General features: G+C 36.3%; 5 protein-coding genes across 6 annotated transcripts in view; 2 read left to right on the top strand and 3 right to left on the bottom strand.

The window, feature by feature from the left end:
* Nucleotides 1-4,791, top strand: part of LOC121421701 (O-methyltransferase MdmC-like) — a 7,715-nt gene extending 2,924 nt beyond the window's left edge. Inside the window, exons 4-7 of the mRNA XM_041616487.1 lie at nt 1,281-1,490; nt 2,782-2,882; nt 3,583-3,753; nt 4,486-4,791. Coding sequence (XP_041472421.1) covers nt 1,281-1,490; nt 2,782-2,882; nt 3,583-3,753; nt 4,486-4,539 — 536 coding nt within the window. The 3' untranslated portion in view covers nt 4,540-4,791. The remainder of the gene's footprint in view (nt 1-1,280; nt 1,491-2,781; nt 2,883-3,582; nt 3,754-4,485) is intronic.
* An 18,591-nt stretch (nt 4,792-23,382) lies between these two features.
* On the top strand, nt 23,383-40,613 carry LOC121421275 (ethanolamine kinase 1-like). Its single transcript, XM_041615940.1, has 9 exons — nt 23,383-23,386; nt 23,580-23,734; nt 24,405-24,664; nt 24,947-25,087; nt 26,544-26,686; nt 27,856-27,939; nt 29,158-29,318; nt 39,117-39,190; nt 40,183-40,613. The coding sequence occupies exons 1-9, from the start codon at nt 23,383-23,385 to the stop codon at nt 40,253-40,255; spliced, it is 1,095 nt and encodes a 364-aa protein (XP_041471874.1). The 3' UTR covers nt 40,256-40,613.
* Nucleotides 40,614-53,627: 13,014 nt separating this feature from the next.
* Nucleotides 53,628-59,014, bottom strand: LOC121421276 (versican core protein-like). The gene is made up of 6 exons (XM_041615941.1): nt 59,000-59,014; nt 57,814-58,027; nt 57,333-57,446; nt 55,878-56,034; nt 55,209-55,323; nt 53,628-53,686 (listed from the first exon to the last, which is right to left on the bottom strand). Exons 1-6 carry the CDS (start codon nt 59,012-59,014, stop codon nt 53,654-53,656), a joined length of 648 nt encoding a protein of 215 aa, XP_041471875.1. The 3' UTR covers nt 53,628-53,653.
* Nucleotides 59,015-59,309: 295 nt separating this feature from the next.
* On the bottom strand, nt 59,310-100,261 carry LOC121421077 (mucin-4-like). Of its 2 annotated transcripts, XM_041615687.1 has the most exons (34): nt 100,190-100,261; nt 97,181-97,357; nt 96,425-96,529; nt 95,609-95,785; nt 94,602-94,706; nt 93,824-94,003; nt 92,339-93,166; nt 91,479-91,601; nt 89,927-90,060; nt 88,331-88,507; nt 87,361-87,546; nt 85,779-86,003; nt 82,487-82,736; nt 81,160-81,372; nt 79,784-79,900; nt 79,262-79,467; nt 78,599-78,683; nt 77,291-77,506; nt 76,087-76,200; nt 75,591-75,839; nt 74,241-74,432; nt 73,461-73,645; nt 72,778-72,964; nt 71,435-71,560; nt 70,266-70,361; nt 69,514-69,642; nt 68,006-68,134; nt 67,371-67,483; nt 66,540-66,759; nt 65,477-65,602; nt 64,025-64,144; nt 62,448-62,561; nt 61,654-61,740; nt 59,310-59,476 (listed from the first exon to the last, which is right to left on the bottom strand). In XM_041615687.1, the coding sequence occupies exons 3-34, from the start codon at nt 96,477-96,479 to the stop codon at nt 59,325-59,327; spliced, it is 5,616 nt and encodes a 1,871-aa protein (XP_041471621.1). In that variant the 5' UTR covers nt 96,480-96,529; nt 97,181-97,357; nt 100,190-100,261; the 3' UTR covers nt 59,310-59,324. The 2 variants fall into 2 exon arrangements, with proteins under 2 accessions (XP_041471621.1, XP_041471623.1); XM_041615689.1 differs by lacking the exon at nt 97,181-97,357.
* Nucleotides 100,262-108,991: 8,730 nt separating this feature from the next.
* LOC121421277 (multiple epidermal growth factor-like domains protein 10) lies at nt 108,992-117,940 on the bottom strand. Its single transcript, XM_041615943.1, has 8 exons — nt 117,893-117,940; nt 116,570-116,690; nt 114,707-114,811; nt 111,974-112,144; nt 111,422-111,595; nt 110,395-110,568; nt 109,826-110,005; nt 108,992-109,005 (listed from the first exon to the last, which is right to left on the bottom strand). Exons 1-8 carry the CDS (start codon nt 117,938-117,940, stop codon nt 108,992-108,994), a joined length of 987 nt encoding a protein of 328 aa, XP_041471877.1.
* Nucleotides 117,941-144,179: the final 26,239 nt, after the last annotated feature.

A 144,179-nucleotide genomic window follows, 5' to 3' on the forward strand; every position in this document is an offset into this window, starting at 1 on the left:
ATATCTTACATCTCCTATTTGTTGTATTATTTTCTTTAATAGAATCGTTTCTCAGAGTTTGACAAAATAGAACAAGAATCCCATTATTACTTTTTACTGATATTGCAATTTTCGTTGATTACACATTACTAACTTGATTCGATTGAATTTATGGTCACACTTGTTACAATTGGACCATTGTCTGGTCCAGTTTTATCTACGTCATGTGCAATGTGTGAAATATTAGGTTGCTTGATATCTTGCACCTCAATTCTGCTGGTGTGACCCAAGGCTCAAAATTACCCCTTATTATTTTTTTCTTTATATTTGACGATGCATAAAACATGTAAACACGACTCATTACCACATCTTAAAATGCATGCAATTTTATGAACAGAGTCACGTTTATCATAATACATTATCTTTACTATGAATAAACGAAATTGCATTTATTTGATCTACAAAATATAAACGTTGGACACCTCGATTAAAATACAGCATTGGGATCCACTTTGAACAATGGGACATTTTTAACAGAATGCATTGTTCTCTCAATCTATCTTATTTTTAGAGCTTGACCGTCGGTAAATCCTCTTAATTAGTCTTGCCAATCGTATCTTGCCTCAAAAATATATTTAGAAGAATAGGTAAGATATGAATAACTTGCATTTGTTTTGTCTCCTTACCTATGAAATTGATATACTCCTGATTCCCGAAGCCTTCAATAGAATTCTGGAGGTTCGTTATTCCTAAACGCTCAAATTGCATTTACCAATTACATGTTGGTTATTCCGAAAATGAATAAAGGTTTGGTTAATCTGAACGTATAGGGAACTTTTACGAAGTTCGTTTATCCAACGGTTTTTAAGCCCGAACTTGAAATAAGGGTAGTATAGTAAAAAAAATCCAATGAACAATATTCATTATTATGGACTACCGCCCCTTTGGAAAAATACCTCATTTTGTTTTCAGACTAACGATTCTAATTTTATGTTCGGATTAAACAACCAACCAACCGAACCATTTGTTCATTTTCAAAATAAGAAACATCGGTTTGAATGAGCCCAGGCTATAGCGAACCTTCGGACTCTCGAACCTTCGGACTATCAAACCTTCGGACTATCAAATCTTCGGACTATCAGCCCCTTGGACCATCGAACCTCCGAACCATCAAATCTTCAGACTAGTGATGAAGCTTTAGACGAATGAACCTTCGGAATATTTGATCCTTCGGTAGAGCGAACTTTCTGAATATTGCGCATTTTAATGCAGATTGCTTTATTCTTTCTCATTTTATTCAGGTCAGATTTTAAAGATGATGGTTCGTATGACCGGAGCAAAGAAAGTTCTAGAAATCGGTACATTCACTGGTTTTGCAGCTCTCAACATGGCGGAGGGGTTGCCTAGCGACGGTAAACTTGTTACAATGGAATTACTCCCATTCTTTGCTCAGTTTGCAAGAGATTTCTTCTCTCGTACACCGACTGGATCAAAGATAACTGTCCAAGAAGGTTTGTTATAGGAAATATAAATCATGCAGAGTAAAAACACCGTTTTTAAATCTTATACAACGCTGCTTTAATAGGCTACTATTCGAACTTTATAGAGTACTGGTTTAACAGTTTAAGCAAATTTTTAAAATCTTAAAAAAACAACTGTTTATTAATGCCTCTATAAAATAAATAAATGAAAAGCATATTATTGAGGTTGCTTTAAATATCTAAGTTAAAACCTATGAATATTTCCGCAAAGTCGCACGTGTTAATTTGATATCGCTTAACATAAATTCAGATAAGAATAATTGATTTAGGGGAACGAAATGTGTATTAGCCTACCAGTAGACAGATCTGGGTAGATGTTGTATTTGACTGCCTCCTACTGACTGCCTACATTTTAATGGAAACATCTCGGGACGAGGTCTCATGAAAGAGACAAAAACAACAACCATTAACCTTCCGCCAGTCTTGATACTAGGCCTACGTACTTATATACGAAAGTAAAGAAATATTTCATCATAATTCTTGCAAAAGAACTTTATTGATTGCCCTTCCTATAATCAGCGTTAGATGGCGAATCATTATGTGCAGAGACTTTTTGTCAATCAGCTATCTTGTGAATGGGATTGGTAGAATAAATATTTTTGACCGTCTTGTAATGAGGCGCGTAAAACATGAGGGTGTCACTCGCCTTATTACAACTTATTACAACCCATTCTCAATTTTTAAATTTGATATTGCTGATTGACAAAAATGAATGAATATGACTGACGATCTAACACTGATTCTAGGGAGGGTACCTACTGAACTTCCTTTTTCCAAATTGGGAAGATATATCACCATTTTGGATCAACTTTTTTTTTTACTGGCGGAAGAAGTGCCATTTTACTGTCTCAAGTGATGAATTTGGTCCCGTCAGGTGTAGTCTTCATAAATGCGGATTTATTTTTAAAATGAGCCGGTCGAGGTACCCTTTTCTGTTCAGATATAGAATGCCAGACATATATCCCATCCACTGGTAGAAAACATTCAACCCTAGAATTTCATCCGTATTTTTTAATGATTTTTTTTTAAAAGTGCCACTTTAACACACGGGTCAATGGGAAATGTTTTAGGCCTGTGATACCTGAGTAGCATGGTTAACGTAGGGTCACGTACACAACCCATTTATTATCATTTTTTAAAATAATTTTTTAGATACTTTTCTGTCTCGTTTACCTTTTTTTCCTTGTTTGCATATTTGGTATATTAGCAGTGTAAAATCCGCAGACTCAAATTATATTTCCTCGTCCTTTATTTTCTACAGGCTCTGCAATTGATCTGCTGAAAAACTTAGCTGAGAAACGTGAATCTTTTGATCTGATCTTCATTGACGCAGCTAAAAAAGATTACAAAGATTATCTTCAGGTTTGTAATCATTGTTATGTTTGGCGCCGAAACGGACCAATCAAACCACAGATTTTGAAGGGTTTCGTCATCATCGCTGATTATTATGCATCAAACGATGGTTTAAAGAAATATAATAATTAAAAAAAAGGTTTTGGAGTAGGCCTTTTATCGTTTCTATGATCTCTGCCTCATTGTGCATCGTAATGATAGAATGAGTTAACTGTTGAAAATACTAGTAATTTTACAAAGAAAAATCGTAAATTTACAGGATGTTTAACCTTTAAAAACAGACGACAATATGATTTATGAATTTATGCAGAGATATGTAACGTATAATTACAAGTTAAATATAAAACAAAGTGAAATAAAATAATGTTTGTAAAAATACCAACGAACTGTAGTGTTTTTACGTTTATTGCCGTCCGTCTATCACATAAATAGTGTTCGTATTTGTTAATTAATGGCGATTTTCATGTTAAATGAATGTTAAAATGTTGTTTTTACAGTTATTCTCAGTATTTTTGCATTTTTGCAGACCATCGTAGTTTAACAGTTTGTACTGTTTGTGAGTCCCAGCTGCCAGTAATAATTACTGGTTGTTGTTTTTTGCAGTTTTATTTCTAACAATGTTGAAAAAAACTATTGTAAAAGAGAGAAAAAAATTACTTTGAATGAAATGGATCACTTATGGCCCTATGTTTATTTCTCTTATTAATAGATTATCCTTGATAGCAATATACTCGCTCCAGGCGGGACGATGTTGTTTGATAACACGATCTTCAAAGGGGCGACATTCATGGAAAATTTCCCAAATGCTGCTTTCGCAAGGGGCGGGCCCGGCGTCCACAATTTCAACAAGATATTACAAAATGAAACACGTGTTGAGCAGGTAGGATATATATATGAAGAGTTTAGTTGCAAAAGGGGTTAGGCCCACTTTTTACCATTCCGAGAAAACCATGTTTTTTATTCTTACTTGCAATATTCTTATATGAGAAACTAAATTGTCATGATGTACTTCCCTATCATGTGAACATAAAATTGGGTATAAAAGAAATCTACTTGTCTTCTATTTGTTTTTATATATCCTTTTAAAAATTATGATTGGGGAATAACCCCTTTTGCAAGTAAAATGAAATGAATCCAATCTATTAGTTTGATGTACTAAGGAAAGGGAGGGGGCGACCTATTTCAGCAATATGATCCCCGTCATCAAAAATGTCAGATGTTCGATCGAATGGGGGCGAGTTGAGCTTATGACACCAGCTGATCTCTTTTAACGCGTCACTTTGGCGAGATATTGGCTGCAAAGTCATTTTGGATTTTTTTTCCCCGAAAAGGATCATTAGCATGTAGCTCTAGCCCCCCGTTTCCCTCTCCCCAAAATAATAAAGAAGATGCATTAAAAAGATTGGGATCATGTTTTTTATCAAATATACTTTGCTTTTCTTTTCAATTTATTAATCAACGTTACAATTACTTAGCCATTCATGCGTTCGTTCATCGTATCCAAAGTCTCATTTCTTCTTAATTAGGGCTTGAAGTCCTGACCGATGTGTCGTAATTTATCCTTCCTATAATCCTCTCTAATTATCCCCCTTTATCTCCTTCCTTTCTTCAGGTCGTTTTACCAATAAGCGATGGGGTTACGATTGTACGCCGAATAGGAGAATAACACCGAGAATATAATAACAAGCAGTCTGGTTGGTATACCTCGTGACAGGACTGAAGGAACCACCGATGGAACGAAACAATATTAAGATCTGTTGTGAAGATGTCTTGTCATCTGCACTTTCGCACCGTTTTTATTTTCTTGGTCTTCACAAGGTCACACGGGCCTAACTACAACTGGCAGGCCAAAGATAGTCATTCGAGCCAACCCATAGTTAATTTTTGAATTTGATATTGCTGGTTGACAAAAATGAATGAATATTACTGACAATCCAACACCGATTCTAGGGAGGGTGTAGCTACTGAACTTGCTTTTTTCCAAATTGGAAAGATATATCACCACTATGGAACTATACCTTTACTGGCGGTAGAATTAGGGCCATTTTACTCTCTCTAGTGATGAATTTGATCCTGTCAGGTGTATAGTTTTCATAAATGCTGATTTATTTTTAAAATGAGCCGGTCGAGGTACCCTTTTCTGTTCAGATATGGAATGGCAGAACATTCAACCCTTGAATTTCCTCCTTATTTTTTATGAATTCTTTTTAAGTGCCACTTTAACACACGAGTCTATTGGAAATGAATTAGGCCTGTGATATATACCCCTAGGAAGTTTCTCCGTTTTATGTATTTTCCTCTTCATTGTTCAGTTCCCGCCCTCTCCGTTGTAACGCGTTAGGTAATTAAGTGTGACAACCACAGGAGTACCTTGGTGACGACAAGGGATCAATTAAAGACTTGTCATTTTAAATACTCGTACAAAATCTGGGGCTTTGCATATCTACCGTAACTGCAATAAAGAATTGAGGGTGAAGACCCCCCCCCCCATTCAGACCAACTAAGAAACCTCCAAAAATGTACCCCTTTTCCTATTCCTTTTTCTTTATATCTTTTGTACATTTAAAACAATATATTTTGTTGTTTATCGTTTTTGAACTCCATGTGATACAATGATTGTTCAAACCTATAAGTCTCTGTCAACCACACTACCTTCTTACCTTTCTTCATTATTTCAGCAACATAGATCTACTTTCTTCGTTCTGCTGCTGCTCCTTCCTATGTAATTCCAAAGTCCAGAAAACAGGCCGGTTTCAACTCCTTTCAATCTCTTGCCCCCGTCTTTGGAACAAACTCCCTCCATTCTCTTCGAAACCTCTCTTCTCTTAACCTCTTCAAAAAACATCTCAAAACACACTTATATAACCATAAACCTTAACTTGTCTTATGCAATTAACATCGCTTTGTATCCTCTGGAAAAAGCGCTATATAAATCCAATCATTATTATTAATGAACTATTATGGAGAGCGTACTCACCTACTGAATGCGAGTTACTAATCATCGACTTGACGACATATAAGGAGATACTCAATCCTATCATGTCGACTTAATAGCCCTAATTTGTTGACATAGCCGAGATAAAATACCTCTTCACGTCAGCGTTCAGGTTTTTATAAGTCAACTTGGCAAATTATCTCATCTTGTCAACATTTTGTTTAAAGGTCGACTAGCTTTGCAAGATACAATCGCCATGTCGACATAATAGGACTTTAAAGTCTACATAGTATAAGCTTAAGTATCTCGCCATGTCGTCAAGTCGATGGAACTTTAAAAGCCTCCTTGTTACATGTTCTTTCTGAATTTGTCGATCCCATTGCGTTCATGTAGTAGTCTGCGAGGACAAACTCATATTTGACATATAACGCAATAACAGGTCTCAGAGTGAAGACTCCAAAGACTCTGTGTCAAATAAAAGCCAGTTACCGTACATAGTGAATCTAGTCTCACTACTTCAGACTACGTTATATGCATTATGCGAAATTGCGAAAACCAACGGTCTGTGCCTGCAGACTACTCATTTAGGGTATCATGTGGCAATTCGAGAATATGGTAATTTGCCCAATAAGCATACAATACCAATCATCCACTGTCACGAGTCGATCACGTCACGATTGAAACTGTGGTCTTACTCGTGGAATAATCAATAGCGTGCCTGTTTAGGGCTGTTTGTAACTCATGAGGAGGATACATATCTCACTACACAGATAGTTAAAACTGAAAATGGGACATTTACATTCACCTATTTAATCATGAAAAGTATGGGTTTTTGCTACAGAAATAATGCGAGCGCGAAGCGCGAGCTGAAAATTGTTATATTCCAATCTGAAAAGCGGACATTTTGAGCACGATTTTATATAAAGAACGAGTTGTGTATCTCAATCTCGCTTGCTGAACATTACAATTTTTTTTGGTATATCCGGAATTATGGGGGGGGGGGGCAAATGATATGTTTGTCCCCCAAATATTTTCATTGGTGGGGCGATTGCCCCCCCTGCCCCCCCCCCCCCCAGGATCGACGCCTCTGAATTATATATATGGTAATCTATGGTAAGTTACAAACAGGTTTATGAAACACCCACTAGGTATTTAATAACGCAGCTTGATTTATAGACCTAAATATCGTGGACATTTTGACTTGAAAGTGTGATAATTTGAAGAAATGGTTTGTAAAATATGTATTTTATGTTATTAGTGCTGAATTAAATTTTGTTAAAGTCAAGCTTGTCTTCTATAACTATTTCTGTTGATTTACCTCACCAATGTAATGAGTTTAAAAAGAGGGGCCAAGCAAGCATGGTTAACAAAAATCTTTAGGCCTTCTTTACACAAAAAACAATTTTTGGATATAGATATATTTCGAAAAAGGTATACCCTTTCCCCTGCCTTTTCTTCCACTTTTTTTTTCTTGGGGGGGGGGGAGGGGGGTGAAAGTTACTAGAGGGGCCTGACCCAAAGGCACTGAATTGAATATTTTTTTCTAGTGTTATCATCGGCCGATACCTGAGCTCCGTTTCAGAAAGACTTGTGGGCGGAATCCCAGGGGGAACGCGTCCCCCCTACCATTTGGAAAGGGGGACACAATGTCAAATTCCCCCCCCTATAGTCAGGGGCCTTAGCAAAATTTTGGGGACAGGATTTACAAAAGCGCCATTTTTTGCATGTGGGTTCCTGGTATCAAAAGCATTAATTCTAGATAGGGTGCCCCCAAATCGGTGAAGGGCACCCTATTTTTAAATGCTAATTTATGCAAATTTTATGCAAAAGACTCATAATTCGCCATTTCTCACTATAAAAATAATTTTTGAATGCCCAATTTTTGTGTATTTGGGTCTTCTTTTGCTAAATATTCAACTGCAAGTCGATTTTTAAAACATTGGTGAATATCAATCAATTCTTAAGGTTAATTTATGCAAATTTTATGCAAATGATATATAAAAACACATATTTTATCATATGTCGACATATAGAATTGTCAAAATCATGTTTTTTTACCATATGTGTCACCGGTATCAAAAGCATTAATTCTTGATAGGATGCCCCGATATCAATGACTGGAATCATATTTCATAGTGCTAATTTATGCAAAATTATGCAAAATCACACTATTCACCGTAAATTACTGTATGTGTATAGTACAGACTTAAACATTTCTATAGAAGCCTATTTTTTTTTTTGGGGGGGGGGTATTTTGGATTTATTTTGATGGGGCATCAAATCTGGATTGATTCTATACAGTTCCAGAATAAGAATCAATTTTCAATGTTAATTAATGAAAATTTATGCAAAATTTATGCAAATATGTGTAAAATTCATCAACTATCATATTTTGAGGTTTTGAACCGAGGGACGAGCACAACACCATGCATATGAGACACTGTAACACAATTCATTCATTATGGTGACTTTCCATGCAACCAGAGGAGGGTATCATGTTTAAAATGCAAATTTATGCAAATTATAAATCTTGTGCATACCCCTTTCACAAAAAAAACCCGAAATCATATGAAAAAGATAAACAGTATTTCATCTTTCTTTACAAAGCAAATCAAGAGGTCACTTTCTTTCCCAAGTAGAGTTTTCCCCTGTCAGAAAGAGAAGGGTAAATGGATGATTCTCATGTCAGAAAAAGCCGTCCATGTCTGCCCTCTGACAACAATGTACATTTTTTTTTTAGAACAGGGACAGCACATCAGATTTGAGCAAAGAGACCTGATCCTTTTTCTTTTTCTGTCGTCCCTTGATGGTGACCTGAATAATTTCAGTGATTTTTCTTTATTGGTTAATGAATTGATCTCTATCTCTAAAACTAAGTAACACCAAAACCAAATTCTCCCAATCAATTTTAGACCGAATCAGAGTCAATTCGGTCTGGAATAGTTCCCGAATCAGAGCTACTGACTTCCTAAAATAATTGTCCAAATGCCTCCCCAAATTTAATTCAACCGAATTCCATCCGAATACATCCCGAATGTGGCTCGAATAAAATGTGTCATGGCTACATTCGGGAGTATTTTGGAGGATATTCGGCTGGTTTTAAACATTTCAAGACAAGCTGAATCCCTCCACGAATGTTCCCGATGTTGAGGGAGAACAGAATAGTCCCGGATCCTTCCGAATCGATTCCGGGAGCTCCCCGAATCCGAGATGAATAAGTATTGAATCCAGGCCATTTTGAGCAGAATTGATCCGAATTTGGTTTTGGTGTAACCCTTTGCTTAAAGCTAGGGATAGAACGGAACCGAATCAGCTGCGAATCCATCCATATATACGTATTTTGGTGGTTTCAGAAATATTCTGTTTTGCCTTCGTAAATGCGAGAAAATTCGGGAACGTTCGTTGAGAAATTCAGCTCATTTTGAAATGTTCAAAACCAGCCGAATGCCCTCCAGAATATTCCCGAATGTGACCAAAACAAATTTCATTCGGGCCACATTTGAGATGTATTCGGGTAACATTCGGTTGGATTCGGGGAGGCATTTGGAGTCTGGACAGATTCGGACGATTTGTTTTATTTCTGGACATAACTGTCCCGAACCACTGTCTTCCACTATTCGTGTTGGCATTCTGCTTTTTGGGGATGGCCAAAATTGATTTGGTCAATTCCTGGCGATTCTACGTTGAATCGCGACATATTCAGGACCCATTCTTCTCTATTTGGGGGAACTTCTCTAATCCATGTGAATCAGGCAGAATCAGTCCGAATTTATTCGGGAGAATTAGATTTTGGTGTAAACCTAGCTTAAACCAGGACTGACGTAATGTATTCTTGCGACTGTACTTTGGTTATCATCTGAATGTTTGCAGAGACTGTTTACCACAGTTGTATCCTATTCTGGTTTGTCATCTAGAAATGGATTGCCTACTAAAAAAAAACATGGGTTAAACCGGAACCAAATCAGCAAATCCGAATACACATAAGGATGGACTTTGGAGCACTCTGTTCTCCCCGAATGCAGGAAAGTTCAGGAGGGATTAGGAGATATTCTTGAAGGAATTCGGCTCGTTATGAAAATGGTCAAAACCAGCCGAATACCTCCAAAATACTCCCGAATGTGGCTACGACAAATTCCATTCGGGCCACATCGGGATGTATTCCGATGGAATTCGGTTGGATTTTGGGAGACATTTGGGGGTACTCTGGGAAGATTAAGACCTATTCGTATCAGTCGTAGAGTAAAGGTCCGACTCTTGCCTCCCCATATCGTACGAATCATTACTCGAATACAAAGAATAAAATAGACGAGACGAATTGACCAGAAATTAGAAAAAATGGCATCCGAATAGCTGCCGAATCGGTAAGCCCATTTTGAAAGAATCTGGCGCATTTTCGGGAAATTCGGTGGCGTACTTGGCGAATTCGGGCAGAGTCGTTCGATTAGGGTCGTTATTCACATCGTCATTTGGCAATAATCAGAGGATTCGGGCTACTGATTCGACTCGATTCTGGCTGCTCTGACTCGATTCTTGCCTGCTCTGGCTCGATTTTTGCTACTGTTTGGGTTGGCATTCGGCTATATGCTTTATGTAATATTTGTTTAATCATTAGAATACAGCTTCATACATATATTATTTTTAATTTACATAATATAACACACTTTTGCATGGAAATAGGATTTTCAATAGCATGTTTTGCTGGTAAAATTGAAACTTTTGAGCTAATAAAGGTACTTCAAAAGTTTGGCCCCTTTTCCACTGTTTATACCCATTGGAATGGGACTAATTTATACATATAAAATAATTGCTAATTTACATAAATTAGCATATTTTGTATGAAGACGGGATTTTCAATAGCACGTTTGATAAGAAAAAATAAAGCTATCGATCTGATAGAGATTTCTTTAAGTTTGGTTTCCTTTTATCCTTTTTACTAATTTTTATTATTCATGCATAAATCGACTTCCAATTTACATAAATTAACATATTTTTGCATGAAGACACAATTTTCAATATCATGTTTGATAAGGAAATTTAAAGCTATTGACCTAAAAGAGACTTTCTTAAATTTTGGTATCTCTTTATTTACTTTTATTAATCAAACCCTATTGGCATTATGGCTTCATGCATAAATTACTGCTAATTAACATAAATTAGCATATTTTTGCATGAAGATGCAATTTTTGACACCATGTTCTCTGGGAAAAATTTAAGCTATTGACCTGATAGACATTTTCCTAAAGTTTGGTTTCTTTTTATTAACTTTTATTATTCCTATTGGCATATGGCTTTCATGCATTACTGCTAATTTACATAAATTAGCATATTTTTGCATGAAGATGCAATTTTCAGCACCATGTTCTGTGGGAAAAATTAAAGCTATTGACCTGATAGACATTTTCCTAAAGTTTGGTTTCTTTTTATTAACTTTTATTAATTAATTCCTATTGGCATATGGCTTTCATGCATAAATACTGCTAATTTACATAAATTAGCATATTTTTGCATGAAGATGCAATTTTCAGCACCATGTTCTGTGGGAAAAATTAAAGCTATTGACCTGATAAACATTTTCCAAAAGTTTGGTTTCTTTTTATTAACTTTTATTAATTAATTCCTATTGGCATATGGCTTTCATGCATAAATTACTGCTAATTTACATAAATTAGCATATTTTTGCATGAAGATGCAATTTTCAGCACCATGTTCTGTGGGAAAAAATAAAGCTATTGACCTAATAGTAACATAGGGAAAGTTTGGTGCTTTTGTAAACTCTGTCCCCAAAACTTCAAATTTCGGGCCTAAGGCCCCTGACTACTACACTAGGCCTTGTTTGTGGTCTTTTATGATAGAAAAAATATATTATATTATAATATTTTATTATTCTTTCATTTGCTTGTCAAAATCCTGGATCCGCCCCTGGTCCTCCTTACCTCTGGGGAGAGATTTCCGCCCATGCTCAAATTCGTCGTATTGAATGATTTCAAATTTCAGTAGAAACTCGGTATATGTCATTGCAAATTTGTAATATCAATTAAGTTTCATGAAACGTCGGGTCCCCTGGCAAACTTTCTCAGGAGGGCCAAATTTTTCTGAAGGGAAAGCAAGAGGGAAAAGATCACCATTTCTCAGGCACTCGTTACAGGATAGGCGTCATTCGAGTCCATTCAACACTAGCTCAAAAGCTTAAATATTATTGTTCATTTTATAAAGACAATACAATAATTTAAAAATAATTATTGTAATAATTGTTTCTTTTTTATCAATAAAAGGTGATTGATAAAAACAAGATACCATAACATTTAAACACGACGTTATTCAATATAGGCCTATTCAAAACCAATAAAGAAAAATGTATGCTATAAGGGGCCAAACTGGGACTGAAGGATCATACTCCACTATGGCCGTATGCAAATTTTTTTCGGGGTGGTGGGTGGGGGTATTTTTTTTTTAAAGAAGCTCATCATTACAGGGGAGCGAAACAATCAAGTTTTTCATTGGGGCGCGCTCAAAAATTGCATTCTAGAGCACACTTTTTGTTAAATTTCATTTAAAAAAATACACGGCAATTTTCATCATTTTTGGGGATGAGGCAATCGCCCCCTGCTCACGCTGCATAGCCGCGTTGTATCAAACCGAGAGAAAAAAATGCAAAAATTAAGATGTAAACCGAAAAAAAATAGAAAAACGTTTTTAATAATTATTAGGCTGCTTTGTGCAGAAAACATTAATGTTGTGAAAAAAATATCTGGAGATCTGATCCGGCCTGCAATATGCTCTCGTACAACAGCCATGCAAGGCTGTATGGTAAATTTTTCCGAAATCATCAGATCTTTTTTTTTATATGCATTAAATATGCTAATTTATGTGTAAATCATACTTTTTCCTCTAATTCACTATAAAAAGCTAAAAGTGCTAGTGCTCATTTCGGTGTAAACTATTATTTATACCATTGTTAACAATTAATAAGGAAAAAAAATCCTGGTTTGAAAATAAATTCCTTCGTTTTTATTATTATTATTTTTTTTAATTGAAAGTACTTATATCAGTTAGCTAGGCCAATTCGCAAAATTAACAAAAAGTGTGCTGGTGCAGGGACGCCATCTGTTGACCACTCTGCGACAGTTTGTAGCCGAAGAGACGGGGATGTTCTGCTAATTTATTTCTATTTTTCATCAAATGAGGCCAACCAAAGCTGTCAGACCAAGTTTTTGAATCTCCAGTGATATAAACTTAGGTTTGTGAGGACTATATTTCTAATAATTACGTAAGGAGTTTTAGATTAAGCTGTATTTTCATAAAAATTGTTTGTAGGTGTGGCATATTTTTCACTGACGTGACCACCAACGGAACACCAGACCTGAGCTGGGCCGCCACGGTCGGGCTAGCCACTTGTAGAAAGTAGGGGTGCCTCTTCAAGAGCTAAGAGCTGAGGCTCTTGCCCCGCCCCATGGACCTCGACACTACATAGCGATCGCAACGGGTTCGCGTTTAACACATTTCCTATTCTGCCAACACACAAAATGGGCAAAATTCATTGAGCCAGTGTATCAACATTTCAAATCCTTTTTTCATAAAATGTTACGATCTTTTTCTATTATATCTAAACTTCTTATTTCTAGTCAATTTACTCACATTTGCATCGCCAAAATGTTGTTTTTAAGACAGTTTTCGAGAGCACCACCTGTCCGTCGTCACACAATGGAAGTCGCCATTTTGGAAAATATGACTCCAGAACCGGGTTAATCTTGCAAGTTACTTTTACTTGTTGACACCCTCTAGGGGCATCAAATAACCATGTGTTATGTATCATTAAAATCGGCAGACTTTCTTCTACAAGTTAGTGATGATTTCAGTTCAATATCGGCAATGTTTTTTGTTACAAAAAGGAGTTTTTTGGACACTTTCGGTAAATCGTGTTTCTATTTTCTTACTTCAAAGCCGTATAAACAGAAAATTTCCCAGGGAACAGTCAAATATCAGATATAAATTAATTCTTTGAAGTGTATTTGTATCAGAAAATCTAATTTTGATATATAAGAATGTGTCGCATAGCTGCGCAAGAGGCGAATGCAAGCCCATGTTGTGCCGCCTAGAGTGTGATTTTGGTGCCATGGCTGACCGAAAGGAGTGAGTGGGCGTGGTGGTTGTGGGTGTGGTACTTGATGCATGTATGTTATTGTTAAACCCATTGAAATTAGTTGTAGGTGATAAGTTGTGCATTTGATTTCTGCATGAATTATGTGTATTGATGATAAATTAATGATAATTTCAACTTAATATTTCAAGAAAAAAAAAACAGGCGGGAATTAAAGCACGTTTAATTCCAGTCTCATTATTTTTTCATGGTGTACAGGCGCAGACCATGCATTGACTGCTGCCTGGTACTGGTATTAAAATGAATAGATACATGACTATATCTATATTCTGTTGTTTTGTGTCATCATATCAATAAGCTGTCTCATCAATTCACATGATGTACACAATAATGGGTCCCTGTTGTATTATGTTTACTAGGAGGGAGATTATTTTGTAAATGTGATTTTAAATGTAGTAGAAATTCAGATAATGTCAGAGACTTGCTTTTTAACTTTATATATTCCAATATATTTAATGTTAATATATTCTATAATTCTAAGCAGTGGAGTACATTTCTAGCTACTGTTGCAGCTCCAGCTGTCTGATCCCGCATTCTCAGATCTGCAAACAAAAAGAGACATCATGGTAATTATACAGAATACAGAGTGAACATGGACAAACAGAAAGAAAGAAAAAATTTACTGCAAAACTTAATTTTCTACTTTTGAATGATATAAATCTTACAGATACCGGGAAGTATAGTGGGACATTCATTTTTATTTTCTGATTAAAGTCTGTTGAGGAATGAGACCCCCAAGAGTTGATTAATTTTTTTTAACAACGCAAAGCGTTCCATGCATTTCTCTTGTCTTATTCTAATTTGTTATCTTTCTTCTTGTATACTATATTTTCACAAATAGAAGCTGTTTGAATAAGAAAAATATGAAGGTAACACAGCCATGCTCTACAAGATCACCTCTTGTGTTGCATTTTAGTCAAATTAACTTAGTAACCTACATGAAAAAAAGTATGGAAGTTTCTTAGATCTACAAGTACCTGTAGATCTGCCACCCAATGGGTACTTGTCTTGGGTGGCAGAAAAGTTCTGCGTATAGCGTCCCTTTAAGAGGCCATATCTTCAGTTATGGTGCTCCAATTGTAATTTGGTCTTCACCATTGAATTTGTCTTGAAAAAACCTTTCAAGTGATGTATAATTTGTCTGTATTTAAAAAATAAAAAAAAATCATGTAATATAGCTATACTACACATCTTCACTTCAGACACAGTGTCGAGGTCCTGAATGATCAGATGATTAGGATTGATCTTGGCTAAACACACTCATTCAATGAACAAGGTTATGATATAACTGCCTAAACAAACTGTCCCTAAACCAGGCAGGTTATCTTTGAAATGAAGAGAATTCCATTGAATCCTTCAAGAGAGCATTGATTTTCAGACTTTTGTCCCAATTGTGAGATTGCCATACATGTTTGAGGTAATGTGAAAGGAGATTCTGCGCATATGAATATTTATAAGATGTCATCATTGCCGGCCTTTTCAACACAGGTTTAATGAATATGCCTAGGCTAGAGCAAGAAGAGATGGAAACTTTGGCAAGTCGCTTCGATTCTAATTAAATTGTGATTTAGGCATATAATTCAATACCCTTTATTTATTTTAATTTGGAAAAAAAATAGATCTAAATTTTATGAAATTTTTTTTAATTTCTTATATATATTTTTATTTTGTGACATTTTGTGTTTTTTAATGCTGTTTTTTAAATTTATTTTGTCATGTGTTATATTCTCTCTTTCTTCATTTCATTCTTCTTATGCTTTATTTATGGGAAGGGGGGGGGGGGGGGTAGAGCATGACTGAAAGTGTGTTCTCTTAGTGTGTTTTTTTTATATAACTTTGATTTGATGATACTAAAATGAACAAAATCATATTTATCAACAGATTATAAGTATTTAGTATGCTTGTATTTTATAATTATATTCAAAGATTCTGGAACATGAAGATCTAGAAAAAATTTTGTCTGTATTATTCCCTTTGTTATTGTGAATTATCAAAGAAATATTTACAGATGGATTCTAATTTTACATTTAGAATAATGAATTTATAATTGTTTTTATTAATTCCTTCAATAATGTAAATGATATCATGTTATTCATCTTTTTCCCATGTGATATATAATGAGGAAGGAATCAATATGATATCAAAACAAACAGAAATACATACAAATAATTTTTGCCTGCTTTAAAAAGAAATATCAAGATAATTTAAAGAATGAATTATTCTAATAAAAAAAGAAGATTTCTGTCATGTGGGAAATGCGAGGCGATTATTGATATGCAGGTGGGGGGGGGGGGTGGGGTTACAGGTGGTTCAACCCCTTTTACTTTTTTAAACAACCCCTAAAAAAATTGCCAAGAAGCATGATGAAAATTCTAATGTAAAAATTCTGTTAAAAACAAACTATTCCTCACCCCCCCCCTTGAAAGTGAAGATTAATTTTTTTTTTTGCTCGTCAATTTTTTCGGGGATGTAATATTTTTAATTTTTTGTGATTTTTTTTTCGCTTGTCATTTTCTTTCGGGAACGAGATATCCCTAATTTTTTGTTTAAAAACTTTTTCTTTTTTTTTTGCTTGTTAAAAGTTTCCATGGAAAAATGTGCCCCCCTTTTGGAAAATCCTGGATCTGCCCCTGATTGAACTCATTTACGTATTGCATCTACACTGTCAAAAATAATTAAACAATGCTGTTTACAGTGTGAATTGCAAAGTAGTTGTTAAAAACATTTTAAACAAGTGTTTAAAATCTTAACAGTTCAAATTTAAATTAATAATTCAAGCATTAGGCCTATTGTTTAAGATTTTAAACACTTGTTTAAACTGTTTAAACAACTGCTGTGTGATTCACAATCACATCGTAAACAGCGTTGTTTGCCACAGCCCCGAAATAAATTATGATTGACTAGTAAAGAGCTGAAAAGCGGAAGAACGTAGCTTTTGTGGGGAATTGACGGCATTATGATTATAAAATTAACCGCCCTGACCTGAGGATCAGGCATGTTGTGTGATCAATTTGAAAAAAACATGACTTTATTTACTTTGACCTATATTCTTAATACTAATTCCGTTCCCAAATATTATTCTTTACAAGTTTATGCCACAAAACACACTATGTAGCCAATGTGGGAAAACAGGGTAATATACATGTAGAAAGAAACAAGGGGGAAAAACAAATTTATCATGATTTTCACACAAACATGTACAGAAGCAAATATTTAGAGAGAAAGAAAATGAGAAAGAAAACCCCACAAAGCTACCCTAATTTCTCCATTGTTCTCCCTTCACTCTCACCCTTTTCCTCTTTTTTTTTGGGGGGGGAGACGTTCGGGTGGGGAGATCACTCCACGGACTCCTTGCTATGCACTTATCATAGAAAAAAAAGAAGAAAAATGTGCATGATAAAGGCCTATAGTAACTTTTATTGGGATGTTATGACAAGATCTATCACAAAATTTGATTTTCTGCATCAATTCTTAAATGGTATAGTAGTAGAAGTATGGATGAGCTGATTTAGTGTCACCATGATTATTGATTATTTCATAAGCAAAAACAATTACGATAAAGATCAGGATGTCTAGAAAAAAAAGCCTCTTGGACGCCAGGAAAACAATCAAGACAAGTAAGATTCGCGGAGACTTTAAGTAGGATGTGTCCTAGATAGTGAAATGAGCAATTCTTTGTAATTATAGGACTATACTTACTGTATCCTGCAGAGACAATGATTAAAGCTTAAAAATACAGACAAGATGAAAGATAACGTATTAATCTATAAATTAACATGAATTATAAAAAATATCTCATGATTCTATACTCATATAATGTTATCTTAATGTTCAAACATAAAATGAATTTATATGAATATACATGTGGGGCATCTTAATATCATGTTATCTTAATATTCAAACAAAATGAATTTATATGAATATACATGTGGGCATCAATGGATTAAATGTTTGAAAATGTTTGTTGGATGATAATGAGATTTGCATATAATTTTCATTTCATTCATTCATTTTAAATTTTCATTAAAAACATACATCATACAATTCAAATCATAAGAAGGATACATGCACAGCATACAAAATATTTTTAATGGAAAACATAACAAGAGAGTAAAAAAGAATATGTGGAAGCCAGCATTAGACTCCGTGATGATATATTTTTTTATCATTTTACTTCATGTAGTCTTCTCTTACATGCGTGACATATAAGTCTGCGACCAAACGTCACTTTTCACCCAAACCTAGGTTGTTCATGTCCCGGGGGGGTAATGTTGTAACCCGCACCCGTTGCGGTACGGGTTAACCTGCCGGTATGCCTCCGATCGCGGGTTGCGGGTCGGGCCGAGTTCATTCTCAAACCCGCAGACCGTCATGCGAAAAAAAAGGGAGAATAAACGACGCATAATAAAAACATTCACAGTGAAAATTGAGTTAAGATCATGTGCTTCTTACGTGGCAGATTCTTTTAGAGACGTAGATATTTCCTTTTAAAAATGCCGGCGTATTTTTGTCTTGTGAATAGTGAACAGGACCGAGTCTGAGACATTTCAACATGATCGAGTTGCTCTCTTTCAAAGGCCATGCCAGCGCCAGTGCGTGCATAATTATGCAGCGCAGTCAAAAGCAACCGCATGGGCCAATGAAACTCGATGTTGAGTTTCCCGTCCCATTTTTTCCAGCTCATAATGAGGAACCGATTTCATTATTCATTATTTTTCAGAAGATGAAAGTTTGACCTTTTGTAACCTTTTAATGCACTTTATTCTGTGGAACTTGAAGCCAGGGAAAAATTCATCATTTTTTTTTTTTGGAAGGGGCTCCATTTTCATTTTTTTTGCAATATTTCAGGGGCTCTTTTCAAATGCTACGTTTTTGTATTTTGAGGAATACCTGTTCACTTATTAAATTAATTATTACTTGTTGTTTAATATTGTATGATTTTAAAGTTTTTTTCATGCCTAGAATCTTGGATGTGGGTGTGTTTGTGTGGGTGAGACTGTGAGTTGAACTTGATATAAAAGAATTTAATATCTAATTTTTACTCCATCTAATTCCAGTACTTGGCCATGTAATAAAGGCCCACATACCCTTACTTTTCCTGAAGTTCTTTGAAAACGCAGATCTCCACGAAAATTGTATTTCTCTATGGGGGAGTCTAAATTTGGTGAGAATGAACTCATTAATAACTTAAATATACATGACAATGAAGAAATCATCAAACTTCATTGGCAGTTTTGAAAAATATACTTGAAATATAAACTCTGTCTGAAGCAGAAAATCACCATCATTGAGGCCTTTACAGAGCGAATTGTCCCCCAGAGCTCTGGCAGAGAGACAGAGCTCAGACTAGCTAGCACAAGCGCCAATGCGTACGTGGGTGAGTCTCCCGTCGGCCTTGTAACAGATTGAGCTTTGATGATTTTTTTTGTCTGATATTTAACTCATCCCCTGGAAAAATAAAACAAATGATTTTTAAGTTATAATTAGCAAATAAGATAAGTTATTTTGGATGAGTACTAGGCCGTATGATAACTCACCAACGCGACATCAGGCGCGCCGGAACACTTTCAGTTTTGGGGGGGCAAAATCCCGAAGGGGGCACAATATTTTTGACAGCGTGAGATACCGAAGCGATCGAGCGGGAGAGGCTATGGGACCCCCCCCCCCACGGTAAGGATTTTGTGTAAAAATGGAGGATAAAAGTTGCGTTTCTAAGTGCATTCAAAAATAAATTTCTTGAGAATTAAACAGTCTTGGAGTTCTTTTAGCTCCTGTTTCCTCCCTTCTGACCCATCCTGGTGTTTCTTCAAGACCAGGGTCGCAGTTCCAGCAAATTACGAGCCTTATTGCAAACGAAATTGTTTCAAACTAGTGTAATATATGCCTTTTAAAGACTTTAAGATGACAAACATGACTGTAAGCAGCCGGGGGCCGCCGATCGAGAGGGCAAAATTCACCAAAAGTGTGCACGAAATCCTTCAATTTCATTCTAGAAAATGCAAAAGCTCCCCCATCACAAATCCCCTCGCTCTTACGTTTCTTCGAAAATTTAGGTCTTGCAGCCCCACCCACTCCCGGTTTTTTTTAAATATTTTTGCAAACGTCCATGAATAACAAAAGCTGGGATAAACCAGAGAACATATAGCTGCCATCTCGATCTGATTAGTAACAGGTAATGGGAAGAAGTTTTGGAATCTAAAATGCATAAGTGCTATATATGAGCTGAAATAGTATCAGACAAAACGCCTTCCAATCATGCCAATGAAAAGGAATAGAGGAAAATACGGGGCTGTGAAAATATCTTTAAGATTTTTTTTTATAGTAGAGCACTACTGTAACGCTAATTTTTTTTTATATTCTTTATATTTTTATTCACATCTCGGATAATATGAGTCCGTTCAAGAAGACACTTTCACAGATGATTTTATTTTTTTCATGTCTAAACATTATCTCTAAGTTGCTTTCGAGTGGGATTCACCATTTTTACAAATTATAGATTATAATCCTCTACACTTGATTATTCTGAGTGCAATTTTCTGATAACGAAGTTCAAAACCTACGATTTCGACTTCGACGGGCAGACGCGTTACCGACTGAGCCAACACGGTTCTCTTGTTATCACTGTATTGACTCAATTTATATTTAGTTGAAAATGAAATAATTGAAACAAGTTTCTCGAGATGTTATGGTTTCTGGGCTTGACAGCTATGACATAGATTCCTTATCTTGCTAGAGTAACTAGTGTTCACGCGCGTTAGTTATATCGGGTCCGGTCTGAGCGTTTCTGGGCGACCGCGCGTTTGTTAGACGACACAGCCAGCATCATAGAATTATAAACCTAATCATTGGTGGATCACTATCAATTTGCCATTCGCTTTTAGTTTGAAATGTATTCATTAAAAGGTTAAACGTGATCACACTGTAATAAGATGGAAAAGTGGCTAATCAAAGCTATGTTTCACAGAGGAACTGTTCGTCAAAAGAAGCGAGGCTTACTAGATAATATATTTGCCCCGTCAGGGGCAAAATTTTTTCATTTTTGACAATGGAAATGACAATTTTCAGGCAGAAAAGTGCATTCATTTACTTTTGTCCTTAAATAATTTATCATTTTTCATCTTTCAGGGGGGCACGTTGGGGGGGGCAAAATCTCGTTTTGCCCCCCAAAAATTTTATTTTGGGGGGCAAGTGCCCCCCCTGCCCCCCCGCTTCCGGCGCCCTTGCGCGACATTGGGATTTATTGAGGTAGCTCAACCATACCATTGACGAGTGGATACCATGCGCGACCAAAAAAACACGTAAAAAGGATGTCCTTTTCACGATAGGGCACGTTACGTACGTAACGTGAAAAGGGTGTCAAAAACACAAAAATAATGAAAAAAGGGTATCTATTTCGCTAGGAAAATTACGTGTTTAGGGTCGAATTTGCGGGGATGATAAAACAAAATTAAAATGTTTTATAAAGGATGTCCTTTTTGCCCCAACACGTGTTTAGAGTCCTATTTGCGCGAGGTGTAGAAGGTGGGGTCGTACTAAACCAAATAAGGTAAAGCCGACAACCAAAGGACCCGTAACAATAAAACATTCCTGTACTTGTTTAGGGGTTCATTTCAGGGAATATTTGCCAAGAGTATCGTTTTGTTTCCAATACTTGTTAAGGGTAGGGTTTCACACGCCAATACTTGTTAAGGGGTGCATTTTCAGAATATGGAAATTACGTGTTTAGGGTGCTTTTCGAGACCCCATGGTCGCGCATGGTATCCACTCGTGAATGGAAGTGGCCCCCCCGGGGTTCATGTACTTCGGGGACCTGCATGTTATGCTGCAGTCAGAGGTCACATGGTAAGGTCAAAGGTCATTTTCAGGTCAAAGTTAAAGTTTACATGCAAGACTCTTATGATGCATAACTCTACAACCATAAGTCACTTTGCAATAAAACTTGGATGGAAGATGTACTTCGGGGACCTGCATGTTATGCTGCAGTCAGAGGTCACATGGTAAGATCAAAGGTAATTTTTAGGTCAACATTAAAGTTTACATGCAAGATTCTCTTATGACATATGCATCCGTAAGTCAATTTCAAATCAAACGTGTATTGTAGCTGTATTTAGGAGATCTGCGTTGTGTTCGGAGGTCACATGGTAAGGTCATACATGTACGTCATTTTGAGGTCAACATTAAAGGAGAATGAAACCATTGGAACAAGATAGCTTGTGTGAAAACAGAAAAATCAAAGAAACAGATCAACAAAAGTTTGGGAAAAATCGGACAAATAATGAGAAAGTTATGAGCATTTGAATATTGCGATCACTATCGCTATGGAGATAGCAAATTGGCAATGCGACAAAGATGTGTGATGTCACTGATGAACAACTCTCCCCATTACTTTAGTGTATATTTCACTTGAATTGCCTCTTTTATCACATCTATCCATAGATCATGTGTTCTTTCTACATGAGGGCATGTAATACATATTTTTTAAGAATACATAATGGATAAAGAGTTTGTATCATCGTAAGAAAAAGCAAAAAGAGACATTTTGAGGGTATTTTATAGTCCACCAAAGGGAAAGTTGTTCATCAGTGACATCACACATCCTTGTCGCATTGCCAATGGGAGGATCTCCATAGCATTAGTGATTGCAATATTCAAATGCTTATAACTTTCTCATTATTTGTCCGATTTTTCTCAAACTTTCTTTATTCTTATTCTTTGATTTTTCTGTTTCTACACAAGCCTATTTGTTCCAAAGGTTTCATTCCCCTTTAAAGTTTACATGCAAGACTCTTTATTCCATCCCAGTTATTTCACAATGAACTTTTGATACAATTCTGTTGCGTGTCTTTGCAAATCGGGATATTTCTGGTCATTTTCACAAGTGGGCGAGACACAACATCGTTTTTGCCTTGTTTCAACATCTTTCTTTTCAAATTCCCTTTGAATGTATGTTGCAAGGTTTTAAGATTGAGTATTGGAGTTACTTTCTTACTTTTTTTTCACGTTTGCTAATACCAGCCTGGTTGGTAATACAATTACTCACTACACTCTATAGTATGCAGAGACGCCAAGTTAAAAAAAATGTAATGCGTGAGATTTTCATGACTCGACGTCTCTGTGCGCGCGCGGCCAGTACTTACACCCGTACGTTGCGAAAAGGTGCGCGCGCATGAGATATGGGCTTCAAAACCATGCGATGCACGCACGCTATTCATCGTATCACGTACTAGCTGTGCGCTGACTGCACTTTTGATTCGTCTCGCGTGCCGGGCTAGACGCGAAGGCGGTCGGCCAGTCGTATAATCTGGCGAATAATGCTACTCTTTCTCTTTTTTTCTGTCGGGTCCCGATGCGTGAGAAAAATGGGTGCCATGCGTGAGATCGTGAGACGGACCCTGAATGCGTGAGTCTCACGCACAATGCGTGAGACTTGGTAGCTCTGTAGTATGTGTCATAGATACAGAGATAGAATTGTTTAATAGCAGGTTATTTCTAGAAAGGCTGAACATTTTTGCTTGCTCTGGAAACAATGTCAGTGAAGAAGACTTTACTTCAAGTAATTTTAGATTAAGACTCTCATATTTAATTTGATTCCATCATATTTTTTTCGTTCAAGATATAATACCTGTAGAAATTACAGTAAACATGAGTGGGGATTCCAACTTGCCGCATATTGATATGTTCGTGGATGAGAAGAATGCCGAAGACAGCGTTATAACTATCGCCAGGATGGTACGCCCGGAATGGAATGACAAAGACATCAAGGTTAAGGTGAGTTATTTTAAATATATATAGAAATTGAGGAAGGAATTCAGACAAGAGTCATGATTAAGTTTATTATTTACTCTGTATAAAGTAAGACCATCTTCAGGAACTTATTTGTAAACAGAATGGCCCGTAATCTCAAGAGAGGTTTCAATTGTACCATGGCACAAAAGCATGGATTAAAAATCAAATTTTTCCATGCTTATGGCAAAGGGCATCAAAAAGGAAATGCTATAATACACAAGAAATCTTCTTAGAGTCTTGAGACTGTGGCCCGTATTCTGAAGTCAAGTTTAACTTAGACCGTGGTCTAACTCAGTACTAAAATTATGGGTAGCCAAAAATTCAAAAATTCTCTTTAGGATGTCTATTTCTTATGTTTGCTATTTTGTTTCCTTTCGCTTTCATGATAACAAATAATACTTCAAAATACTTCAGATGCCATTCACAGACAATTATGGACAATTTAATCCCGAGTTCAGAATATGGGCCTATGGGTCAATAGGGTTCTCTGAGGAAAACCGAATCAATAGGATTAAGGCACTCATCCTGATATCACCAAGTTTTGATTGCATTAGCATCGATGGCATTAACAGATCCATTTTGTTTATACTGTAGGAAGTGACACTCCTTCCTTTTTTTAGAAAGTAATTTTTCCCCGCTTCTCTCTCTCTAGGTATTTTCTGGAGGCATTTCCAACAAACTTGTCGGCTGCTACGTCCCACCCAACAAGGATGAGATCCTGCTAATGAGGATCTATGGCAAGAAAACAGAGCTCCTGGTGGATCGGAAGAGGGAGAAGGAAACGTTTCAGATCCTTCACAAGGCAGGGTGCGGACCAAAGCTCCATGCTTCGTTCGAGAACGGTATATGCTATGACTTTGTGCCTGGTGTGATCCTCGACGAAAAGACTGTACGGGAGGAGAGGATATACAAGTACGTGCCACAAATATTAATAATGATTATAATGATATTGATTATAAAAATAATAATGGTAAAAATAAAGATAATAATTATATCTAGCATATCGGTGCATATGTATGTCTTTCCAATTTTTTGTTTTCTTTTTATTTATTCTTCACTTCTCTTTTCTTCTATTCTCTTCTCTTTTCTCATCTTCTCTCCTCTCCTCATCTCCTCTTCACTCTTCCCTTCCCTTCCCATCCCATCTCCTAATTGAACTCTTCTCTTTCTGATTCCTTTCTTCTTCCTATGTAGGTTGGTTGCTCATGAGATGGCACGGATGCATCTAGTAGAGGCCAACGGAGGAAAAGCGCCCTCTTCAGAGCTATCTAATAAACTCAATCATTTTATCTCCCTCACCCCTGACCGCTTTGAGGACCCCAAGAAACAAGAAATGTGAGTATAATGGTCACCATTTAGTTCTTTTCACTATTATTGGTCCAAAGGCCTTGTCACATCGGTTCTTGCAAGCCTTGCCGGTGAGTTGCGTGTGATTGCCCTCATCTCACCTGCATGTTCTAATTAAGTTTTAAGCATGCTCAAATCTTTTCTGCGTACAAATCAGACTTGGTTGCGCTTCTTCAGGCAACTGCATGTTAGATATGTGGGAGATACTGTCAATGCGGGCAACCTGCTGGTAGCAAACATAGTTATCCGCAAGTCACACGCAAGGCTTGCACGGAACGATGTGACAATATCAAACTGTACAGTGTAATCTGTGTATAAAGACCACTTAGAAATGTAATTTAGGGTCTTTATTGGCCTGGAGCCTGTTTCACAAAACTTGTTATGATAGCAAATTGCAATAACTGTTAAAAGCTACTGAAATCCTTTAATCTGATTGGTTGATTGTACATATGTTATAGAAATTGCACATTTGTTATGATAACAATTCTTTATGAAACGGGACCCAGGTTTTATCTTTGCCATACTTAAACAAAAATTAATTTTTCATAATAGTAATAAACAGTTCTTGTATAGCGCATATCACAATTATGTATAATGTCTCTATGCACTACCAAAGGACTTGGATATTATTACCCCAGCTATAGCTTGGCAGCCGTAATTACTTAGATTACAGCGTACACGCATTCCAAGGAATAAATTCTTGCCAGGTACCCATTCACCTCACCTGGGTTGAGTGCAGCACAATGTGGATAAATTTCTTGCCGAAGGAAATAATGCCATGGCTGGGATTTGAACCCATGACCCTCTGTTTCAAAGTCCGGAGACTAATCCACTGGGCCACAATGCTCCACATAAGCAGACAATTAGTAATATTTTGGCACACTGAAACTTAATTGAAGAGACCATAATGCAGTTTTTATCTGTTCTGGACAAGAAACTGCCCTGAACTGCGACACATTTTGCAGAAAGGATTGTGCTTGTACTTTTAATCTTATGTATTTGATCTCTTTTATGGTGAAGATGTGAGTTAGCTTAACTCTTCATGCGTTACGTTCGCATTATTGCACATCCGTAGGCGTGTTTCGTTCGCATTTTTGCACAACCACACATTTCCCATAGACGTTCCCTGTCCTATTGTTTTTCAAACAATTGCATACCGTACATGTGTACCGATCGACGGATTATCGCAGTTTACAAATTACAGAATGGTTGAGTTTTCCCCAAAAATCAATACATCCTGATCACAGCCAGGAAGTTTATTGAAAAAGGAGAGGACAAAATCAATAAACCCTCCTCACAAACAATAACATGGCCAGGTTTTATTGTAAGGAGTCTGTGACTCATGGCACGAATGTGAATGAGACCCTAAAATAATGCAACACACACGGGGTTTACAGGTGAACGCATGAAGAGTTAATATTCTTTATTTCCATACCTTTTTCAGATTTGAAAGGCGAATTATGCCACGATCGGAGCTTATTACAGAAGCCAACATGTTGATGTCTCTTGTGTCAAATCTAGGCCTCCCAGTAGTCTTTTCACACAATGACTTACTGCTAGGAAACATTATACTTAATACAGAGAAAAGTAAGTACACCATACTAAAAATGTCTGTATTGCCAAGACTAGGCACCTCAGTAGTCTTTTTACACAATGACTTACTACTAGGAGACATACTTTTATGAAGAGAAAAGTAAGTTTACAGTACTAGAAATGTCTGTATTGTCAAGACTAGGCACCCCAGTAGTCTTTTTACACAATGACTTACTCCTGGGAGACATTATAATTAATGAAGAGAAAAGTAAGTTTACAGTACTACAAGTTTCTGTATTGTCAAGACTAGGCACACCAGTAGCCTTTTCCCACAATGATTTACTACTTGGAGACATTATACTTTTATGAAGAGAAAAGTAAGTTTACAGTACTAGAAATGTCTGTATTGTCAAGACTAGGCACCCCAGTAGTCTTTTTACACAATGACTTACTACTAGGAGACATACTTTTATGAAGAGAAAAGTAAGTTTACAGTACTAGAAATGTCTGTATTGTCAAGACTAGGCACCCCAGTAGTCGTTTTACACAATGACTTATTACTGCACGTAGGACATCTAATAAAGAGAAAAGTAAGTACACCATATTAACATGGCTGTATTGTCTAGACTAGGCACCCTAGTATCATGTCACACTTTTTTAGAACATATGAATAGCAATAAATTGTTGTTTCATTGGAAAAACAAATACAATAACTGTACACCCTAATTCATGTCTCTTGTACAGTTGCTCTCCAACATAAACAATTTGTTCATCCATAGCAATTGCACTTAAGAACAAAAAATATGTAAAAATATGAAAAAAAATTATACATGTATAGGCCTGAATTCCCAGAGATTGAAAAAAAAAAGTTTTTAATACCTCTTCAAAAGAAAGTTTTGCGGTTTTATAAACCATTGACCTTTTTCTCTCATTTGACATGAAGTGATTTTATCTTGCCTGCCATGACCAAAATTAGGGTCAATATATCATATTGACCCTAATTTCAGTCATTCTACTGTGATAATTTTGCTTGCCCAATTCGGGCAAGTAGTTTTGGTCTTTACCTCAAAACACCTGCCCGTCTCTAACTTTTACTTGCCGCGGGCAATCTGGCAAGTGCTTAGCACCCTGCTGATAACAACCGACTGCAAAGTGTTGACGTTCTGTACGTAATAGCGTTGCTGATCAAATCTCTTGTATTACATTTGGTTTCCATTTTGCAGGTAAAGTTAGTTTTATAGACTACGAGTATGCGATGTACAACTACCTCCCGTATGACATAGGAAACCATTTCTGTGAATTTCCAGGTAAGTGTTATTCTTTTGATTGCTATACCTATTTCTGAATTTGGGCAAAGCTGAGTTAAGTTTTGGTATAATAATGACTTTGATAGGAAATGGAAGCAATCCTAAAGTGTTTATCATTCGCCAAAATGATTATTTAAAACAGTGAAGTTTATTAAGAATAATTCAGGCTTGCTCGAAATGATATTCATTTCATTACCACAGGCTTCTCTTGGTGTAAGCTAACACAGGGAACAACACATGGGAACACACCGGAAACAGATGGGCATTTTCCATTATTAAGTTTAAATTTTTCTGATCTTCATTTGTTCACTACTCTGTTATTATACATTTTCTTGAAAAAAAGTTGTAACTGTGCTGCACTCGATCCAGGTGATGTATCTGGGTACTGGCAGGAACTAATTTCTAAAAAAACTGTGCACACCGGAATCGGTAGACTAGCTTAGCCAGGGTAATATAGGAGCACCTTGAGCACCTAGCAAGGTGAATACGTGCGCTATACAAATCCTACATTATTATATTATTGTACCCTCAAAGTGTCATCATAGACTGCATTAAAATATAAATTTTCAATCAATATCGAAAGTTACTATATTTGTTATCCTTCACTAGAATATAGTTTTTATTTTTTTCTGTGGGCAACTTTTCACAATCAACTGCCTAAATCTTTGATATTGATAAGCTTTGGTGTCAATATAGGATTCTGTAGCTCTTTTTTATTCTCTACGAAAGAGAAAGGAACATTAACTCACAAAGCTGGTTCATTATATTCATATTGACTGCTATGAGAGGCATAGTTTTTACCATTACCCAAGTTGACCTCACAGCTTGTTATAACCCCAAGGCACTATTCACGGAACATTAACACAATCAACATACAAATATATATCATCAAACTTTGGAATAATTGTAATGTTTGGACTATTTCAAATATAAAAAATGTGTGTAATTATTTTAATGCCAGAGTAAAAATTATAAGATAGTGATGGGAATCATTGCTATTTGATAAAACATTATATTAGATTTTATTAACAGTTAATAAAACGAGCCATGTTTAGTACCAATCATTAGCAAATTTATGTTTGCTAAAGTAAATGATTGGTCACCTGAGATGTTTCAGGTAATCATTTGATTAGGTTCCATGTCATGATTTTATGGTGTATTTTTTGTATGCTGAATGTATTTCAACTTTCTCTCTTTCTCCCTCACTATCTCTCTCAGGTATTGAGGAAGTCAACTATGACCTCTATCCTGAAAGGGAATTCCAGTTGAAATGGATTCGTGAATACCTGAAGGCTCGTTATTCTTTGCAAGGAGAGAATAAAGCAGTTACTGATAAAGAAGTTGAGAGGATGTATGCCATCGTAAACAAGTTTGCGTTGGTAAGAACCTAGAGCCCAGCGCATGTGATGCGATCTGTTGCGATCCAAAAGATATTGTAATCACGTTTGATATGAACGTAAGACTAACTAAATCGAAGAAATGAAAATTCAGTCAAGTTCGTGCCTCCTTGTTGGAATAAAAGCAAATTCAATTCCATTTCGTAATGGCGTCATCATCAGCTGTGACTTGAAGTCATTTTGGACGTCACTCCGACCACAGTTCTTGCTGCAAAGTAAAATTATTATTCCTGACATTAGGCAGAACTTCAAGTAGAGTACTTTTACTTCATGGAATTTTGATATTATGCAATTTATTTTTTAAATTACGTTGTAGCGGATCACATAGTGTGCACTAGGGCCTAAGGAACATTTCATGAAATGATTACTTAGTGATTTTTTGTTCTAAATTTATTTGAGTGCACTCGGCCTTGGGAAATGGCCGCTTACCGATGGATATGACGCGTGTCCATGCGTTTTCAAAAAGTACCCTAAATTTGTATTTTCAATCATCTGAGAGCACATCCCTTCACAGGTATGATAGTGTGGAACCCTATTAGCAACATAACCTCACCCTTAAAGAGGGTGGATAGTTTTGGTAAATCCTCAAAATCTGCTTGTCACCATTCTAATTAATTTCTATGTGATATGAATGCTTATGCCCTAAAACAGTCATGATGTGGATGACATGAAATGAAATGGTGTTTTACATAGTTAATTTTGCAATTTCCCTTGTAATTTAACCCTGTCGGGTATCCCAGAATTATCAAGCTGACGCGCGATCTCCGGCTAGCAGGTTGCGAGCTGCCTCCCTCTATCACCGAAATCCATGCATTATTTTGCATGCACTGCCTCGGCCTCCAGCTGCAGCTAGCATGGCTAGCGCTCTGCAGTATACACGCACCACCGCTTGAGCTACGTACGCGGGAACAAAATGTAGTCCGCTGAAAAGAGGAGTTGTCCAGTCTATAGTCACTCAGGTTTGCTAAGCCCGTTTTGTATACGCACTATTTATTCGATGATAATTCCGATGCATAACGTGACAACAAACGGCAGAGAAGAACAAAAGAAAACACTTGAACGATACGTACCTCACTGAACTTAGTCTTATAGCTAATGCACCTTGATTTCCTATTCCTTGGAAGTTAGATTCATTGCCAATCGACGACTAAACCCCGACGATAAACAAACCCTCATCATCCCATTTAAAAAAAGTGGAACCACGATATATGCTACAATGAGTGTATTTGAATAACTGGTCTCTAATTGCCAAAAGACGGGGGCAATTTATATTTGGATATGTTTTTACGGGAGTGTTTACTCGCTAAAAACAATTAGAAACAAACCATCACTGGGTGGATTGTGTCTGAAATCATAAACTACATGAAGTTGTTTTCATGTGTAACAGCTCTATGGGTGTACTATGCATGGGAATTGTGTTGATTCGAGAGCAGACGAACTTTACGTAATAAGGTCATATACTGCTCGTCCAGACGAGGTCATGCAGAGTTCAATGCTTGCATTATGCATCGGTCTACTGGAAAGGCCTTATATATACACATGTATATGGGTTTATGTATGCGTTATATGCACGGTTATGTTCCTACACTACATGCATGTATACGTGTCCTCTGCAGAAATAATTCAATCGAGGTTATATAATACCAAGCTTCAAATGTGGAAATGGAATGTAACTTGATAAAGTTCTGTATATAGTGTCATTTGAGTTTAGTATATTTTCCATATTTTGATGGATGATTTTCACATACGTCCTAGAATTAACATAAGCTACTAACTATATGAGTAAAAACTTTGTGGGTCCCGGGGATTCGATGTCCATGTATAGACATGTTTCATGACTGGCGATAGAAAAATGACACGACTTTATTTTGGATCGCAAAAGTGTTATCTTTTATATGCATGATCTCCAAATGTGAGGGATGATGTTTAGGAATTTACATTCTCTACAAAGAGCGACCCGAATATAGGCCTTATGTTTTGGGTTTTCCTCTTTTATTTCATTTGTGCGGGGCTTTTTTCGGGGGGGGGGGGGGGTCACGCTCGCTTCTTTTAATCATTGTTTTTGTACCCACCGTAAAGCACAGCGGTAAAGTGCCAATTCGTGTTGCCAAATCCACTTCGATCGTCATTTCTTCTTCGTCTATCACAGTGACCAAATCGTCTCATAAACAATTTGGTCTATCCTCATACCCATTTTATTTTCATTCATTTCATAACCAGTTGGTCTAATACCCATTTCATTTTTATTCATTTCTACCAATTCACACTTTAGTCCAATTATTAGACTAAATACGGGGGTATATGGACTTTAGATGGGTATTTGACCTGACTGGTTATTAGACAAAACAGTGAGTGGACGAACTGATGATGGTAGACCCCAGTAGACCAGTTCATAATTAGACGAATTGGCATTATAAAACCAACTGAAAAAAGACCAGCACATGCAGCCGCGGCGAATCCGCGAGCGAGTAAATTGAAAAAAAAAAAACGGAATGGGCCTTGTACAAAGCAGGGAAGACCGCTCCATTCAAGTCACAACTGCACGAGGGGAAATTGAGATAGAAAGAAAGAATGCAATGAAAGAAAATAGAGATTAATAGATAAAGAAAGAAAGAACTGAAGGAAAGGGAATAACTGGATCGCGTTGTCAACAAGGATGACTTCAAGACTTCATTGCAGTATAAATTCGTTGTTGTTTTTTTTACAAACAATCCATTCACATAATAAAAAACAATTTCAACCTCTCATTATAAAAGGGAGAAATATATTATCAGAATTGTCCATGCATCTGACTGCTTTCATGAGAGAATAGCAAAAAGTTGTGTTGCAATCGATAAATTGCAACAAAATTTTAAATAATGTTAAAATAATACTTTTTACTATATATCATTACATATCATATATCATTATAAAAACACTTTCTTTTTTAATATTACTTTGTTCAACTACACGACTTACAAAATCGCCACTCCTCAACCTCTTATACGGACCAAGCAAAGAGCGAGGAAAAAATAATCAAAATAAATTACCGACATACAAGTATAATTAAATGACAAGATCTCTGACTTTATACTCGCCTATATATTCCATACGTCATCTTTTATGAAGTGAGAAAGAGCACGCGTTTGATTTTTTTTTCATCATGAACAGGATAGGTATACATTTGAAATTTGTTGACGTTTTGGCACAATGGAATTCTAACAACTTGTTGTAATCATGAAAAGGACAGGATATAAAGCTAAACGATAAACGCGAGCGCGAAGCGCGAGCAGCGGAAAAAAAGATGAAATTCTGACTTAAAAATAGAACTCTCAATTCATGCTTTGTAAGTCATGAAATCTGGGCAATTTGGTTTCTTCCTACATATATAATGCCAGCGCGAACCGCGGGCAGAAAAATTTTAATATTTAACCGATCTCAATAAATTAGTGCGAAACGTGAGCTGAAAATATTTGTTCTTCTTCCGGTCTGAACAAGGGGTAATTTAAGCACTATTTCAAGCACTATATAGCAATATTGAAAGCTCAAGCTCGATGTCCGAGCTGAGATATGTTCTGTATATTGACTTCAGTACTTGATATTTTTAGTTCTATATCATCCTATTGAGCAAGATATGGGTCATCGAACAAGCAATACGAGCGCTTCGCGCGATCGAAAATAGAGGCATGAAAGATTTTTTTGTTAAGTCTTCCCATCGTCTTATCTATTCACTCGTCTTCCTTCTTTTATTTTCCTTTTCTTTTATCCTCTCTTTAACTTTTCCCCGTTTTCTTCTTTTGCTCCGCAAATAGGAGCGGGGGAATCGTTCCCCTCTCCCCCTTTAGATTCGCCTATGAATTCAGATAACATATATAAAATGCTTTTGTTGTTAATACAATTTTACTTTTGCACCATCGAATGGAGAGAGGGCCTAAACATTTGCATTTATTCATGGCTCATGAAATTACCCGAAGATATCGGCAAGTTCACTTATCATTACAGATAAATGTGTAACTATTTCAAAACAGACTTGTCAACTTCAGAAAACAAATTTTGTTTTTCTTTCTTTTGTGTATTTCTGTGTTAACATTTTTTTTTATTGATTTCATGTATTTTTATAAGATCGATTTTTTTTCTGGAGATATACTGTTTTTTCGATGCCCTCAATATAATGGGGGGGGGGTGCGATTTTACAAGCCATCCCCACCTGAATTCTTTTGGGGTATATTTCCCCATCTCCACCCCCCCCCCACCGATCGACACTCATGGCATATCATCTTTGGCGGATCCAGGCAGAGACGCACCCCGTATATTTTTACAGTTGCTCATAGAAGACATAGGCTTACAAATATTTTTTTCATTCATTCATTTATTTATTTGTTTATTTATCCATCTTTTCCCGGTTTTTTTAACCAATGCTAGTTTCTTGAGTATACATGCTTCTCCAGAGAGTCCCGCACGATATAGCTAAATCTACGAAAATTGCCACCTGCATCCCCTCTTTTGTAAAAAACTTATTTCTACCCCTTGTTTCAATATCCAAAATGATATTGTTTTCTCCTTCCTATTCTATAAGCTAAAAAACCTATACGAATGGCCATTTTAAATTAACGAGCTTGCCTAACTGTTAGGCAAGCTCATTAATTTGAAAATGGCCATTCAACTTCGATATCACTGAACATTAATTTCATAAATTATTCTGACCGATCGTTCTTTGGTAACTTAATTCACCAGAATCATTGCCATGATTGATAAGAAAAGGGGTTCTCCTACGCTGTCCAAAATAATGGCAGGGGATGCGACCAATTTGCATCTTTCTAAAACTCTGAGCGGAAATACAAGCCGCTAAAACTAGCCCCTTCATAGAGGTTCATGTATATTGACAATTATTGATAGATTTGATATTGAATGGGATTACATAAACTGAAAATGTTCTGTAATGAAGACATGCAGGATAATTAAAAATTGGGCATTGGCGAATCCAGGGGCGAAGTGACTGCTGACCCGAAGTGGTGTAGCTACGGGGAGGAGGCCTGGGGGCACGTGCCCCCCCTGAAAAAAATTGACAGAGCAAAAAAAAAGGGAGAAAGAAAAACAAAAAGGGAAAACAAGAAAGACAGAAGAAGAAAATAAGAGGAGGAAGACGAGTGAATGTAATAATGTGAGGAGACTTGCAAATCTTTCATGTTACCATAAAAGCTTGCGCTTGGCTCAAGAATTGCCTGTTCGAATAGATTAATATCTTGCTCAATAGGCTGATATGGAGCAAGTTTTGAAGTCAATATACAAAACATATTTTAGCTCGGACAACGAGCTTTCATTTTTTTCATTTACAAATTTAAGTGCTCTGTAAAATATCAATTTTATGGTCTATACATATCAGCATTTTAAGCTAACGCTGCGTGGTCACATTCTTTGATTTGCCAAGTTCATATTGTATACTTGTATTCCATAATGTTCCATTAAACAAATGTATTCAGAATGTTCAAATTCTAGGTCTAAATCTTAAACATGCGCGATAGCCTGCACTTAAATTATCCAGTTTCACATCAGAATATCAATAATTATCACGAAATGTAACCATGAACAGGATGATTCTTGCACGAACAAAAATCGGTGCGAGCGCGAAGCGCCAGCCCAGAATTTGTCATTTTCTAGCCTAAAATGTATTTTGTTTTACTTCAAACGGGGCATTAATTTTGTAAGGCACATTTCAATTTGAAAAAATTATATTTTTTTTAGTGGAAAGGGTGGCAAGTGCTCCACTCTCCCGGTAATTTCGCCACCCCAGTCCGAAAAAAAACCAAACAAGCTCGCGCTTAGAGCTCGCACTTGTACTTGGATTTTATATCCTTTTCATCACAACATGTCAAACGTTCGATTGGGGGTCAGTATAAATAGTTATTAGATTCCACGGCATGATTGCAAAACAAGCTAGTATGTATAGGCCTCCTCCAATGTACTATTGTCAGGTTTGAATACAAACAATATCAGCTCGCGCTTCGTGCTAGCAGCGATACGCTAGCTCTTCGTGAATTCCTATAGCTTGTATAAACGGTCGTCAAATAACTTTCCATGTCCAGGGGCCCGTTGCAGAAAGAGTTGCAATCGATCGCAACTCAAAAAATCATGCCCAACTTGATTTTCAACCAATCAACAGCGCGCATTTGGGACTTGCGTTTGATTTTTTGACCTGCGTTTAAACGCAACTCTTTCTGCAACAGGCCCAGGTCATTTTATATGGCTATTTTATAGCGCAAGAAGCGCGATCAATATCAACTGACTCCCGACTTGTTTTATATATCGCCCCCCCCCCCAGCCATGCCGAACGTAATGTGCACCTGATTTAGTACCACAATGGCATATGATTCTGCCCCCCCCAGAAAAAAAGAGGAAAAAAACGGGGTAAGAGATAGATGGGGGAACTTGGTCAGTGCTACACAGCATGTCGGTGATAGAAGCGATCAGTTCCTGGTAATTTCGAGTGTAATCTTATTATTATTATTTTTTTTTTGGGGGGGGAGACCTTGGAGACATTAGCAGACATTAGCGTACCTACAGAGGGACAGACTACCCAACCCCTGACGAGTCACAACCCATGTCCCCCCCCCCCGACGAGTCACAACTGATCCGTGATGAGCCACATGTGGCCCGTGCCTTTGAAATTGAAGACCTTTTTTCTTTTTTTTTTTTTGCTTGTCAAATTTTCTTCTTGTACGAAATCCTTTAATTTTAGTTGAAGACGTTTTTTTTTTATTTTTTACTTGTCAAATTGCCCCCCCCCCCTCCTTGGAAAATCCTAGGTACGCCACGTCAGATGCTAAATATGTAATACATCAAGCCTATTTCTCCATCGTGACCTTTACATATTTTCGTAATGGAATTATTTACGATCAGGATTGTGATACAGTTAGAGGGAGTTAGATATGCATTGGAACTTTGCACCCCCCCTCCCAAAAGAAAAGTATCGATTTGCTGGTCGGGGGGGGGGGGGGTAGGCTGCAGGTGAAAATATTACGTTTGAGTCTTAGCGCCGGCCCTGGGCCAAGATCATATAGATTTGTCAGCAAAAGATACAGGCGAAAATCTGCAAACCACTTTATAAGATAATGATAAAAAAGGATGTCTCTTCACGGTTGTTTACGGATCAAGGACCCAATAATTGCCATTTCGAAAATGTGCATTTTTTCTTTACATTAGTTGAAATGTTGTTTCTTGAAAATGCTTTACATATTTAGATGGAAACACACCTTGGCGGCGCGGAAGCCAAACAATATAGGGGAGGTCCAGCTGAAATTTTGGGATGGGCACAGGTAAAAATTTTGACAGCCCCCCCCAAAAAAAAAAATGGTTGTCAACCTAAGTTTTAGGAGTGGATCACCAAAAATTTTTGACAAGCAAAAAAAAGTTCATCAACCTAAATTTTAGGGGGGACACAAAACGTTTCAGGGGGGTCCACGTGAATTTAGGAGGGACGCATGAAAGAAAATTGACAAGCAAAAAAAAGGTTATCAACAAAAATTTTAGGGAGCACCATCCCCTCCCCCACCTCAAATTTAGGGGGGGACTGCCCGGGGAACTGTCAGCAATAAGACAATAGAAAGGAGAAATTTGTTGAATTTTATTGAGATTGCAATCACATGACGACGCCGGTCATGTAAATTGTTCTTTGAAGAAAAATGTGTGATGGCAGAGCTGCTTACAGAGTCTAGAAAAAGTAATTTGGTCGAGAGGCGGCTGTGTGTCACATGTGATAAGAAAGAGAATGCAGATTTCAGCGGCACGTATTACATGCGGTCAGAAGTGTTCGCGTGAATGAGTGTGATGTGAATGTCAGCGGGCGGCCGGCCCGCCGTACACATCGTCAGGCGATGCTGCGATTTGTGCATCGCATCCGGTGTCCTGTGTTTTGGTTGTTCGACCAACCATTGCAGAAATTGTAGTCGTCTTATAATCTCTACAAAATATTCTCAGGAACCTCAACGATACTATTTTATGGATATCAAAGTACACTATATATATATATATATAAATACATATATATATAGGTTAGTATGAGTGATGGCATTAGCATAGCGAAGGTAAATCTACAACAGATATCCCTCCAATTCCTCTGGCTCAATACAAACCGACTTTACGACAGTGGCTGCTCGGCGTTTCTCCGGCCATGCTCCCGCGCTCAGTACTCGCGGTGAAATTTGGATACTAAAGCATTGCATGCACTCCGTGTAGCCTAGCGATAGCAGACGATGCGCGGAAGAATTTTGTTTTCCAGTAAAGTAGATATCGGTCACGTGAAAAACAAATGCTCAGTCATGGACGAAAGTGGGCGCTGTGAAAAGTGACCTTTTTGAACATTGCGAATAGGTAGATTGAGTAAGATGTCGGTGAAATTCAGCCGAGGATAATGACTTCATTTTCTGAGTTTATTTAAAATTTAGACATTTTCAAGTAGAAATTTTGCCACTCTCATATTGCATTATGATCAGTTCTTGTTATTCAATAGCCACGACCCATACAACTGAATTTTATGATCCTTCACCAAAACTATCCTCGAGCTTTAACAAGTATTTGGTACAAAGTCCTAACCTCGACAAGTATAAGCTACAGAACCCTACCCTTAACAAGTATTGGGTACAAAATCCTACCCTTGACAAGTATAAGCTACAGAACCCCACCCTTAACAAGTATTGGGTACAAAAGCCTGCCCTTGACAAGTATAAGCTACAGAACCCCCCCCCCCTTAACAAGTACTGGGTACAAAATCCTGCCCTTGACAAGTATAAGCTACAGAACCCTACCCTAACAAGTATTGGGTACGAAATCCTTCCCTTGACAAGTATAAGCTACAGAACCCCACCCTTAACAAGTATTGGGTACAAAATCCTGCCCTTGACAAGTATAAGCTACAGAACCCCACCCTTAACAAGTATTGGGTACGAAATCCTTCCTTGACAAGTATAAGCTACAGAACCCCACCCTTAACAAGTATTGGGTACAAAATCCTACCCTTGACAAGTATAAGCTACAGAACCCCACCCTTAACAAGTATTGGGTACAAAAGCCTGCCCTTGACAAGTATAAGCTACAGAACCCCCCCCCCCCCTTAACAAGTACTGGGTACAAAATCCTGCCCTTGACAAGTATAAGCTACAGAACCCTACCCTAACAAGTATTGGGTACGAAATCCTTCCCTTGACAAGTATAAGCTACAGAACCCCACCCTTAACAAGTATTGGGTACAAAATCCTGCCCTTGACAAGTATAAGCTACAGAACCCCACCCTTAACAAGTATTTGGTACAAAATCCTACCCTTGACAAGTATAAGCTACAGAACCCCACCCTTAACAAGTATTTGGTACAAAATCCTGCCCTTGACAAGTATAAGCTACAGAACCCCACCCTTAACAAGTATTGGGTACAAAATCCTGTCCTTGACAAGTATAAGCTACAGAACCCCACCCTTAACAAGTATTTGGTACAAAATCCTGCCCTTGACAAGAATAAGCTACAGAAACCTACCCTTAACAAGTATTTGGTACAAAACCCTAACAATTATTTTTTGAGATCATATGGCCAGGGGGAGGGGGGGGGGGCTTTGAGATCTCGGCCATCAACTGACGGATCGTGCCGAAAATTGGCACGCAGGTTGATTGGGACATGTTTTACATGCATATACCCAGTGACTTGGATTTGAACCCATGGCCCTCTGATTAAAAGGGGAGAGCCTGAACCACTGCATTATGACTCGCCTAATATATTTTATTGTATGTTTTTTTTTCTTTGAAACTTCTCTTTAGGTGTCTCATTTTTTCTGGGGTGTATGGTCCATTGTGCAGGCTTGCCACTCAACTATAGACTTCGACTTCTTAGAGTAAGTGAGAATTATTTCTCTTTTCATATTTTCTTCTTTTGATTTCCCCTCAATGTATATTCAATAAAGTCATGAATCTGTCAGTTTGTCATTTGAATTTGTGTGTTGATTTCACCTTATAGTTTATGGCAGATTGGAAATGTGAAGCATGAAGTTTCTCTTTCGATATATTGCCACGAAATGCTATCGATCCAGGATTTTTTTAATAGACCCTTGCATTTCTCGCTAGAAATTAGAGACCCCCCAAAAAAAGGTCATTACTACCAAATGAAGGTTATTTGGTATTTAGAATAATTTGAGAAGCCAAAAATTCAAGAAGAAAGAAAAGGTCATCCCTCCCAAATGAATGATGCTTTATTTGCAGAAAAAAGAAGAAGGAAAGTTATCTTTTCCAAATGTTTGCATCCCCCCCCCGATCCGCACCCGCTGAAACAATTGTAGTACATGTATATATGTTTTAAGTCAAATTCCTTCATCAAGTATCCCATTTTTACCACATTTTAATCACTGTGAATATAAATTTAGAGACAGTTGTATATATTAAATAAAGGTAAATTGATATTATTATCTCCATGATCTAGTTGCAGATATTTCTGTCACTTTCTAAGACTCTGAGCAAACCTGTATTGTAAAACAATGGGAATAGGACTATTAGTTGAAAATTGAGTAAGCTTAAAACTGCCAATGCTGATAAGCACCCATGGTCATGTGTTTCATTTACAAAGTATAAAAAGACTTGTCTACTGACAGAATACTATCTTTTATTTTTCGATTTTATCTGAGCTGTTGCTAATTTTCTACTATTATCATATTGTACATGTATGGACCATTGTTATAATTTTAAACAGACAAATTCGTGAATTTGTCATATTTTGTTTAATCATTTTTTTTTTTTCAGTTGAATTTATATTTAAATAAGGCAAGACATGGATGGCAGAATAGACAGTAAAAAAATGACAGTTCTATTTATTTTTATCTATTTCTATCCTCAGTTATGCCATTACACGACTAGATGAATACAAGAGACGGAAACCTGCGTTCCTTGCTCTACCTATCCCAGAATGAACCAGCGTATCACTGCATCATCCCAGACCAAACCAGTACAAGCTGGATTAAACTAGTTTGATCCAGTTTCAAGCTCTACTTATTCCGGAATAAACCAACATATCACTGCATCAATTCAGACCAATCCAGTACAAATGGGATTAAACAAGTTTGACTGAGTTTCAAGCTCTACCTATCCCAGAATGAACCAACATATATATATATATCACTGTAACAATCCAGATAAAATCAGTGCAAACTAGTTTAAACTAGTTTGGTTGAGTTTCAAGCAGTATCTTTTCAAGAATGAACTAGTGCATTACGGTGTTGAACGAGACCAAACAAAAACAAGCACTAACTGGATAATAATAATAATAATAATAATAAACAGTTCTTGTATAGCGCATATCACAATTATGAATAATGTCTCTATGCGCTTCCAAAGGACTTGGATATTATTACCCCAGCTGTAGCTTGGCTGCCGTAATTACTATGATTACAGAGCACACGCATTTCAAGGAATAAATTCCTGCCAGGTACCCATTCACCTCACCTGGGTTGAGTGCAGCATAACGTGGATAAATTTCTTGCTGAAGGAAATTACGCCATGGCTGGGATTCGAACCCACAACCCCCTGTTTCAAGGTCCAGAGACTAATCCACTGGGCCACAATGCTCCACACTGGATGAAGCGACATTATAAGACTCTATGTTCTCTCTTAATGAACTACTGATTATACCAAACTGGCACACACTGCTAGTTTAATCCAGTTTTACAACATTTTGATTGGTGCTTTATTATCATGAACATGCATGTATATTGATTTGATGTTGTAAATATATTAAACTTACATGAAGCTAGGTATATCTCTGAAATTTTGACATCATGTATTATTGAATTATGCTCTTCAAGACTTAATAAAACTTGCCATTTACTTTCACTACAGACTAATCTATGCATGTAATTAAAGTCAATCAATGAACTTTCCATTTGCCATTAGCCTGATGTAGGGATCATGAAAGGAAATAAATTGCTATACAATTTTGTAAATTACGTTCCAGACAATCTTCCTGCCAATTTTCGGCAGCCGAGTTCTCAAGGCCCCCTCCCCTCGTGGCCATAATGATCTTCCAAAATACCCGGCCTAGACAGAACTCAGAACTTCGCAAGTTACTAGTCGGCTTTTCGGGGACAAGCACTGATGTAAGCCTTACATCCATTATCCTTTCCTGCTCCTTGAGTTACTAGTCATATTGAACGTATGTAATGGATTTTCAGACTAGGCAATACATTGTGTTATCAGCAATATTTTCTGGCGATAATCGACTGACACTGGTATTGATTATTGACCTGTCTGCCACATGTGCAATGTACACAAAAGTTGTATCGCATTCATTGTCAAGACCTTGTGTATACTGGCATTAAGCTGAGAATTATTTTGTATTAATTAGTATCAATATGTTATTTGCAGGTACTATTAGTCTTATATTCATTATCATTAAATGAAATGTGAATGTGTGTGTGATTATGATAGTAATAATAATTACAGTTCTAGTATAGTGCATATCACATTATGAATATAAAGTCTCAATTTATTTCCAAAGAACTCGGATATTATTACTCCGGCTTTAGCTTGGCAGCCGTTATTACTTTCAGTGCACACGCATTTCAAGGAATTAATCGTAGCAGGTAATCATTTACCTTCCTTGTGGATATTTTTCTTGCTGAATTAAATGTCATGGCTGAGATTTGAACCCAAGACCCTCTGTTTCAAAGTCAGGAGACTAATCTGCTGGGCCACAATGCTCCATTGACGATGGTTCAATATGAGATGCTTATCAATTCAATTTAAATTGTTGAAAATATTATATGTTTTCATAGTATTTTCATGTACATGTACCTTATTGAAATGATAATAATACATGAGATAGCACACTTTCCATCTTGATTAGATGCTCAAGGCGCTTCAGAGCAGAACAACAAAAAAACTACATATAATACATGTCTGAACAATATGTCAATGTCTATCAAAAAGCGCTCTTAAACAGGTATGTTTTCAGGTTGCCCTTGAAGGTGGTCACTGGAGTGACGATGCATATATGGAATATTTGGCAAAAGCGACATCAAGGTGTTTTGATCAGAAGGGGGGGGGGGGTGGGGGGCTAAAGTTTATATTGTTTTCTCTTTACAATAACTTGGGCAATTTAGATTTATATGTCCAATAACCTCTTTTTTTTGGTTCACTCTTACCCCTCTCCGTTTACTACTTCAAGAATCATTAGGGGAGGGGGCCGTTATTTCCCAGCTTCCCCTTGTGTTTGCTGATGATCGAGGCTGTTATCATTTGATATGAATAAACATGAGCGCTTCCCTGGGGTGGGTGTTCACCCTGGTGTGGGCATGTCTCCAATACTAGAGCGACAATGTATGTACATGAAAGTCCCTTGAATATCAAGTTATGGATATTGAGCCTGGCACACTACATGATTAGTTGCGATCCTAATTTTGAAGAAATTGTAATAACATTTCATATGAACATTTCAACCAATAAATTCTTAGCGATCAGAGTCCAGAATAGTGGTAGGACTATTGAAATAAAAATTCAGTCCAGTTAGAGCCTACCTGAATGAATAAAAGCAAATTCAATTCCAAATCTTAATGACGCCATCAGCTGCGACTTGAAACTGATGTGGACATTTCTTTGACCACAGGGCTTGCAGCAAAGCAAAATTATTATTCTATTCTTCCTAACCTTATCCTGAACTTCAAATAACAGTATTCTACTTCTTGGAACTTCCCATTTAATGGAAAGTGCTATTTATCAAAAAATTGTGTTTTATGAGAGTGCATAGTTAGTGCTTGCTGTTTAGGGCAGTCTGTGAATGTCTGGGAGCTTGTTCAGGTGCATCAGTGTCTAAGTACTTTTGTGTGACTGCAACATTTATTTTATCTCTGAAGAAGATCTGATTTTATATCATATTTTCTCTGAAGAATAAAATAAAAAGAAAAAAATAAACTAAAAGTGGAATCACCAACATTTATGTTCTTATCTTACCTGTAATAGCATGAAATGTTCAAATCTGGATTATTTTTCAAAATACTATTTCATCAGTTCTTTGAATAATAGTTGGACCAGGTTTTTTTTTTTTTTTTTTTAGTACTTATGTGTTAATTTCTACTTTAAAGAAACCAATTACACAGCCTTTCATTGAAACAAATTTCTATTTTTGTAAGGTATTTGAATTGGAATATTTGGATTTCTACCTCGTTATATGTATGTGTGAATGAAATATCATGTTTATATTAAAAATGATTGAAAAAAAATGAAACTTAGAGGACAAGTCCGCCCCCCATGAAAAATTGATTTTAATAAAAAGAGAAGAATCCAACAAGCATTACACTGAAAATTCCATCAAAATTTGATGTAAAATAAGAAAGTTTGACTGATTTCGCAAAACAGTTATATTCACATCCTGATCAGTGTGCAAATGAGGGGACTATAAATGACATCACTCACACACTATTTTGTATTTTATGATATGAAATATTCTACATTGTAATTTTCTCATTGTCAAGTGAAACAATGATTAATTCCTCCCTGAACAAGTGGAATTAGCATGGTTTAGTCAAGTTGGTTGTTATTGCCAAATCTGTAAAAACTGAAATACTGTATAAATCAAACGATAAAAAGCAAAAGAAATAGCGAGTGAGGGACATTGCGTCTGTCTCATTTGCATGTCATTGAGTCGTGCATATCACTATTTTGTGAAAATAAAGCGAAACTTAAAAATGACATAACTTTCTTACTTTACATCCGACTTTGATGAAATTTTCAGCATTATGCTAATTTGATTTTTCTCCATTTACTCAAATCACCATCTTTCTGGGATGGACTTGACCTTTAAAACATGTTCATTTGTATTCTTAGATATCAACAGGGTATACATACTCTTCCAATGTGATATTTTCAAGGGTCCAATATTCTCAACTGAAATTGATATGTCATTATATTAATGTGCACTTCATATTGGAATTACATGTAAATATATACAGAGAGGAAGTATAAATTGACTGTTTCTTTGAAGGTGGAAGTGACTTGTTTTGGAAAACTTGTAGAACAGGGATTATAAAGAACCCATGTTTGTGATAGTGAAACAGGTACATGTAATGTACAGTTGTGTCTTCAGTCATTATTGTACACTATCTTTTACGGTTTAGGTACTTGGGTAAAAATGACATATTTCATTTCATTTATTTTTTCCATTTCCAACAATCATTTACAATAAGTTTTGTTACATACATCTTGATATGATTATAATTGATAAAACAAAGAAACTTATGTATAATAATCAAGATAACAGGTCGGAAAACGGAGGAAGCTGCTAAAAGCGAAGCTTGTAGAATGCAGCCTCCTATTACATAATTGTATGAACAGTGTAAACAAAACACTAATATAACATGGTAGAAATTTGAGCTTAAATCTATTTGAATGTATAGTTTAAAAGAAAAAAAGAAAGAAAGAAATAGAAAATGAGAGAGAGAAAAAAAGGAGATCTCGGGTCCCATCTTACAAAGATTCACGTTTGATTGATCAACCTCAACTGTATGGAAATCCAACAATGTCATGATATATTCTACAGGAAATTTGCACAATTTGTAAACAAAGAAATTCATTGAATTTCAAGACAACGATGAATGTAGGAGTCTACATCATGTCTAGAAAATATGAATAAACATTCATTTTAGATGTTGACTTTGATGGCTTTCCATAGTCGTTCAATGTATGTATAATAATGATAATAGTATTAACAGTCATGTTTTATCCAAAGTTATAATAATAATAATAACTAGAATTTAATTCGTCATGCGGACGAATTATGTGGTCTGTCATGATTTGTCATTCAGTGTCGGCTAATGTATGAAATAAATCATTTAGATAATTGATAATCTTGATCGTAGACATCCTAACAATAAGTTTTGACCATTACTAAATGTGATTATTGATGTGGTGATGACAATCGTCAGACATACATCTTCAAACAGATATATACAAGATAGATGATTTTATATATATAGATGGATGGAGCGATGGATGGATCAAGTGATCGATTGAGAGATAAATGATAGGTGGTTATATTAATAAAACATAGATAGACAGACAGACATATAGATAGATAAATAGATAGATAGAGACAAATAGATTGATATAGATAGATAGCCAGACAGACATACATATATAAAGATAGAGACAGGCAGATAGATTGATGGATATATAGAACGATAGATAGATATACATATCTAAACAGATAGATATGTTATATTAGACAGAGAGAGAGAGAGATAGATAGACAGATACATATACAGAGTAGGTAGATAGACAGATAGACATATATATGGATAGATAGATTTATAACAGATAGCGGATGGACGGATATGATTAGATAGATATAATACGAAAAAAAGTAATTATAATCTGTTTTATTTTGCAATATTTTAGCTATTAATTATTAGAATTGTTATAATTGATCGTGCGCAAGATAGTAAAAAAAAAAAATCATGTCCACCCGCGGACTCGAACCCCTGCCTGCATGATTGAATGAGATGCAAGTCTGACGCCTAACCGATTGAGCTAGCATATTTCCCATAGACTTTACACGTAAGCAAATTTGAGAATTACAATTCCAATTTTGCAAGTGAAAAACGGGCATGATCCCGGCATCTGATAAAAAAATGGAGGGCACACTTCCGAAAGCTTAGAATCTCAGCTACAACATACTAAAAGCTCAGGGAAACCCGACTAGAAAAAATGGAGATATGGCTCACGAAATAGAGGAATGTCGAATCTAGTTTTGAGAAAGTCATGTCCCATAGAGATTACACGCAAAATGAGGAAAAATGACATGCCTCTTTTCATCGCTGTTTTACGCAATGATGCGTTTCTCAAAACGAAAATTCATGTTAACTGACGAGAAAGAGTACATTCTAAACTACAACATATCGAAATCTGGGCGAAAAACGATCCATATTCGAGAAGTTACAACCAAATTTGCATAAATTTGATGACGTCATTTTTGAAAAAATGAAATTTTTAGTTTAGGCGCCATTTTGATGACGTCATGATTAAATTGAGGGACAATGGTGACATGAAATCAAATCTACAACTAATACTTTATCGATATATGAAAAAAATTGGGGGGTCAACGGACTATTTAAAGAGCTACAGTGAATTTGCAATAGGCATGTTTTTGCCCATCATATGGCCAATAATGAGAGCTCGCGCGCACACGTGCTGCAAAATTTAACGGGTGTTAATTTCGTCATTAATGGTCGTAGAAGGTTGATCAAGGTATCAAATTGTTCAAAATTGTATTATCAATGCAAAGATGTAAAAAAACGGTGTTTCTGCGTTGCGTTAAGGCGTTACGCGCGGAAGCGCGCGCGCAAATTTTTGAAATGCTTAAAATGACCTGAAACGTACTCTACTTTGGTCAAAAAATGATTTTGAGCATTTTGAAATTTTGACGCGCGCGTACGCGCGCGTCGTGACCTTCAGGTGACCTTTGATGACATGACCTGATGACCCTTGACCTGAAGTTGATGTGATGTTAATTTGATTGATTTTTGATAATTGATAATGGAGATATGATTGATAATGTGATTTTACAAAATGGCGCCTAGATGACGTCATCATGACCTGATGACCTTGAAAAGCTTATTTTGACGTGTCCATGACAGATCCTATAGATGACATGAAATTCAATGAAATTGACCAAGTCCATTTTGAGATAACTTGGCGACAAAAAAATCGTTAAAAATAAAGAAAGAAATAAGAAAATTCGTCCGCATGACGAAATCAATAGGTGATCTGTCATAGACAGACCACCTAATAATAGCGGCATATTAACCCAGGGTAGCCACTTCAGTTCCGAAAACTGTTCTCCCAGCGGGCCCTGCTATCATTACCCCGGCTTTAGCATGGCTACCTTGATCGGGCGCTCGAGCATTCGAGGAATTTCTTCCTACCGGGTACCCATTTACCTCACCTGAGTTGAGTGCAGCACAGTGTGGGTAATTTTTTTGCTGAAGGAAAATACACCATTGCTTGGGATTGAACCCACCCCCCTCAGATTAAATCATGAAAATTGATAAGTCTAGAAAAAAAATATTTTTTTCAGATTATTGGTGTTGGTTCAATTTTGTTTCTTTAAAGGCCTGGTTTAAGGACAAGTCCACCCAAACAAAAACTAGACTTGATTAAAGAGAAAAGTCAAACAAGCATAACACTGAAAATCTCATCTAAATCAGATGTAATTTTTAAATTTCACAACACAGTTATGTGCTCATCCTGGTCGGTATGCAAATGAGGGGAATGGTGACGTCAGCCACCCACTATGCCTTTTTTATTTTATTATATAAAATATTTCAATTTTCTCATTTTCTTGTGAAATAAAGTTTTCTTCCTCCCTGAACAGGAACGTGAGGTATTACCATTGTTCAGTTGGGCCTTATCGCCAAATCTATACTATTGTATAATCCATTCTTATTATTCATCCGATTTTTATAAAAAATTAATAAAATTAGTTAAAATGAAAATAAATCAAATCAACATTTTCTTTGGTGGACTTCAACTTAAAGGGATTCTTAGGAACGATTCTGATGCTAGCGGTGGCGTTGATGATGGTCTTGATGCTGTAGATGCTTGCGAATTGACAACAACTTGCGATGATGTCGTCCATGATGGTAGTGATGATGGTGGTGATGATTGTGGTGGTGGTGATGGTGGTAATGATGATAGTGATGATTGTGGTGATGACGATGATAATGGTGGTGTTGATGATAGTGACGATGGTGGAGGGGATGATGATAGTGATGATGACGATGATGGTAGTGATGACGATGATGGTGGTGATGATGACGATGATGGTGGTGATGATATTGATGAAAGTGATGATAATGGTGATGATGACGATAATGATGATGTTTGTGATGATGGTGAGGGTGGTGCATGGTGATAATGATGGTGGTGGTAGTGGTGATGATTATGATCCCGATGATGATGATGATAACGACGATGCTACCGAAGACGGTAATGATGATAGCAGTGTCAAGAAGATATGGAAGTTTTGAGATGATGAGCGCGTTCGCCGTCATCACAATGTATTAAAGGGTACTCCAGGCTGAAAATAATATTTGAATAGATTAAGCAAATTCAGACCAACAAAAACACTTAAAATTTCATTAAAATCAGACAAAGAATAAAGGTGTGGCATTTTAAAGATTTGAATTATTCTGGTGAAACAGGTCTAAGCAGGTCTTCATGGAAATTCAATGAGCAAACTGATGATGTTATTATCCTTTTGTTATGTATTTATTATTATATGAAATTAGGTTCATCCATTTTTTTGCCTTGAAGAACCATCGAATATTTGAATAAAAACTGATAAAGTACATTAGGTATTGATTGTTGCAACTTATTTCATTACAAGGGAGACATATTATTCACATATGCATGAAAAAATGTAACAATTATTATTTCATGTAATAACTTTAGAAAGAAAAGAAAGTGGGGATGTGACATCATCAGCAGATCTAACGAATAACCATGACGACGTGCATAAAACTGTTATCACAATATAATGCTATTGAATAACTTCGCTATTTGTTATCAGCTTTAGATGAAATTTTCAGAATTTTTCTTTGTGAATTATAAAACTATATTTTATTTAAGATATAAATATGTTCAGCCCGGAGCACCCCTTTAATGTAATACCATACAATTTCAATAAGTTATTTGTCTACTGATTAAAATAGTCTACTTATAAGCTACAAATATATATATATATATATATGGAATATGAAAATCCATCACGTAAACAAACGAAATAAACAAACGAAATTTACAAGAATGCTTCCTTTATTGTTTTGAAAATTGTTCTCTGAGTAAGATGTACACAACCACGTCTTCAATTTCATATATATTTTGAAAATAATTGCTCTGTTTAGAACTGTACCAAACATTCCACTTAAATTACTTTGAATAGCCCCATAAGCCCACTATGTTAACAATTGCTCCTGATTACATTTACAATTGTAAAAATGCTCATCATTTACTTTGAATTTAAATAGCTTTGGATATTTCCTCGCTGTTGAAAATGGAAACGTTACACATACAATTCATTTAGTTTAAGCTTACTTATACTGTAAATTGCTCTCTGGTTAAAATCAAAATGATATCTATTCACGCCATTTTCTTTGAATCCTTTACAATCTATTTCAAATTGAAACGATACACCTACACATCATTCACTTTATATTGAATTGTTATTTTGATAATTGCCCTGAGTAAAAACAATTCGATACCATGCATGTCTATCTTTAAATCTAACTATATATTTGATCTGGTTAAAATAAAAACTGTTCAAATAAGCGTACTTTAATTTCATTGTATTCTTTTTCCCATGTAATGCTGAAATATATAGGATTTATATGGTATGTAGTATTCTTGTCTTAAATTAATCTTTATAAAGTTTTGTATCTGGTTTTATACTAATATTAATAATAATCTCTTTCACCCATTAGGGTAGCTGACTGGACAAGCCATCTGGCTTTTTTTTTTTTTTGGGGGGGGGGCTTTTCCCTTAAATCCTTTATTATCTTTATGTTAAAAAAAAACAAACTATTATTTGTATATACCACGTAAATTTAGAAATGTTGGTATTACCTTCCTTGATATGTAAACTTATGTTGTTTTTATATGGAATTTTTAAATAAATGAATTTAAACTACTCATATTTTTGGGGGCTGAATGAGTATATTAATAGAACTGTATACGAAGTTCCTTTTTAACTTTAAATTTAAACATCATTCGAAGATTGCGCACTGAGTAAAATAAAACCATACACACACGCACGTCATATAGTTAAAATTAACACTAAAATTTATAATCATAAACACATTGACATTTATACATAGATTATCATAAGGAATGTGTCTAAGCGTTTAAAAGAACATGAATTTCAGCCAAAAAATGATATATACATGTATAGCTAATAATTGATAGTTAATTTACAGAATGGTTTTAATTACACAAACAACCAAATATCAAACCAAGTATTAAACAATCAAATATCAAAACATGATTTTGCGACATCAATAATATCCCAGTAAAAAATCAACTTAATATATAGTCCCAGGCCAACTCTACGAGAAAGACATTTTGTTGAATGAATAATCAAATGGCAAAATCAAAAGGGCTTTAGTTCCTACAATAAATAATCATCTCTACAAATACTTGACTCTCTTATTCATGTCACAATAATAATCATCCCTTTCTTTAACTGTCCTATTATGTAAAGGGGAAGACAGCATATACACACAAGTCTTGGAAAATAATCATTGTTGTAAACATAGTTTTGGGGGACTTAAATTATCTTATCCCATAAATTTGTATTGTTTTAACACGCCAAAAATAATAGAAAGACAAAATCAACATTAATAAATAAAAACCGCTCTGATCAAGGTCTAATATTCCTTGTATTGCCTATTCTTTTAATATATTTCTACCTATTCAGCGATCAACTTTCCATTTCAACTGCGCTGCATACTTAGTTTACAAGATTCATAGTTCACTGCAAAACTTAAAAAAAATACAAAAATAAAGAACAGAAAACAAATCAAAACAAAATAATATACAGCTACGTTATGGAGCCAAAACCTTGTTCCCACTCTCACGATATGAGCAACGATCCAAAAGGGCGTACTTAAAGCCCCTTTTACAACTGCTCGTGCGATCGTTTGCGATCATTTGGTCACAATATAATGTTGCACAGAATCGCAACGGTTGTAACCAGTCGCACCACCAATTTTGAAATGGGCTTAATAGTAGTGATACTATCAAATCAGTCGTGGCAATTGTATTGATCGTAGAAAAATATATTGAATGGTACGAAACTATTCGCGATCGGTTACGAAAGGCAAGTCGTGGCTTTCATAAAGGATCGTACGGCAATGGGAACGAGCAGGGGCGGATCAAGGATCTTCAAAAGGGGACGGAGGGGGACACATTTTCCCGAGGAAAACTTTGACATGGTCTTCACATTCAAGGGGGGGCACACTTCTGTTCTAACGGCATTTTTACATTACTAATGTCAAATAAAATAACACTTTTTTTTGTTCATTTTTACGAACATTATTCTCAAGCAGGAAAGTATGAACCAAATACCTTAAACTTAAATAATGACGAAACAACAAAACATTGTTTCAGAGATAAACTAACTTTAAAGATATAGCAATTTTTATAACAGAAACTACCCCAAAGATAAACTAACTGATACGATCCAAAACACTGATGATAACACTATATACATTATTTCAGATAAACCTATTCAAAATATCTACTAAATTGACGAAATGAAAACAGTGATGAAACAAGATATTATTTCAACTTAACTAACTTTCAAAAATTTACTCAGGACATATTTTCCTCTGTCCTATAACCATGTGTAATATTATCAAAAATGTCCATTGCAACAGTCACATTATTGGGCATATATACAGATACAGCAGTGCTATAGTACTAAAAAAGAAAAAGAATAAATTTCTGATATTTTCATTTAAAAAGCCACTGTAAATACGTTGGAGGGAGTATATGAATACCCATTTGAATCTGATGGACGGAATCACGTTTTAGTTAAACAAAAAGTTAAGGTAGAAAGCTCCAACCTAGGAGGCCTAGTCATGGCTGTTGGTTGTATCAGGATCCAGTTTGTTCTGTAAAATAAGATAATTCAAGTTTCAGGTATTAAATTTGTGAAAGGCAAAATCATGGATTTCTATGGATTTCATGCAGGTAACGTGGCATTGATGGCTAGGTTTACATAATTTTTATTCCTGCCCTCACACAAATAAAATATGGTCAAAACTCGGAAATTTGGTTCTCTGGCTCGTAATAATTTACACATCAAAATTTCAATCCAGAATGAATTATTAGGATTTTATGGAATAGTGGTGCTTCCAAGCGTATTTTGATAATTGCCTGAAAAGAAATTTTGCATCTAAGCGTAAACAAAATCTTATCACAATATAAAAAAGTATATCAACTCTTTATGACACATATCCGAAAGAAAAAAAATTCCTAAAATGTAATACTTTTACATTAAGTCTGTCAGATAGCATTCGCTATAAGAATCTGTAACTTGCCTGTATATTTCTTTTAAACACTTAAGTTTGATTTCTTTACAAATAATATGCTAAAGTCATGGAACATCGTACTGTATTTATTCTTTTGACATTGTGTTATCCAATAATGTACTGTGGGACAATAGGTATTATACTTATTCTCAATAAAGGGACCCTGTGGAAGCCAGGGTAAAAAAAATAAGGTTACCATAATGAAATATCACATATATTCGTAATTCCGAAGCTTCGGATATTCCGAAGGTTCGTTATTCCGAAGGTTCGTTAGTCCGAAAACGAAGTGAGGTTCATAATTCGAAGGTTCATTAATCCGAAAACGAAATGAGGTTCGTAATTCCGAAGGTTCGTTAGTCCGAAAATGAAATGATTAACAAAACTTATTTCGTTTTCGGACTAACGAACCTTCGGAACAACGAACCTTATTCCGTTTTCGGATTAACAAACCTTCGGAACATCGAACCTTATTTCGTTTTTGGATTATCGAACCTTCGGAATAACGAACCTCATTTCGTTTTCGGATTAACGAACATCGAGGTATAGGCAATTTATATGTTTCGGAATTACGAACCTTCGGAATTACGAAGTGTAACCTGAAATATAACATTTATACAACAGGATTACGGCTTGCCAGATTAGACCATCAGAGTTACTTGGCCTTTTTTTTTTACTACACTTAAAAGTCTACATCGACTGCCAAGTTATTTGACCACTATACAATAGCAAATTGAACACTGTACATCAAACAATAAAATAAGAGTTAAAATGTTATGGCAGATTCAAGATATTTGATTAATATGATTGATATGTTTTTATTAATTTTTTCATCTATCCCGATTTATTTTAATAGATTGCTTGCAGTGTTGATCTTTGAAATATACTATATGTATTATATTAGACGAAATGTTATTAGTTATTGAAGAGTTTGGTTTCAAAAGGAGTTAGGTCCACTATGGACCCTTCCGATCGAGAAAAATCATGTTTTTCATTCTCAATTATTGCAATATTCTCATGAGAAACTAAATTGTCATGATGTTCTTCCCTATCAAATGAGCATAAAATTGGGTATAAAAGGAATCTACCTGTCTTCATTTTTTCCTATATATATATTTTTTAATTATCATTGTGGACCTAACCCCTTTTGCAAGCAAACTGAAATTAATACAATATCTTTTGATATAAAAAAAATGATTTTTCTTACCTCTACTGCTTTGTTTCTTCAACGACTTAAACTGCGGAGTTATTCACTCCCACAGTTTCCTGTTCGTATTGGGAAAATATAAATGAAACAAACAAATGAATCATTAAACTCAGTACTGATAAATATTAATTATGTAATAGGATCTTTTAAGGTGCTCGGTTTCAGAGAAACCAAACAATGGCACCCGAATGGTAATAATATAAGTGAAATAAAATTAAGTGAATGAAAAAAAAAAAATGCCTTTCTGGCATTTGCTTGAATCAATTCCATTTTTAAAGCAAGTGCACACCTAGTTACCAATGATACACATAGCATTTCCATATTTTTGAAAGCAGGATAAAAAAGCAATCTAAACTAAATGCCTTGATCACGGGCATAGGTGCCGTGGCCGGGGATCAAACCCCGGAGTTTCCATGACATAGCCAGGCGCCTTTAGACAACTCGGCCACGGCACCTCCGTGATAAATCTAATTATCCTTATCAATTTAATGTGCAGAATTACAAGGCTCGGTTCATGTTTTACCTAATTATAAAACTATCGATTTGTCTCATTTTAAGGGATTGAAATAACAACATATAGTATTTATGAGGTGTCGATTGTCCAATAGCTCAGTGACTACCTTACATTTTCAAGCCAGCTTTATGGTTCCAGCTGCTAAAGGCGCTTGGTGCATTCAAGTGAATCCCACCAGGGGCCCATTTACCTCACCAGGGTTGAGTGCAGCAGCATTGTGCTGCACTCAAACTAGGTAACACAACCTAGGTAAGGTAAATGGGTAACCGGCAGGATTTAATTCCTTGAATAGATAAAGATAAGATAAAGCCGGGGTAATAATAATAATTATAACAATGCGCCTCGAAACAGATTATTTCTAGATAGTTGGTGCTATATAAGTGCCTATTATTGTTTTAAATATTAACTTTTTATTGTTTGATATGTTAAGTTAGGGGATCCACGCTCTACAAGCAATACTTTTTTGTGGATCCTCCATTTCCATACAAGATTTTGTTAAAAAAAATATTTTGCAAATGTTTTGGAATTTGAAGTTGATTTGAAATCATTGTAACCATATTTCATTTGTACTTGTTTGTATATATTATGATGTATGTCTGATTTGTATTTATTTTGTATTGCTATCGGTGGAAATGAAAATAAAAAAACTTGAATTTTGGAAGAGCCGTGGTGTAGTGGTTCTGACTCTCGCCTTGTAAACAGAGGGTCGTGTGTTCGAATCCCACCGCGGCCTAGGGTCCTTTGGCAAGGCGTTAATCCACACTTTGCCACTCTCGATCCAGGTGATAAATGGGTACCCAGTAGGATGCGAATGATATTGTACGTTTGATTTTGCCAGCGCAATAATGTGGCTGCGACGAATGCAAGGAATGCTCCCCAGGGAGTGGAAATTGTGCACTTTTCGTGCTTGATTGAAATGAATCCAATGACCGGGGTAATAATATGCTGTAACGCGCTTTGGGCCATTCTGGGAAAAACGCTTTATAAAAATTGGTTATTATTATTATAATTTAAAAAGATAAAAAAACTATAGTACATTTCTGATCCTGGTCTTTTAATCATCTTACCGAGGATTCCCCTTTTCCTTGGTATCGTCTGTCTTCCATGGCCAGCATTGCTTGATCTTCAGTTTGCCATTCCTCAGATTGTCTCGACATTGGGCTCACCCGATTTCTACTTCCACTTCAAGCAAAGGACACAGAAGCATTATCATTATCAAGACTGTGCAAGTAATGGCGACTGTTTATTTCGTTTCATTTATTTGAATCCTGGTTACATTCTGCTTTTAGGCAAAAGAACAATTTTTAGATACTATTAGAAAAAAAAACCGTTAGCCCAATTTTGCTAATTAGCGAAGCATCTCGCCATTGGTTATCTTTGACCCGAAGTGTTACCAGCTTTTGAAATCACCTCAGGGAGTGGATGAGGGCTATCATTAAAATCATTATCATTATTGTTATCATTAATATTATCATTATCATCATTATAATTATCAGTATTAGTAGTATCAGTATTAGTAGTAGCAGTAGTAGAAGGAGAAGTAGTAGTAATAGTAGCAGTAGTATTTAGTTGTAGTGTAGTAGTCATGGTAGTGTAGAAGTAGTAGTAGTAGTTGCAGTAGTAGTAGTAGTAGTATTGTTATCATTATTATTGTTTTAATTTTATTGTTGTTGTTATTATCACTATTATTATGAAGATTGTTACTATTTCTATTATCATTATATAAGAATACTTACGTCACCAAAGCCTTATGTTCCTGGCCACTCTTCTTCTTCTTCGCCATGACTACACTGACAATGATAACCACTATCTTTAGGACTCCAGCCACAGACCCAAGAACGATGCCGATGATAGCACCCGTCGCAAGTCCTTCACTTCCGGTGTGTGTTATATCTAATAAGATAGAAGGAAAATGTCACAGTTCATAAACTAAAGGACTCAACCTTCCGGCCCACACCCACGCATGAATGGACACGTTTTCATAGTGAAAATAGTGTAATAGTGAAAGTCTTGTAATTTTTGTTGATTTATAATATAAACACAAATAACAGAAAGCAATAGTGAGTTTTCGCAAATACAAAAGGGACAGGTTCTACTACATAAAAAATATATTGAAAATGCCCGTCAAATCACGATGGAGAGCTGAGATGTCTTTGTCGAGATTAGTGAACCCGGGCAGTAGATCGTCCTAAGATTCTGAGTGGACGAAAATATGCACATATGTCGTTTGTCCACAGTCAAGGGGACTGTTGCATATAAATGTTCTCATAAAAAATCTGGCAGATAAGATCTCAGGCATATGAAATTATGCCATTGACACCATCATATTAAAAAAATGCTGGCACAATGGGTGATTTTAAGTTCAGTGTTGACCTTTTGGTGTTGGTGTTAGGTCAATTTTACACAATTATAACGCCAAAAATAAAATGAAGATAGTCCTGAAAAGTCACTCATTATTTGTTGAGGTGTTAATAATGTGATCTGGATCAGTTTTACAAATTATGAATAAGTTTTGGTGCTAGGGGAAGCAATCCAAATTTCAACACTAACACCAACACCAAGGCCAACACCGGACTTGAAATCACCCAATAATTGCCAGAGTTTTCTTTCATGCAACAGGCCCAAGGACGACAATACTGGTTTGATTCACCGATTTTCGAAAAAGGTTGCTTTTGTCATTAAGGGGTTTTTGCCAGTAGATGTTCTACTTTCCAGAAAGTGTCTGCACTACAAAAACTCTGGTGTTGATTTAACACCAGCCCGGAATCTAGATGTGTCCACACCAGAGAAGTGTCACGCCACACCAGTTTTGTTTTGGTCTAACACCAGATGTTTATACAACACCAATCAGTATTAAAACAGCATCGGTTGATTCCAAACTGGCGTTGTTTCAATACTTCTCTGATGTGGACATATATAGATTCCGGGCTGGTGTTAAATCAGTTTTTGCAGTCTGTGTATTGGCTGTGAAAGCTCCCTAGGAATCTGCTGTACACTACATCTACTCAGCGACCATCGAATCCCAGATCAGAGTATAAATGCAGATTACAAAAATTGTGTTATGGATGTACACTTCTTCGCATTTTAAAGCGAAACCATCACTGGCCACCAAGCGCATAATATCGCATCTGCCATCCACCAACGATAGATTTGTTTTCATTCACTTTTAGTCATTTTTCATCCAGGCTTACATCTTGAGCAGTCATCCCCGCTGTAATCTGTTGCGCATGCGCAGGAGAAAGAGTTGAATCCGTCCGTACAGGTTCCTCCATTTCTGCAAGAATCGTTCTGACAGTCATCCATATCTAGAAAAGCAAAAAGAAAACATAATATAAGTGATGACACAAGAACCGCAATCTTAGCTTTCGATATCTAGAGAAACACAGCAAAAACATTACACGAACGATAAATCAAAGACTTGTCTCTTAATCCATTTTAAATAATTTACATCCGAATTGGAAACCCATAAATAAATCGGAATATAAGTAATAATAAAATATTATTGCTGAACAATTTCGACCATTTTGTATATCATTTTAGAGCTTAGGATGGGGGTTTTCAAGCTTCACGGAAACATCAGAACTTGATTTGGGTGATTTATTTTTGGTTTTATGGAGGCAGTTGACACAGAAACACTATGAAACAAATGGAGGAGAACTAATTACTACTCACTATCAGTACTGAGAGATACGACAAAAAGCGATCCCAGGTTTGCGTTTTGAAGATCCAGACTTGCAACCGAATCGCTAAGACTATCAGCCGATGCCTGTGATGTCGCCAGGGTAGTAATCTCTAGCTCGCCGATCACGCTACCGCTCCGGAAAGATACTGCAACACATGTTACGTTTTCAGCCGAACTCAAGTTAGACCTCAAAAAGTTCGTAGTCTGTGCAAAATGATATTCAGGACAAAATAAACTAAAAATTAAATTGACGATGCTCGTTGGAATTATGGCTGATGTCAGGCCAGTTTCACTGTTGTAACCTTGCCATATGGCAATTACCATGGTAACAGGGCTCAGCAGCCAATCAGAATCAAGGTTTTCATGGTTGTTGCCGTAATGGCAAAGTTCGAACAGTTATAGAACGGGCCCCAGGTGTCAATTTAAAATTTTCGAATTCATAATAATTCATCTCATGTCAAACAAACTACTACTACATCGACTACTATATACAGTATTACTACTACTATGACTACTACAACTACTACTACTACCATTACTATACTAGTAAAAACAAAACGGGGAAAAGGAGATAAAGAGGGAGAAAGGACGAGAAACGTAGTGGGAATGAAGAAAGAATGAATTATTGTTCATTATAATGTTATACTATAATTATGTTATGTTATAATACATAAGAATTTTTTTTTCCATATTTTTATGAATCCTTTTTTGCTCAGGCCTATGTCTTCATTGTTCCCAGTACTCGCATTGTCTGTTAAACTTTTGATGAGTGATATGCATATTATCATGATTACAATAGCTACAAAAAGTGCTTCATGTGTTTAGATGTAGCAAAATCAGCAAGCACTTTGCACTCGTATTAGATGACGATGGTGAGATATGTTTAGCATGTCCTTGTTTGGGATCAATATTTATAAAAATTTTAGCTCGCGCTTCGCGCTCGCACCATTTGTTTAGCGAGACAGGTATGTATCATGATTACAAAAATTTACTAATAATGTCCTTTTGGGTCTGAATATCAAAATTTTTCAGCTCGCATTATTTGAGCAGTGAGATACATATCCGTTAATGGTAAAGTCCTTATAATGTCCTATTATTTCAGAATACGAAGCGCGCTCACTAAGTGACTCAATGCCGTGATGCCCCCAATGCCATGACTCACGTTACGCCACTGACTACAACTACTACCATGACTACAACTACTGCTTGTAGCCTACTACTACTATTACCACTAAGACTATTACAGCTGCTGCTGAGGCTATTTCTACTGTTTCTACTACAACTACTATTACTTCTGCTACTACTATTACTAATACTATTCACTTGCTTACTTATTACTACTACTACTACTACTGTTACCACTTCTAATACTTCTCCTACTTCTCCCCTTCCTCCTCCTCCTCCTCCTCCTACTACTACTACTACTACTACTACTACTAAATCTAGTGTTTCTACTATCTTACTTCTACTAGACCTACTACTTCTACGGAAAGCAAAACAATCAACAGCTTTCTATTACCTCTCCACAAAATATTTCTTCCATCTCACGAAATTCAGGGGATGTGTTATCTTCTAGTTCCTCTGTGAACTCAATAGCAAAACCACCCACACTGCTTACTGTCAGTTCCATCCTTACGATGCTCCTGAATATTTCTGTTCATTGTTTTCATTTTTACAGAAAATAAAGTTTCATGAATATAAAATATAACAAGTGGAATGCCTCTGGCCGTCTCACCTGCATCACGCGGTTCAATATAGCAGCAGTGCTCACTTTGAATACTACTCTAACTCGCACAAGATGTTCAGTGATACATGGTTACTCTTATTTCCCTTTTTAATGAACTAGACCAATAAACTTACAGAGATATGATGGTTATTCAACAAAAAACCCCAACATGGCCAAAGTTCATTGACCTTACATGACCTTTGACCTTGATCATGTGACCTGAAACTCGAACAGGATGTTCAGTGATACTTGATTACTCTTATGTACAAGTTTCATGAATCAGATCCATAAACTTTCAAAGTTATGATGGCAATTCAACAGATACACCCAATTCGGCCAAAGTTCATTGACCTTTGACCTTGGTCATGTGACCTGAAACGCGCACAGGATGTTCAGTGATACTTGATTACTCTAATGTCCAAGTTTAATGAACTAGACCAATAAACTTTCAAAGTTATGATGGTAATTCAACAGATACCCCCGATTCGGCCAAAGTTCATTGACCCTAAATGACCTTTGACCTTAATCATGAGACCTGAACCTTGCACAAAATTTTCAGTGATGCTTGATTACTGTTATGTCCAAGTTTCATGAATCAGATCCATAAACTTTCAAAGTTATGATGGGAATTCAACAGATATCCCCAATTCGGCCAAAGTTCATTGACCCTAAATGACCTTTGACCTTGATCATGTGACGTGAAACTCATGCAGGATGTTCAGTGATAGTTGATTAACCTTATGTCCAAGTTTCATGAACTAGGTCCATATATTTTCTAAGTTATGATGACATTTCAAAAACTTAACCTCAGGTTAAGATTTCGATGTTGATTCCTCCAACATGGTCTAAGTTCATTGACCCTAAATGACCTTTGACCTTGGTCATGTGACATAAAACTCTAATAGGATGTTCAGTAATACTTGATTAACCGTATGGCCAAGTTTTATTAACTAGGTCCATATACTTTTTAAGTTATGACGTCATTTCAAAAAAAAAAAAAGCGGCGCCTATAGTCTCACTTTGCTTCGCAGGTGAGACAAAATCATTATTACTGAACATTATGGGTATGCTCGTGTTCACTCGCATGACAAATGAAATTGAACTTATTCATTCCTCTATTACTTTGAAGTTTAGGTGTGTGAGAATGTGAAAGGGTGAGTGTGTGTGTGTGTGTGTGTGTGTGTGGGTGCATAGTATCTTAAATTGATAGATAATTTGTTTGGGGCGTTCAAACCATATTTTTTTTTCTATTTATCCTCAATTGAGGTACTTTATTATTCATGAAATATCAAAAGATACAGGTTTTTACATTAACAAAATTCACATATCACAAGACAATATTTTACAAGAAATACAAAAAATACAATAAAATATGTTACTTACACTACCAGTCACAGTTCCTCGGCCCGCTGTCACCCGTCGAGAACCAGAGAACAATAGATTCAGTGGACTGAATCCATTGTTCTCCGGCTCCAACAGGCCAACCAACAGCGGACCATAAAAACCGCGACTGGTAATGTATTCACTCAAAGTAAAAACATATCTTCCTCAACTCAGTTTCATTAAATCTTTTCTGATTATACTTTAAACTTAGGTGAAATCTTATTTCTGCTTTGCAAACCATATAGGCTCTTATACCTGTCATGAAATCCCTCACATTTGATTTTGTACGTACTGATGCATTACTGAGTGTTTGTATGATTTTATCATATTTTGGCTAATAAATTTAATCGCAATTCTACACAAAATATTTTACAAGAAGCAAATATGCAAGACGTTTCATTTCAATAAATTTCAATAATAGTTTAAACGAATATCAGGTAGGGGAAAAAAGAGATGGGTTTAAAACTTTGGATAGATTCTTACAATTTTCGATTTTCGTTTCATTATGAGCCATACTGTTACCTCTGAAGTTTCTAAGAATTAATATTTACCTAGATTACTGAATTAGCTATATACATTGAAACTTGATATCCTTCCTTAAGATAAAACTTCAGGGAAAAAGGACACAGAATTGAAATGAAACCAAGTGCTGATGCGAAAATAACAGAATCGAAAAAGAAAAACAATTATAGCATAATCACTTGTTTCAGATTTTACTTACCACCAGGGACAACACGTGTTGTAGGTGCCGCTCCCATTGTCGTGGTTAGTATATCTATTACAGATTCTGTAGTAGTTGATCCGGCTTCTATTGCGGCAGTTAATTTGGTTGTTGAGTTCAGTTGATGGTGATAAAAGGTGGACCAAAGAATTTCCAAAACGACAAAATAGTGGGAGAAAATGGTAAAACTTGGCTTCAAAATAAATGTGTTTCTAGAATTTATAGCTCAAATCAGGTCTACCAAAAACATAGTACTGAAATGAAAACTTGATTCTCTGATGCCTACATTGAATGTCTTTGAATTAGAAAAAATTGTTAACGTGATCACTGAAGGCAATTTCAATTTTCTTATGACTTGTTACTTATTTATGTGAAAATTAGTTGTTAAAGGTATCTATCGTAAATAAAGATAATTACCATTTTCTCGGATCAGAAAACTAACTGAGACGAAAACAATGTTGGTAAGAATGTTACCCCCTCTGATTTAGATTTCTGAACGAGTCAAATTGACACTAATAACGATAATAATAATAACAATAATGATGATACTACTACTACTACTACTACTACTAATAATAACGGTATATTTACCCAGGGTAGCCACTTCAGTTCCGAAAACTTTTCTCCCTGCGGGTCCTGCTATTATTACCCGACTAAGCTAGGCTACCTATTCAGGTGCACACAGTTTTTTTGAGGAAGTAGTTCATGCCGGTGACCTTTTTCGTAACCAACATCATTTTGCTCGTGGTTTTCAACAAACTGTTGTGTGTATCAAAAGAATTTTGTAAAATTACCAGATTCACAGTCGGTTCCATTGTAACCGGGAGCACAGGTGCAGTTATACTTATTGATCTCATCCGTACAGGTCGCCCCATTCTGACAAGGATCAGATGCGCATTCATTGGTTTCTACATGTACAGAGATGGAACGTGGATTAGATCGGGTGGAAGTTACGAAATGGACTTTCGAGGCAAAGAGCTGGGGCCATGGGCGCAATATAAAAAAAGCAAGTAAGAAGGGGGGGGGGTAGAAATAGTAAATTTGAAGGGTGTACCATTATGTACAATCTCTCTAATCCTAAATAACTACAAAAGCATAATAGTGCTTTGCAAGGGGGGGGGGGATTTTATAAGAATTATCGTGTAAAGAAATTATCGTGCACACAAATATTTACGGATGCAAGCAATACAAATATTTCATTATTCATCTTTTCGGTATAAAACACAAATACATAAAACAAAGGTCAAAGGACCAACATACAGCATAAGACTGAATGAAAGTGATGGTACCAACCAAAAACAGACTACTATATCCGGAAGATTGTAAAATATGACAAAGGAAATAGGCGGCAAACAAAAATTTGGTTCTATGATGTAGGCGATGAAACAGATACTTTTGAAACAATTTCTTACTTAGGGTGCACGAAAATATTGTTTTCAACCTGACTTAATCATGTTGACCCTTTTCGCACTTTGTATTCAACAGTCCAATTACATGTTTTCTTAACCTTCATGGAAAGTCTCACACTTTTATGAAGTGATCCAATACACAATTGGTAATTTAATTTACGATTACTTTGCTGCACCCCAAAAGGTACTGCACATTTTAAATTTTCGTAATTTGTTTGGGATATAAAAGAAATTAAAGATTAAGGACATTTTGAAATAAAGAGGGGATCAATAAATGATACAGTTAATTTTGCAACTTTACTCCTCCGCGGATAGTGACTGCCGAAGAGTATTTTATGTCAAAATTGTCATTTCTTTGTAAGTCTGGCTCCCTTTCAATATTCATGGATAAATTTCTTCTTTAGAGATATGACCGAGCCAACATCCAAAATACGATCCAATGAGTAGGTCCTACGATCCACATAGTTTAACAGTGTTTAACAATTTAATGTGGTCCCTCGGAGAGGACCTTTAAGCCTTCGGTCCTCTGGTTGCTTGTTCACAAGCATTCATGCTTTCTTAGCAATCGGGTAAAAAATCACTACAATTTACCCTTCAATGTCTCAATTTCAGTTTCATGCATTTTATTATAATTTGCGACAAAGAAATATTAAATCAATATACGTGTCATGACCACAGGAAAAATTTAAAGATCAATACATGAAAAACAAAACAAACTCTAAACACAGAATGTATGAACTAATGCCTTAATACACTTAATGAATAACAAATAAATACATTACTCTTTAGCTATTTTGATTCGTTTTCGATGACACCATAAATTATTTTGAAACGAGATTAACTTTGATCAAAACCTTGTTTTAAAACAAATAGGGAAAGAGAAGCACAAGTGTATCAAAATACGGTTTATTCTCTCTATCTACTTTATTCAAATAAAATGTTATTAAATACACCATACATACCATTGCATGAAACCCCATCATCGACAAGTACAAAGCCTGGCTGACATGAACACGAATAGTTTCCGGGCGAGTTGACACAGGTTTGGTTGCAACCGTGATCTTTGAGGCATTCGTTAATATCTGACAAAGAGCCAAATTATCCTTAGAAATTATTTTTTTAAACTACCTAATTCAAAAACGGAATGGATATTATGGTGCATGAACCTGATATTTAAACTTGCACTACATCATTTCAAAATAAAAGTGTGAGAATAATAATTGAACATCATTATAGGAAAAATGAGAACATAGAAATAAAAAAAAAGATATGATGCTTTTTTGAAATTGGCAGCCAATCATTGCTCGTCATGCAGCATCCAGTTCTTCCTCTGTTTCTTGTATCCTGTTCTTTCATTCAAAAAATGACATGATTTGGTGTTAAAATTTTATCCTAAAGATTGAACATAACGCCAATGAGTGCAACAAAATAACAACCGAAGATGTTGTACTAACACACGTTTGTTTTGATCTCAAACCAAAAATTAAAACCGGAGTAAAAATACTAATGTACCCTCTAAGAACAAGAATCACATTTTTTGTTGAGTACTGCAATAAGCGTGGATAGTCAATATATTTTTTTTTTCTAATTTAAGATACCATCACTTTATTCATTATAGTTGTTATGATTATATATTGATGGAAATTAATGGCATCATCATATCATCAGCAACAGTTTGATATTTGTTGCTTTATGTATATTCAATTGAACTTTAGAAGACAATCTATATTGAGTAGTCTTGTCGTCTAGTGGTTAATTAGAGCCGTAGACTCATGATCTTAAGGTTGTGGGTTCGAATACCCGCTGTGTCATTACCTCCACCTTAACTGAAACGGATCTGATAACAATTTCTGTCGTCTATAACAGTATAAGGTCAGCCACTATGCCTGATTAACGCAGACGTAAAACGTTCCCATTTAATTAGGGCCTATCCCCAACAAGCTTTTGCTTTACTTAACGCCCATCCACTTTGAATCTGCATTTATATTGTAATTATGCATACTATTTCGGATTGAGTTATATGTTTTTTTCTGTATTTTGATTGATTTGTGGAAAATAAAATGAAATGAAAAATTGGTTCTACCAACTTGACGTATATGCGGCAAAAAGCTGTTTCTGCCGAGCTCCTAAGAGGGTTACTATAACATCAGACACAGAAAGAGTCGCACTCATTAAAAACCCACTGCACTACCCGAATAAAAGTAAGGGGAAACCCCGGTGTAGTGGTCCACCTGCACCCCCCCATCAGTTATATTGGAAGGAGATACTTGCAGGTCACAGTTCTGCGTGCGCGCCCTTCTAGGCGACTCCGATTGGCTGGCTCCTCAAAAAAAGACACCTTTGAATGTCTATGACAGATAATATGGCGCTATACAAATGCTGTGCATCATCATCATCTATAACACTTTTCATACCTAGGCAAGAGTCGTTTCCCAATCCAAGCTCGAAGCCTTTGTCACAGGTACAATAGAAGCCCCCATCAGTATTCGTACACATCCCATTACTACATGCATCTTCGGACAATTCACATTCGTTGATATCTAGAAAGAAAGAAAAACATTATAATTATTTTATAGATTATGATTAGGAGAGGGGCAATCATACAATTTCAGGATGTTATGAATAATATTTAAGGCTAGGAAAAAAAATATGAAGAAGGGTGAACATTTTCGCAGTGATTAAGATTATAGTATTAAGTTCACAATAGCAAGGAAAGGATGAAAGTCATAATAGAAGCACTAGCTTAGGACCTGTAACAAAGTTCTGTGTTTGATCATACAGTATATTTATGTGATTGATTGGACATTATTATCAAAATCAAAATCTGCCTAATCAAACTTAAAGGTCAAGTCAACCTCAGGAAAATGCTGATATGAACCAAAATCGGATGTAATATAAGACACTTATGACACTTTAAATTTTCGCTTATTTTTCAAAAAATAGTTATGTGTACAATTTAGTCACCTGCTGAGAGAATCGATGATGTTCCTCACTCACTATTTCCTTTGTTTTTTATTGTTTGAATTATTCAATATTTTAATTTTTACATATTTGACAACAAGGACCAACTTGACTGAACCATGAAATATTAAACAATGGCAATTCCACATGGTATTTTTTTAAAAACATCACATGGCAGCCCAATGGCTGAATTACATGAAGTTTACCATGTTCAGGGGAAAGGAAACTTTGTTTCACAGGAAAATGGGGAGAACATTAGAATATTTCATATTTCATATAATAAAATACAAAGGAAATAGTGAGTGAGTGATGTCATCAGTTTCCTCATCTGCATACCGACCGGGATGTGCATATAACTGTTTTGTGAAATTAAGCAAAAAAAATTTTAAATGTCATAACTTTTTTGTTTTACATCCGATTTTGACGAAATTTTCAGTATTATGCTTGTTGGATTTTACTCCTTTTATTCAAATCAACTTTATGTTGGGGTGGACTTGTCCTTTAAGCCTATATTACCTTCTTCTCTGACAATATGAGATGGTTCAATACGTCGAGTATCCGGAAGTAATTCCATGAAAATCTCCCCCAGACCGGAACTATTTAAGGGAGTGCCGAGTCTTAGATCAACCCGGAAGAACACCAGGGCGTAACTTCCGGGTAAACTATAGTTCTGGACAGACACGGCCAGCAGTGAGCCATCACTGAGACTTGATGATGAATTGAGGTATTGCAATACCTTCAGAAAAGATAATAAAAAAAGAGTCAGATAAAATAACAATTGAACTTTGACTCAAATAAATAAAATCAAAGAAAGATGTTCCAAAAGTGCAAAGTCATGACAAACATCAGACCATTCATTGCATGAGAGTATTGCAGAAAAGGGCAATACGACTTCTAACAATTCTAATTAAAGACATCCAAGCAAGCGCCATGAGCGCCCAGCTGAGGCGGATACCGGCGCTATACAAGAATCCATTATCATCATCATCACCATCATCATCAAGTTCTCCGTCATTTCTTCGTCTGCAAATGCTACCACTAAGTGAACTTGTGTCGTTCAATTGTGTATTATTCACGTTCAAACTGCAACCTAGTTCAAATTCATGGTAAACAGTACGCTAGGTGGATTAGAACTAGGTAGAAATTACAAAATTTAAGCTGTATTTTTTTTCCAACAAAATAAGTTCATAATGTTTTTCCATACCAATGGATGCTTGATAAAGATGGCTTGGAATCCAAGTGATTTTTTTGGTCATAACAGCCTCAAGTCTATGTTGTTGGGGGAGAGTGTGGGTACATATTGTTTGTTGGGTGTTGATGTGCGCGTGTGTGTATTACTTAACTTACATCTTGGGCCAGATCATTCTGGGTCTCCTCTGATTCAATTACTTCCGGGTACGATTCAATTCCAAAATTGCTGATGAAAGTAAAACCAACGCCGAGAGATAACGTCAACGCATCTATTTATATAAAAAAATAAACATAAATACTAAATGCATTAAAAAAGTTAATTCGACATGGCACGATCTAATGAAATGGTCTCTGTCTGAACGGTAATAATTGTACATAGCATTTGCGAGGAGATGCTTTTTAGTTGCTTATTCAACGACGCACTATCATATGCATTACCACCGGCTTTATCTCCAGTCGGTGAATTCTATATTTCTCAAATTGAAAATTAATCTCTGATTACGAGTAAAATTGAATTTATTAGATTGTGATTTTAAATCCAATATCGGATTGGCCCTCATCTAAGGTCGTGTGGTCCAGTTGTTAGAGCAGGTTGTGAGTTTGAATCCCCACTCTGCGATTGTCACATCTTTGATAAAAAGGCCAGAGAGTGATATCTTTCGTCCATAAGGTCAGTCACGGTGACTGATTAACATAGACGTAAATGTTTCCTAGGTAATTGGTTAATCAATTTCAGTACCTCACCCAGGAAATCGTTCCGAGGGCCCTGATGATTAAGTTAACATTCTTACCTTCGCAAGTCCCACCGATATTGAATTTATTCTCCGTGCAGACACATGTAAAGTTACCCTGGGTATTCATACAGACAAAATGATTTGCTCCGTCGCAGTCATCCGTCATTGTGGAACATTCGTCAATATCTTTAAGAAGTCGGTCCGGGAGAAAAAAAATAAAAGAAAATAAGTGAGAATTATAATCCGTGAAACGACATGATAGTACAGTCAACAAGCATTTATTGAGAAACATGGAAAGTTAAATTAAACATAGAAGTTATTGGTTATTTTAAACTCGGTTCCCTAAGACACATATCAAACTTTACAAGCGCACTACACAAATTCTACTCAAAATATGAACAAAATTTTGATACAGGCTAGCTTCCAAAATCTTTACCAGGCCACAAAGAGGCTGTAGCCCCTGAAATCAAATGGTCCTGGAACCCAAACTCACAAAATGGCAAAAGAAAGACCAATGAAAATGAGATGGTATCTAAAAAAAAATAACAGTTAACACAGTTCACAGTATGACCATCGACATGTTTACTTGACTGCCTCAATAACTATGAAGGTACACGACATTAAAATTAACATTTCAAACACACCTATTGAGGTCAAAGAAACATAATGCATGAATGGACTTAAATGCTGTCAAGGAAAGAATGACCATTTGGTTTAATCCTATCTCATTTTTATTGGTCTTTCTTTTGCCTTTTTTGTCACTTTGGATTCCAGAACCAATTGATTTGAGGGGCTACAGTCTCTTTCTTATTAAACCAATATCTCTTAATTATTGACACGTGCTCAGTAAATATTACTCAAGCTGGCGTATGTCAAAAGGTTGTTCATTTTGACTGAATGGAATTTAAGTGGTGTGCTTGTGAAGTTTGATAAGTTTATTTTGGAACCGATTTTAGTTATTAAAGTACTTCCTCTTCTTCCTTTTTTATTTTGTCGTCTGTCTCTTACTATTTTCATTACTCGTCAAATTACATTTCCATTTTTTCCCTTGATTCGTCCTATATTATTCTTCTTGTTCCCCCCTTTTTTTTATCTTCCTCAACATTTTGTAAAATTTACATTTAGGTCTTTTTCTTCTTTTCCCCCCGTCTTTCTTATTTTCTCTCCATCCTTCTTTATTTTTTTTCCTTAACATGGTTGCTGATGGGGTGTAGCATTTTCTCCTTTTTTGGGTTCACCGTTTTCTCCATCTTCTCCTGCTCCTTGTTTTCTTTCTTGATACTCGTTTTTTTATCTGTCTCATCTTTTTCAACCCCTACTCCAATTAAACATCTAATATAATATAACTTGGTCTCGCCTAACTGCATGCATGCTGGCCCGCCTCCGACCTGGGCCAGGGACCTTGGTTCTATACCCGGCGGGGGCATTTTTCGACCTTGATGACAGCTCTGAGGGAACTTGGGTGAAGGTACGCATATTATTACCTCATTTTCATTTGTTTAACTATACACACACATACAATATCAACACAGTATGAACCCCCCCACTGCCCACACAGTCCATACCTTGACACTCTTTCGGGGATGAGTTTTCATATCCTTGAAGACAAGTACAGTTATAGTCTCCAGGGAGGTTGTTGCAAGTGGATATGTCCGACGGACATTCGTCGACATCCGCCATACATTCATCGAAATCTGTGAACAAAGATTTAGAAGTAATGTTTGTAAAAAAGGAGGGTATACTTTTCATGACGATTTCCATTTGTATAATCAAAATCAAAATAACACCATCGGTGTGTTGGCTCAGTTGGTAGAGCGTCCGTCTCACAACCGGGAGGGGGTTCAAATCCCGGCCAAAAGTCGTTAAAAGATGGGAGTTGGTGCTACCTTGTTTGGCGTTCAAAGATTAAAGGGATAGTGCCTCGTCGATCTGTCATCTTTGTTAATAATCAATAATAATAATAATAATGAATATCCACCTTGGTACATGTAGGTGCTCAAGACGTTTCTATATTACCCTATTATATTACTCCTACACCTGTATATCAAAATTTACTCGTAGTTCTGCCTTTCTTCATGAGGGTAGATTGGGTCGATTTCCAAATGAATATGACTTTTTTTCTACTTTTGAACAGTGAGTGATTGTATGTTAGAGCATTAAAGCTTGAATATTGTGCTTGTGACAGCATATATTTTCTTTTAACATTTTACTCTACATTTATTTTTTCAAAATTACTCGGGGTGGGGTGCATATGCCCCCATTAACCCTTTGGTGCCGCCGCTGTAAAAACCTTTCTTGCTAATTTTAACATATGTACCTAGACAAGTTCCATTTTCAAGTTCGAAGCCAGAGTCACAGGTGCAGTTTTCAGAGCCAGTAGAATTCATCAGGGCTTCGGTACAATCACTTATTTCTGCAAAGAAAAAAAATGTCTTGTTCTCAAACTAATTACTTTGCCATCTTTATCAGTAAATGCCTCAATGCCACTTATGATATTCTTTTGCACCTTCTATAGGCCAATATTATATTACATGAAAAAAGTAGGACTAAACATGCATACAAGTGTACACCCGCTTTTAAATTTTATCACAACCCCCCCTTTCTCTTTCTCCCCGCAACATAGACAACATCGAACCAATCCACACACTCCCACACACGCAAAGAAGCCATGCAAACACACGCAATACAACTCCCTCTTCATGCAACCTTACATAGGAACACTCACGCATTCTACACACACACGCACACCCACCCTCACACACACACACGCAGGCACACACCCAATCCCTTCACTAGCAGCACCCACCCCCTTCCCATGCATGCCCACCCACACACACATCCTCACTATGCATAGACCATTCTTTCCTCCCCCACCCACGCAATCCTCACATACTCCACAGCACACAACACACACACGCGCACGTATCGCTGAATTTGAAATTTCCTTAACGCATTCTCCAGTAAAACACCACACCCCTACCATGGACCTATTCCGTAATAGGTCCATGCCCCTACTAACACATCCCTCGTCTTTCTTCCTTCTCTTTACCCAAACACTCCTCGTTCACCCATCCATACTCATATAAACACACCCTCACAAAAACATACACTTAACCGCCCACTGATAAGCACCCACATTAGTTCGAACGCATGTGAACTTTTTTGAGATATTTCATTTATGTACATATAAGCAAGTGCTTAAATAAAAAAAAAATCAAGTTTTCAAATTCAGTAGTAAAGTTCAGATATCCAAGTTTTAAATTTCAATTTTTTTAGGGCAAGTCATGGCACATTTCTATACTGCATCAACAATGAAACAAGGGGGAGGGGCACAAGAATTCTCCAAGATGAATGAAGCAGAAGGGGGGGGGGGCGGCTAAGGCCAATCAAATGGACATCTGCGATCATGGCCTTTGATGACGGTTGAATTAAATAAATAAATGAAATAAATAAAATAAATAAATTAAATAAATAAAATCAACTGATCGTTACACGTTTTCTGATCAAGGCTTAATACATATCCAGGGTTGCAAGAACAGGTGTAAGATCCCAGAGTGTTTACACAAGTTTGATTACAATCATTTGCATCTTCATTGCCGCACTCATTAAAGTCTGAAGAAAAAAAAGGGGGAAAAACAAACACATATGATATGTCTTAATCAACATCCAAATGCCTCCCTTTTTTGGTCATGTGATTATAGTGATAATTACTGCATATGCGACAAACGGTTTATTGTTCTAATTAAGAAATACATGGATATTTGCATTTATCATGGTATTTTGAGCATACTGTACATAACAAAATGTACAAAGTGAACACGTTTACAATAAACGCTGGCACTTAAATTCAAATTCAAATTTATTTACTTCACTTCCATCAAACAAAAAACAAATTGTATACCATATATGAACATAAGTATAAACATAAGTATAGACAATATCTACATTAAAGACAACTATATAAATGTATGTGACTTAAATGGTTGTGTGCAAATTCATTTTGACCTTGAAATTATAATAAAACAATAGATATACAAATGTCAAGTTTATTAATAACTGGCGTACCGTGGTAAAAGTCATGGGCACCAGCAAAAAATTTTAATCACTTAAAGGGCGCGATCAGGTATACTGACACTTTTTCTCATTTAACAATCAATGCAAGCGCGAAGCACGAGCTGAAATTTATGTATACATGTGTCCCCACCTGTAGTTACGCCACTGACTTTATTGAATTGCCCAAATCTTTTTAGCAGGTACTACTGCTAAATGATTGGCAGAGCTACTGCTCTGAGCCTCACATAAAATAAACTAAACCCGACAGTTATTGATGTTTTACCATAACATAGTAATAATAAATTGTGACGCTGAGTTCATGTCCTTTTTAAACGTCCAAAATTGATTAATGCATCATTTGTATACAAAATCATTTGAGATTTTTCTATAAAGAGATCTATAATGCTTGGTTATTCTTGGATGAGCCGTATTGTTGATTATGGGGTTTAAAGGTCCGTATTCTGAAGTCAGGTTTAACGTAAACTCAGGTATAAAGTTGTGGTTTAAGTATGGGAAGCCAAAAGTATAAACATAATTATTTAGTTCCATGTTTTTTATGTTTACTATTCTCTTTCCTGATTCATCGATGGTGAAGACAATATAATCTTTTTATACTTCAGAGACAATTAGGAATGATTATGATTCAAATGAGCTGAAGTAAGATATCTCTACTGTTAGCGATTAATGTGACAACTGGCTCTCCATACTTAAACCACAACTTTAAACCTGAGTTTAAGTTAAACCCGACTTCAGAATACGAGCCATTGTTTTCTCACCAAAGCAGTTGCTCCCGTTGCCCGACAGGTGGGGAGGGCATGGCCCGCAGTTGTATTCTTCATCATCTGATGGAGGCAAGTCTTCGCAGATAACCCCCGGATAACAGGGTCCACTGCCCTCACATGCATCGAAGTCTACGTCACAATGGTCACCTGACCACCCATCAGTGCAGTTGCACGTGACCACCTGTAATGTCATAGAAACCGGGTCACTATTTCACATAGAAATGGTTAACACCGACAACGCATTTGTATTGTAATGTTATTTTGCATTAGGTTCTGACCTAATGAAAATTGCATCAGCATTTTTGTCGGACAGGTCGTTGAAATTGACAGCAGTCCTTGATTTTGATTGGTTGAAAGGAATTAATACTATAGTAACTGTCAGATAAAAAGAAGACTTGACGTACGAATCGCCCAAGTCCTTTCAAATTCAATTCAAATTCCAAAGTTTATTGATATAGAATCCTGACATTGAAGGATCACAATCAAAAACAAACATAGGAGAAAAAATAATAATACAACATAAGCATAACATAGTAACGAGGTATTAAACAAAAGCAAACAAACAAAGAAAAAAAATACCAACCTTTCATGAAACGCTCACAGAGCGCCCCCCTCCCCTCCTCTCCCCTCATCCAGAGGCTCCAGGCCTTGGTTCAAAGTACCATTGTCCTACTCACCGCGAAACCATTGGCATTGAGGTCCTGGCCCTCGGCTTGGTCTGCGAAGTCGCATACACCATTGTTCTGGCATTGACAGATGAGAACCTTGTACGCTATAGATGTCTGTGCGTTCCGGTCATCCGCCGCGATGATCTCAATGGAGGTCGCGTTCAGGTTAGGGGGTATCCATGTGAAAATACCATCTTCAAGATCGAAATTGTGGACATTGAGAGGGAGAGAGCGAGAGGGAGGGGGAAAAAAAGGGAAGAGAAAGAAAGGGAGTTAGACGGTCAGAAAGAGAGAAAGTCAGAAAGAAAGGGGAAAAGACAGAAAGAAAGGGAGAGAGACAGACAAAAAGGGAGAGACACAGAAAGAAAGGGAGAAAGACAGAAAGAAATGGAGAGAGAATTAAGCGAGGGAGGGGAGAAAGAGACGAGACAAATATTGAGTGTGTGGGTGCGTGCGTGTGTGTGTATGAAGAAGAAACGTATCGGAGAAACCGAAAATGATATAAACAGGTAGATAGAGACAAACAGAAAGAAAAGATGAGTATTATGAGATAAATAAAACTAACAGAAGAATTAGCCCATATAAAAAGTGGTTTGAACGTCAATCATATTCAGGCCTACGTCATAATTAGAGCATGTTGGCCTACATTTTCCTTAACCATTGTACAACAAAATAAGGCATCAAAGATAGAATATCGATTAAACTTAATGAGATGGGTATACAACATTTGCAATTTTCATTTCATAGAATATCATGAATACGTCAAAAAATAATATCTTGTGTTCATACCCGAGCTGATAGTGGCGCCATCCAGTATTGTACTATTGAAACTATAAGTTACTTCGTCTCCTTCGTTAGGGTCCTCTGCGCTGATCCTCAAGGTAACATTCACGCCCACTTCCACAAAGAGAACATCGTCGTCTTGTAAAGCACTGGTGTTGGTAATCTCTGTCACGTCGGTAATGTTTGGAGGGTAGTTATCTATGATAGTCACAACCCCCAAAGCACGAAAAGGAATAATTGCAAATGAGATATTGTAAGGAATATGATCAATCTTAAACATCCATTGTTTTCATTATGAAATGTTTCTAATGCAACGTTTTATTGGCACTCAGGTCAACGTTTTCTGTGCTTATTCGAAAACATTTCATATTATTAAGACACCACATCGGTCTGTAACTTCAAATAACAGGAACAGTAAAATGTGAATATATAAGAATTGTAGGAATGAAAATGAAATTGCCACAATGGTGATTTGGGGCCCGTTGCAGAAAGAGTTGCAATCAAACACAACTCTAAAAATCATGCGCAACTTCATTTTCAGCCAATCAACAGTGCGCATTTGGGACTTGCGATTGATTTTTTTGACGCTTTCTGCAACGGACCCTTGGTCTACACATTACAAAAAACAACTACAAACAGACTAGTCTGCACTGTAATGTCATACTTCAATGAAATGTCGTGGGGGTAGATCAGGAGCGGCTGCAGCGTGCAGAACCAAACATAACGCCCCCATTACACCCCTAAATAAAAGAATTACAACTAATCAGAACAGACGAAAAAATTAATTTCTTTAAGCAGTTTAAGGATCGGGTTCAATAGCGACATAAATGATAAGGCCAAACCTTAGGCCAAGAAGGCCGCCCTGGTCCCGGGATTGTTGCCCCACCCCCATCTTCAATTTCGTATAGACAACTATAGGAGAGGGCCATCTGCCCCTCACCTTCCTGATATTAATAACTCAGAAATCGTATCATATGACAGGTAGACAACCGGGCAGCAGAACAAGCATCCCTCAAGGGGCAGCAAAGTTTCGAGGTTCATTGACAATTGCTCCGATGGAAAGAATGCATGTTAAGCCAAACATAAATTATAGCCTCCAAAACTAAATAAAGTCCATCATCATTGTCTTTACATTATTCTTAATCCCGAATAGAATCCTAACTCTTAACACTATGCCTTCTGAGATATTTAAGACCAGTGCCAAATCAGAATTGATGAACTTGGGCAACAGGAGTCGACCACAGAATCAGGTCAGTGAGCATGGCAACGATCTAACAATTTAAAAATGTACCTGTTTAAATATCTACTGAAATAACCAAGACAAGACAACAATGCTTTCCAAGGGATAAATCTTACCGAGGCTTTGGAGGTCGTTGTCAAGTTGGTCTCCCGTGCTCATTGTCTGTTGACCCATTTCAGGGTTTACAGCAAGGTAGTCGAAGAGGCAAGCTTCGTTCTCCTGGCAAGCTGCCCGGGCCGCGGCGGTTCGGTTGGGATCGAGATCGAGCAGCTCGTCGAGGAAGATTGGTGTGTAGTTGCTGGGATTGTAGGAAGTCCAATCACTGTCGCCATACTCAAAGAGCGATTCCTGTTCACTAATTTGCCCTGGAATAGAAAAAAATAAAATGAAAGGAGGTAGATTGTGGTAAGTATATGGAGAAAAGGTAAACATTTCCATTTTCTTAATATGTAGGCTGATGTAAAAAAAAAGTAGAAGACTTGCTAAGCGACTAGTCTAAAAATATTTAGGAATGGTTATTTAGAACAAAGAAAAGACTAATCGATCCAGGTAACGAAGACGAATGACTTAGCATCAATCTTTTCGTTCACCGCAATGCGTGGAGAAACTTACATGTCTGCCCAAACTCGAATATCTCTCGGTCTGTCAAATTCCTTCCAGGCGGATCCGTCAATGTCGTTCCATTCCTGAGCAGAAAATCGTCTGATTTGTTCCCATTTACATTTCCTGGATAGTAACACAAAATATGAAACTAATAAGTCGCAAGTTTGTATCCAATACATCTACTTCAAACAGCTAGTAGGATTTGAAAATCAACAAATTATGGATGGAGAACATTAGGATTGGCAATCAAATACAGAAATATGTTCTAACAACTCTGCCAATTAGAAAAATATATGAATATAAAAAAATCTTAAAGGTCAAGTCCACTCCAGAAAATGATGATTTCAATAAATAGAGAAAAAATCAAACTGTAGCATAAAAGCTGAATATTCAATCAAAATCGGATGTAAAATAGGTAAGTTATAACATTTCGTTATGCTTATTTTTCCATTAGCAGTGATATGCATAACTCAGGGACATGCAAATGAGGCGGTCGTTGATATCTCTCACTCACTATTCATTTTGTTTTCTATTGTTCAAAACATACAATATGTTATTATTTACAAATTTGACGATAAGGATCAACTTGACTGATTCGCATTTCCCCATAGTAGCCCACCAAGTAAACATACTACTACGAACGCACTGCATGCACTGCGCGACAATGAAAACTGATCACTCCTTTCATGTTGGCGCGTCGTGGTCTAGTGGTTCTAACCTCGCCTTTCAAACAGAGGGCCATGGGTTCGAATCCTAGTCATGGCGCATTTTTCTTCAGTAAGAAATGCATCCATACTGTGCAGCACTCGACCCATTTGAGGTGAATGAGTGCCCGACAGGATTAATTCCTTGAATGCACGATTGCTAAGAGGCAACTCGAGCATAAAGCCGGGGTAATGATAATAAAAACAATGCACCTCGGAATAGATTGTTTCTACATAGATGGCGCAATGCAAATACCTATTATTATTTTTATCATCATCTTCATCATCACCATTTTCAATATTATTATTGTCATTATTATTATTATTATTATTATTGATATTATTATACCTTGAGAGAGGCAAAGTACTAGGTCGTTGTTAATGCTACAGTTAAACCAACCTAACAAACTCCGCACTGATCAAAGCTTTCACGTTATTTGGAATGGTCATGGCCGGTTTAATAGTAGTAGATTCGGTTAGCAAGACTAGCATAACGGTGAATGCCTTACCAAGCAGACCCATTCCGGTTCCATTCTCTGAATACTCAGATGGCACCATGACACCTATATCTAGGATAGCATTCTTGAAGGTCACGGTGAAGGACGTACTCGGATGACCGTCTGCTTGGAAGAGAGCTGTGACTTTGGTCTCATTTGCAGGTTCGGTCTCATTATCTGAGGTATCCAAGGATAAGATAAACGTCTGATCCAGGGAATCAAATCCATCTAGATTTGAGAATAGAAAGGTTCACAGTGTTACTGATGGCTTAGATGGAATTACATCTAAGATCTCAGTGATTTTCTTGAAAGGATAATTGAACTGTATGTGGTCTCTCATTCATGTTCCCATAATACTTATTCTTGAAATAGACCTTTTTTGACACACATAATTATGTAACTATCAATGATGCAGAGAATTGATACGCCAACAATATTGTATATAGGGAAACTACATTGTATTAAGAGGAAAAGTACTTGATTATGATTACTTGGTAAAACACTAATTGCGGTATAAATGTTTTGAGAATTGAATTGTCACGATTGTGTTATCACTCACTCCAATCTTTGTAGTGATAACACAATAATTTACCTCTCAAAACATTTGTATATATCATGTGTATATCTTGGCGATGTAGGTGTACGGGTCTCCTTCATAATTATGGAGTATTGAGAGGGGCAGTAGCAAGGTCAATACCAGTCTTCATCACTTAATTTTACTGTGAACGATACACTACACTTACGGACCTTACGATCCTGATGAAGGGCATGTGCTCGAAAGCTTGATGAAGACTGGTATTGACCTTGCTCCGGCCCTCTCCATACTCATGACATACATACATACATAATACTGAACTTCATGAATATATTAACATTATCTGATAATTGGTCCTGTGATGATGCCTTCGTCTTTATCAATGGCCTAAGACTCAGAGGATGAAGTGAAAATCGAAACTTGTGTTTCATACCCATTTCGATCGACAATAACGGAGGTTTAACATCTTTTGATTGTCCTTCGTTGACTGGGAATTGCGGCGCCCGCTGTTTATATTACTTTTGCATACATCACAAAGCAGTTTTAGTCATATCTCTTGGATGGCAACGTTAAAGCTGTGGCCAAGACATTAGTGATCACGAAATTCTAAACACACAACCACCCATAAACACATCCGCCCGAAACACTTACTTATAAACACACACACACTTCATCCAATAACCACACAAAGACAAACACACACACTCCCTCCAATAAACACATGCATACAAATACACACGCACACACTCCCTTCAATAAACACACAAAGATCAACACACACTCACCTTCCAAAAAGGCCGTCATGTTAATGGAGGTCCTATTAACAAGAATGTTCATTTCGGTCCTGTTGTCATTCAGCTGAAATTCAACCTAAACGAATAAAGAAGAACGGACATTTTTAAGTGGTGTACCAGCTGAAATAAATGATTTCACTTCAAGTTTGCGATGAAAATATGATGAATAATTATAAAGAATAGTATAGGTTTTGCTCAGAAGTTGATTAAGAGACACGAACACCTATCACATTATTCCCCCGGCTGTAGCTGAGCCGCCATAATTAGGAATAGGCGCTAAAGTATTCAATGAATGATCCTACCGGATACCAATTTACCTAACCTGGGTTGGGTGTAGAACAATGTGGATAAATTTCTTGCCAAAGGAACGCCATGGCTGGGATTCGAACCCACGTCCCTCTGTTTCAAAGTCCGTAGACTAATCCACTGGCCACAACGCTCCACAATCAAATAGGATATTTGCAATTTCGCGTCAATCAGGTAAAAAAAATCTTCGGACGAAACTGCCTTTTCGGTTCGCTAATTCACAAGGACTTCCTAGCTGTTCATTGCCATTTGAGGGGTATTTTCAATATATTGTTCTTAAATCTTTCGCGCTTCGTTGAAGAGTCAATTCCTTATTACTGAAATTTAACAACTTGCAAAGCAACCTACCGTGGTGATACCTTGTGTTGCAGCGAAGCCAGTGAATACTGTTCCATGTTCCACAGGCTCGGTGCCGTTAAAAGCCTTGCCAGTTCTTGATTGTAAAACGAACGGATCTCCATGGTTGTAAGACATCAACCTGTATTCACCAAGACCATTAAAGGTGTACTTCTTACCATCGATGGTGTTGATGTGGGGATCGCCCCAGAACCATCCTGCAAGTATGCAAACCAAGAAAAAGCAAGATTTATAAGACTTTGGTCAGAATATAGTGATGGTGTATGACCCGAAAACCAACCAATCAAACAAACACCAAGTACAGTAAAAAAAAACAATCAACGGACGGACGGACCAACTAACCAATCTACGGACCACCCAACAATACCAATCATCTAACCAAGCAACCAAACAACCAACCAATCAACCAAAACACATGGAATGTGAGATTTTTTTATATTTTTTTTTATTTTTTCAAGGGGGGGGGGGGTTCAATGGCCCCAAGCTTTCCATTTGTAAGTCAGTAGTTCTTACCAAATCTTGGAGGTCTGTATCCCCAGCAGTGAGCCCTGGGACGAAGTCTCTCATAAAGGTAGCAGTATCTTCCTCCGGCTAGCCCGCAGCAATAAAAGCGGGGAAGGACGTCACGTTCTGCATAATATAGAAAGAAGGTTTGATAAACATAAATGCTGTGTGTTTGGATAAATTATGAGAATAAGAGTTTAATATTGCAGCTTTCATTCAAGAAACGCAACATCATTCTCTCAATAAATATCACATGTAAATAAATGGGGTATTTCAGATTAGTGTCATCATCACAGATTGACGTGTTATCATAAAAAGCAGTATCAGGAAATATCTATTCTGACATAGGGTAAATTATTCCTGACTGAAGTGTGAGATAGAATACACGATGTCAATGCATTGTGACGTCAAAACAGCATATATAATATTTGTATGTCAAAAATGGCGATATGATACGTCATACCATTTTTGCGCCTCATGCATATTTTTCAATGTTGAAATAATGCTAGCACTGACATTGTTTTTCTATAACGACATCCTCCTCGTTACTCTAATTTTCAGCCGGAATATGGCTACAAGTGTGTAGTACATTTTGCGATAAATTTCACATTTTCAAATGTTCACTTTTTACTAACCATAAATTACAATAGTCTTTGATGCCAACAACCCCTCTCTCTCTCTCTTTCCCCTTTCCTCTCCCATATCTCCTACCCCCACGACAACCTCTCTCCCCTTTTCAATACAATGTTATCTTGCAGTTGTATAGTAGGTAGCTTTAATCCTTAGCCATCACGCGGAATAACCTGATTTTAGCCTTACTGCGCATGATAAAGGATCAGAGCGCAGCCTATAGTGATTTTTTTGCATCATAGGCTGGATTATGCAACCTATAGAGCTTTCTAATGTTTGATTATAAAGCAGATATCATTTATGTGACACCTAGATAAATCCTTTTCATTTGATTGGTTGTTTGATAGCGATCATTCAGTCCATTTTACAATGACGTCATCAACCGTGCAATTTTTGATCCATACGATTTTGTCCATTGCACGCGCGTACCGCTGCAGGCAGTACAAGTGACTACACGTCAGGTGTTTGCAGCGTGCATGTTGTAGTACGCGACAATCAACTGACGGAGCATATTTTGCATCGAAAGTAATAAATGTTAGATGAAAAATAATATCTTTTTAGGTGTCATATAGCCAAATAATGAATGTTCTTTTCATTCGTGCGATAGACAGAATTCTTCTTTCGACGAAAGATGAAATGAATGATCCATTCAACTCGGCTACGCCTCTTTGAATGGATCGCTTCATCTTTCACCTCATGAAGTATTCTGTCCATTGCACTCCTAAACATTCATTATTTGTATACTATCTACTCACCGATCCAAGCATAATAGTAGTTCAGTGAATAATAGTAAAACGAGAAGAATCTTGCGTTGGACGGCATGACGGCTTGGTAATGACTGGACCTCCAGAGACTTCTATAACCCCTGATCAAAGACGAGGACCACCAGAAAAATGAATAATATGTACACCTATATCCTCCACCAAAGCGGGGCCATCGAGGTTGGTAACAGGAAGTCCCCCATCGATCTGTTGATATCAAAGGAAAAAATCACAATAATATGCTAAAAGCGCTCGTAGTTATCCTCATAATAAACATCCCTTACATATCTCTAACCCTTTAACTGTGTGGGCTATGATTCGCAACAGAACAACGAGGAAAGAAAAAACATATTTATTGATTCATTTGTTTTTCGAGGGGGTATGCTTTGCCCAGCTCTAATTCAGCGATACGCTGCTTAAATTGCAAAAGCGTTAGCTACGCCCTGTAAACAGAGTAAGTTTTAAGAGTAATGTCTGGCTCTTGCTAGATTCTAGGTATTTTTTTAATATCACGAATTTCCATGTTGTAGCAAGGGGGTTGTTGCACAAAGGTTTGTAGGTGTTACTAATTAAACTGTCGATTGCAGTCATAGAAGAGAGTTTCCACTTTAACGACTTACTGAGGGCAGATTCAAGAACATAGAAAACCTCTTGATGAATGCTCTTCATGTCAATGTATAACCAAGAAGAATTTGACAAAAATTAGTATAAATCCGGCTGCTCATATCAGGAATCCTCTTAACACTGCTTTTCTAAGTTCAGTACATACCTCGCACGATTTCACATTTTGTTTTAATAACATTATATTTCTAATTTATGATTTTCTATCTTGAATATATCTTTTTTTGTAAAGGCGTTATATATTTTTGTTGCCTTTATATGTATCATAATGCCCGCGATTGTCATTGTATTTTTCTTCATGTTATATTTTACCAGTATTCCCAGTGCATTGGTTGGGCAGAGAGACCATCAGGTCACAGTGATTAAGTTTGCTCTCCTCTTCCCTGGCCACCAACTGATGCACCGGGCAAACTGCTATCAAATATTGCACGTACCTGTATATTTTGTGTCATTTTATGAAATGATTGATATCGCTTTTGTAACCTTGGAAATGTTTGAAGTGCCGAATAAGTAATAAATAGAATGAATCAAAGAAGCGGTTTTGTCCTGGACTCTGAAAACTCTTGCAGTTTTTCGTCAGCTTCGAAACTTCGGAGGAAACTACTGTTCCGGGTCACCAATATTTTCGACAATATTTTTGCGAAAAGTCTCTAATGACTAGAGCAAGGATGGAGAAGGTGAGGAAGCCTTTTATACTCACCATAATAGTAGAGGGGAGGTCCGGTATTGTAACCGAATCTGTAATCGTAGTCGGGGCCATACCCGTAGTATGGGTAGTTGCAGCGGGTGAACCTTCGATCTATCCGGGCCTGCCATAGGGTGCAGGGGCATGGCTCTGCAAGCCACGCCCACGACCAATAAGACCGATCCCTATCATACCAGTCTTGACAGTATCGGCGTGCGTTTATATACCAGTCAGGGTTGTCGTCAAGACGGTAAATGTCTCTCCCCTGTGGAAAAAGAACACAGGTTTAGATATAGTCAAAGTTGTCATCAATATGGTAAATGTCTCTACCTGTGGTAAAAGAAAACATTGGTTTAGATATAGTCAAAGTTGTCATCAAGGTGGCAAATCTCTCTACCTTGTGGTAAAAGGACATGGGTTTAGATATAGTCAAGGTTGTCATCAAGATGGTAAATGTCTCTACCTGTGGTAAAAGGACATGGGTTTAGATATAGTCAAAGTTGTCATCAAGATGGTAAATGGCTCTATACCTGTGGTAAAAATGACATGGGTTTAGATATAGTCAAAGTTGTCATCAAGATGGTAAATGTCTCTACCATGTGGTAAATGTCTCTACCATGTGGTAAAAGGACATGGGTTTAGATATAGTCAAAGTTGTCATCAAGATGGTGAATGTCTCTACCTGTGGTAAAAGGACATGGGTTTAGATATAGTCAAAGTTGTCATCAAGATGGTAAATGTCTCTACCATGTGGTAAAAGGACATGGGTTTAGATATAGTCAAAGTTGTCATCAAGATGGTAAATGGCTCTATACCTGTGGTAAAAATGACATGGGTTTAGATATAGTCAAAGTTGTCATCAAGATGGTAAATGTCTCTACCATGTGGTAAAAGGACATGGGTTTAGATATAGTCAAAGTTGTCATCAAGATGGTAAATGTCTCTACCTGTGGTAAAAGGACATGGGTTTAGATATAGTCAAAGTTGTCATCAAGATGGTAAATGTCTCTACCTGTGGTAAAAGGACATGGGTTTAGATATAGTCAAGGTTGTCATCAAGATGGTAAATGTCTCTACCTGTGGTAAAAATGACATGGGTTTAGATATTGTCAAGGCTGTCATCAAGATGGTGAATGTCTCTACCTGTGGTAAAAGGACATGGGTTTAGATATAGTCAAAGTTGTCATCAAGATGGTAAATGTCTCTACCATGTGGTAAAAGGACAAGGGTTTAGATATAGTCAAAGTTGTCATCAAGATGGTTAATGTCTCTACCTTGTGGTAAAAGGACAGGGGTTTAGATATAGTCAAAGTTGTCATCAAGATGGTAAATGTCTCTACCATGTGGTAAAAGGACATGGGTTTAGATATAGTCAGGGCTGTCATCAAGGTGGTAAATGTCTATACCCTGTGGTAAAAGAACATGGGTTTAGATATAGTCAAAGTTGTCATCAATATGGTAAATGTCTATACCTGTAGTAAAAACAAAACCATGGGTTTAGATATAGTCAAGGTTGTCATCAAGACAGTAAATGTCTCTCCCCTGTGATAAAAGTATATGGGTTTAGATATAGTCAGGGCTGTCATCAAGGTGGTAAACGTCTATACCTTGTGGTAAAAGGACATGGTTTTAGATATAGTCAAGGTTGTCATCAAGATGGTAAATATCTCCACCATGTGGTAAAAGGACATGGGTTAGAAATAGTCAAGGTTGTCATTAAGATGGTAAATGGCTCTATACCTGTGGTAAAAATGACATGGGTTTAGATATAGTCAAAGTTGTCATCAAGATGGTAAATGTCTCTACTATGTGGTAAAAGGACATGGGTTTAGATATAGTCAAAGTTGTCATCAAGGTGGCAAATCTCTCTACCTTGTGGTAAAAGGACATGGGTTTAGATGTAGTCAAGGTTGTCATCAAGATGGTAAATGTCTCTACCTGTGGTAAAAGGACATGGGTTTAGATATAGTCAAGGTTGTCATCAAGATGGTAAATATCTCCACCATGTGGTAAAAGGACATGGGTTAGAAATAGTCAAGGTTGTCATTAAGATGGTAAATGGCTCTATACCTGTGGTAAAAATGACATGGGTTTAGATATAGTCAAGGTTGTCATCAAGACGGTAAATGTCTCTACTCTGTGGTAAAAGGACATGGGTTTAACCCTAAAAAGACTGGGGGGGGGGGCTGATTCAGCCCCCCCCTCGACATTTTCCACGATAAATCTGCCACGCGAATTTTTTTGACCGCGTCGCTCGCTGACTTTTTAATTTCAAGTCTCGCGCAACTTTTGAGACCAAAATTGTGACCCCAAAATTACGCAACATTTCGTAAGTGCATGCAGACCAAAAATTACTCAAAAACATGAATTTGTGTACAAATCCAATGCAAATAGTGTTCTTAGCCAAAATTCCTAAATGTATCATTATTTTTCCTTTTACTGCTTAAAATCAATTAATTTTATCTTGTTTATGGTCAAAATAAAGTCCCCGACAATTTCCATCGAAAAAACAATAAAAAACAAAAAGTCAAAAAACAAAGAAATACATAAGAAATTTAGAAAACAATAGAATACATAAGAAAATAAATGTGATTTTGAAATTTTTTAAAAATTAATTTGATCAGATGCCTATCTAGAGTATATGAAACAAAAATTAGCATTTCAGGGGCATTATTTATTTAATTAGAGCAAACTTATGATTTTACGCATAAATTAGCATAATTAATGAGACTGAGATTTTTTGCAGAATTTGATGTTATAGTTTTGTAGATAATGCCATGGGTAACGCGTGTGCCAATTTTCGTCGCGATCGCTCGATCAACGGCCGAGATCATAGGGGGGGGGGGCTGAATCAGCCCCCCCCCCAGTCTTCTTAGGCGTCGAAATAGCCCAGTCTATTTAGGGTTAAATATAGTCAGGGCTGTCATCAAGATGGTAAATGTCTCTCCCCAGTGGAAAAAGAACATGGGTTTAGATTTAGTTATCAGAAGTTCTTGTATTCAAATCCATAGGCGCTATCAAAGTCCAAGGTCGGTCAAACTAAGGGTGACCTACTAAGGTCACCCAAGAAAAAAGTTAACATTTATTGAAATTTAAATGAAATTATAATCCTTTCAAAGATAGACATTTATGGTTGAAACATCATGTATTTCTTCCACTTTAGAACTACCAAAGACAGACTTTTACGATTGGCAGGTGGTCATGCGACAGGTTTTACCATAAGGTCTCGAATAATGCACCGGACGGAGAGGATATCTATATCAACCTCCAGGATGCCCTCTACGTTTGTTGGTACACTGTTCCTTACCAGTAGACGGGTGTTGCCAGTTCTCAGATCGGGACGGTAGCTTTCGTCCCGTTCAGATCTGCTGTAGCCTTGGTATCTATTATATCGATTACTCTTGATGTTCCATCCTATTCTTGCCGGTACCGGCTTGGAGAATGAGTCCCAAAGGAAACTGCCTTCCTGGTACATGTTCAAGATACCACTTCTCCTGCCGTCAGTGAAGAGAACGGCTTGATAGGTATTCGTCTGTGGGAAGAAAGAACGTTTGAAAGAATTCCCGAGTTGCAACAGATCATCTGTTGTTTTACCATTTGCAGAATCTCGAAATCCCCCCCCCCATTAAGTATTCCATCACACTAACGCTTGTTTTGACTACCTACCGATTTTTACTCTTACTTTCAATAGAAACCATCCCCTTTTTAAAACAATTTGTAAGAATCCAGCCATATAGCACGGTAGGAGCAAAGATGCTAATACTTTGTAAGGTATTGGCCACGGTCCCTCGGGTAATAATCTGAAATGTTTACCAATGTCAAATTTGATGGCCAATTTTAATTGAATACGTATAAATCCATTTCCATTTCTAACTTGATATGTAATAATCTTGAATATAATTTTTGTACAGGGATACTTGAAATATGTTTTCTTATTTATACTTCAAAATGTACAAATAAACTGTAATTGTTGAAATGGAAATAAACGAAATGAAATTAAATTTGCATCAATGCCTCAAAAACATGAGATATATATATATATATATATATTTAAACATCTTAAAGTTTCACGTATTGGCTTCTCTAATACTATAGTAACAAAATATGCTGAAGATAAATGGTAATGCTTTCAAAGCCAATATAGTTTTTATTTCCTCGAATTTTCGACGGACCTCCGTCTTCTTCAGGAGTAAATACAATATATATATAAATATATATATTTATATATATATATATATATATATATATATTGCGTCTGGGTCAACGTATAAGGACACCAACTGCCGTGGTATCCTTAATTATCTGCCTGTTCTTATATGTGTTTTGGGGGAGTCATTACGACCTGGACAAAAATTTAGGAATTGAAGAGAATGATGGTACTCTAAACGATGCAATCCATAATGTGGACCACTGTGGTCTGATGGTTTAAACCAAACTGAAGCCGAGGGCCGTGGGTTCAAATCCCAATCACTGCGTAATTTCCTTCAGCTAGAAAAAAGATCCACAATATGTTGCACTATACCGCGGCGAGGTAAATGCATGGGCACCAGTAGGATTCAAATCCTTCAAAAGCTGTGAGCACCGGTACCGAAACTTAGTCGATAAAGGAGCATCAGGCCTACTCTACAAGGTAGACATGACTCTCACTCTCTAATCAGCGCCAATCCATTCATCATCCCCCTTCACCATGTTCACCAAGGTCCAGTACAATACTTGGTGAGGAGGGAAGATGAGTGGATTGGCGCTGACTAGAGATTGGGAGACATGTGCCCTCTATGTTGGCTTTGGGAAAGAGAGAACTTCCTCAAACCAAGGTCCAATCTGGCCAAGGTAGGTATGTGCGTAATCTATCTACTCTTAATAATCAATATAGTTCTTGTATAACTTACCTCCTCTCCTGGAATAGATCCTGGAGGTTGGACCCTATACCAAGTAATCTTCAAAAAGAAGTTGATCCCTTCAATAAACTGTTGAGAATTGATTCCTGATGGGAGTGAAAAGGCCTCATAAATTCTTTGTTTAAGTGCAGAGAGCTGGGACGCAGAGTTTCCATAAGACCTGTTAATGTCGTATACCTAAAGACAATCATGCAAAAAATTGTTTTTCCAATAATTGGTTTTCATTATTATTAAGCCTTATGTATTCAAAAAGATATATAACTCTTCGTATTTCTTGTATTTCTTATTATATTGTAAAATCGTTTGTGTTCTTATGATAATCGTGTATCAATAGTATTACTTCCAAATTATTTTTTACCGAAACGTTTCAAGGAACTTCGTTAAAACAATATTGTTTGGTAACATATTGGTCTTGTTTAAATAGTTTGTAATGATTCGAAATATCACATCTTTTGACTTGATTTAATTCTATTATCATAATTCACTAAATATAGAACAAAATATCAACACAATACAAGAAATACATTTGATTATAAAACAGAATACAAAAGATTGATGACAATGTCAATAAATAAAAGTGAAATATGACAAGCTCTGCATAAAAAGCAGAGCTTGTAAAGTCTGCAGCTTCCTTGAAATGATTATCAATTAGCAAACAATCAGATCGGACACAAACAACAAATAATACCACATAATGGATTCCTCGCATTCATGCAGTCACTTTTATAAGTTTATCGTTTATTTACCATTTCACTGGATTTTGTCAATTCTATTATGGACATATCCATCAGCGAAAAGTCTATATTGGTATGAAATTTCTCAGATAACATATGAGAAGTAGATTGACTGCTCGGGTGCACAAGTCCGTGTTTCTTTTGTCACGTGATCATCGGCCCCATGCCCCCCCCCCGCCCTCTGCTTCATGGGATGACCCCAAAATGAAATAAAATTAAAAAGTCACCTGATAGTAAATGCCTGGGCTACCGCGGTTGAGATCGACCGATGCACCGAAGACCGCAATGGCGGGGTCCCTGTAGAACTGGTCCCAGAAAGTAAACGTAGATGGGTGGATGTATTTCGTTAGATGATAGTAACGAGGATAGTAGTTTGAAAAGTGGATCATTCCTGTTGATGTAAACTGTAAAATGAAAGAGAACAAAGCATTGTACGTGTCAGTTGCGCCAGAGTTGGTGTCATAATGATGTGACCTTCATGAACTTGTGTACTCAAAATAAATTAAGATTAAAAAGAAGAATGGCAAATCGGTTGGCTCAGTGTTAGAGTGTCTGCCTCATGAACTGGGGGTCGTGGGTTCGCGGTCCCCAATCAAGTTATACAAAATAAGCACTAAGAAAATGCGACTTTGTGCATTCTTGTCGGGCACTCAAATCTGTTTGAAAGGAGAAGGGTAATATCATGTTATGCAGTTCATATGCTTCTACCATTGGTAAATAAGAATTATCATTATCTCCCAAAACATGAGAGAGCGAAGAGAATAAACAATGAAATTCGAACAGACCAGATTAAAAAAAAAGATATCACGTAATAACATAATCGTTCATGGACAATAAACGAGAAATTATCCTCCGATATTAGAAGACCATAAAGAAGCATCTTGTCAAACGTTCTTACCATACATAATGCTTCGACTGCATCATTTTCATAAAAGGGAATACAAGTATATAGCTTTTTATTATCATTTTGATTAAAAAAATAAAACATAATTTTCACTGTACGCGCGTATACCGCAAACAAAAATTACGTACTTGTGGAACCGATCATAGTATCAAACTCTGAATGCCACCCCCGCACACATCCCTATACATGGCACTCGGAAGGGGGGGGGGGTACCAAGGCTTCCCCCAGGTTTTTTTTCTAGGGGTACTATGATATTCATTCATTCACTTATTAATTTATGATATTCATAAAGGGTCGCACATATCGCCAATTTGGCGGTCTTCTATGTGGTCTTGTTAACAAAGAAAACAACAAATAATATCAATACTGAAAATAATAGGCAAGCAACGAACAATGTATAATATAGTAATAATATCTACGGGCACTTTGATAATTTGAATCAAATTTGTGAATTCAGAATTTAAAGTTAGACGTTGGAATTTAGAGCTTTTAATAACATTAACTTAGAACGGCAAAGAGATTACCAAATATCAAAGTGAAAGAATGATTACCAGTCAATCCTGATACCAATGATTTTCATTACCATTTTTTCAAATTCTGTATACATGTTACATTTTTTCACTTCATTTCGATTGTTCACAAGACCGCCGAAAATTGATACATTGAAAAGGTCTAATAATCAGAATTGCATATAATAAATAATTTCTGTAAAATATAAGTATGTTTATATATACTTGGAATATAGGCCCTACAGGCAGTAACCCCTCGAAATTGTACGCTTAAAATAGATTTAGAAATCTGACATTAAATCAGCCACATTTTGGAGCGAAAGCCCCCTTTTTTCTTTTTTTATTTCAAAACCAGCACCCCCTTTAAAATAAATATATCCAGGCCGCTGTCGCAGTATTGGAACACTCACCGTAATGTACGTATACAGCGTAGAGCGCCCAACAGGGAAACCTGTTTCAAGTCTGATCGTATAGTAACCAAGCATTCCGTATCGATAGTATCGCGTTTCATCGATACCAGGACCATAGGCAATGTAGATGCGTTCTAAACAGGGCAATGGATAAAACATCTAGATCATTATATTACACGTTAAAATATAATTTTCTGTTAAAATGGTAGAGCTATCATTTGACATCGAGATCTAAGGGGTGACACATTTTTCCAGTGTTAACGGTGGTTAAGTTGTTAAAGGTCAAGTCCACCCCATTAAAATGTAAATTTGAATAAATATAGAAAATTAAACTTGCTAGCATAATGCTAAAATTAAAAATCAGATGTAATATAAGAACCCTAAGGCATTTTAAATTTTTGCTTACTTTTCACAAAAAAGTGTTATGCACATCTCAGTGACATGCACATGAGACAGTGACTGTCTCATGTGCATGTCACTGAGATGTGCATAACACTTTTTTGTGATGTCCATCGATCACTCACTATTCCTTTTGTTTTTTATTGTTTGAATTATTTCACAATTCATATCATAGATTGCAAAAGAAATAGTGAGTGGATGACGTCATTTGCATACCAACCAGGATGTGCATATAACTGTTTTGTGAAATTAAGCAAACTTTCACATGTCATAAACTTACTTATTTTACATCCGATTATGATGGAATTTTCAGTGTTTTGCTCGTTGTATTTTATTAAAATCAACTTTTCGTTGTCTTGTCCTTCAAGTTGTTAAGTTGAAGGGAATGGATATTATCAGGGAGTTTTTCGCTCATTTGTATATGGAGGACTCAAGAATAGAAAAAAAATCTAGTGTTCAACGCTCGCCATGCCAAAGAACAACAAAACAAGTCCTTGATGAAAACGGGTGAATCGAAGCAATATTTTTTGTAGTTTATAATTCTGGATAAAAGATAAATTTTGAATTTTTCATCTGCTCTAAAAACCAGGACCAAACTGATTATCTGGTTGAACAATTTTCGACAAAGACCTCCCAGCTATTCTTTGTTATTTGCTGGACATCTTCAATAATTTTACTGCGTTTTTGAACCCTCCTTATGGCGCAGTGGTTGAAAAAGGACTCCGTCAAGATTTGACAAAATAAAGAAAAACGGAGTTGCATGGTCCTATTTGTCTGTGATATGCTGTATGATTGAATCCTCAAGAAAATTTCACCCGAAATAATTATTAAACGCTTCTTACAAATCTGAAAAATAAAGTGACTGGATCACCGTCCAATTTATTTCATACACGACATTTGCTAGATTAATATCCCCTGAATATCAAATGATAAATGATCCTTTTCAGTCAAAGACACCTTGAAAGTTTCTTCAAGATTTTTTTTCTTGGGTGTTTTTCATCCAATATTATCTGATGCCAGGATCTTGGATCCGAGGATGCAGACACGACAAGATCCAAGATCGCTCATTGAAGATGTCGATTGTCCAAACTCCAAATATATTATCTCGACATATGGGTGACACTTTTACGCTTCCATTATTGCTGATGCTTACCGTAACAGGTGAATCCGTCGCCTTCAAACCCACTTCGACATTCACATCTGTAACTTCCCGCCGTGTTTATACACAGTGCGTTGGTGTCGCAGTCATGTATCCCGGTTGAACACTCATCGAGGTCTGGAGTTGCAGGCATTTAGGATAATGTCAATGTAAAAAGAAGTTTGTTAAGTTTCATTATGATTACATGACATATAATACAACAAGTGTTCTTACCAGCATGGATATTAAAAAAGAATATGCGTCATGAAACACTAGTGTTTGATGCCCCAAATTATTTTTAATCTCAGAAAAGTATATAGTTCCTTAGTCAAGTTAGTGATATTTCCAATAGTTGCTCATTGCACTCGTATGTTATTGGGTCTATCTTGAAGAAGCTATATTAGCATTCATTTCCTTCAAACATAGAAGCGAATAAGCAGAAGTGTAGTATGAAAGCATACAGTGCTATCACTGACGAACAACACCAATAGGACTGGTACTAAGTCTTTTAAAATGTTGGGCAACATACTGTCCGTACAACATTTGGTTGAAAAATGTATCCAACTCTGGGTAGTTTTCAACCAATACTTCGTAGTTTTCACCCAAAGCACACATTATTGGTTTTTATACTACCCATAATTGGAAAAGTATGTAGACAGTATGTTGCCCAACAGTTTTAAGAAAGTATACGATTAGTCGCAGAAAATTATAAAATGTTTAAAAAATTTGCAACCCTTTTCATCATACGTGGGTTCATTGTCGGCCCGTGCTAAACACTTTCGCTATAAATTCTAACATTTTAATTTTCTGGACGGTATCCACCTGTCAGTAGGCGCACCCCCACCCCCGGTCATGGTAAATCCTGACCAACGTACCAGTGGTTGACAGTTCAGTTGTTGTGGCAGGTGTCGTGGTAGTCGTAGCAGTTCTTGCGGCAGGTGTCGTGGTGGTCGTATCAGTTGTTGTTTCTGAAACGGTGTCTCCTGTGGTCGCTGCCTCTGATGTTGTACTTCCCTCAGCAGTGGTCTCCTGCGAAACGTCTGTCGTGGATGAATCTGTTGTAGTATCATCTGTCGTGGATGAATCTGTTGTAGTATCATCTGTCGTAGCTGTGTTTTCTGGAGTTGTGCTTTGTTGGTCTGTGGTGCTCGTTGTTGTATTCTGTGGCGTTGAAGTTTCAGTTGCGTTATCTTGCTTTGTTGTTGTTGTTGAAGTGGTATTCTGTGGCGTTGAAGTTGCAGTTGCGTTATCTTGCGTTGTTGTTGTTGTTGTTGAAGTTGTATTCTGTGGCGTTGAAGTTGCAGTTGTGTTATCTTGCTTTGTTGTTGTTGTTGAAGTTGTATTCTGTGGCGTTGAAGTTGCAGTTGTGTTCACTTGCATTGTTGTTGTTGAAATTGTATTCTGTGGCGTTGAAGTTGCAGTTGTGTTCTCTTGCTTTGTTGTTGTTGTTGAAGTTGTATTCTGTGGCGTTGAAGTTGCAGTTGTGTTATCTTGCACTGTTGTTGTTGAAGTTGTATTCTGTGGCGTTGAAGTTGCAGTTGTGTTCTCTTGCATTATTGTTGATGAAGTTGCATTCTGTGGCGTTGAAGTTGCAGTTATGTTCTCTTGCACGGCGTCTGAGGTGGTTGCATTCTGCTCCATGTAAGTTGCGGTTGTTACCTCTGCCATTGGAGTTGTGGCAGTTGCGTTCTGTTGCTCTTCAGCTGTGGATAATGCAAAAAAGATGTTGTGATTAAATGTGCATTGATAGGTTCGATGTCAACAATGCAGGATGAAAAAAGTCACCCTTAGGTTTTGACATTATCTAATAGGGAACCCTCTATCTCCCCTCAACGTTTTAAAGGCAAGGACAAGTCCAAAGGTAGTAGCCTAAGTCCAGTAAGACAAGAAGTGTCAATCTAACTTTCAGAGTTCTTTGAGGGGTCTTTCTGAGCTATTCCACAGATCTGAAAATTTTCAGTGATCCTGGAGACTGCTGTAAGACCTTGCCAATTTTTGGTCTTTCGAAGGTCCCTCAAAGGTCTCCCCTCTGTGGAATGGGGACCTTAAGGACTGGTGATCCTTTCTTGCTGTCAATTGATACATACTATAGATTCTCATTAGTGTTGTCTGTGTTGACGTAGTTCCTTTGCAAGGATCACCAGTCGTTCGTATCTTGGACCTACTACTCTGACAGAGTAGTAGGTCCATGTTCGTATAAAGTTGCCCGTACATTTTTATGAAACACCCATCGGGTTTGTGTATTATATATATATATGTGTATGTATTATTGTGTGTATTCCTAGTATACATGTATGTCTTTGTCTTAACATCATTCTCTCTCACTTCTTCAGCTCGATTCAAGAATACCAGGATCTTACCGAAACACGTAGCGTTATGAGGTGCAGGGGAGAAGGTACCATTATCACAAGTGAGTTCTGTAGTAATGCCCGAGTCAGAAGTGTAGCCCGGGTCACAAGCAACAACGACAGTGGCATCGTGTTCGACGGTAACATCCATTGTCTGATCTGAATTGGGTACCGCTTCAAGAGCACAATTTGCTGCATGGATAGAAAAAGGGGGAAAATCAGGGTAAAAATGTGGGCCATCAAGTCGTGTAAATTTATATCCACGATGCAGGCTTTTACACATGAAGAGGAATGGAATTCGGAGATGATTATCCGCAATGCCTAGGTCTCTCTCTATTATTAACTCAAAATTATGACGTCACAGAGCCTCTTTTTTTCAACGCTTTTTAATACCGAGGCGCTTGTTCCATTAGACCCAAAATCTGGCCGTGTAAATACTTAATTGGGATGGTGAAATCAATGGACCAGGCCAATAGACACTTATTTTAATAGGGCCTTTTAGGAATTCATTGACCAGACCTTGGCCTACATGTACCATAAACCAATTAATATTGAAATTGGTATGTAGGGGTCTTTCGTCCAACCCTATACCGAAATCATAAAAATGCTGAAATAAACGCACAAAAGGTAAATTAATGAAATCTTAGTATGGTGCTATATACATATTTGTTGAAGTTTGGAGAAAACCTAAGATATTCCATTTGAATAATTAATTGATAAATAATTTGTATTTAAATGTGCGACAAATATGTTGAAGCCATCATAACCAGAAGGAATGATGATAACTTACCATATTCGCAGTTTAAGCCTGTGAAGTCAGATGTACAGTTGCAGGTTGATGCATTGGTGTTACAGGTTCCTCCATTCAAGCAATTACTGTCCACAGTACAGATAGCTTTAAAACATACAAGATATACTCAGTCATTTTAACTTTTTCACTTGGAACAAATTGCAACGGAATTTCGTTAAGGTCCATAGAAGACCATGCTAAAAGTCTGCAAAAATCAGAATAGGTGAAATTGGTCTAAATTGCTTAAACATAATGCTTAGTATTGGTCATATTAGCTCATTTAGTTTACGTAGCAGACGACGCTGGTGTATTCTATGTACTCGGACCCGATTGCAAATCAGATAATTTCCCGACTCGATACTATTATAAATATTGGCTCAAATTAAAATGTATAGCTATATTGTAGCTATATTATGAATATCAGCAAACAAAGATATATCCTACAAGGACATTGTAACTATTAACATTAAATGCATAAATTCGATTCTGTTTGGACTGTATTGTTTAAGGGTCTATGAGTTTGATCGTGAATAAAACCAAATCAAACAAAAATTTATGGAAGTAGTTGTTAGAAAACTACGTGTCCTTTCATTTAGACAAATTTTGGTGGATTAAACAGGCGAAATTAATAATTATGGAAGGTATGAAATGGAATATATTCTGATTCCTAAATGAAAGTAATTAATTCGTAATTTAGTCGTAAAGTCACCCGTATGTACAGCGGGTAAAGCCTTATGAAACACCTACCAGGTGGGTGTTTCATAAAGCTGTTTGTAAGTTAAAAGCGACTTTAAGAACGACTGGTGATCCTTTCTTGTGGTAAATGGTATATTCATTTGCGATGGTTAAGTGCATAATAAAGGTTCGCCAGTCGTTCTTAAAGTCACTCTTAACTTACGAATAGCTTAATGAAACGGCACCGGGTGTGTGTTATCATTCGAATGTGTGAATGTGCATCATTTCCCCCACATTTTAGCTTTATTGATTCAAGAATGACAGGATCTTACCGGAGCATGTAGGAGGTGAAGGGGAGAAGGTACCATTATCACAAGTGAGTTCTGTAGTAATAATGCCCGACCCAGAAGTGTAGCCCGAGTCACAAGCAACAACGGCAGTGGCATCGTGCTCGACGGTAGCATTTATCGTCTGATTTGAATTAGGTACCGCTTCAAGAGCACAGTTTTCTGTATGGGTAGAAAATGAGTAAAAGGAGGGATGAAATGTGAGCCATCAAGTCATGTAAATTTATCTCGACGATGCAGGAAGATATATTGGGTTTTTGGAGGTGATTTGTGCAACGCCTATTGTCCTATCTACGTCTATAAATATACCGAAATGATGATGCCACAAAGCTTCCTTTTAATTTATTTCAACTGTCTTTTTTTACCATGTCTGGTGGAGTATGTTGTGAAGATCAGCCATGCACAAACCCAGATTTGGAGGTGATTGTTCCATTAGACCCAAGATCTGGTCGTGGAATTACTGAATTGGGTCTTTGAAATCAATATCGTAAACCGGACCAATAGACACTAAGTTCTGTATTGCCTTTCAAGTATTCATTGACCAGGCTACCATAATCCAATAAGTATTGAAATCGGTGTGTAGAGGTCTTTCGTGACGCCCTCAGCTATCGAAATCATGAAAATGCTGAAATGCATAAAAAGTAAATTGATGACGTCTTATTCGGTACTCTTTACATGTTTCAGTTTGGAGAAACCGGAAATATTCCATCTAAATAATTGATTGAGTAGTAATTTGTATTTAGATGGGCGACAAATAATTTACTAAATGCTATCAAACCAGAAGGAATGATGATAACGTACCAGTCTCGCAGTTTAAGCCTGTGAAGTCTGATGTACAATTGCAGGTCAATTCCATGGCATTACATGTTCCTCCATTCAAGCAATTACTGTCCACAGTACAGATAGCTATAAAATATACAAGATATAAAATGGCATAGATTCTGATTCCTCCAGGGAGATTACTGTCAAATTAAGTTTCGTTATAGCACCTATACATCAAAAATTTGGGGTGGCATTTTGAAATTAAACCAAGGTTTAATCTTAATCTAAACTGGAACTCTAACAAAAGGAATGTTGGGCTCCAATATTTCTCCTATATTCAGGTTAATCATAACTTTTCAATTAATTCATTAACATTCATTAACTTCATGTATTAAAATACGAAAGAAAATGATTGGACATGTCATCATCAGCCCGCCTAATGAATGTTTATGAAGACATGTTTTACCAGAATATGATGTATATCTTTAAAATTCAATAAATAGATCGGATATCAAAATAACGAAGTTATTGAATTTCGAATTTATTTGTTAATAAATTCAAAATTAAATAACTTCGTTATTTTGATTTCGATCATATTTTCAGCATTTTGCTCTATCTATTAAAATAAAACTATATTCAGCACCGGCGGAGCATCCCTTTAAGTCGTAGTTGCCCATACAGCTATATGAAACATCCATCTGGTGTGTGTAATAATTAAATTGTGTGTATTATTCTGTATGTCTTAACATCATTCTCTCCGCATTTTAGCTTAATTCAAGAGTGGCAGGATCTTACCGGAACATGTAGGAGGTGAAGGAGAGAAGGTACCATTATCACAAGTGAGTTCTGTAGTAGTAATGCCCGAGTCAGAAGTGTAGCCCGAGTCACAAGCTACAACGACTGTTGCATCGTGTTCGACGGTAACATTCGTTGTCTGATTTGAATTGGGTACCGCTTCAAGATTACAATTTGCTGCATGGATAGAAAAGGAGTAAAATCAGGGTAAAAATTATTCCATCAAGTCATGTAAATTTAGCTGGACGATGCAGTCTTGTGTACATGAAGAGGGGCTTGGAGATAATTCCATTTGTTCTCTCTCTCTCACTTTATTTAACCCGGAAAGATGACGTTACAGAGACCCTGTTCAACGTTCTTTTATACCGAGGTACTTGTTTCATTAGATCAAAAATCTAGCTGTGTAAATGATAAATACTTGATTTGGATGGTAAAATCAATGTCGTGAAGCAGACCAATAGACGCTGCTTTACTAAAACCCGGCTCACACTATGCGAACCGATGCGACTTGATTTTTTTTTAATCGCACTTTGTATTAAATATAAAAAAAAATAAAGAAGTAAAATTATATTATATTAAGTTTGGCATGATGTTTATAGGAATACTAAAATCATATTTTTAGTTTGCGACAAGCCCTGTGGTCGGAGTGAAGTCCAAATCGGCTTCATGTCGCAGCCGATGATGACGTCATTACGATTTGGAATTGAATGTTTTTTTATTCATTCAGCTCAGGGAGGCTCGATCTGCACTGAATTTCGGTTTCAGTAGCCCTACTATTATCGTGAACTCTGATCCGTAAGATTTTATTAGTTAGAATGTCCGTATCAAATGTTGTCAAAATTTCTTCGAAAGTCGCATCGCAGCGAATGGCATACTAGTAGTGTGAGCCGAACATATTCAATGACATATATTCTGTTTCTCCATGAAAGTAGTCAATTCGTTAAGTCGTAAGGTCCAGGGGCCGCGGAAGGGGGGGGGGGCTTCAGCCCCCGCACTTTTTCCCAAACCGTGTTAAAAAACATAAAAATTGCCATCTGATAAGGATTTTTGCAAGGTCAGCCCCCCGCCCTTTCAAAACCGTTCCGCGGCACCTGAAGTCGCCCGCCGTACGTACAGTTTTATGACACACCTATCGGGTGTGTGTAATTATTCGTGTGTGTGTATTATGTGTATGCATGTACATCATTCCCTCCAGATTGTAGCTTAAAGGGATGGTCCTGGCTGGAAATATTCATATCTCAATAAATAAGGTAAAATCCCCAGAGTAAAATTCACAGAGTAAAATGCTGAAAATTTCATCAAAATCGGATAACAAATAATTTAGTCATTGAATTTCAAAGTTTAGCAAAATTTTTAGAAAATATAGTTATATGCACATCGTCAGGAATATTCACTAGGAGGGTTAACAATATCACATACCCACTTTCGCTTTTCTTATGTTTCATTTCTTCCCGGGGGGGGGGGGGCCACTTCCATTCACGAGTGGATACCATGCGCGACCATTGGGTCTCGAAAAGCACCCTAAACACGTAATTTCCATATTCTGAAAATGCACCCCTTAACAAGTACTGGCGTGTCAAACCCTACCCTTAACAAATATTGGAAACAAATCGATACTCTTGGCAAATGTTCCCTGAAATTAACCCCTAAACAAGTACAGGAATGTTTTATTGTTACGGGTCCTTTGGTTGTCGGCTTTACCTTATTTGGCTTAGTACGACCCCACCTTCTACACCTAGCGCAAATAGGACTCTAAACACGTAGTGTTGGGGCAAAAAGGACATCCTTTATAAAACATTTTAATTTTGTTTTATCATCCCCGCAAATTCGATCCTAAACACGTAATTTTCCTAGCGAAATAGATACCCTTTTTTCATTATTTTTGTGTTTTTGACACCCTTTTCACGTTACGTACGTAACGTGCCCTATCGTGAAAAGGACATATCCTTTTTACGTGTTTTTTTGGTCGCGCATGGTATCCACTCGTCAATGTAAGTGGCCCCCCTGGGATTTTTTCATACACGATCCGTGTAAATGATGTGTCTCCATTATGATGAAACAAGTTGCGGCAATAAATAACTAATGCAATCAATCAGTTGCCGATCTGATCGTTTTAGTTCTTGGTAGAAAAAATGAATAACTCTTACTTCATATAATAAAATACATAAGAACAACTGGGGATATGACATCATCGGCCAATCTAATGAATATTCATAAAGACACGCCTAGAACTGCTTCCCCGGAATACTGCAAATCCTTAAACATGTTAAAGGTCAAGTCCACCTCAGAAAAATGTTGATTTGAATCAATAGAGAAAAATCAGATAAGCACAATGCTGAAAATTTCATCAAAATCGGATGTAAAATAAGAAAGTTATGACATTTCAAGGTTTCACTTATTTTCAACAAAATAGTACGAGCCAGTTACATCCAAATGAGAGAGTCGATGATGTCAACTCACTATTTCTTTTCTTTTTATTGTTTGAATTATACCATATTTCAATTTTTACGAATTTGACGATTAGGACCTCCTTCCCTGAAGCAAAAAATGTTAAAATAATGGAATTCCATGTGATCAGGGAGGAATGAAACTTCATTTCACATGACAATGACGAGAAAATAAAAATATTTCATATTTCATATAATAAAATACAAAAGAAATAGTGAGTGAGTGATGTCATCAACTCTCTCATTTGGATGTAACTGGCTCGTTCATATAACTATTTTGTTGAAAATAAGCGAAACTTTAAAATGCAATAACTTTCTTATTTTAAATCCGATTTTTATGAAATTTTCAGTGTTATGCTTGTTGAATTTTTCTCTTTTTATTCAAATCAAGTTTTTGTTGGGGTGGACTTGTCCTTTAAAATTCAATAACTTCGTTATTTGTTATCCAATTTTGATCAAATTTTCAGCATTTTGCTTTGTAAATTCCATCCTATTTATTGAGATATTAATGTCTCCAGCCTGGACCATCCATTTAATTGATTCAAGAATGGCAGGATCTTACCGGAACATGTAGGAGGTGAAGGGGAGAAGTTCCCATTATTACAAGTGAGTTCTGTAGTAGTAATGCCCGAGTCAGAAGTGTAGCCCGAGTCAGAAGTGTAGCCCGAGTCACAAGCTACAACGACTGTTGCATCGTGTTCGACGGTAACATTCGTTGTCTGATTTGAATTGGGTACCGCTTCAAGATTACAATTTGCTGCATGGATAGAAAAGGAGTAAAATCAGGGTAAAAATTATTCCATCAAGTCATGTAAATTTAGCTGGACGATGCAGTCTTGTGTACATGAAGAGGGGCTTGGAGATAATTCCATTTGTTCTCTCTCTCTCACTTTATTTAACCCGGAAAGATGACGTTACAGAGACCCTGTTCAACGTTCTTTTATACCGAGGTACTTGTTTCATTAGATCAAAAATCTAGCTGTGTAAATAATAAATACTTGATTTGGATGGTAAAATCAATGTCGTGAAGCAGACCAATAGACGCTGCTTTACTAAAACCCGGCTCACACTATGCGAACCGATGCGACTTGATTTTTTTTTAATCGCACTTTGTATTAAATATAAAAAAAAATAAAGAAGTAAAATTATATTATATTAAGTTTGGCATGATGTTTATAGGAATACTAAAATCATATTTTTAGTTTGCGACAAGCCCTGTGGTCGGAGTGAAGTCCAAATCGGCTTCATGTCGCAGCCGATGATGACGTCATTACGATTTGGAATTGAATGTTTTTTTATTCATTCAGCTCAGGGAGGCTCGATCTGCACTGAATTTCGGTTTCAGTAGCCCTACTATTATCGTGAACTCTGATCCGTAAGATTTTATTAGTTAGAATGTCCGTATCAAATGTTGTCAAAATTTCTTCGAAAGTCGCATCGCAGCGAATGGCATACTAGTAGTGTGAGCCGAACATATTCAATGACATATATTCTGTTTCTCCATGAAAGTAGTCAATTCGTTAAGTCGTAAGGTCCAGGGGCCGCGGAAGGGGGGGGGGGGGGCTTCAGCCCCCGCACTTTTTCCCAAACCGTGTTAAAAAACATAAAAATTGCCATCTGATAAGGATTTTTGCAAGGTCAGCCCCCCGCCCTTTCAAAACCGTTCCGCGGCACCTGAAGTCGCCCGCCGTACGTACAGTTTTATGACACACCTATCGGGTGTGTGTAATTATTCGTGTGTGTGTATTATGTGTATGCATGTACATCATTCCCTCCAGATTGTAGCTTAAAGGGATGGTCCTGGCTGGAAATATTCATATCTCAATAAATAAGGTAAAATCCCCAGAGTAAAATTCACAGAGTAAAATGCTGAAAATTTCATCAAAATCGGATAACAAATAATTTAGTCATTGAATTTCAAAGTTTAGCAAAATTTTTAGAAAATATAGTTATATGCACATCGTCAGGAATATTCACTAGGAGGGTTAACAATATCACATACCCACTTTCGCTTTTCTTATGTTTCATTTCTTCCCGGGGGGGGGGGGCCACTTCCATTCACGAGTGGATACCATGCGCGACCATTGGGTCTCGAAAAGCACCCTAAACACGTAATTTCCATATTCTGAAAATGCACCCCTTAACAAGTACTGGCGTGTCAAACCCTACCCTTAACAAATATTGGAAACAAATCGATACTCTTGGCAAATGTTCCCTGAAATTAACCCCTAAACAAGTACAGGAATGTTTTATTGTTACGGGTCCTTTGGTTGTCGGCTTTACCTTATTTGGCTTAGTACGACCCCACCTTCTACACCTAGCGCAAATAGGACTCTAAACACGTAGTGTTGGGGCAAAAAGGACATCCTTTATAAAACATTTTAATTTTGTTTTATCATCCCCGCAAATTCGATCCTAAACACGTAATTTTCCTAGCGAAATAGATACCCTTTTTTCATTATTTTTGTGTTTTTGACACCCTTTTCACGTTACGTACGTAACGTGCCCTATCGTGAAAAGGACATATCCTTTTTACGTGTTTTTTTGGTCGCGCATGGTATCCACTCGTCAATGTAAGTGGCCCCCCTGGGATTTTTTCATACACGATCCGTGTAAATGATGTGTCTCCATTATGATGAAACAAGTTGCGGCAATAAATAACTAATGCAATCAATCAGTTGCCGATCTGATCGTTTTAGTTCTTGGTAGAAAAAATGAATAACTCTTACTTCATATAATAAAATACATAAGAACAACTGGGGATATGACATCATCGGCCAATCTAATGAATATTCATAAAGACACGCCTAGAACTGCTTCCCCGGAATACTGCAAATCCTTAAACATGTTAAAGGTCAAGTCCACCTCAGAAAAATGTTGATTTGAATCAATAGAGAAAAATCAGATAAGCACAATGCTGAAAATTTCATCAAAATCGGATGTAAAATAAGAAAGTTATGACATTTCAAGGTTTCACTTATTTTCAACAAAATAGTACGAGCCAGTTACATCCAAATGAGAGAGTCGATGATGTCAACTCACTATTTCTTTTCTTTTTATTGTTTGAATTATACCATATTTCAATTTTTACGAATTTGACGATTAGGACCTCCTTCCCTGAAGCAAAAAATGTTAAAATAATGGAATTCCATGTGATCAGGGAGGAATGAAACTTCATTTCACATGACAATGACGAGAAAATAAAAATATTTCATATTTCATATAATAAAATACAAAAGAAATAGTGAGTGAGTGATGTCATCAACTCTCTCATTTGGATGTAACTGGCTCGTTCATATAACTATTTTGTTGAAAATAAGCGAAACTTTAAAATGCAATAACTTTCTTATTTTAAATCCGATTTTTATGAAATTTTCAGTGTTATGCTTGTTGAATTTTTCTCTTTTTATTCAAATCAAGTTTTTGTTGGGGTGGACTTGTCCTTTAAAATTCAATAACTTCGTTATTGGTTATCCAATTTTGATCACATTTTCAGCATTTTGCTTTGTAAATTCCATCCTATTTATTGAGATATTAATGTCTCCAGCCTGGACCATCCATGTAATTGATTCAAGAATGGCAGGATCTTACCGGAACATGTAGGAGGTGAAGGGGAGAAGGTACCATTATCACAAGTGAGTTCTGTAGTAGTAATGCCCGAGTCAGAAGTGTAGCCCGAGTCAGAAGTGTAGCCCGAGTCACAAGCTACAACGACTGTTGCATCGTGTTCGACGGTAACATTCGTTGTCTGATTTGAATTGGGTACCGCTTCAAGATTACAATTTGCTGCATGGATAGAAAAGGAGTAAAATCAGGGTAAAAATTATTCCATCAAGTCATGTAAATTTAGCTGGACGATGCAGTCTTGTGTACATGAAGAGGGGCTTGGAGATAATTCCATTTGTTCTCTCTCTCTCACTTTATTTAACCCGGAAAGATGACGTTACAGAGACCCTGTTCAACGTTCTTTTATACCGAGGTACTTGTTTCATTAGATCAAAAATCTAGCTGTGTAAATAATAAATACTTGATTTGGATGGTAAAATCAATGTCGTGAAGCAGACCAATAGACGCTGCTTTACTAAAACCCGGCTCACACTATGCGAACCGATGCGACTTGATTTTTTTTTAATCGCACTTTGTATTAAATATAAAAAAAAATAAAGAAGTAAAATTATATTATATTAAGTTTGGCATGATGTTTATAGGAATACTAAAATCATATTTTTAGTTTGCGACAAGCCCTGTGGTCGGAGTGAAGTCCAAATCGGCTTCATGTCGCAGCCGATGATGACGTCATTACGATTTGGAATTGAATGTTTTTTTATTCATTCAGCTCAGGGAGGCTCGATCTGCACTGAATTTCGGTTTCAGTAGCCCTACTATTATCGTGAACTCTGATCCGTAAGATTTTATTAGTTAGAATGTCCGTATCAAATGTTGTCAAAATTTCTTCGAAAGTCGCATCGCAGCGAATGGCATACTAGTAGTGTGAGCCGAACATATTCAATGACATATATTCTGTTTCTCCATGAAAGTAGTCAATTCGTTAAGTCGTAAGGTCCAGGGGCCGCGGAAGGGGGGGGGGGGCTTCAGCCCCCGCACTTTTTCCCAAACCGTGTTAAAAAACATAAAAATTGCCATCTGATAAGGATTTTTGCAAGGTCAGCCCCCCGCCCTTTCAAAACCGTTCCGCGGCACCTGAAGTCGCCCGCCGTACGTACAGTTTTATGACACACCTATCGGGTGTGTGTAATTATTCGTGTGTGTGTATTATGTGTATGCATGTACATCATTCCCTCCAGATTGTAGCTTAAAGGGATGGTCCTGGCTGGAAATATTCATATCTCAATAAATAAGGTAAAATCCCCAGAGTAAAATTCACAGAGTAAAATGCTGAAAATTTCATCAAAATCGGATAACAAATAATTTAGTCATTGAATTTCAAAGTTTAGCAAAATTTTTAGAAAATATAGTTATATGCACATCGTCAGGAATATTCACTAGGAGGGTTAACAATATCACATACCCACTTTCGCTTTTCTTATGTTTCATTTCTTCCCGGGGGGGGGGGCCACTTCCATTCACGAGTGGATACCATGCGCGACCATTGGGTCTCGAAAAGCACCCTAAACACGTAATTTCCATATTCTGAAAATGCACCCCTTAACAAGTACTGGCGTGTCAAACCCTACCCTTAACAAATATTGGAAACAAATCGATACTCTTGGCAAATGTTCCCTGAAATTAACCCCTAAACAAGTACAGGAATGTTTTATTGTTACGGGTCCTTTGGTTGTCGGCTTTACCTTATTTGGCTTAGTACGACCCCACCTTCTACACCTAGCGCAAATAGGACTCTAAACACGTAGTGTTGGGGCAAAAAGGACATCCTTTATAAAACATTTTAATTTTGTTTTATCATCCCCGCAAATTCGATCCTAAACACGTAATTTTCCTAGCGAAATAGATACCCTTTTTTCATTATTTTTGTGTTTTTGACACCCTTTTCACGTTACGTACGTAACGTGCCCTATCGTGAAAAGGACATATCCTTTTTACGTGTTTTTTTGGTCGCGCATGGTATCCACTCGTCAATGTAAGTGGCCCCCCTGGGATTTTTTCATACACGATCCGTGTAAATGATGTGTCTCCATTATGATGAAACAAGTTGCGGCAATAAATAACTAATGCAATCAATCAGTTGCCGATCTGATCGTTTTAGTTCTTGGTAGAAAAAATGAATAACTCTTACTTCATATAATAAAATACATAAGAACAACTGGGGATATGACATCATCGGCCAATCTAATGAATATTCATAAAGACACGCCTAGAACTGCTTCCCCGGAATACTACAAATCCTTAAACATGTTAAAGGTCAAGTCCACCTCAGAAAAATGTTGATTTGAATCAATAGAGAAAAATCAGATAAGCACAATGCTGAAAATTTCATCAAAATCGGATGTAAAATAAGAAAGTTATGACATTTCAAGGTTTCACTTATTTTCAACAAAATAGTACGAGCCAGTTACATCCAAATGAGAGAGTCGATGATGTCAACTCACTATTTCTTTTCTTTTTATTGTTTGAATTATACCATATTTCAATTTTTACGAATTTGACGATTAGGACCTCCTTCCCTGAAGCAAAAAATGTTAAAATAATGGAATTCCACGTGATCAGGGAGGAATGAAACTTCATTTCACATGACAATGACGAGAAAATAAAAATATTTCATATTTCATATAATAAAATACAAAAGAAATAGTGAGTGAGTGATGTCATCAACTCTCTCATTTGGATGTAACTGGCTCGTTCATATAACTATTTTGTTGAAAATAAGCGAAACTTTAAAATGCAATAACTTTCTTATTTTAAATCCGATTTTTATGAAATTTTCAGTGTTATGCTTGTTGAATTTTTCTCTTTTTATTCAAATCAAGTTTTTGTTGGGGTGGACTTGTCCTTTAAAATTCAATAACTTCGTTATTTGTTATCCAATTTTGATCAAATTTTCAGCATTTTGCTTTGTAAATTCCATCCTATTTATTGAGATATTAATGTCTCCAGCCTGGACCATCCATTTAATTGATTCAAGAATGGCAGGATCTTACCGGAACATGTAGGAGGTGAAGGGGAGAAGTTCCCATTATTACAAGTGAGTTCTGTAGTAGTAATGCCCGACCCAGAAGTGTATCCAGGCTCACATTCTATGATGACAGTAACATTGTGGTCGACGGTAATGTTCATTGTCTGATTTGAATTCGGTACCCCTTCAAGATCACAATTTGCTGCATGGATAAAAAAAAGGAGGAAGATCATGATAGGGTCGTGTGGTCCAGTGGTTAGAGCATTGGACTCATAATCGCAAGGTTGTGAGTTCGAATCCCTACTCTGCAATTGTCTCCACTTTGATAAAAAGGTCCAAAGGATAATATCTGTCGTCTATAAGGTCAGCCACTATGACTGATTAACCTAGATGTAAAATGTTTCCTAGGTAATTGGTTATATACCAGCTTGGCGTTTACCAGCAAAAATGCTGTCCTGCCGAGTTCCTACGGGAGTTACCATAAACAGAAACAGAAACAGATAGCAATGAGTGCTATCAAGTCGTGTACATTTATATCCACGATGGAAGCGTGATGAGGTAACAAAGCTTTTTTTATTTCAACGTTGTTTTTTTTTAAATAGATATCTGTTGAAAAACATCAACAGTCCAACGTTGGAGGACATTTTTCTATAATGAAAATAAATACTTAATTGGGCATTTGAAATCAAAGTCATGACTTTATATGAACCAGGTCAATTGACAATGCTTTCTGTGGGACTTATTAGGTATTCATTGACATAACTTCACTGTGAAAAAAAGAGTAAATTTACGTTGGTCATTTTTTTGTTGGGTAATATATACGTTGGTTATTGTTTTGTTGGGCATTATGTGCCCAATACTTAGGCAAATTTTTACTCTGCCGCTGCCAAAATACAGATGTCCAATTGTTGGGCTAGTAATTGCCCTGCTGAGTGGTAAATGTTGCGAAACTTTACGATCACGAGTTGCGCTTGCAGCATGCTACACACGGTCGATAAGATATGGAGGAGCTTCTAGATGACTGGGGGCTGGGGAGCCTCGCTGAAGTTTCATAGATGAGTTGCTTAAACGTTTTTTTAATTTTTTTTATTTTAGACTTTACGTTAAGCATAATTTGTAAGGAATTTGTCAGAATAGGCCTACATACATGACATATATCTGACGCTGTTTTGTTTTTGCTTCACTCACTTGAGATATGCACTTGCACTTGTATGCAGCGTTATTGTGCATGCAAAGCACTTTCGGATAAGGTCTCCGGATCGACATCAAAACCCCAGTCAAGTAATGACCATTTGTTGTGTAAAGCAAATGAAAAATGCCCAACAAATAGTATTATTGATTGCAGGGAGGGATCATAATAACTCAACAACTTAGTAAAATTATGCCATTTTTCTTGGTGATTATTAAAGGCCTTGCCCAGATGTTGGGTTAATAACTTTATTAAAAAGTTGGGCAAATTAATGTCCCCCAAAATGTAGTTCAAAATATTACCCAACAGTTGGGCACATTAATGCCCCAACAACGTTGGGTAAAATATTGCCCAGTAGTTGGTAGGGTTGACTATCGGCCCAACGTTGGGCAAAATGTTGGGTAAAATATTGCCCAATTTTTTCACAGTGTTGGACCACCATATTTAAGGAGAATGAAACCATTGGAACAAGATAGCTTGTGTGAAAACAGAAAAATCAAAGAAACAGATCAACGAAAGTTTTAGAAAAATCGGACAAATAATGAGAAAGTTATGAGCATTTTAATGTTGCGATCACTAATGCTATGGAGATAGCAAATTGGCAATGCGACAAAGATGTGTGATGTCACTTGTGAACAACTCTCCCCTTTACTTTAGTATATATTTCACTAGAATTGCCTCTTTTATCACATCTATCCATAAATCATGTGTTCTGTCTACATGAGGGCATGCAATACATATTTTTTAAGAATACATCATGGATAAAGAGTTTGTATCATCATAAGAAAAAGCAAAAAGAGACATTTTGAGGGTATTTTATAGTCCACCAAAGGGAAAGTTGTTCATCAGTGACATCACACATCCTTGTCGCATTGCCAATGTGAGGATCTCCATAGCATTAGTGATTGCAATATTCAAATGCTCAATACTTTCTCACTATTTGTCAGATTTTTCACAAACATTCTTTGTTCTTATTCTTTGATTTTTCTGTTTCTACACAAGCCTGTTTGTTCCAAAGGTATCGTTCTCCTTTAAGATATTGATATTGAATTTAGTGTTTTGATCTCTTTCATCGCACCCTGCCGAAATCATGAAAAAGCTGAAATAAAGTAACCTGACAACCTCTCTTTTCGGTATTCTATGCACGTTTTTTGCTTATTGGAAATATTGCAACATTCCATAGGCCTCTTTCTTAATAAAAATCCCAAAGAGCTGGTGACGTCATCGGTTTCCCATTTGCATTCCGACCTGATGAATACCGTTTTGTAGAATTAGGCAAAAATTGAAACATCTCTTTATTCATTCGTTTTGATTATCAACAATAAGTATTATATTCAGCTCGTTTGAATGTTCTATTTCTAATTCAATGCACTCTATGTCAGGGTGCACTTGCTAGACCAAAGTTACAAGCTACAATAATCGTTTCGTCATGGTCCTATGAATTATTGATTGGTTGATTTGAGAAAGGAATCCGATCTAGAAGCTTTTTTTATGGAAAGGAAAAAATGATACCAGGGCATCAATCTTAGAAATATGATAATAATAGCGGCATTCATTTAATATCGGGTCTGGACCGGATATTTCTAGGATTTGGCTTCTATTTTCACAAGGTATGAAGTGAATTTGAGGGGGACATTCGTATATTTGACTGCATGTTATTCCCCCACCCCCCGGGGGGGGGCACTTACATTGACGAGTGAAAACCATGTGCGACCCAAACACGTACAAAGGATGTCTTTTTAAAGATAGGGCACGATAGTACGTTACGTAATAAAGGTGTAAAAAACACTAAAATAATACAAAAAAGGGTATCTATTTCGCTCGGAGGCTACGTGTTTAGGGTTAAATTTTCGATTGTGTAAAAATTTTAAGATTAGATTGTTTTATAAAGGATGTACTTTTTTCCCCAAGAGTCAACACTTCGTGTACTTTAGAGTACGATTTGGGCGAGGTTTGGGAGGTGAGGCTGTACTGTACCCATTGATGTAGGTAAAGGTAATCGACGTCCGTGACTTAACAATTATTAATATTGCTGATCTACTTGTTTAGGGGTTCACTTCAGGGTATACTCGAGTATCGTTTTGTTTCCAGTACTAGTTACGGGTAGGATTTCATCACACGCCAGTACTTGTTGAGGGGTGCATTATCAGAAAATGGAAAATACGTGTAACTTTGGGTGCTTTTCGAGACCCCATGGTCGCGCATGGTATATACTCGTCAATGGAAGTACCCCCCGGGTGATATTCTCACAAAAGCGTCTGGTTAAACTGGACCTGACCTTGTGGAGTGGCCCTATTTCCGAATGGTTGGCTGACGCATAACCCGATGTACTACCTAAGACCAGCTGGCATCCAACAACAAAAGTATTTTGGGGATCTTTTTATTTTTCACCATTTTCAAGATCGAAAAGATCTTACCATAACAGACTGGAATAGATGCAGACAGTGTCCCGTTATTGCAAATTAGCTCCGTTGTTAAAGTGTCCATGCCGGTGGAGTAGCCAGTGTTACAAGCTATAACGATACTTGCATCATGCTCCAATATCGTATCATTCACTGTTAGATTTGAGAAAGCAACTCCATGTATGTCACAGTTTTCTGTATGAAGAGAGAGAGAGAAAAAAAGGATATCGGTTTAGCAAAATTTTGACCGATGATTCCAAGAAGAATTATCATTGAATCAGTTCGGGCGCGCCAAAAAACACACACTTGCTTGGGGAATAATTTTGGAGAAAACATTGCAACAAAATACAAGAAACATCTTTGAGACTTAAATGCCCAACAAAAGGAGCAAACACCTTTTAGGATTTGATCCTCAAAGAACTAGAAATAAAACAAATTGTTCAGCTCTCAGGTCAGTTAATTTCATAAAAACCCCATAAAGACAAAGTGGGCATTCAACGCAACAAAATACTTTGAGGATTGTCACTTTGAGAAAATGAAGTTATTTTTATTTTTCACCTAATTCAAGATTGAAAAGATCTTACCATAACAGATTGGAAGAGGTGCAGAAAGTGTCCCGTTATCACACATGAGCTCTGTTAGCTTGCCCATCCCGGTGGAGAAACCAGTTTCACAAGCTATAACGATACTTGCATCGTGCTCCAACTCACCATTCATTGTGTGATTTGAGAGAGGAATCCCATCTATGTCACAGTTTTCTGTATGAAGAGTAAAAGGATATCTGGGTAACGATCCAACCTTTCACACGTTAAAAAAATCGTAATTTGAATGCTGATTCTAGTGAAAAATCAGGCTAATGACGAATTTTTAGCACGTGTGAAACCAAACTAGAACATGATCAGAATTACGAACCCTAATCACAATCACGAATTCAAATTCTACTCCGAAGGTGAATTCCAGTTAAGTTTCTCTCAAATTACTATACGAAATTTCGTGTGAAAGGCTTGACCTCCAACACATCTTTGGGGGCGGAGCTTACGTGACCTTTTAAGCACTTCCGTAGTTAATACAACTGTCATGCACTCATCGTAGTTTGTATTTGCGATCGATGCAGTGCTTTGATATTGACAAGAAACCAAGGATACATATCCGCCTTCGCGCGGGAATTCGAATTCAAATCAGTCGAGTGAGCGTGTGAAAGGTCTCAGTAATATAAAGACGAATTGCAATCATCATTACAATGATGATTCAAGATTCACGTGTGAAAAGGCCCGCAATTACGACAATGACAGCTGAATTAGCATTGAATCAGTTATAGCGCCAAAACACCGCTTGCTTGGGAAATATTTGTAAAGAAAACATTGCCACAAAATACAACATGAAGAAATATTTATGACAATGAAACGCCAAGAAAAGGAACAAAAGCCTTTAAGGAATAATTCTTAAGTACTAGATATAAACAATTGCTCAATTCTGTCAGCTAATACGATCTGAACCCCACAAAGACAAAGTGGCACATTCAACAAAACAAAATAATTTGGAGATTGGCACTTTGAAAATGAATTAAGTTTTGTTTATTTTTGACCTTATTCAAGATTTAAAGGGTCTTACCATAACAGACAGGAGGAGTTGGAGAAATGGTCCCATCATTACACATGAGCTCTGTTACAATGCCCGTACCGGTAGAGTTGCCCATGTTACACGCTATAGCGATACTTGCATTATGCTCCAACGTATCATTCATAGTTTGATTTGAGAAAGGAATTTCTAGTATGTCACAGTTTGCTGTATAAGGAGAAGAAAGAATATCGGTTTAGCAATATTATGAACAATCATTCCATGCTGAACTATCATTGAATCAGTGAGCGCCAAAACGCCACTTGCTTGGGGAAATTTTTTTAAAGAAATCATTGTCACAAAATACAAGAAATATTCATAAGAATTAAATACCAACAAAAGGAGCAAACACCTTTCAGGAATTAAGCCTTAAAGTATACTAGAAAATAAATAATTGCGCAGTTGTCCAGTCAGGTGATATTATCAAAACCCCCAAAAGACAATGTGGACACATTCAACAAAACGAAACAGTTTGGAGATTGGCACTTTGAAAATGAAATAAGTTCTATTTATTTTTCACCCTTTTTAAGATTAAAAAGATCTTACCATAGCAGACGAGAGATTCGGAAAGTGTGCCATTATCGCACATGAGCTCTGTCAAAGTGCCTTTGCCGGTTGAGTAGCCAGTGCCACAAGCTACAACTATACTTGCACCATGCTCCAACGTTTCATTCATTGTATGATTTGAGAAAGGAATTTCTAGTATGTCACAGTTTTCTGTATCAATGGAGAAAAAGAAAGATACCTTGGTAACTATATTTCAAATAAATCCACTTATATTCTATTGATTATAGCATGATATTTTAACAATGAATAGAAATAAAAAAAATACTGAGAGAAATGGTTTTGGAACTTTTACAAGCCTTTTATTCGTTTTGATTCATCATATTCATATTCATCAGATTCATCATACAAAAAATGTCATGAGAAAAATAAACAAACATAAGTTTTGTATCAAAGTTATTTCATGACTAAATGTTGAAAATGGAGGAATCTACATATTACTTACTTTTATTGTCCAACTCTAAAGCAAGTGCATTGCAATTTCAGAAAGAGGCGTAGAAATTAAAGTTGGAAACGGTGAATCGGTAATTATGAAAAAAGATTCAGTGGTTTACATTTTTCTTTTATAACAAAATGAAATTGGTAACATTATTTTCCCCATCAAGTCACACATTTTCTATAGATTATATCATTATTCTGAAACAAGCTATACAAAAACAAAGGTAATATATACTAGGATGAATGCTACCCCAAAAAAATGTTGATTTGAATCAATAGAGAAAAATCCAACAAGCTTGAAACCGAAATTCTCATCAAAATCGAATGTAATATGAAAAAAGTAAAACAAAAAATAAGTTTTGCAAATGAGAAAGTTGACAGAACCACACAATCCTAAAACAAAGGTAATTAAACATTTGAAGGGAGGAATAAAACTTTGTTTCACATTAAATTGAGGTGAAAATTATGAAATTTAATATAATGATATAATGAAATACAAAAAAATAGTGAGTGGGTGACGTGATCGGTTCCCTCATTTGCATACCGACCAGGATGTGCTAGCCATTGTGTATTTAAACGAAACTTTAATATGTCGTTATTTTCTCTCTTTTTTTTAACATCCGATCTTGACGACACTTTCGATTTTATTTCTGTTGGACTTTTCTCCTTTTTATTCCAGTTAGCTTTTTATTGAGGTGGAGTTGTCCTTTAACATTGAACATCTCATTTCTACCATTGGTTTACAATGTTTTGTATTGGGTTTATTCAACGATGGTAGAACTCCACGGTGTAACTGATTTCAAAATTGGTTTGATGTTTCTGACTTCAGTCTTTCAAACAGAGGGCCATGCGTGCGTTTCAAAACGAATTTATCTACATTTATTTTATTTCAATGTTGTCCGTAATGTCCCTTATTTCTAATTAACATTCATTTCAATGAATCGGTTTCCATTACGTAAAAGATTGTTTATTTCATTCGATCTCAATGGATTTCAAAATGATGATTTGCACATTGCGAATTTGCGATGATCTTAAACTATAAAACTTTGCAAAAGGGGCGGGGGATTCAGAATGCAAAAATGTAAAGTTTCCTTTGGTTGTGGGTTTTTTTCTAAAGCTTTGTTGAAGATGATGCCCCATATCCCAATGGTATCGTGGTGTTGCCATTAAGCTAGTATGTCCACATCTCACGGACGGTCGTTTATGAAACTAATTGATATTTTAAACCAATAGGTAGAGCAACCTCGTACATTATAAGTTAGAGATTTCCATTTATTTCCAATTGGTCTAATGCCAATCTTCTAATTACACACACGTCTACTATCATTTGGTCTACCATCGGCCCGTCCACTATCTACATGGTCTAATTGCCATTTCGTCCACTCACCATTTCGTCTAATAACTTGTTGGTCCAATAGCCATTTAGTCTATCAACCATTTTGGTCTTATTGGAAAGTGTTACTTAGGCGAAATGAATGAAAAGAAAATTCGGTAGTAGACCAACTGGTTATTATACGAAATGGTCATAGACGAACTGGTGATATTAAAGACGAAGTGATTATTGGACCAAATGGTAGTTAGACGAAATGTTTATGGATGGAATGACATTAGACTAAATGAAGGTAGACCATATGGTGAGTGGACGAGTTGGCAGTGGACGAATTGGCCGTTTACCGAGATTTTGATATCTACCTAATAGCGAGTTTTCTCTCAGAGACGCGGACTGAAACTTACAACACAGTAAATGCATTCAACTGCCGGTCAAATCACGAAGAAGACTTTGACGAGGGTCGGCGAAACAGCAGTTTCGTCCGCGAATCTGGACAAACGACGCATTTGCGATTTTCGTCAGCTCTGAAACGACACGTCGATCGATACTGCTGCTCCTATTAACCGACACTCGACAGGGGCCTGACTTTTTTTTTTTTTTTTAAAGTGGATGCTGGTCTGGAAAAAAAATCGCTCCGAATTAAAATAATTTTGTCCAATTTATATATTTTAGCATACCCACCTCAGCCCCCCCCCCCCATCCTCCAGGGGCAATAACCATCGAAAAAGCTTCGTTGCGATTTGACTCGCATTTCCAATGCATTTGCTGCGCAATAGAATTCATTCCGCGCTGCTGTGCGACAACTCATCATCTTCTTCGAGAGATTTTAATTTCAATTGGAATGCACATTAGGGAAAAAAATCTAGTTGAAATTAAGTCACCTTAATAATTTCTATTTGAATGTGCGACAAATATGTAAATGCCATCAAAGTAGAAGGATTAATTACCATTTTCGCAGTTTGTGCCTGTGAAGTCTGATGTACAGTTGCAGGTTGATGTACTGGCGTTACAGGTTCCTCCATTCAAGCAATCGCTGTCCATAGAACACGTTGCTATAAATATACAAGGTATAAAATGGCAGAGAGTCTAATTTATCAAGGAGTCAATTATTGTTCGTTATAAAATCTATACAACTGGACTTCGGGGTATTCTGATCAATAAACCTAGGTTTAACCTTAATATAAACTATAATTCAAAACTACACTCCTATGGAATGATTAAAATCCATCATTTATTGTTCGAAATAGAAATATAAATACTACAAAAAATCGTTTATTTATCGTTCAAAATAGAAATAGAAAAATTCGTTTTGCCCAATATTGATCGTGGGTCCTGCTAGATCGACGAGGCTCTATCCCTTCAATCGTTGAACACCAAACAGGATTGCAGCAATTCCCGTCTTTTAACGTCTTTTGGTGTGACGCGACCGGGGTTTGAACCCCGACCTCCCGGTTGTAAGACGAACCCTCTACCAACACACCGGTGATTTTAGGCTCCATTATATTCAGGTGATTTATAATTATGTCAATCAATTCATTAAAATTAATTATATTTTTTTTATTTTGGTCCCTTTTCATGTCTCGATTGATTTCTTGAAAACTTTTTGCACGAGGCTAAAAATAATCTTTAATGATGATGATGACACTCCCTAAATAGTGTGGTGTATAAGTTAACCCAGGTATTAAATCCTTGCCATTTCTTCAACTTGGATATGTCTTGTAACAGGAAATCATCAATGCAAATTGCTTGACATCATAATACAAACAATAGTTCATCTGTCTGTTCAAACTTGAATAACACATTTGACATGTTTGAGTATAATCAAATAGCGCCATCTTTCGGTATTAACTTTTTAGCCAGCTGTACATGGCAAATGACACGTCACTCCACTTTGTCCATGTCGGTAATTTAATAATTAGGTCAAACCTCCATAATTATGTTATAATTGACGTTTTATTATTATTATTATAAAGGCCTTGAGGTCTAAGGGCCGAACAGACCTTGTATTTTCGTTTGGTGCCGTACCGTGAAATATTCATACAGCTTCATTGAAGACGATCATTTACAAAGCTTTTTGATAATCAGATCAAATATAGCTTGAAATATAAGTGAGCCTTCTCTTTTGTGTTTAGTTATGATATGAAAAAAAGGTTTTGTGTTCAATTATAATGGTTTTCTGAGTAGGATGGTCAATGTGCAGTTGATTTATCATGCGCAGACATTACTGTCGTTTCACGAACACACGCTAAACTCTAAACACAATTTTCAGCATTTCTGGAATTTGTTAAGCTAAGTAGTTGCAATGGAATTTAGACAATTATTTCATTTTGCCCTTAATAATAATAATAATAATAATAATAGGCATTTATACAGCACCATCTATCTAAAATTATTCTATTCCGAGGCTCGATGTTATGATTATTATTACCTCGGCTTTAGCTCGAGGTGCCTTTCAGCGCTCATGCAGTCAATGAATTAATCCTGCCGGGTACCCATTCACCTCACCTGGGTCGAGTGCAGCACAATGTGGATAAATTTCTTGCTGAAGAAAATTACGCCATGGCCGGGATTCGAACCCACGACCCTCTGTTTACAGTCAGAAGACTTATTCACTGGACCACAACGCTCCAACGCACTTCACCCCCCCCCCCCCAACAAAAAATTGTCTTTCACAGACTTTGGAATCTGTAATTTTCTTGATTTCTATGGGAGACCTGAATTAATATGATCAATTTGTCTTATCATGGGAATCTTATCAATCAAAAAAATCCTTGGGGACTAAGGCTATGAATAAAAAATAACAAATGTACCTGATACTGTTTGTGCATGATGAACAAGAAACACAATCACGGCGAGTGCAGCAAAGAGATTCACGGACCCCATACTGAGGGCGCCCTTCTGAAATTTCTCAACCAGATGCAGTCTCCGATTCTGTGGAAAAAAGGGTAAAATAAAAAAATATCTGTAAATAGTTAAAAGCGATAGTATTGATAAATGATAATAATATTAATATGCAACAATACCATGGTTACATTTGCTCTTCGGCGGCCGTGCGGCAAGTCGAAAACAGCAGTTTTAACATTTTTGTACCAGCTACATAGGAGTAGAAATGAATAACAAGACTTAATCGACTCGCCGTAGAGCAACTGTGACCCAAGGTATTACGGATCAAGTACAAAATTGCACGGAAACTGGCTGGGGATAGGATATTTACTGTAACTGCTTCAAAATATTGGAATAAGTTACCTATTTTAATCAAACAATCACGATCTCTCTCTTTATTGAAAAGGGGACTTTAGACATTTCCTTTTTAATGTCCAGAGTTTTAGGATTGCGATTTCAGTATTCTCTTTTATTCTTGTTATAAGCGCTTTGGGCCATTTTGGAAAAAAGCACAGTACATAAATGATGATATTAATGATGATAATAATATTGATAATGATAATAATATTGATAATGATAATAATATTGATAATGATAATAATATTAATGATGATAATAAAAATAGTAATAATAATAATACAAATGTTTCGATGCGCGAAGCAATAAAGATTTTTTTTAGAGGTACCCCCTTTCTTACGAAGGTTTTACGGGAAAATGTTTCATTTGATATCTTTCAAAGATTTCCTATTCCTTGACGTCAATTATCATGATTGTAGAAAAATGTACTATTCCATTAATTACGTCACAGATCATGACGGCGCTGGCAGTAATCCATGCATTGCCACCACAAATTCTCAATTTCATTTCTTCGTTCTGCATTTAAAATACTCAAGTTCATAGTACTTTCTCAAAGAGCTTCCTATTGCTCCCCCACCCAAAACTAAATTAAATTGGCCTAATTTTTCTCGCGTTCGCTCCACTCCGGCGCTCAATTTATTTTAAAAAATTCTCGTGACAAAACAGGTGCGTAGTTAGGGGGCGGTGGGGCGGTCGCCCCCCCCCACGCTCCCAAGAAGAAAAAAGGGGGAGGAGAAAAGGAACAAGCGAAGAGTATAGTATGTTTTTTTTTCTTCTGTTTTGGTCAAAAGAATAAAAACCTAAAAACGACAGTTTCTCTTTTTATACAAAATTTATCTTCCGCGCTCCGCGCAGGAAAAATACTAAAATTCAAATTCTTTTGTTTCCCACACCTTATTTTCTACTCCGTTTTTTCCTTCCCGGCTGTTGGAATCGCACATTCTTGCCAGAATTTATAAAGTATATATGGGTGTAAAGAGTATATAAAAAGTATTTTGTTTCTAATTGCATTGACACAAAATTTGGGCTGTTCCGTTCGGAGCGGGTAAACATTACAGTCACTCCCCGAGTCCCCAAATGCTTTTTCCTCCGCTTTTCAGCAAATTATTTTATTTGCATCAAATTCGTTCCGTGCTCTATGCAAAAGGATGTACGATATTAAACGTTATTCTATATCGCTGTACATCTATCTCCTGTCTCACGCCATTAACTTGAAACTTTGAATATCAATGATGAAGTTTCTTAATACTCCTTTTCCACTAGGGCAGGGACAGCGTCAGGACAAGGCGCGGAATGTAATAATTGTAATCCGCGACCCCTCCGCAACCTGCCCGGACATTCCTGGGAGTATCCGCATGCTGTCCTAAACCCTTCCTGGTGTTCGGGAAATCAAAATTAGTCCGCATCCAAATTTTGGTCGAGACCACGTTTTGTAAATGAGGAAAAGGATGGGTAATTGGATATCTTCCTATATTAAAAATGCGAGCGCAATAACCTCAATAAAGATGCGTGCGAGTGTTTAGATTTTGACCTAGAATCTGGACATTCTGATTCAGTTTTATTGTGCGAAATACCTTATTAATATCATTTTTATTTTACAAAAAGAGTAATTACAGATAGTCATTATCTTGCTAATAACATTTTCATTTTAATAATGCGAGTGCGAAGCGCGGGCTGAAAATCTTTGATATTCCGTTCTAAAAAAAATGTGAGTTTAAGGGATATTTCGAGCACTGTATAGGAAAATTCTGAAGTAGATAGGGTTCGCGCTTGATTAATGATGGGAATGTGAAGCGTAAGCTGATATTTTGTTATTATTACGTGTACTTTGACGTGCGACCGGAACATTTTAAGGATATTTTGTCATCATATGGCTATGATAAATATCTCCCTATACGTCTTCCTAAGCGCGAGATGAAACTTGTCGATATTCCATTATGAAAAATATGACAATATGATTATGATTATTAGTAAATCATGAAAATAATACTATATTACTTATTAATCTAATAACCTTAAAGCGAGCGCGAAATCGATATAAAGGCCAGAAAACAATGCGAGCGCAAATTGCGAGCCGAAATATCATAAACTGTCATGAAAGAGGATTTATAATAATTAGTTATAGAATGAACATAGGTATACATATCTCCCCATTCAAAATGCAAGCGCGTAGCGCTATAGTTGATACTATTCATAATCAGACCAGCCTGAAAGGGGATATTTTTCAAAACTTTATGGAATACACGAAGAGAATAGTTACTTCACAAATCAAATAAAGGCAGCGCGCAGCGCGAGTTCTATTTGCTGATATTTAGACCATAAAACTGTCATTTTAAAGAAAACTATAAAAAAAATCAATTTGTAAATCAAGCAAATAATGAAAGCTCGATGTCCAAGAAATATTTTGTATATTTACTTCAAAAGGTAATTATTTAAGCTCCATATATGTAGTTATGTATCTCACAGATTAGGCGATGCGAGCACGAAGCGTGAGCGAAATTTTATGTTGTGACATGAAAGATGTTTTCCCCTAATCTTATTTTATTCACTCGTCTTTCTCCTCTTATTTTTCCTCTTTTCGCTTCTCTCTTCCCTTCTTTTTCTTTTTTCCTTTTTTTCTCTCCCTCCAAAAAAGTGTGTGGGGAAAATTTTATTGTGTCCCCCCTTTCAAAAAAGTGAGGGGACGTGTCTCCTGCCCCCCCTGGTATTTCAAACCATGGATGCTATTTGATTTGAAAGAAAAGAAAATCATATAGTCTTTCTAGTCGAAAAATATGTAAAAATGGCGTATTTTCATGACAGATCATTTTATTCTCCCCTGCCCCCGCGACTCGGACTAAATAGCAAAATCAGGGTTTCTTAAAAAAAAAAACACCCCAAACCCCAAAATTGTACCCCTAAATTTATTTAAAAAAAATATGAACGATATTTCTTCTCGGAGGTTGCCCGAAAATTATCCTAATCCTAGTCGTTGAATTTACCACTCGTGACGTTGTCCTAAATGTGTCCGGTTCTGTCCTAATACGATCTGCATGCTGTCCGCGTCAAACGCCGAAAAATCTATTCAAACAATCCTGTCCTAGGACAGTCCCAGAAATGTCCTAGGACAATATGCAGGCAGTCGGTTCGTGTCCTATGACAAGATCATTTGCATAATCTTTTGCGGAATTCGGTTGCGGACAGCATGCCGAAATGGTCTTGTCCGCGCCCTAGTGGAAAACCGCCTTGATCAAACAAAATATGAGCGAAATTACACATTATTTTTTCTTCAAAGATAAATCACAGAGGTTTCCGTGCTTCGCGAGCATTGGAAAGGAAAAGTCCTTCTTCTAGCTTGCATCACCCCTTTCACATTTTAAACTCGTTTTTCTCCTTAATCGAGTTATATATACTCTTAGAAATATCAAAATTAAAACAGGTTAAAGTTTCGGAGAAATTTTTAAAATTCAGAGCTTCAACGCCACTTATGGGAAGGAATAGGGACGATTTCCTTTTTGTATATACCCGTCTTCTACTCTGTATAGCGACTTGATCGAGTTAACGAAATTTAATGTGGATAAAGTTTTTAGATTCAAATCTGAGTGTGACCTAGGTAGGCATAATTGTATCATTTCTGTTCTCTATTTTTATAGAACGTCTTAAGCTTCCACGCTTCGCGCGGTAAGAGGAATTATTTCAAATTATTTAGTCTTTCCCATTTTTGGGCGTTCAAAATTTCTTTGGAAAACAATTTTTTAAATCACAGCAAGTCAATATTCGAGTTGATAAGGGTACTAGAGACACAAGAGACGCCTTCTTTTGATTTGAATTAAATGAGCTATCAAAAACATCGAGCTCAGCGCGAAAGGGGGACAACTCCCCCCTCCCTGCACCATCCCCATAGAGAGCGCGCTCTGAAAGTGTTGGCACGCTTCGCATGCACTTACCGCCCCCTCCAAAATTAAATCCTGGCTACGCGGTTGTGACAAAACCCTATATATATAGTTAATCGCAAAGAATTTATCCGCTGCATCATGAGAGTACTACTGAACACATGATTCAAATTAATTTTTGACACGATTATAAATTTGATCCTAAACGAATCAAAACAATATTTAAGTACACTTTCGTGAATATGGGAGGGGGTCGTATTTCTGTTATCTCTGTGAAAGCTGAGAGAAATAGGTACAAAAATATAAGCATGCCGTATACTTCAAGCTAGGTGCAATATGAATTACCGATGATGATGATCGAATCAATTAAGGAAACCCCCATATCTTTACAATTTTTACCAATATTATAGGAGACTTTAAATTACATTAATTAATGCAACACTAATAAATATTGATTAGTATAGACATGATTTTTTCTCAAAAGTTTGAATGTTACATCCTCTCCCAATATAATTATGATCTTACAGGTTATTCAAAATCTTTCATTTCTGTGATCTTTTCCTTTTTATCTACATCATTTTGCCCTTTCGGCGTTTTTAGAAGTTTACACTATGGCCGGTGATGGATTTAAATCTTTTCCTATATATCAAGGCAGTCAAATTCCCGATGATCATGATTCGGTTTATATTTCATTTTCATCTCACCTCGATCTAGTGAAATGTGTTTTCATTTTTGCAATTCTCGACTATTTGACCCCCTTTTTTTGCTCTTCTAGATAAAGTATCTTTATATTTCTACACTGTAAAAAATGAAGTGCTAATTTATCACTTACGGTGCTGTATAGTGACTGCACTGTAAGTGCTAAATTAGCACTTCAATTTTTACAGTGTATTTCCCTTTTTTATACATTCATTCATTTTTTTCTTATCTTACCCTTATCACGTTCTGTAATATATAGTATTATTTTATACGATTGTAGCAACTATCCCAATTAAGGCTCGCTAACTACGCTCGCTCGCCCCAATTCTCCCATAATTACACGCCCTTTTGGACATCAATTTTCAGTAGTCTTCCAACTACTGAAAATTTGCTCTCTAGCTTCGCTCGCTCACATTAGGATATGGCAGTTTTTATCAAAACAAAACAAAAAAAAATTGTGATAGGCTATTAATTGTCCAAGACTGAAAGATTGTAGTATCATATACACGGTTATGCATTCATATACATATACGATATGATACGGCCGGATGTATCTGGGCGCCATTCTCTCACAACTACTGAAAATCTTATAGTTCGCTCCGCTCGCTCGCATTAAAATATTAACTGCAGTTTAGTTGTTTTTATCACAACAAAACCATTACAATAGCCGTCGAAAAGAAATATAAAAGAGCCTATAATGTCGTCCCAAAATTGATAGATGGTAGTATTATGCACATGGTTCTACCCCCGTATACATATGCCTTGGTATGCTTGGGCACCATTCTCCCTTCCAACTACTGAAGATTTAGCTTGTTTTGCTCGCTCGCACGGTGATGTTATTTGTAATTTAGTAATTTATACAACAAAAAAGCATTACATAACGTCATAGAAATAAAATCGTTTAAGGGAAAGTTTGTAATAATATGTACGCGGCTATATACCCTGTGTTGTGGATGTCCCGCATTTTTATAAAATACATTTTCATTTCAATATATTGCCATCATCACCCCCCCCCCCTCCTGCTCGGATCGGATTGACGTCACTGGGTATTAGATCAAAATGCTATCGACGAATTGACTTTAGACAAAGCGGTACTGATAAGATGAAGTGCATGCTTATTAGACCAACTGATATTAGACCGACTGGTGTTAGACCAATTGTCTATTAGAGCAGCTGACTGTAGACCAAAGTGACTAAAAAAGGACGATGAGGGCACTGTAACACAAATGATAGCGATTAATCGTACGCTTGATTTTCATGATTGATTGCACATTTTTTCAATTTCAATTTCAATTTTATTTATTTCATTTTCAACAGAACAAAGTAAGAGGTCAAAATAGTTACATAAAGACAAAATAAATTCAGGTATGTACAGTATATTATAGGTATCTAAATTAGAAGTAAAACAAAACATAGTAATATATATATATAAGCAAAATGTCATAACCATTATAAAATAAAATTCTGAGAACATTGCTATCAATCGTAGAAAATGTATCTACGATCATTGCTATACTTTGTGTTACGTGCCCAACATGGTGTATTTTAAGGGTAAAGTCCCAACGCACCTTTACGGCTAATCCGGTGGGGGGGAGGGATGGGGTGGAGGTGCTTTGCACGAATTGTGTGGGGTTGCATTCAACCCGACGCAATCCGTCGCTCCCAACGCACCCTTTCGGCTAAAACCAGGGGGAAGGCTTTGGACGCAGGGTGTGGTCTCCCCTTAACGCGACGCCATCTCACGCGATGCGACGTCACCCACCGTATCGGTACAAATCCTCAAATCTTACTACGTCCTATTTGAAAATCGGGACAAAGACCAGTCGTAAGGTATATATGCGGTGGCCTTATACCAGTGATGAATTTTTTCAAGAAAAAAGAAATAGGTCTTGTCAAGCACATGTTCCTGAAAAAAATGTTCGAAATAAATCAATATACAGACGTTTACAGTGTAATTAAACTCCTTTCATTTCTTTTTTGGCGGGGGGGGGGGTTGTATTTTCCATTCAAATAAGAGAATAACATAACAAACAACATTACATCCATTTTAATTGTATCATTTCGTAATATCTTCGTATTAATTTACAGCGTATATCGTAATGTAAAAACCAAATCACCTATACAGAACCTGAAGAATAAAACATCAATTCAGTGAAGAGAAAAAAAATAAAATTGTATAAAAATGAAAATTAAACAAAACGAAAAAAATATACCAAAAATATGAGGATGACCTCATTCCTCCCATCTCAAGCGCCCCCTCCCCTGGCACTTTACCTTACCCAAGAGCTCAGAGATATCAGACCGTTGATTTTCCGGCTTCACTGCAAAAACGCCGGTGTTAACTTAACACCAACCTGGTATCTATATCGGTCCACACAAGAGAAGTGTTAAAACAACACCGGTTTGATGTTAGGCTTACACCAAATTGGCACTTAAAGCAACACCAATTAGTGTTAAACCAATATCGGTTTGATTGTTAACTGGTGTTGTTTTAACACCTCTCTGGCGTGGACCAATTTCGATACCAGGCTGATATTAGATTAACACCGGCGTTTTCTGCCCAAGAAAACAGCCCAATACTTATAATGTTCCTTTTTGTTCAGCTGTTTTCCTTTCTCGAATTCCGCTTTCTTTTACTAGTTTGATACTGTCCTGTTACTCTTTTCACTGTAAGTAAATATCGTGTGCTTTATCAAAATTAAGAGATGGTTTGTCAATAAATCCTTTTTAATATTGGATGTTTGTATTCCCTACATTAGTGCACCAGCTTTTCATTTTTTTTCAATACGTTTTCGTCAAACAAGATCCCATACTCTTTCGAGAGATATCCTACTTTCTAACAAACAAGGGAGAAATACTCTTGCCATGTGCGAGAGAACGGCATCAGTAATGCCGTTTCCAATTGAATTCTGCGTGTCTCTACCCCAAAAGATGAACATTTATGCCAACTTTCATGGGCACTGGCTGAAAAACTGGGGGAAGTAGATTGACCTAAATGTTTTTTTTCCCGGATTTATGGTCATAGTGTGTGGCCATCATGGCAACACAATTTCTAACAAATGCGAAAATGTGTCTTGCAAATCTTTAAATCAAACCTATATGTACATGCCGAATGTAATGGACATAGGTCATAAAATGGAGTAGACATGTGCGGTTTCCATAGCATTGCAGTTTCTAACATGGAAAAAATGTATCAAGCCCATCTTTACCTATATCAAGGCGTCAACCAAATTTCATGAGAATTAGTTGAAAATTTATGAAGTAGTTCGAACCGCAATTTTTTTACCTACGTTTTGGCATCTGCAATGTTGTTACCATGGTAACACGATCTTTGTAGCACACCAAAAATGTTTGTTGCACATCTTTATTTCAAGATCTATGAGTGTGCCAAATTTCATGAGAATTGGTTAAAAACTGACGAAGTAGTTGGTGTCGCAAAATCTGTACCTATTTTTGCCATGCTGTTATCACTGCAGCATAATTTCAAACACATATAAAAAATGGGTCTTGCACATGCTTACCCCAAGGCCAATGGGTATTTCAAATTTCATGATAATTGGTTTAAAAACTAGGACAAGTAGTTCGACCCACAAGGTTTGAAACAGAACGACCCACCGCCCGACCGTAGGCCTACAAAGATTCATATATACCTCCTATAAATTTCCTGTGGCCGGGGAAAAAAGTTACATTTTGAGAAAATTTGAAATACAATATTCCCAATAATAACAAATTTTCCTAAAATGCACTTTTTCTTACAATTAGCTGTGAAGCACTGTTTACTGTTACTATAGTAACTCCAAGAATAAGAGAACTTTGGGTAGTTTAGCTGTCACTTAACAAGGCTCAGGTCACCATGGCAACCAGTAAACAACTGTCTTTATGGACCAATAAATGTAACTGAATCTGAAGTACTTAACAAACTTAACCATGCTGCCCTTTTATCAGTAGTATAAAATTAAAACAAAGGACCTTTCACTTCTGATACATAAGCATTCAGAAGCTATTCCAACAACCCTATTTGAAATGTTTGAGTAGTGATGAAAATATACTCACCAATAATTTGTTAAAGTATTACCAATATAGTTTTCCAACTTAGAAATTTAGGCTGTGCGTCGTTACCCCAGCGAACGGCTCAAAAGATCTGACACGGATCGCTCCTCAAGCCCCAGCCAAAAACTTGCGGAACTTTGTGGTTGAGCGGACCAATAGGAAACGTCTAAAGGTCCTATTTGAACAAAAGGTTTCCACAGAAGAGCAAGCAATGCGTGTCTGACGTTATGGGTTGGAACAGCTCCAGGAGTACACATATTATATCAATATAATACCAGTAAACAGTGCGCTAAATCTTTGGGGAAATATCTTTTACGATGTGTTTCAAAATATGAAAGAGATTCATTTACATTGATGTACACCGTAAATTACTGTTCTAAGTGTTCAGCTCGTCATTCATCAACAAGTTGTTTAAACTATTTCAACACTTAACTCCGAATTAAAAAAAAAGCAATGTTAACTTTGATTTAAAGTAAATATTATAGTTGTGTTATTTTTATTTAATTTAAACTTAATGTAAAAACTCTGCTTGTACGTGATTTAAGTTTTTAAATTTTAACTTAATGTAATTTTGCTTGAGTAAATATTTGTAGTTAAGTATTTAGTTATACGTTTTTTTTGTGTAAATTGTTATTTATATGTTCTTGTCTTTTTTATTGTGCAGGGCCCCTTGGTAGAGCAGTTTTGTAACTGAAAGGGCTACCCTGCTGAAATAAAACGAAAAAAAAAAACTATAAAGAATATGCTTAGACATTTCAAAAAATTGTTTCAACTTTTTAATTAAATTGTTTGAAATTTTAAAACTAAAGGCCACTGCACACTTATCGACTGATGGTCCACGATTTTGGAAACAAATCGCATTTTGCTCATCTACTGAAAACGTGAATGAAAATGATCTTTTTAATTTGAGGGCCAAATAAACGGAAAGCATACTAAGAAAACATTTTTTATGATTGCAAGCCTTTATTTTGGAGTAAAGTTCAAATTAGTTACGATAGCTATGACGTCATCACGACTAGATAATAAAATTTCGCTTTTATTCTAATAAGGATCATAGCCTAGTCAAAGATTTGCCTATTCGTACGATCATTTAAAACATTACACAGAAAGATATTCCATGTTTCAATATTAGCATCGAATTCTACTACGTTTTATTCAAAAATCGGATCGCAGACCAATCGTAAGGTGCATGTGCGGTGGCCTTCAGAGTGCTCGATTTAAACAACGTGCCTAAAATTTTAAACAGCGGTTTTAACGTTCTACTTTGCCAGTCCCCATAATAGGCCTATATTATGTTACTGTATGATTATGTACAACATTTATTTGTATATTTTGTTGATGCGGATATCGAATAAAAGTTTTGAAATCTTGGAACTTGATTATTTTTTACTCTGGCATTAAAAAAATGAAGTCATTAGACAATGATATAAAGTCATGTGTAAAGCAAAAATCTAAGATGGTTTTTTTTTTCATTAAAGTCATTGTACGACGTGTATGCTGAGTGCTATTTGTTAAAACAGAGGTCTTTTTAATACTTCACTCCCTGATTTATCCCCTTTCTTTTTAATATGTTTGAAACCGTAGACAAAGAAATTACCCTTCTAGTGGCCACTTAAAGGGATGGTCCGGGCTGAACATGTTGATATCCTAGTACATAGAGTAAAATTTACTGAGCAAAATGCCGAAAATTTCATCAAAATCGGATTACAAGTAACAAAGTTATTGAGGATTAAAGTTTAGCAATATTTTGTGAAAATAATTTGTCATGAATATTCATTAGGTGGGCTGATGATGTCACATCTCCACTTTCCGTTTTTTTATGTCATTACATAAAATCGTATTTTTTCATTATTTCATACTTGTGTGAATAATATGTCTCCCTTATAATGAAATAAGTTGCAGCAATATCTTATGCACTAAATCAGCTGTCAATCCAATTTTTCTAGCTCTTGGAGGAAAAAATTTGAATAAACCTAATTTCATATAATAAAATACAAAAGAACAAGTGGAGATGTGACATCATCAGCCCACCTAATGAATATTTATGATGACTGTTTTCACAAAATATTGCTAAATTTCAAAATTCAATAACTTTGTTATTTGTTTTCTGATTTTGATGAAATTTTCGGCATTTTGCTCAGTGAACTCTACTCTATTAAGCTATACATATTTTCAGCCCGGACCATCCCTTTAGCTTCAACAGATTTCTTTACACACTCTTAAAAAAAATTGCTCAAAGTAAACAATATGTTGGTGAATATTTGACCAATCTTTCTGTAAATCAAACTTGGCCATATCTGTCTAAAATTTCTTCCTGTTATTTGATCCGTATCATTAAGCTTGAAGGTTTGTACATTACTATTTTTCACTCCCCAGGGAGTGGAAATTATTCACTTTTCGTGCGGGATTGAAATGAATCCAATGACCGGGGTAATAATATGCTGTAAAGCGCTTTTAGCGGTTCTGGGAAAAGTGCTATATAAAGATTGGCTATTATTATCATTATTATTATTATTAATATTATTATTATTACTATTATTATTATTATTATTATTATTGTTATTGTTATAAAATGTAACACAATGTCGATGGTAGCTATGTCCTTATGAATTTTTATGATTGTACATAGCGCATGAGCGTCATGCTGCACAAAAAATCCTGCAGCAGAGTCTCGAGAACACCTGTAATCTTACTGCACTGTGCAATCTTACCTGTATTTGACAGGTGTAGAGGTATACAAATTTGTATTTGGTGTATGTAACTTTACACATTTATTGTAACAGAACTGTTTCCCATTAAAAAAAACATACCATTTCTGTGGAATTGTAGAAAATTTGTTTTAAAACATCTTTCCTGTTATAACAATTTACATTACTTTTTGTTTTTTTTCCGTCTATAACTAAATCTTTTCTCATTTCTATCAGTGTAATAAATGTGTGCGCTTAAGAAGAATCCACAGTTACTATTATTTTATGTATGTCACACAAAAAGAGTTCAGAATAAAACAATTTATTGCGTAGAATCTATCAGAATTGTGGGTGTTATTGACCGCTTTTACTGGTAGGATATTATTCAGCATCATATTGGTTGCATTGACCATGGACCTACTACAGCATCGACCAGTGGCGTACACAAGGGGAGGGGTACAGGGTCTCTAAAAATATTTTGAATACCTTTTTCTTCTTTCTTTTTTTGCTTTCTAATTTTTTGAGTTACGAAACGAAGTAAAATTTGTGGTGAAGACCTTTTTTTAATTTCATTTTTATTCTTGTCATTTTTTTATGGGGGGGGGGGGGGGTAGGAAACTACCTAAGATTGGTGGTGAAGAACTTTTTTTATTTGGTTGTCGACATTTCATTCAGCTTTAAAAAATCCTGCGTACGCTACTGGCATTGATCAATCCATTCAAGAGTGCAATGTATCAATTTTTATATGCGCACTTTAGTTATAGCGGATATTTTTTTCTCCATAATTAGCCTATATTATTTTGAAGAGCTCACTTGCAAAAGGGGTTAGGTCAATTTTTCATCAAATTTTATTTATTTTTTTTTTTTGGGGGGGTCTCAATGTATAAATTGTTAGTAGCTCTATAAGGTGATACCAAAGGAAAGTTGAAATTCCCATTAAAATGGCAAAGAAAAATAACTCATTTTCAAAAGGGGTTAGGTCCATTTCAGTTGTTTACAAACGGGGTTAGGTCCACACAATTTTTTTTTTGGAAAATAATATTTTTAAAAATATGAAGACAGGAAGATTTCTTTTTTACCAATTTTTTTGTTTTCATGGTAGGCTATCATGAAAATTTAGTTTTGCATAAGAATATTGCAGTATGGAAGAATTTAAAAAATGAATTTCTCGGAGTGGACCTAACCCCTTTTGCAACCAAACACTTCTGAAGAGCTCATTTGTGAAAAGGGGTTAGGTCCATTTTTTTCATAAATTTTATTGCTTTTCTGTCTCAAAACCTCTACATTTTTAGCAGCTCTGATGATACCTTTTTAATGAAAAGAAATTGGATTCATTTCAGTTTGCTTGCAAAGGGGTCAGGTCCAAAATGATAATTTAAAAAACATATATAAAGCAAAAAATTAAAGACACGTACATTTTCTTTTGTACAGAATTTTATGTTCACATGATAGGGTAGTACATCATGACAAATTAGTTTCTCGTAAGAATACTGCAATAAGTGAGAATAAACAAAACCATGGTTTTATGGCTTTCTTGGAATGGTCAAAAGTGGACCTAATCCCTTTTGAATCAAACTCTTTCATTTGCTCAAGCATAAAGCGAAATTGTAATTTTATGGCGTATGATAGATAAAGGAGTGTCTCAACAATCTATTAGCAATATAGAATTCCTTCACATTATCCTTTCTTTATTGTCAACGTTTATTTCAACTTCTTTTTTGGGGGGGTGGGATCAATGTTTATTTTTAATCGTGCTGTAGTTATACAATCCATGGGGTCGTTTCTATATGATTAGCATTTTTAATGACATAAAAATGTTCAATAAAAAATATTTTACATATAAGTAATATAGACAAAGAAGTCCATTACTCATATATGACTTTGTTTGATGTAAAAGGCTGGCGTGTTAAGTTTAGGGTAATGATATCCAAAGTCCTTTGAAAGCGCATATAGAGAGTCACTTATAGAGACTTCGAACATTATTGAGATTATTTGCTATACAAAAACAGAAAAAATATTGATATTGTCGCTGTTATCATTACATTAATTTTGTTATTAACATTGTAATCCTTATCTTTATTATTATCATTATGTTTATTATCTATTATTCTTATTCTTTATATCATTCTTCCTTATTATTCATGAAAAAAGCTAAATTCCACCAATGAAAATTGAATACGCGTAATTATGTAAACAATCTGCGCTTGGCGATTATCTGGCTCTATCATGTCTACCGTATGTTGGCCAGTTTATTTTCTACGAAAGAGAATTTTAAAAAAGAAGCTGTAATTCATTGGTCAATCTGCGAGGTATTGGTTTACCTTAAAAATGTTAAATCAATTCTCTTATCTTTTTTTAGATATATTTTACATGGTCTTTCATTACTTTTGCTGAAAAGGGGGTAATATTTCAGGCTCAGTAAGGCCAATTTGATGCACATCATTAGACGCCTTCAGTGTAAAGAACGTTGGTATACAGATTGGGGCGCTCGGAAGCCATGGACCCCCCATATTTTCACAACCAAGATAAGAGGGAGAAGAGGAATAAATATATTACGTATATCACGTCAAAATATATAAATTGTTTATAATAGCAATGCTTGCTTATATAGCTATGAATACTTATGCCTACTTTATCATTAGTCTCTAGGCGCTATACACTTACAAGAAAGATATGATTATTTGTATATTATATATATTTTGTACTTTGAATCTTGCATCAATATGTCTTAGTTATTGAAGGAAACCTTCATAAACAAGCATTGCTTTTCAGAAGGTTTCTATTTCATGTCAATACATTAAATTATGATTCGTTTTACTTTGTAACTTTGTTGAATTTTGAAAATAAGCAAATTCATTCAATCAATCAATCAATCCATCCATCCATCAATCAATCAATCAATCAATCCATCCATCAATCAATCAATCAATCAATCCAATCAATTATTCAATCAATAAATCAATCAATCAAATCAATCAATCAATCAATCAATCAACAATGAAGCATTATTATACTGGCTTTAGGATTAAATTATTCTTCTTTACATTTTTGTTTGGCTCGCTCGCCAACAATTTTATTTTTTCTTTACAAGAATTGTCCCAAGACATATCTGGCATCTTCAAAATTTGGGCTTTGCACATGTAGATAATATAAGATTTTAATAAACTCTATCGACCCCCGATGTCGAGTATCATAGTCTCAACAAGAACACATGCAATGGATTTGGGAGTAAAAATGAACAGATTTACAATAATGAAAATGCGTATAAAAAAATGAACATATTTACAATAATGAATATACGTATACAAATGAACATATTAACAATAGATTCATAAGTATACACTGTAAAAACTGCGGTGTTAAAACTGACACCAATTAGTGTTTATAGAGGACCAGACCCTTAGGTGTTAAAATTACACCCTAGAGATTAAACTAACCCAATGAGTGTAAATGTAACGACAAAAGGTGTTGTAATAGCACCTATAGGTGTAAAACTAACACCACAAATTTAGCATCGGTGTAAAATAACTGGTGTGGTCCTCTTTGTACACAGGTTAACACCACATTTTTTGCTGTGTACGCATCTTAGAAAATATGAAGAGTTTGCTGGCAAAGAGTTTAGATCAAGATTTATCAATTCCGCCAGAATCACGTTTTATTTCTCCCAATACAGTCATGCAAACCAATTTGCCTTGATAAGAAACCCTAACCAGCACGTGAATGCAAAATTGAATCTTTAAAAAGCATTGTGGATCTTGTCCTTTTTGCAAACAATGTCAGGTTTGAAGGAGTTTGTGCATCGCGTGTCACTTACAAGTATTTGAATTGCACATTACTAAAATCCGAAACCCTACCACGTGAACGCAAAACTGAGTATTTTAAAACTCATTGGATCTTGCCCTGTTTGCAAACAAAGTCAGATTTGAAGGAGTCATTGCATCCATTGTCACTTACAAGTTTTTGAATTGCACATAACTGAAATATTTCTTTTCATTGTCTTTTTCTTTTAAAAAGGATTAATTTAGATCAATATGGTTTTAAAGAGGTACATTCTGGGAAAGTTATTTCTGAATGATAAAGACCGGTAGATTTTGTTAAGGCTCGGTTTTTAATTCATATGTTGTGATGTATTAGTGTATAATCCCAGAATGGTCAAAAGTGGGTCTAACCCATTTTGCACGAGTCATTCCTTAAAGCCTGAGAATAAGATCTTCACACACTGATGTACCTGACATCGAGTGATAGATGCGTGGAACAGTCCCTCAGAAGAGTTAGTTACTCAGCAAATGCAAATAAAAAAACTTGATAAGCATTGGGAGAAGATTGCCTATGATTTCGAGTGACTTTTTAGTACTTTCAGGTAATTTTTGGTTGGTCTTTTTGCTGTCCAAAATGCACCTGTCATCCCTTCCTGCCAAACACAAGTAGTGGTTTTGTGTACTCTATTTGAAGGAGAGCAGTATTGACATCTCTTCTTTGATCATTGAACCCCCCTGCAACCAAGCGCATGGAATGTTACCCGTTTTTAACATTATTACGAAAATCACTTAATTTTTGTTCATTTCTTTCTTACGGTTCGTGGTCCAAAAACAAATGGATCAAATAGACAGAAAATGAGAAATGAAATTCAAAAAGGAAAAAAAAACATGAAAATGGCTAAGTATCAGGTGAATTTTTCCACAAATGTCAGCTCTCGTTTTTTGCTCACATTATTGATTTAGTCCTTATGAACTATCTGGGCTTGCGGAAATTAAATTCAGAATTGTACTTAAGTCTTAAGGACTACCCCCCCCCTCTACTGGCATATAAACATTTGACTTTGTGGCATAGACCCCAAAAGAGTAACACGACCAAGAAAAGAAAAAAAGAAAAAATGGAGAAGAAAAATGTGGCATTATTATATATATTTCCAAATGTATAAATATATCACAAAACTTGATTTTGTATGGAAAGATCAAAAAGTATACTCTCTAGCCCCGCTCGATCGCATTTTCTTTTTTTTTATTAAAAATGAAATTTGCCCTTTGCGCCATGTCTGGCCTTCTAAAAAACTTATACTCGTAAAGCCACCGACTCCCCCTTCCCCATCGGTCTTAAACAAAAAAAAAATCCCTCACGGAGAACAATATTTGTGCCAGTCACCCCCAACCATGAACACCGAACGTCACCCATGGCAACATACGTTCAATCATAATATTATAGGCATTTATTCATCCATTCATTCATTTACAAAAGTGGTCCTTGCACTCAGACTGTTTTTCATACTTGAGTGAAATTCTTCCCTATTCATTAGTTTCATCAATAGCCGCAAGGAATTATACGGATTATACAACAAGAAAAGATTTTGTTGTTATGTTTTGTTACCGTGGTAACCACTGGTGAGGGGGCCTAGTTTGGGGCTCTCCCCACTAAACAAATAAAATGAAAATGAAAATTGCAATTCTGTTTGTGGTTGAGCTAAGAACTGAATTTTACACCTGCATGTTTTCATTCTTAAAAACACAGTTTACCCATGGACATGTAAAGGAAACATTTATGCACGTTTCTTCTATCAAATGGTACGGAATATTGTGAAAATTTTACCAATTTTTGCGTCAAAATTTTCCAAACATGCACTTTGCCTACGCGTGACAACATCTTTTTATACCACAATTATGTATGCCCCCTTTTCACGAAATATTGAGTAAAATTTTACTCAATCTTGTCAGAGTGTATACTTAAATATAACTGTAGCTGCCAAGTCAAAAATAATAATATTCACAATCATGATTTCTCAAACATATTAAAACATATCCTCACAGAGGCTAATTTGATAGGTTAAGTAAAATGTGAACGAGTCGTTAACTTGATCATCTCATTTCTGATAAAATTAAAAAGAAAGGAAATGTTTAACTCTAAAAAAGTTGTAAAATCACAACAAAACGATCGTAGATAAACACTTAAAAAACACTAGAAATTGGAGTTTTCGTGCACCATTTAACATGTTAAATGGTGCGAAAACTGTGGTGTTAAAACTGACACCAATTGGTGTTAATAGAGGACCACACCCTGAGGTGTTAAAATTACACCCTAGAGATTGAACATAACAGCAAAGAGTGTAAATGTAACAACCAAAGGTGTTGTAATAACACCTATAGGTGTAAAACTAACACCACCAATTTAACACCGCGGTGCACCGGTGTAAAATAACCGGTGTGGTCCTCTATGTACACCGGTTAACACCACAGTTTTGTTGTGCATGTTTAAAGAAAAAAACTTTTTGTATTTCCCGTGTATTTTTGTTGATAAATTATAACATTCTCTTTGTCAATTCGTGTCCCTTGGGAAATTTGACTTCCTTCGTGGAATTATTCTTTAAAAACAACTATTTTTATATTTTTTACACTCAATCAAAGGGGATATACGAATATCCTCTGATAGTATAGGAGGTGATTGCAAACGTCAACCGGACAGTACAGGTGATATTCTAAATAGTACTAATTTGTTCCCAGATTTGAAAGCTGTTGGTCTAAGATTTGGATATGCGTTAATAACTGTCTGTTTTGTCATGGATAACAGCAAATAATATACAATGTCAGCATTCGACATGAAAGAGGATATATTAACGGGAATATTGATATGCTTTATGACAGTATTGATGTGTTAATTCGCTTTGATATGGGGAAATAAGTAATATGTGTTACTCATTATTGCGCTATTCAAATGAGACCAAAAAGCTTCCTTCATACCGAGTCACATTAAAGAACGCTTGATTGTACGCTCTTCAATATAAAAAGTTATATTCGATCAGTCTGGTATCGTTTTTGTTGGTGTGACTCAAGACACCTTAATGCATGTCGATCGGTCTAGCTGTTGGATGCCGATCTATCGGATCCGCAACTATTGAACCTTCAAGCTAAAGGAGCGCTCTTAACCATATTCATACAACTGGTCTCACCTGGCCTCTTGCTAACAATACTCGCGTTTTGAATTTGGGTTAATGTAAAATATTGTTACCAAAGCAACACCAAGCGAATGGAACCAATGACGTTTTATCGTACGGCTGAGCAGGGGGTCGTTTGTTGTATAAACCGCCTTGCGTTTCTTTGTATCATGGTAACAATTTGATCACTACTGAACCAGTACTTGGATGAACAGAATTCATTGAAAAGGATATGGCTCCATGTGTGTTCATAGTTTATTTGTTATTGTATCTTCACATATTCGTTTCTTAAAGGGGTACTTCAGGTTGAAGATAATATGATTTGAATATATATAGTAAAATAAGACAAACACAAAACTGTTAATTTCTTTAAAATCGGGCAACTTAATAAGAATACAAAAGTTATGATATTGCATTATTTTGTTATTACAGTTCAATACATATGTTCATGAATATGCAATGAGGAAGCTGATAATGTAATATTCCCTCTTCTTTTATGTATGAAATATATACATTTATTAAAAAAGGAATAGCATGAAAATGTTTACATCATTTTTTTCTTTCTAATCTGTCATACTTCGCGGAACCCACAATTAACAAGCTATGCTTTCTAGCAGGATCCTCCATTACCACAAGGGTATAGATGATATAGTCCTCTACACATATTTCGTCCATAATTTTCTGATGACACCTCTGTTTTTAGCCAATTTGATGACTTGGTATATTGTTTATGACATTGTTGTGATTGTATTTACTCGGTTTATATTTTGTTGAAAATGAAATGAATTAAATAAGAAAAAAGATGAAATGGTAATATCATTAATAATTTTTTTTTCTATTCTTCTATAAAGGCGAGATAATGACGTTTCATTATTTCGTCAGGTCGTGGGACACCTTCTTACAATGGATAGTGAGTGATTCAAATCAATCTCAAATTGCATTTTTTTTTATCAATTGTAAGTGAGTTTTACTTTCATTTATTGCGAATGTTTGTATGACTGTCTTGATAATCAATACTATTAATGAATAAGAGTTAAATGAAAATTATTCAATAAGTTACTTTCTTTATTTCGTTTCTCCTATTCCTCAACAATTATTGTTTCGTCCTCCTTACACATTCTTCATTCGGGGGGTCATAATGGGATTACATTTCCTATAGATTTAGTAAAATGTTTTATAGATGTCCTGATATTTGTTATCAACTATGATCTCAATCGACGGCTAGCAACGTCACCTCATGGGGATAATTATTTTTAATAATTAGTAACTATAAAATTTGAAAATTAATATAGCGCATAATATTCAAAGACTTTCTATGCGCTGTACAAATATGAAATTACTGAATTATACATTAAACGTATTTTACATTATTCATTAAAACATAAACTTTAAACCTAAAATATGTCATACATATTAAAACAAAATGCATCAATACATAAACAATATTAAATAATTAATGAAAATGAGTTAACAACACCGTGCTATATCAGACATTGCAAAGAATTATTTTTAAAATGAGTAGTTCTTGAGAATAGAATGGTTGGTTTATCCCGCAAGAGTTGGTCAGTGTGCTTTTATTTGTTTACATAGTAAATCGTACAAAATTCTTAAAGAAAAAAAAATCATGACATTGATGGATCCCAAATATAGTTAAGGTAAAACGGATCAATCCTAGCTTTTTTGTATGTTTCGCTGAAATGAATCAGCACAATTGCATATTTATAAAATTTGAATAATTAAAAATAGGTTCGAAATATCAAAATAGTCAAGGCATATGAAAAGATGGGGGCCGAAAAGTACATCTTGCCAAGTCATTCCGAACAAATTAGGGCAAGTTTGTTGTATATTCAGTTTGTAGTATATTTCATCGCAGGGGGTCATCTCTATTGTGATAGTTGCCTTGGATAATCCATTTAACTTTGATGACACAAAAGTGTCGTGCTACAAAACTTTTTGAATTTTTAAATCGGGTTTTGTCAGTGCAATTCACGGTTCAGGGTCGGCGGGTTTCTATATAATTCAAAAGAAATACAACGGTTGGAAAGAACACAGAGTCGCACAGTGAGATCACAGTGTGTTCTCATAGTGGGCTATGTGAACATATTATTCACACTGTTAAATGCTCAAATTATCAGTGTTAAAGGAATTTCACATTGGCTACCTCTTTGGTGTGGATTTTCACAGTGTGTTGGCATAGAAGACTATATGAAAATATTATTCACACTGTTGAAATGCTTAAATGTAACATCGTGGAGGTGATTGTGTTCCACACTGTGAACACACTGTGGTACACACTCTGTTGTTTCCAGTAGTGTGTTTCCACTGCTTTGAAGTCCGTTGTCATTTAATTACAGGTGGTTGTTTCATAAAGCTGTTCGTAAGATACGAATGACTTTACGCACGACTGGTGATCCTTTCTTGTGCTAAATGATATCCCTGTATAATTGATTTATGACCTGAGAACATGTTCCAGTCGTGCGTAAAGTTGTGCGTAACTTTGCGAACAGCTTTATGAAACACCCACCAGGATAAAAGTTAACAACAACCTTATTTTCACAGCAAATTAAGGAAGTTTGGTAAACATTTGTAATGACGTTTTTTTTTAATCAAGACGTCTTCCAAGGATGAAAAAGGGAGAAATGATTGGTTCCTGATGTGTGAGATAATAGCAAGTAAAACAACATCATACACACTTGTATGAAAATATTAGGTTATTTCACCTAATAACATTTAAACAAAAATGAAAGTTGGGGCATGACATCATCAGCCCATCTATTGTTTGCTCATGGCATGGGTGATAAAACTGTCTCCAACGAATATTGCGGAGCATAGGCGAGTCCAGGTGGGCGCAGGGGGCTGCCCCCTCCACCTCCCGCCTATTGGAGGCGCACAAAAGGGGAAAAGAAAGAAACAAAGAAAACGAGGGGAAAGGAGAGGAGAGAAATTCATAACTGTAATACAAGAAACAGCCATTTCGACTTTTGCTTACCAGAAAGGATAGGTAGTATTGGTAACTCCTTTTATTACAATGCTATAAAACATTGGAATTCCCTTCCCAATGATATAAAGGAAATAGGAAACTTTTTGCATTTAAGAGGAAATTGAAAGAATATCTTTCACTTGAGAGTAAAAAAGAAGATGCAAATGATATGTTGTACGGTTGATTTAGCCTGAATACTGACCTAGTTCTTTTTTCTTCTCTACCAGGTATTATTATGTATTTTACAAAGTTTGATTGAAGCTTCGATATGTCCTTTCTTCTATTCTTTCTATTTCTTTTATCTCTTCATATTCTCCTCTTCTTGTTGTTATTGTCGTCACCGTTTTTGCTGTTGTTCTTCTCATTTATTTTCCTTCCTTATCAGTTTCTTCCGTCTCCTTTTACTCCTCGTCCCCTCTCTTCTTCTGTTCCTCCTCTTCCTTCTCCTTCTTTCCTTCTTCTTCTCCGTTATATTCGTGTATATATCTTATTTATTGTCTATATATCTTATTTATTGGTAATAGTAAATTCTGATTTTTTTCTTCATTTTTAATATGTAAATAGTATAATTTTACCATTTTATTATCTTAATTCTGTATATTGAGGACCCCACTGGAAATAAGCTGTCGAGCTTTCGTGGGTCATCCTGTGCAAGCCTATTGTTTTAATGCTACTGTATATATGTTATGGTGACTAGCCAAATAAAATCAATCAATCAAAGAAGAAAAGAGGAGAAGAAGAAATAGGAGGAAAACGAATGAATAAAAGGTAAAGGCTAGACCTGAAAAACTGTATATATATAAAAAATCATGTCGCTATATCAAATTTTCGCTCGCGCTTTGCCTGTTCGATGAGATACAGATCTTGCTCAAAAGTTTGAAAGGGAGTTTAAAATATCCGGTTTTAAAGTCAATTTACAAAATAAATTTCGGGTCGAACATGGAGCTTTCATTATTTTGTTTTATTTACATAAATCCTTCACATATTAATGTCATACTCCGAGAGAGCCTCGATTCAAATGTGCAAACAATAAATAGAGGAAAAGAAGAGGGCCACTTATCAATAACAAAACGAAACTTCGGAAGAAAGGAAAATTGAAAACGAAAGTTTATACATCAAAACGAGGAAAAGAGGATTAAACATGCGTGCTTTGTCTTGTTCAATTAAAACTAATTTACTCATTGGCTAGACTTGAGATGAGAATGGAAGAAGATGGGACACTAAAGAATGAAGGTGCCTTATGAAATGAATTACACGTATATGGCATCACAGACGTCTATATATATGAACCTCCCAAATCTTGGAACGTGCACACTGGTGCAGATTAAAATGAAAATATTGAAAGAAGAAAATGTTATGAATATTCTTCAAAATTATGATAAGAGATGATGCAACATTCATCATTCTAAAACAAAGTTTCCGTTGTTGTTTTAATAACATATGAATTGAAAATAAATCGTCAAAATGCAAGAAACATTGCTATCCTACCTTACTGCTATCCAAACCCTTATATTTTTTCTTATTTTGATTGATTTGATTTTTAAAAATATATTCTCATATTTCACTAAATGAAAGACAAAATATCAAGACAATACCTTTGATGCTAATAATACAGAATATGGTCAATTAAATGAATTCACTATGGTAAAGAATGGCCGTGGATTATAACAACGACAATAAATGGATGTGAAATATGAAGAAACCTGTAGCAGAGCTTGTGAGGTCCGCAGACTCCGCAAGTTCCTTTAAATTATTATGACATCAGCGATCAAGGAAATGGGACACACACTTTTTTTCCAACATGTTTTAATTAAGGATTTCATTCAAATTGATTACACAAACTCCAGATAAATACAAAAAAATACAAATCTTCATTTTATATCAACAAGGATATGCAAAAAAAATTCATACATATTTACCAAAAACTGAAGCAAATAAGGACGGAATAAAGTCCCTTGAAAAAAAAATTATGTCTAAAAAAAAGGAAAGAAAAAAAAAACCACACACCATCACACACACACACACATCTTCATTGGTGGGGCGATCGCCCCCTGCCCCCCCCCCCCCATCCAGGATCGACGCCTCTGACTTACATTAATAATTGATATGACACTTCTAAGACACATCATGATCGATACAGATTCCAAGATATTTGGTAGATTCAATCGGTAATAAATTGACATTATCTATATTTTACAAGGTAAACTTTTGATATAATTGCTAAAAATAATAAAATGGTTTTTCTTAACATAAAATGATAACTTGTAAGCTCTTATCCATGACTGAACTGATTGAAGTTCTCTGTTCAAATGATTAAGTAGTGCATGTGGATCACGGTGAACAAAAAAATATCAAAAAAAATTCAAAATATTGGGAGAGTTTCTAAAGCCATTAATGCAAAGAATAAAAAATAAAGGGCCAAGGAGTGATCCTTGGAGTACTCTGCAAGATAATGATTTCACAAGATTTTTACCCACTAGAGAAACAATTTTTTTACGAGGGGAATGCAGAATGCCGAAAATTTCATCATAATCTAATAACACATAATAATCTTATTGGATTATACAATTTAGCAATATTTTGTGAAAACAGTTATTTGCACACCGTCATGAATATTCATTACGTTGGTTGATGATGTCATGTCTTCAATTTTCTTCTTGTTATATTCTTACATGAAATCATGATTGTTACATATTTTCATGCTTGTACATGTACGTGTATATGATAAGTCTCCCTTGATTAGAAATGAGTTGCAACAAATTTTACATTAAATCAGTTGTCAATCCAATTTTTTCATGATACTCCCTAAGGCGCTAAGGATATTGATGCCTGTTGGCTTTCTATTTTCTTTTCGAACTCATCCCGGGGGGGGGGGGGCACTTACATTGACGAGTGGAAACCATGCGCGACCAAAAAACATGTAAAAAGGATGTCTTTTTCAAGATAGGGCACGTTACGTACGTAACGTAATAAGGGTGTCAAAAACACTAAAATAATGAAAAAAGGGTATCTATTTCGCTAGGAAAATTACGTGTTTAGGGTCGAATTTGCGGGAATGATAAAACAAAATTAAAATGTTTTATAGAGGATGTCCTTTTTACCCCAACACTTCGTGTTCAGAGTCCGATTTGCGCGAGGTATAGAAGATGGGGTCGTACTAAACCAAATAAGGTAAAACCGACGACCGAAGGACCCGTAACAATAAAATATTCCTGTACTTCTTTAGGGGTTCATTTCAGGGAATATTTCTATTTTCGATAGTAAAGCTAACTGCTTAGGGTCAAATTTGCGAGGGTACGAAAAATTCAGACTAAAATGTTTTATAAAGGATGTACTGTTTGCCCCCAAGCGTCATCATTACGTGTTTAGAGTACGATTTGCACGAGGTGTGGGGAGGTGGCCGGGCTGTACTAAACCCGGTAATATACACAGTAAAAACGCTGTTTAAGATTTTATACAACTCTGTTTACTATATGAACCTTACAATATTTTTTAACCGTTTAAACAATCATGTTTGATTTATTAAAGATTAGATATTGAAAATTAAACTTTGTTGCTTAAGATTTAAACACTTGTTTAAATTCTTTAAGCAATTACTGTAAGGTTCATATAGTAAACAGCGATGTATAATTTTTGTTTACTGTGTATAGGTAAAGGTCCGTGGCATATAATTGAAATATCGCTATACTTGTTTAGGGGTTCAATTCAAGGAATACTTGCTAAGAGTATCGTTTTCTTTCCAATACTTGTTAAGGGTAGGGTTTCACACGCCAATACTTGTGAAGGGGTGCATTTTCAGAATATGGAAAATACGTGTTTAGGGTGCTTTTTGAGACCCCATGGTCGCGCATGGTATCAACTCGTTAATGGAAGTGCCCCCCCCCCCCCCCGGAGAACTCATCCTTAGACGACAGGTAGAACGTGCCGTTCGGTAGTTTCAGTTCTATTGTCCACGTGTTTAGTCTAGTCATCTTCGCAACATGAAAGCATGATGTTTAATGGCGGATCTGACGCGTTGGTAAGTAGGTTTTAAAGTGATAAAAGGCGAATTATTGATGTGATAAATGGAATTTTGACAATAACAGGCCCCCCACGAATACAAGCAAAGTTCGCATGCAAGGACGTTGTCATGTTCAAATAGCAACAACTATAATAGTGATAATTGTGAATTGCGCAATTCTGATTTGGATATACTCAACTGCGCATTGCAGTTATAAAGGAAAGGAAAACAGAAAACAGCGGCAACAAGATAAACAAATATAATCAGTTTGTATTATAGACAAACTAGAATCAAAATAGCCTACTATCTCTACAAAATGCGTAATACTTCGTTCCCACTGACATGCGATTTAGCCTTTCCTAGCTTATAGCAAACAAAATCGAGCTTTCAAAAAAATATTCAAAAGGATTGCCACGACTGACCTCAAGATCTGATAAGATCCAACACAATCATCACGACTACTCCACGAGTTAGACGGGTGTCTGGAAAACGAAGACAGAAGACCGAAGACCGGGGACACGTATCACACTCGTGTGAAAGCGTTTGTAGTTCACGCACGAAGTGTGTACAAAGCAGTGCAAAGTGTGTACAAAACACGTGCGCGGGTTAGAATGGACTTTGGACCTTGCCCCCTACACATGTTCTCCCATTGACAATACGTGGGTCCCCGGTCTTCGATCTTCGTTTTCCAAACCCGTTGTTGGGTGTCTGGAAAACGAAGACAGAAGACCGGGGATCGCATCCGTCTAGCTAAAATAAACCATTATTATGTTCAGATCAAGTTCAAGAATATTCTGATATTGGATATGTAATCAGTTATGATTGGTTGATAAGTTAATGATTAATATGGATATCGTGATGTGAATGATAATTGATTGAGCAATATATCGCGCTCAGCTCAGCTGGCATTAAAATTTCACACCATTGACATAACGCATGTCCCCGGTCTTCGATCTTCGTTTTCCAGACCTGTTGTTGGGTGTCTGGAAAACGAAGACAGAAGACCGGGGCCATCGCATCCGTCTAGCTAAAATAAACCATTATTATATTCAGATCAAATTCAGGAATATTCTGATATTGGATATGTAATGAATTATGATTGGTTGATAAGTTAATGATTAATTGTATGGATATCGTAATGTGAATGATAATTGATTGAGCAATATATCGCGCTCAGCTCAGCTGGCATTAAAATTTCACACCATTGACATAACGCATGTCCCCGGTCTTCGATCTTCGTTTTCCAGACCTGTTGTTGGGTGTCTGGAAAACGAAGACAGAAGACCGGGGCCATCGCATCCGTCTAGCTAAAATAAACCATTATTATATTCAGATCCAGGAATATTCTGATATTGGATATGTAATGAATTATGATTGGTTGATAAGTTAATGATTAATTGTATGGATATCGTAATGTGAATGATAATTGAGTGAGCAATATATCGCGCTCAGCTCAGCTGGCATTAAAATTTCACACCATTGACATAACGCATGTCCCCGGTCTTCGATCTTCGTTTTCCAGACCTGTTGTTGGGTGTCTGGAAAACGAAGACAGAAGACCGGGGCCATCGCATCCGTCTAGCTAAAATAAACCATTATTATATTCAGATCCAGGAATATTCTGATATTGGATATGTAATGAATTATGATTGGTTGATAAGTTAATGATAAATTGTATGGATATCGTAATGTGAATGATAATTGATTGAGCAATATATCGCGCTCAGCTCAGCTGGCATTAAAATTTCACACCATTGACATAACGCATGTCCCCGGTCTTCGATCTTCGTTTTCCAGACCTGTTGTTGGGTGTCTGGAAAACGAAGACAGAAGACCGGGGCCATCGCATCCGTCTAGCTAAAATAAACCATTATTATATTCAGATCAAATTCAGGAATATTCTGATATTGGATATGTAATGAATTATGATTGGTTGATAAGTTAATGATTAATTGTATGGATATCGTAAT

This window comes from Lytechinus variegatus, chromosome 9 (genome assembly GCF_018143015.1).
Source record: "Lytechinus variegatus isolate NC3 chromosome 9, Lvar_3.0, whole genome shotgun sequence".
Lineage (NCBI taxonomy): Eukaryota > Metazoa > Echinodermata > Echinoidea > Temnopleuroida > Toxopneustidae > Lytechinus > Lytechinus variegatus.

Bases quoted from the DNA above. Each gene is read 5' to 3' on its own strand.
- LOC121421276 (XM_041615941.1), bottom strand. The intron at 57,447-57,813 runs GTGAGTAGTAAT...TTGCTTTTCTAG, and splicing joins CGTATCTCTCAGTACTGATA to ATATGGATGACTGTCAGAAC. The intron at 55,324-55,877 runs GTAAGTATTCTT...CTTTGCTTGAAG, and splicing joins GAACATAAGGCTTTGGTGAC to TGGAAGTAGAAATCGGGTGA.
- LOC121421275 (XM_041615940.1), top strand. The intron at 26,687-27,855 runs GTAAGTACACCA...TCCATTTTGCAG, and splicing joins TATACTTAATACAGAGAAAA to GTAAAGTTAGTTTTATAGAC. The intron at 39,191-40,182 runs GTAAGTGAGAAT...TTCTATCCTCAG, and splicing joins ATAGACTTCGACTTCTTAGA to TTATGCCATTACACGACTAG.
- LOC121421077 (XM_041615689.1), bottom strand. From the start codon at position 96,479: ATGGAATTGACCTGCAATTGTACATCAGACTTCACAGGCTTAAACTGC. The intron at 87,547-88,330 runs GTGACTTTTTAA...GATTGTCTTTAG, and splicing joins GCCCAGGCATTTACTATCAG to GTATACGACATTAACAGGTC. The intron at 74,433-75,590 runs GTAAGATTTATC...TGACTATCATAG, and splicing joins CAACGACCTCCAAAGCCTCG to ATAACTACCCTCCAAACATT.
- LOC121421277 (XM_041615943.1), bottom strand. From the start codon at position 117,940: ATGTGCGATTCCAACAGCCGGGAAGGAAAAAACGGAGTAGAAAATAAG. The intron at 114,812-116,569 runs GTACATTTGTTA...GTATATTTATAG, and splicing joins TCATGCACAAACAGTATCAG to CAACGTGTTCTATGGACAGC. The intron at 112,145-114,706 runs GTAATTAATCCT...CCATTGATACAG, and splicing joins AGGCACAAACTGCGAAAATG to AAAACTGTGACATACTAGAA.